We start from the raw sequence: 131,770 nt of genomic DNA on the forward strand, positions 1-131,770 counted from the left end.
CGAGGGAAAGAAGGAGGAAGGACATCATATAGAGAGATAGGAATGTTGGAGCAGTTGAAGAAGATATGGTCAACGGTACCCTCGTCAAGACCACACTCACATAGGGAGTGGTCCCGAACCCTGATCTCAATCGAATAATAGTTGAAGTGACGAATTTGGGGGCATTGCGAAACTTAAAAAACCAAGGAGTATCTGGTATATTGGGCTGCAAGTTACCGTAGTGTTTGCCTTTTACGAGACGAGATCTGATTCAATCTTCTGTCCATCGAATTTTTATGTCCGCCTTTGCAAGAGAGCGCAAGTCCAAGGGAAAACAGTTCGCATATGTTTCTACACCATTCCGGGCAGACCACTTAGCACACAGATCTGCTTGCTCATTCCCAGAAATACCAGAATGCCCAGGGATCCACGCAATGGCAACTTCGATACCAGCTAAATGACATTTGTAGAGGACTTCTCTAGTTTTGAGAATAATTGGATGGATATTTTTTGAGCGTAAAGGGGACCTCAGTATATCCTCCAGACAACTGCGACTATCAGAGAAAATTATAGTTTTATTTAAATTATGAGACTCGGCAAAGGACACTGCTTCAAAAATAGCTATGGCCTCACAGGAAAAAATTGAAGATTTTGAAGAGCATTTGAAACTTAAAGTTACATTCTTTTGAGGAACCCACACTGCAGCTCCGGCAGACTCACTGTCTGGTGACTTTGAAGCGTCAGTATACATAGTCAACCAACCTGGGAACTTTTGGTTAAGAATTTCGTTAAAAAGTCTATTAGCACCATGCTCTTGTTTATTAATACCAAAGAATGTTAGTATTTTGGGTTTGAATACTAAGGCAGGAAAGGGAATGGCAAATAAAGGATTACCAGGGAATTGAAAGACCGGAGAATTGTTGTTAAATTTTAGAAAACTTTTATATAAACAAGGGGGATCCTTATGGGACCAATAATTTGATGTCGAGATTAAATTTGAGAGTTGGTTTAAAGAGGTTAATAAAGGGTGAAGAGAATTTTGGGCAATTTTGAAATAGAACCTATCGCAAAGGAACTGTCTCCGAAGGAAAAGAGGTGACTCTAGGCATTCCACTTGGAGAGCTTTAGTGGGGGATGACTTCATAGCCCCACATATAATACGTAGGCACTTAGCTTGAATGTTATCCCACTCGACTAACGCGGTTTTATTACAGGGCTCTAATAGATATGACCCATAATCAAAGTGACTCCGGATAATCGAATTATACAGAAGTTTTTGAGTATAGGGGTGAGCGCCCCACCAGGCTCCTGAGAGAGCTCTCAGGATATTTACTCCTCGTTCACACTTCTCTTTAATATAATTAAAATGGACAGTGCCAGTTAAACGCGAGTCAAACCATACACCTAAAAATTTTGCACAATTTTTGACAGTAATAATTTCCTCGTCGAGGTCTAAGTAAATATGTGGAATGATTCTTTTTCTGGAGAAAACAACTACATTGCTCTTAGAGGCAGACAGTGACAAGCCATGGTCAGAAAGCCAGACACTGAGATCCCTTAGGGCACAATTAAGCCGAGCAGAACATTCCTCAATTGATGAGGATGCATAATACAAGGCTATGTCATCAGCATATTGTAGAATATTACATTCGGACGAGCAACAAGTATCAAGATCTGACGTGTATAAGCTGTATAACAAGGGGCTTAATACAGAGCCCTGGGGTAATCCCTTCCAAACCATTCTTGGGGGCTGTAATGAACCATGGACCCGGACAGAAATTGATCGAGCCATAAATAAATTACAGATGGTGTTCACCATCCTCGCAGGTAGACTCAGCTGTAACATTTTTTGTCTGAGCAGCGGGAGGAGAACGTTGTCATAGGCGGAAGAAATATCGAGGAAAACACCAACGAAATGTTCACCCCTTGAAAAAGCCAAACGAATTTCGGTTGTAAAGACACCCAAGCTATCCATCGTGCCCATTCCTTTACGGAAGCCGAATTGAGTTTTAGACAAGATGCCTCTATTTTCCAAAGTCCACTCTAGTCTGTTTTTAATAAGGTGTTCCATTATTTTTGCCAGGACAGAAGAAAGGGCTATTGGCCTATACGAAGTAGGGTCTTCTGGGTCTTTGCCGGGCTTCAAAATTGGAATAATAATTTGGTGTTTCCAGGAGTCAGGCACAGTACCTGTTTCGTAAATTTTGTTAATAATGCTTAAGAGAATTAATTTGGAAGAATCTGATAGCTTTTTAATAAAAGAGTAGGGTATGCCATCAATACCAGGAGAAGAGTCTTTAACACCATCAAGAATGGAAGAAATTTCGTCAAAGGAAAAAGGTTCATCCAAAGGGTCATAAGAGGGAGAAGCAGGAGCAGATGATGGAAAACAACTTTCAGATGGAACAAATGGAGGAGCTAATTTATCCAAAAAGTCGTCTAGCCAAATTCTAGAATCATTAGAGGAAGGACAATTATTACAAGAGAATGAACCACGAAATCTATTAAAACTTTTCCAAATTATAGAAATTGGTGTACAGTCACGAGCATTAATATGTATACACTTTGGTACCATGTCGCATTAACTTTTTTGACAAATTGAACTGTAAGTCTCACTAAACGTCAAATATGTTAGTGCGACAGAGTCCTAAAGTGGGTACATTATATTGCTCATGACTGTACGGGGAGACAAGTTCTCACAAAAACGGGACCAACCATTCTTTTTCTTTTTTGAAAGTTCTTTTTTGGATTTGGCATTAGCCTTTTGGAAATTAATAAAATTATCCATGGACGGGCAATCCAAGAACACTTGCTCCTCCTCGTCTCTTCTACGAATGGCCTCTGTGCAATCAGAATCCCACCAGGGAGGGGAGGGAATTAAGTCCTTCGGTGTTTTTTTGATCGGAATGTGTTGGTTAGCCGAAGATATTAGTACACTAATAAACTCATTATAAAGATGTATAAAATTCTCCGCTGTAGCCGAAGGAAATGAATTAGTTTTCTCTGTGACAAAACATCTGTATTCTTCCCATTTTGCCCTTGAGAGACGATACTTCAGGAGGGGAGGGACTGGCATAGGGTTTGCAGGAATAGGGCGGGAAAAGGAGATAAGAATTGGAAAATGATCGCTGCCGTGGGACAAGGAAAGAACTCGCCATGTGCTCTGAGAGGCTAAACTAGGAGAAGTTAGGGAGAGATCGACGCAGCTAGGGTTCTGAGTAGGGGATGTTCTCCTAGTTGGAGTGCAATCATTTAGCAGACAGAGGTTTTGGGTATCAATTAAGTCTATAAGTGAAGAGGAAGGATAGGCGCAATTTAGAGAACCCCACATAGTGTGGTGACAGTTGAAGTCTCCCACCACAACTAAGGGGGGAGGGAGTGTTGAAAGAATAGAATCCAGTTCATAGATGATAGAAGAAGAAGGATATGGAATATAAATAGATACAAAAGTAATTTCTAAGGCTCTGACAGCAACTATATTATAAGTAGGAGAGTGAGGAGGAAGAGAAATTAGAGAATAAATAATAGATTGTTTTATAAGGAGAGCACAGCCATCATAACCACGATCATGATCATCACGGAGACACGAAAATCCAGGAACCCGAAAACGAGACTCCGGGCGTAACCATGTCTCCGAAATGGCCAAGACAAGTGGGGAGTGGGAATTAATAAGAGATATGATATCAGATTTTTTATGTCGTATACTCTTGCAGTGGAGTAGAACTGTCGCCATTTTGGATGTTATTGACAGCGGAAATCTGGATTAGTTTTTCTGAGACGTTGTTCGGTATGGCAATATTATGCTGAGTTATTATGTTTATCAGTGAAAGAATAAGGTCAATGAGATTAGCTAATTTCGCACTCAACTCATCTGATTGAGTGTTATTATTGAGCGCACAGCCGTTACATTGAGCAGATTTCGGAGTGTGAACAATATCTTCATGAAGAGATTTATCATATCCCTTATCAAGGGGAGCAGGAGAGCGTCGGTTGATGAAGATGGTCTTACGATGAGAAGTAGGAGGAGGAGTTAAGGGGCTCATAGGCGGACGAGGGGGAGTGGACGTAACAGATGAGTGAAATGGAGAAGGACGAGATATGTCAGAGTACATGGGGCGGGGTCGGCGGAAACGGAGAGAAGCCTCTGAATAGGGAATATTTTCTTCCGACATAACAATCTTTATAGATTTTTGTCTACTATGTTCCGGGCAACTGGGATGAGTAGCCCAGTGGGGGCCCAAACAAAGAACGCATGTGGCTTGATTTTCGGGAACAGAACAAGATTCACCAGTGTGTGGCTGGGTGCACTTAAAACACTTCGGTTTCGACCTACATTTGATTTTGATGTGTCCAAATTGACAGCATTGGTTGCATTGGATTGTGGGCAAAGTGTATAGACCAACAGGGAGTGAGGTGTAGCAACAGAACACTTTTTCTGGCAAGACTTGCCCCAGGAACGTAACTACCACTGTTTGCGTGGGAATCCACTCCGTTTTACCGTCAGCAACAGATTTCCGATTAAGCCTCCTAGCTTTAATAGCACGGCACTGAGTAGTAGAGCACTCTACAGACGACAAGAACTCTTCCATCGACCATTCAACTGGGATGTTCTTCACAATACCCATGCGAGTAATGTGGAAAGTGGGAATAGACGCTGTATATTTATTGTCATGAAGCAGAGGGCTATCAATAAACAAGTTGGCATATTCGGCGTTTTGAAACTCGACCACCACTCGGTTGCGACCAGCAGATTTTATACCTTCTCTCAAGACTCCAGGAACTTTATGTTTATAAATAACTTGGGCAAATTTGAGAAGTCTGATAGTTAGGCCTGCCGCAGGGTCTGGCTCCACCCGGGAGACATGGACTATGAATGGTCCTTTATCAGAGTCACTGTACTTTAATTTAGTGTCACAGAATTCTGGGAGGGTATATGTGTGTTGAACGGAGGCTGTGGGAGGGATGGAGTTATCTCGCTTAGGTTGAGAATTAGAGATTGGTTCAGAGCTTCGTTTAACAGCCTTTGCCGTTTTTATAGGCTCAATGGAATGAGGAGCGATAATATCTCGGTCAGATAAGTGCATGTCAATATCGAGTGAGGTAACCTCACCGCCGCCCCCATCTGGGGGCTCCTCAGGATCCATCCACAATAGTTAGAATTAGTAACACCACTTACCTGTATTTAAGCACAACAGACACAGAACAAAACAGTAAACAGTCACAACAAATAAACCGTTTTTCACTGAAAAATCCCAATTTATAATTCGCGCACGTGTAGTAAACAATACCTCAACGAGCAGCAAGTCGATCAACCCAACAACTTATATATGGTGTCCAATAAATACTTTGACTTTGACATCTCCGTCCATTTTATTCGATTACACTGACGATTTAGTTAATGCCATTTGCGGAAAATCTACAATAAGTCACGTCAAAAAAAAACCTGACGCTTTTCGTTAATCGTTTGCCACTTGAGGTCTAGGTTATTGAACTGGCATAAGATAACGAAATGCCACCTTATTAGGTTAGGCCAATCCCGTACAACAATGTCTTTGTATTCAACTGACGTAAACTAATAAAAATCATTTTCCTCATCAAAATCGGAATTGCTTCCCGAGGTTCGCGCCCAACTGGGCACCCTCAGGCCTGTTGTCTTAAACGTTGTACCGGGTGAGAGCCTTCAGCGCTCCCCCCCTATTTGTCCGACCAAGTAGTTAATGCCATCTGCGGCAAATCTACAATAAGTCACGCCAAAAAAAAGAGGAATTGCTTCTTTCTAAGTTCTTCTCAAGACGCGCTATATACTAATTGTTACATACGGTAGGTTCACTTTACCGTAGTATTATTGTTTATTCTATGACTTTACATTCTATGATGTCGAAGTTATTTTAAATACCTAAGCGTATTTTTGCATTAAGCAATTGCCTGACCACAAGATGGTACTCCGTTGCTTATTTGCTAACGAGCTTTCGTCATAACACCTTAGTCTTGACTGTGTCGGTTTACTTAAATATTTTGGAATTCGGGTTTCTTATCATTTGTTCGGCCAATTAGTTAATGCCATTTGCGCCTTTTTTTGACGTGACTTATAATAGATTTGCCGCAGATGGCATTAACTACTTGGCGGGACAAATGGGGAGCGCTCAAGGGTCTCACCCGTAACTATTTGCGCCAAATCTGCAATATGTCATGTCAAAAAAAGGTCATCTCCCTTTTTTTTTTTTTTTTTTTTTTGACGTGACTTATTGTAGATTTGCCGCAGATGGCATTAACTACTTGGCCGGACAAATGGGGAGCGCTGAAGGCTCTCACCCGGTACAACGTTTAAGACAACAGGCCTGAGGGTGCCCAGTTGGGCGCGAACCTCGGCTCAGGGCGTCGTCTGAGAGGAAAAATATTTGAAAGAATTAATCGACCCTAGTGGGTCGATAGCGATAAGCGCTGAATGAGGGAAATCGTCGACCACGCCGGCGGGGTCGGTATCGGGGTCCTGAAGTGTTTGGTGTCGCGAGCTGATTGGCTGCGGTCATCTCCCGAAAACTTAAGTAAGTAAGTATATCCGCGACTTTATCTTGAGTCGTCGGAGTACACGTTCAAAACAATTAATTTTACTGTTTCAAAATTTCAAAAACTAGTATTTTGATATACCTAACTATCGCCCTTTGACGTCGCCATAAAAATTTTTATGACGAAATTACATTACTTTCACAATCACAATACTTATTCTAACTTTAATGGTTAAAATCTGGTTCAAACTTGAAATTAATTGGTTATAGTAGTTAAAAGACTACGGGCGGTCTCTAGACAGGTTTTTTGTTAAAAAAATATAATTATTTATGACAAAAGTAATGGTCATTTTCCAACAATCAAAAGTTATGTATAGACGTATGAAGGGCGCGTTCGTTTTCAAAATTATATTTAATAAACATGAATTTTTTATTAGTATTTATTTGACAAACAATTACACGCCTCCTTTGTGATGATAATGGCGCTTATCGTAAGATTTTATGAGCTTAGTCGGGCACTGTCTGGTATTTAGTGATGGGACTGACCGCACGCTTCGATATCACAGATTTAAGATAGAAAACAAACTAAGCAAATGTACCAAGAAAAAAGAAAATTGTCATAAAGAAAATACAATTAAGTACATGACAGTTGGCGACTTACAGCAATATCTTCAAGGCTACCATAGGATACCTAACTCAAAACTCTCGACATGTCATGGGAGCTTGTTACAGAGGTTGCAAAATATTGAAATGTGGAAATCTGTTGTTCGAGCATCTGTTTAGACAGGTCATGTTTTGTTAGTATTATGGCGTCTCAGAAATACACTAATAAGTATCAAAGCAATATTTCATCGTTAACCAACTTGCAAAATTTCGATTTCGATAAAATAATTCAGAGATCAATTGACCGGAGAGCAGCACTATAAACATTTTAGTGCAGCATATTCTCAGCCTGGCGCTTTCTGCCGAAGTTTTATACCACGATCTTTAGATTCAGGATTTTATGGCCCATCGTAAATTACGGCAAGCGTATAAAGACGTTTGTGAACGCATCGAGACGTTTCATTTAAATTATTTTAATATACTTACTCCGGTTATGCCGTGCTTGTAATAAGCATGGTGGCGAATCAATTCTGTTCGGTTATTAAGTACGGATCGTTGTTCTATATTTATCTGCGGGTGATACTATTGAGTTGTTTTAATAAATGTTTTGGAGCTTGAGATTTTGTTTTTGGTTGGCCAAAAAGAGTCTAAGGAATTTTAGTTATCGTCTTCTCTTCTAGTCACGTCTCTTTTCTTCTTGTTTTTGTATGATATGATACTACACTACTGCTCAAAAATATAATTATAAAACAGGAAAAAAATCCCTTTAAATGTTGTTACTCTAATTGATTCGAAGTACATTTACTTACTTATTTCTTAATTTTAAATAATAATGTTACTATTTTTACAAAACGATATAAACATAATTGTATATTATTTTTATAAGTAACTATTTTAGTAAGTATATTATATTTCGAAAATATCTTTTAAGTCTTCCGTAATGTGATTGATAGTCGAATACATTTTAAAAACCGATTGTCGGTCGACATCAAATCGCTAATTTACTTAATAATTCCATTTTTGTAATTCCAAATGAGAACTGGACGGGTTTTAAATATGGTCAATAAAATAAAATAATACCCGAGACTTGGTTGGAGCCCTGTGGTGAACGTTCGCTGTGTGACTTCGCGCCTCGCCTCGCCGCGCCTCAAAACATTACACACTTTGACGCTATTTTCCTTCATTATTATTATATTATATAACCTGACGACTTCTAATAAAAGCTATTAACAAATAAGTTATTGCTATTACTATTTTGTTTAAAGCAATCGAAGCATGAGAAAGTTTCCTACGTGTTGCGGAAAGACGTGTGCCAAAAAGTAAGTAGGTAGGTAATTGGTAGCAGCGTAAATGCAATTTCATTGATAAATTGCTTTGCCTGCACATCTCTTGCACGCTAGGTAGATTGAATCGCTGATGAAGTAGAGTAAAAGTTGTGTCTTACTATAAATACGTAGTGGTAGGTTCCACTCAATTAACTTTACCTGCAGTTTTAACAGGACGAGATCGTTAATCGACCTTGATAAGCAGTGTGATAAAATTATACAAGTTTTCTTTCATATCAAGCCATCTATTAACGACCTCCGCAGTCCAGTGGTTGAACGTTGGGCTCACGATTCGGAGGTCCCGGGTTCGAATCCCGGTGGGGACGTTACCACAAAAATTACTTTGTGATCCCTAGTTTGGTTAGGACATTACAGGCTGATCACCCGAATGTCCGAAAGTAAGATAATTCGCGCTTCGGCCTTTGGCGGCTCAATAGTACCCTGACACCAGGGTTGATAATCCACCTCACAACCCACACGGTAAGAAGAATAAGAAGCCATCTGCTTAATACAATCTCTATCTAGTTATGAATCTGATCGCGCCACCCCTTAAATTCTGATGATTATTGGATACCATAATGTGGGCCCATTCGTGGATTATGAATGATGAAATGTTTTTTATGCGATGTTTTGGATTTTATTGATATTTTATGGAACATTGATCTCGCGTTTGACATTAAAGTGTCTGTATATAAGAACCGCTTTAACAGATTTTTAGTAGTAGGTGATTTGTACGGGCCATTCGAATATCATATTTTACAACATCGACTTTCGAATGCAGCTGCTATAAGTGGTCTAAGTACTAACTAGTTGTGGTCGTGGAGGGTTCGAATCCCGTTGGGGACATATCACAAAAATCTCTTTGTGATCCCTAGTTCGGTTAGGACCTTACAGGCTGATCACTCGAATGTCCGAAAGTAAGATGATACATGCTTCAGAAGGCACGTTAAGCCGTTGGTCTCGGTTACTACTTACGATATAAGTAAGTAGTCATGCGCCATGTCAGGGGCCTTTGTCGGCCCAATAATAACACCCTGAGTTGATGAGGTTATATCCACCTCATAACTCACACGATAGAAGAAGGTTTTAGGCGCTTTAGGGCTGATTCTCATTATGGCAACCGACTTGCAAATGGACTACTTCTTATTTCCCATTTGCGAGTCGGTTGCCATAATGAGAATTAGCCCTAATGCGCCTAAAACGATGAAGTTTACTTACACACAAATCAACCTGGTTACTCTAGCAATATAGAGGTTGCTAATCAGCTCAGGACAACAAACACCTCAGAGTGTCGATTAAGGCCACATTGAAGCAAGTTGATAGATTGCTTAAACAGTGTCATAGACTTATTAAGATTAAGGTAAGTACTTAATACAAACTTTATTGACATGTTGATGTAGATCTTCTATCGTGTGGGTTGTGAGGTGGATTACCAACCCCATCAACCCTGGTGTCAGGGTTATTATTGAGCCGCCGTAGACACCTGACATGACTCATGTAACGACTACGCACTTACATCAGTAAGTAAGTAGTAACCGGGACCAACGGCCTAACGTGCCTTAGCTTCCGAAACACGGATCATTTTACTTGATGTAGATTTTACGTAATTAAAAAAGTGCAAGTTTCCCATTTCTTTCCAGTGTAATGTACTGGCAGATAAAATATTTTGTAAGTAATTGTATATATTATATTTTTTATGCCATAGTTAATTCGAAACAGTTGGTCAACAATATGAGTACCATCAAAACAAAAACTCTATTAGGACAATACAATTTTATAAACAATAATAGTCTCCAATTAACTCCAAAACTAATAACCTAAATGGCATTAGCTCAACATACCTGGCTCCAATTCATCGTAAAATTATTTACAACATAATACTAACATAAATTTTTATGGTGCTATACATTGATTAGTATAACGATCTGGTCGGCTGTTTGACGACCGAATTAACATTTATAGAAATTAATCGATTTCTCTATATATCGATTCTAGTATTCGTTGAATCGAGCTATAAATGTCTCGTTATCACTAATGGTAACATATGGACATTGTGTGGGAAACAGTAACGATACAGTGTTCCTGTTTATTTTTAATTAGTGAAGACTTAACGAAAATGATTGCATCACTCGTTGGCTTTTTGTTCGGTTTTTAAAACCTTTCAAGGTTGGTGTAATTTGATTGGAGTAATTGACGTGGTCATAAAATCATTTTACATTGTATTAATTAATTGATAATTGGAACTCGGTAGCGAATCCGATGGAATAGATAGAGTTTGAATTAAATAGTTGGATAACATTCACCCATCCATAGAAAGTTCATAGAAAGATTTTTTTTAATTAATGGATGATATCTCACACATAATACCAGAAAAGAGCATATTTTTAGCCAAGCTGGCTATATACAGGACGTGATAGATTTACAAATAAAATCGTAGCGGCTCAATAATAATCCTGACACCAGGATTGATGGGGTTAGTAATCCACCTCACAACCCACACGATAGAAGAAGAGTGATCGAATCAAAATAAGCGTAGGTTAGTACCTAAGCTACTTACTAAACTAACGTAACCTAACCCACGTCATGGCAATATTTGGTTAGCGATACCAAAAATAAAAAAGCTACAAATTCTGTTCTGAAGAAAAAAAATAAGAGATCATACCAAAGGGTGCCCTGACGAGCGCGATCCATGGCTCAGGGCGTTTCCTGAAAGGATACTTGAAAGAATAAATCGACCTTAATGTGCCAATAGCGATAAGTGCTGAATGAGGGAAATAATCGACCACGCGGGCAGGGTCGGACCTCGAGATCCTGATTTGTTTGTTGAACTGGCCACTTCAATGGCTAGTGTAATAGGGTCGTCAGGATCTTATAATACGTTTTTCCAACGACCGATTCGGAGCAGAATCGAAAACCCCCGTTTTTTACTTCAACAGGAACCATAACGCGTAAGGAAGGGTGGTATTAATAAACTAATCTCAGCTGCGAGACTGCCCTCAATGACTGATCATGCCAACGTGACAGTTCTTACATAAAAACAGGGACATGAGCATGATCTTGAGGGCAGCCTCAGGTGAGATTAGTTTATTAATACCAACCTTAATATAATACCAAAACCACAAAAGAACATTGTAAAATATACCCCATACCTAGAGCCACTTGCGTTAATGCCTATTTACAACCTTTCTCTGTAATTCCTTCCCTATAGGCCTATAACGTACGGTTCTTTAATTAAAAGGCATAACAATAATGATCGCTTTATGCTATCGGCAAATTATACGCAATCAGTTTGCCGGCAACTTTGATGTACGTTTTCGCGCAATAGTAAAATTTCCTGATACTTCATTTAACCTATACGGCCTTACATGGTTCAGAGGTTTAAGTTTTTATAGGTGATACCTAGAGAGAGGAATACTTATGTCGTGTGTACGTTTTTCTTTCCGTCTATAAGTAGTACCATTTTATCGTTTATTTTGCCTTTTTATCGTAATGAAAGTTTCTCAATGTTTTAATTGATTTTTTGGTACATATTTATTAAGTGTAGATCCTGGCGGTGTTATACCAACAGTATACATATTGTAAAGTTATAAAATTTGAATTTTATAACTTTAAGTCTTAAGTTAATTTTTGTGTATGTGCCCCATTACAAGTACACACGTCATTCGCAATTACAACAACAAAACGTATAATATATAGGTATAGCTAGGTGTTCTAGTGAGATAGTGCCCTTACTCAACTCTAAAAAAAGTTCTGTACTTACCAATTTTTCTAAGTAGGTATGCTTATGACAATGACGATAATGGCTCCGATTCCTGCAAACATCTTCTGAATTTATTTTAAGTTATACCTGTCATTTTCTTATCCGCCGAAAAGGAAAGGGACGGATGATTGACAGCTGTTAATTTTGAAATGAACGAGTGAATGAATGAATAACGCTGGCAAATCAAATAGTCATCACGTGGATATACAACCTGTTAGACGTGTGCTATCAACTTAATTCTGTCGGGTTATTGGCCAAGGTAAAATATTTGAAGGGCTGTTTTAGATCTGCCTAAAATTAACGTGTGTTCTACAAATGTTATGCTTGTGGATTACTCGTCCCTTTCCTTTTCGGCGGATAAGAAAATGACAGATATAACTTAAAATAAAATTAGATGGTGTGTATAGGAACTATTAGGAACTAGCACCATATTGTAAGCGATGATAGATAGACGGTATTCTGTCGCGAGCTGATTGGCCGCCTCTATTGCCATGCCTGCCATTCTGTACCCGATAACTATGGTGTAGGTCGCTCTTTATTGTCTTTTTACCCCAGATCACGCATGTAAAGTATAATACCTCTTTGTATTAACAGAATAATAAAAACTGTTTATTGATTGCTAAAAGAAACTGTAATTAACCCGCTCTACATATCTGCGGAGGTTTTCTCCCACAACCAACATGCATCCAGGTAATGAATTTCGCACGAACCCTGGCACGAACACAGGTGCGCATTCAGGAGGAGAAACAGGAGCCAAACTAACCAATACCTACTACAAAACCATAGTCATAATGGTGCTGATTCCAGTACTCACCATCTAATTTTATTTTAAGTAAAGTATACTTTCCTGTCATATTTTTTTAGGAAAAATCACTTTTTAAGAAAAAAAAAAAAAAAAAAAATATATTTTATTATCGAACAACTAGATCCATTAAGTAACAAACTTAAGAACTATGTTAGTAAACTATCTAAAATGTCGATAAGGTTCTATTAATCATACAGCCGATCAGTGGACAATCCCCACTGTCGGCTACCGCCCTCAGGACGCTGTTGCCGCTGTCGCGCAGTCTGCGCATCAATGATGCTGACTTCTTGCGTACAATAGCTTCAAAGCTGTCGACATCCGCTAGCGCAAACATTGCCAATGCACTGCAGAAACGCGGCAGCCGCAACAACCGCCTGAATGCGTTATTATATTGTATTCGTAGGGCACTGTAGGCCTTTGTGATCCCTAATTTGGCTAGGACATTACAGGCTAATCACCTGATTGTCCAAAAGTAAGATGATCCATGCTTCGGAAGGCACTTTAAGCCATTCGTCCCGGTTACTACTTACTGATGTAAGTATGTAGTCGTTACATGAGTCATGTCAGGAGCCTTTGGCGGGTCAATAATAACACTGACACCAGGGTTGCTGAAGTTGGTAATCCACTTCACAACCCACACGATAGAACAATATTTTAGGCAGAAATTTAACCTAAATTTTACATTGACCAATATGCGCTAGATGCATAGGTAGGTATAAGTATAAACTATGCAATCGATGTATATGAACACATAAGCATATATATAGACATATACGTCGATTGCTGAGGCCTGTGCCTCTCAGTACCTACGTAGGTTGCAAGGAACATTCCTTGCCAGATTAGGCTAGGGCTATCACTAAATCCGCGCCTGCGCAAAGTAAGGTGTTACTAGATATTAAAGTAATATAAAATAGCATAAAATGGTATAAAATACTAGAAATTGCTAGCTTCGAACGTCGCACACAATATCTATCGCTTAATGCCTCAATAATTGTTTATGCTGCGCCATAAACATGATTACTTTGTAACAGGCATTGCTTCGTGGCTATCCTCGCATATTCATACTGAATTATGTAATTTTGTTACTATATTGCTCAATAATTATTACCTATGTCGACATACTTATGAAAATCAATATAGATAGGTACGTTATTATTAAAAAGAGTCTATGATGAGAACGCTATTCAATCACATACAATTTCACATCATATTACACTTTACCCACGAAACTTCATTCATTTTCATTTAATGTCGTATTATGTTCAAATAAAGAAAAAAATAATTATACCAACCAACCCATATCATAACATAATGAACCGGGAACCACAAAAACGAATCTTCGTTTTACGGTCAACAAATCCAAGCTCCGGACATCATCGGCCAAATTAAAACTAATTTATGTTGATTGAATTCATAATAGAAAACTATCAACACACCATTCAACCGGTACTATAAAATATCGACGGAATCGATTCAATATTCGATTGTGATTAATCGAGAAACACTCTAAACTCGGTCACAACACGCAAATAATGTTTTAATTCGAAACACTCTGGAAATTCGATAAAAGGTTTAAAAAGAAACATCGAAACTCCAAGCAAATAATGTTGGCTGATAACGTTAGACGCTGCGAGGCGGGAAAACGTACTAACTTGCAGATTCAGGCAAACTGAAATGGACCTTAACACTGCTCGACCAAATTTTAAAATGAAATGTGTCGAAGCTTTCGTGCCAGTCGAATATTTTTTTTTAAAGTATCATTCGGTAAAGCTTTCCATTAGCGGGCACGCGCCAAGTCGACAAACAAATGACATTTAAAAGGAACACGATTTGAATTTGTTTGAAATTGGAACGTCTGGGCGGGATATAAATGGCGTCTAGACTTCGGCGATAACCCGAGGACCTGATGGACGCACGTACAAAATGATGATGGTTTTAAACTAACTTTACGAGGTGCAACATTCATGTTATTTTATAATCTTATGAAGTACAGTCAGAAATAATACTATATCAAGTTATTTATCTAATAGGATCTTTACTCGATAATCTTAACTGCATTACGTAAATTCTTTTTCAACTTTGAAATTAAAAGAAATGAACCTCTAAGTCATAAGAAAGAAATAATGTATACAATCATAGACAACAACCACGGAAGAACTATTCCCTTCGAATCTTATCGACGAACTATAAAACAAATAAAATAATTAACGCTATCTGTGGTCAACCAGTGGCTACGGTAGAGCTGTGCCACTCAGATTAGTGGTCTCAATCGAGTAGTCGATCGATTTAGCGTGCCATGATGCGGTGAGGCGCGGAAGTCGCGTGCGATGGCCGCGAGCGCAATCATCGTCCTAACTAGTTGTCTACAACCATCTACAACACTATCTGAGAGCTACTAAAATCATTGGGAATCATAATATAATGTTTTCTTTTACATAAGTATTTTAATAAAAGAACTCTGACTTCAAAAATAATCTGTGTTTTGAGTATCATTTACTATTAGGTACCTATTCCAGAAATATGACAATAGGGAGGTACGTTTCTACAATGATAAAAATACTCAATATGTATCAGCTGTGGTATGATTGCTACTTTAACAACCACTACTTGGTGAAAGCACTTAGTAAGGACTCTATAGATTATGCTACTTGGATTAAGGAGAAAAGAGATGTGTAAATGCGTGTATGTGATAATACTTACTTATTTTTCGATACAAAGTAGTATGATAGCGTGTTCAATACAGAGCTTCGTCTCTGTTGATTAGCTCTCGGTATCTAATCTTCTATGTACACATGTATCCATGCGTATCTGTAGATCAATGTATCTATCTATCTAGATTTTGTACTTTTTAGACGGTTCTAGCTTAGCAAGTGATTAATAACAAAGTTTCCAAAATTGCTGGTAAATAAAGTCGTAAATAGTGTCACAAAAATATACAAAATGTCTTCCAACCAAGATTAAGATTTAAAATACTTGACAACTTGTCATATAAATTCTGCATTCTGAATAGTGAACGCAAAATATACTTAAAATAATGCCAACACTGCTTATAAAATATCTTCAAATAAATAACAGAAAAATTGAGAGATATCCGTCTCACGATATGTTACTTTATGACTTTGACCCCAAATATAATTTTCAATTTTGAGCGAATGTGTTTCAGTTTTAATCGCAAACCATAATAATATTTATATATGCGAAACTTAGCCGCTACTCGTGTCGGCTTAAGCTGTTAACAGACCAAAATTCTTCCACATCGAACGCACTGTTTGAATTTTCAGTTTTATGTGTAAGTAATTATAATCCTTATTACAGAACAGATAAGGTCGATAGGTATTAGTTTTGTTCACCTAAAAAAAATAAGTACATGTGAATTCGCCGCTTAATGTCACTGAATGGCATTGGAATTACCTATTCAAATTAACAAAACAAAAATCGACTTTCTCTATTCTGTGACAGTGATTACAATTTAATATAAAATAGGGTTTTTGTGGGTCAAAAAAAAATGATAAAATGATAACCTACAAATAGAAGACAGTATAAGACAGCCAGTATAAGATGATCAAAAAACAATCTCATCTTACTTTTCGACTTAATTTCAAATTTTATTCATGAATTAAGTGACGTCACATTTATTTCCATACAAACTCCAAAGAAAATTTTCGTTTTGATGTTTCGTCAAAAGTATTGTTTTTGACTACGTTGTCATGTAGTCTGTTGAAAATTCTTACAGTGCGTAGAATGTAGAAAAAATTTGAATTTTTTGCTTTTGCTTTCAGCATGAGACGGAATTTTTAACGAAATGATTGAAATTAATGAAAAGTTTAGAAACTTGGTAGAGTCGAATAATGTATCAGATCGTTGTGTCAAGTATGATGATATTAAATACCTAAAACAGAATAACCAAAATAAAGTTCCTGTTCAATGCACATCAGCCACCTAACATATAAAAAATAAACCAGGGATGAACGTGGGTTTAACTATTTGACAGTCAAGCAAAGTTCAATCGAATTGTATGATAATTGGATTCAATTTTGCTTGGCTGTCAAATACTTAAACCCACGTTCATCCGAGGTTTATTTTTTATTTGTAATTTTGTAGAAGTCTAAAATACAATTACACTTTAATGTATATAGCGGAGTGTGTGTTTAGCGTGAACAGAAATACAGGGTGTTAGTGACATCGTAACGAAAACTTTGAGGGGTGATTGAGGCCATGATTCTAAGATGATATTAAGTGGAATTTTCCGTCGCAAAAGTATGGAATTGAAAATAATTAAAAAAAAACACAAAAAATTTCAGGAATATTCAGACTGAAAATTCCACTTGATATCAACTCAGAATCATGGTCTGAACCATCCCCCTCAGTATTCGTTACGGTGTCACTAACACCCATACCTACTTGTATGGCTACCGTATGTACTTGTGTGGGGTGTAAGTGACATCGTAACGAATACTGAGGGGGATGATTCAGCTGATTATTCTGAGTTAATATCAAGTGGAATTTTTCATCTCAAAAGTATATAATTGAAATTAATTTAAAAAATAAATAAAAAAAATCATGAATTTTGCGACGAAAAATTCCACTTGATATTAACTCAGAATCATGGCCTGAATCATCCCCCTGAGTATTCATTACGATGTCACTAACACCCTGTATTATGCAACTTCATAGTGGTGACGCAATGAACACCAAAATGTAATTGTATTTTACATTTTGAACAGGCCTCAGGTCTTCTCCAGAACATCCAACGTTTAGTAGCTCAAAAACAATAATCAGTTTGTGAACCGCAATTGGTTATTCTGTTTGTCTATCGAACCGAGACAATTACATCTGCAGCCGGATTACCATTGAGATTACGACGAGATATCGCCATTAGAAAGGTTAACTACAATTATTGCAATACTAATATTATTTCTATTGTTATGCAAATTCGGGCTTTCGTAAGTTCTGATTTGTTTGCTGATAGGCCGACTACTGACTATTGACGTATCGAATTATAGTATTTGTCTTACTAGGTGTGTTAAAGCGCGGGCCCACAACGACGCATGCTATGCACGGGCACGCGGCGCATTTTAGCTGAGTGTATTAATTTGTGAAGTACTGTCATGAGCAATATAATGTACCCACTTTAGGACTCTGTCGCACTAACATATTTGACATTTAGTGAGACTTGCAGTTCAATTTGTCAAAAAAGTTAATGTGACATGGTACCAAGGTGTATACATATAAATGCTCGTGACCGTACACGAAGACCCACCCACGATGTACACCGTGGTGCAGCGCACAGAGAGGCTACGCACGTACCATTGCAATCCACGAACACGGGCTCCATTGCAGGGAGGCATTTACATAGTCGTGGGTTATATTCGTATACTCCAGTGGAAACGTAGACCCACGTCGACAGCGTTGAGCTATGTAACCGCCTATTCGAACAAGCCACGCATGTATCAATGAAGTCAATTCATGCGTAGCCTCTCCGTGTGTTGCAGTGGACACAACTACATACATTTCTTACAAAGCGAAGCTTGATACACGTGCGTAGCCTGTCCGTGCACCATAGTGAGCCCGCACCTTTAGGTATGTAAATGAACACACGCCCGTAATCCCCAATGTGGGAGGGCTAAACTACAGGTATCTCCTTTGATACGATGTCCTAAGATGTGAATCCGTCAATTTCGAGACACAATCCCTTAGTCGGTTTTAACGACTTGCTCAGGCAGATAAGTATAAGTTTTTATATATTGTGGTGTATTCTCTCTCAGTCGGCATAGAAGCGACTCTCATTTCAGCACAAAATTCTCCTAGTCGACACTCCAAATATAGTTGTATCTCAATCTCCTGTAGCATTAGGCTCGTATATTGCACGCAAGGCGACAAATGAGCTAACGCTATTGGCTAAGCGATAAATAAACGATTTATATTGGTTCATTGATCGCATGCATACTAGTGGGCATATCTCAAAACGCGTGACACAATTACAAGTCCATCTCGCGTCTGCTATGTCTAATTGGGTAAGTGTAGTGAGCAAAAGCGTCGATGTACTTTGCGGTCTCACTAGTCCAAATTGCTGGATGTAGAAGGATTATTAGTCTGCGGTTTACTGAGGAGTAATCACTGTGATTACCAACTCGTGGCTTGACGTTTAGGGTTTCACCAGGACTTGAAGTAGATGCTAGAATTCTCAGTGTATTTTTTGGGCCTATTTTTGTCATTGCGTATAACATCCGTGATCGTAAAATACAACGCGAACCCATCATTGTGCGATGGCTAGTGAGCGCTCAGTAAAAAATAAATAATATTGTCACTAATATTGTTATATAATAAAGTTCGTGAGGCTCCAAATTGCTTTACGCTTAGTTATGATTCTGCCCAATCCGATATGGTTGATGTCAGAGGCAAATCTACCTCTGTAATAGAATAAGTCTAATCTAAAAAAAAAAACAAGTCAGCTAGGCACACGTATTGTGTCGTGTTTTGTGACATTATCATCACCTCCCTAGTATTTTCCTGTTTTCACAAGGTCCCTACTTAATCTGAAGATTTGACAGGTCCGATTTTTTACACAAGCGACTGTCTGTCCAACCCGCGAAGGGTAAACCCAAAGTCCAATACTGGTTATCGCTTACCTCAAAAATGCATTTCTCTGGAATCCTCCCAACTAATAAACCAATTACAAATTATACTTAGGAATATTATAATAGAACTCGACAATATGGAAACTAAAATCGAAACCGCAAGCAATTAACAGACACCTTAAAAACCTGAACCCCTTATCATTACGTGTTGTCATACAAGGCAAAAACCAATCATCTCACAAGGCCAGGGAAGTCAATAACCCACGACACGATGACCAAGCAATTTGGTCAACCCTTGCTTTCAGAGTTTGAGGCCAAAAAACCAGATGGGAGATAACTCAATTTGGTCCAGGGTCCGTATCTATAGCTTGCACTGTGTCCAATTTGGTTTATTTGTGGTTTTAAGTTGTTTATTCTGGATTCAAAGGTTTTTTAGAGGGCCGTGTTGGGTCTTTTCAATTCAGAAGCGGCTGTTGGTAAAGATTTGTTTTTACATTGATAGCTCAAAGTTACATAAAATATAGCACAAATACCTTTGTTGAAGGTTATTAAACAATTAGTGAGCATGTGTTTATGTAATTACATAACCAATTGTCCCCGATTATTACAGCTTCTGTCGTCCTGAAGTTGCCTGGAAGAGATTGCTGTTTAGCTATAAGGCCTATTGTACATCTTTTGTCCTATTTGTAATTGTTATTTTTCTTGAGTGTTTGTGTAATAAAGAGTTTTCGTATTGTATTGCATATGAAACTTTTTATATTGCAATTTTACACTGAAATTTTTGCCATAGGTAAACGAATGCTATGAATCTAATTTTAACAGTACGTACGTTCGAATATTCCTCATTTCAACATTTCTTTTATTAAATTATTTAATTATTGATCGATTGGTTGAATAAAAGTTACTCATGTATTTACCATTTTGCTAATACTATCGGATGGTGTATAGAAGAAAGAAAGAATAAAGAAAAATATTTATTCGGCAAAAAAATACATATTTAATTTACACATTGTTTAGTGGTAGTAATTAACAATTGAATTATAAATAATGCCGAAACTGTTGCAGCGCAGCAAAAGTCATAACATAGCTGTAGTTAGATTATGGCGCTGATTTTCAGCAAATTGTTTGTATTTACTAAATTTGTACATATACTTATCCGCTATTTTACAAAATTATGCCCAACGGGTACAATATTCTAAACCAGATAAATAATTTTGAAAAACAACGTAATATTTCACCGTGATTGTTGCTAGCTCGTCATCGTAATAATTAAGAATATTAATATAAAGAAAAATGGCGTGTGCGTCGGTACGGCACGGCACGCCCACTAATTCAATTTACATTGCCCACCGCGGGCATAGCCGGGGAGAAAAGTTTGTATAAGTACTATTTTACTGGAAACTTAAGAGATATTCTAAATTTATTGAAGATATTTAAAATTTTAATGTACTTACATTCTGTTAAAATATTTTTATAACGTACAATGTTATCTCTAACTTAATGTTTTATTATATTCAAATTCAAATTCCAAAAGTACGTAACATAGTTACACTTTGAATCGTCAATTTTTACTTCACAATCGTCTCATCCGCCTCAAACTACTGCAGCTTCTCACAACCTGTATAACCGGAGAAAAGAAGCTGCAAGAAAAACCTCGGCAGCTATGAGTTGCCAGCTATGTATGAACATAAGTCATATTCCAAACATTTCGAGACAGCATAACTAGTGCTGTGACTATTTCACTCTTGTAAACTTATAAGATCGCATGCAGAGACTCCTTTCAACTCTACTCTGTAACTCGCTTCAGTTCTCTTATAGTAAATGTGTCGTGATCAATTCGCACATATCATCACTCATCAAATAGTGAAAAACTGAGAAAGAAGACGCACTTATAAGACTTATTGGCATAGAATAAACTATAATAATAGGTTGACTCAATTGAAATGTAGGTAGGTACTACTTGGCGAGAAAAACAATTCGCACTGTTGATGACTCTCATCTGACATTCTTTTTAATCGACTAACAAACCCTCAAATCGTTTTTTTTTATCAACAATTATTATTTATTTCTGGCCCTTTCCATCATAATCACTTGTGCGTTGATCAGTACCATGTCCTCGTTAATGAGGGACGATGATTTGCGAAACATGGAGGCTGAAGTATTAAATTTTGTAATTACGCCGCCGCCCGGCGCCGCCTCCCAAACCCTACTTCATTACAGAACTAATAGCTTTTTCGACAGTAGCTCCAGAGTTGAGTTTGGACTGAGGTCGGCTACCGAAAGATACGTAGCTTTTGATTGTGGCAGCCTTGTTGATGTTGTCATATGTTGCAAAATATAGGTAAGTACCTAATAGACGAAGGTACCTAATAAACAGTTTATTTTCCAACCTCAAATTAACTACAATACAAATTAAAAGGTTTCTAAAAGGGTCAATCAAACAATAGATACCTACAAATTTTTGTTCCCACATCATTGGGATTTATACTTACCCCGTAGTTGTTAGTTGTAAGCGCTTAGTAAATGGTTTTTCCTGGTTTGTGGATAAATTCTAGTCAAAACCTTCCACTAAATTAAAAGCTTCTTATACACAGAAAAAGTACAATTCATAAACCTGCCTTTGCGCGGTCGGGTAAAAGACCTTTTGGAGGTACTTACTTAATAAATAAGGTTAGCAACGAGTCGGTGAGGCGGGCGCCGGCGCGGGCGCATGAAACAAAGCCGCTGATTGCGCGCCAGTGACTTGCGGGATGCGCAGCCGACATCGCCGTGAAATTGGGCACTGGCTAGTCAATTGGGTTCTTGAGGGATGATTTCAATTAATATATGAAAACCTTTAAGGATAAAAGGTTTTAAATATTGATACTTAATTGACACGAAAGCTACGCGAATGTAAGTGATAGGGCCGAAAGAGCAAGACCTCTACGAATATTAATGATCAAAGAAATAATTTCAGGATGTTTTGAAAGACCAGGTCTAGAGTACTAGGTATATAACGAGCCCACCGCATCTTCTGATGCTCCAATACGTTACGATTCAATTCTTCATTACAGTAGGTAATGAACAGTTTCGCAAGGTACTTACAATTTCTTTTTTCTTTTTCATGTTCACGTGATAAACTTAACAAGCAATCGAAACACGTCTAATTATTCGTAGGTCCTCAATTCTCAATCAAACATGTTGAATCCATTGGATGGGTGCATTGACGGATCCAAGTCCTAACTGCGCATCCCCAAAACATCTCCTCTAGTTTGTCGGCATATCGCTTACAAAGTGCGCCTAGCTACTAATTTATTTATTGATTCAATATTGGTACGTCCGCCTTGAGCAAACAGAACGGTAGTTGAAAGAAAGAATTTCGGCTCTTTTCATCTCGATGTAAATAGTATATTTTTTTATTACTTAAGCCAAGATAGACGATGTAAATGATGACTTGTACGTTTCTATGGCACCGCCCACCGGCGTCCAGATTGGGAGGGAAAGACGGTTGTCATTACCGTTTGATTTCTAATGATAACGGAAGTACGATTGTGGTTTAGGTTTTGCTCTTCTTTGTATGACCACTGTTGATGCGTCTATCTACACAGTGCCGGAGATAGGTTAACACTTGGAATTTAGGAGTTAAAATTGTATTTTAACGACTAATCTAGAGACTAAGAGTAGAGAGAGCACTTTAGAAAGGACATGAACTTCATATATTGTAAGGCGTATTTAACTTAGTGTAAGAATCATTTTTCTTTACTTTCAGAAGATGATGGAGAGTAGAGAATGTACATAACCTGCGCCTCTAGTTTTAGAGGAAAGAAAAGGTTTTAAATGCAGATTATTTTTTATTAACATAAACGAAAACAAATTATTTTCCCGATTATATAACCGAACTCTAAACGACAAACCTATTCAAACAAGAAACAAAAACAAAATAGTCCAACAACTATTTCATTAACCCTTCTACGGACAAACTTTTTTGACAGCGCCCCATAAATTCCTAAGGTGTCTGTCTACCCTCCTTTTTGTTGGTGGTAATGAGTGCATTACCATACAAATAGAATCAGTTTGGGCGACTGCCTATATTCCCGGTATGATTGGTCGGACGCCCCGCTGGCTCGCTCGCTTTGACGTGCGCCGGCGCGGCCGACGCACAAACCGCGATTTATATGTGAATAGCTTTTACAAATATTGATTGTGACCATTGATATGTCCCGCTGAATAGGAAGCGAGAAATGACGATTTGACTCTAACTGTAGATTGAGTGGAAAGTTGTCAAAGAAAATAATAAAAAAAATAATAAGTCAATGTTCAAAGAGACGGCAATTTGAATTGTTATTAGATATTGTCAGGAATTTATTCAGTGCTCCTTTTGTAGATTAAAACCGGTATGTAATAATTGTGTAAAATCGAATTCTTGATATAGATATGTAGATAGTTATTATAATGAAAAGGAAATATCTCCACTCAATAAATTCAGTTGTAGCCGTGAGCGAGGCGAGGATTGAGCCCTAACTAGAATTTATAACCAGTCGGACTGCAGGCATCGCTACTAGACACTCGCCAACAAACAATGCAATCCAATCAACGCGAATGCCAATAAAACCTATAACCACATACTTTTTGTTTTAATAAAAGATCAAACATCTCTTGTTTGAACTACATAAGTATAGAGAATTAACGGAAAAACCTAAACGTGGCTGACACTCGTCGGTCCCGTATCAATAAAGGCAATTACAGCTCATTAAAACAAATCGATCGTGTGAAAAAGTCGCGCAATTGAAGTAATTGTCGATTAAAAAGTTGCAGTACAAATGTTTATAGCGGAGGTAATGGGAGGGCGCTTGGCCCCGCCTCGGAGGCGTGTGGGAGGGCCGCGAGAGTGCGAGCGCAAGAGGGAACGGCACCAGTCGCCCTCGCTAGCGCGGACCCGGCGCGCGTACCACCACCGCCATTCTCGCCAATATTCGCAACTCCCGCCGGCTTCACACAAATTCGCAACACCGGCATCTCAAACCAGCTACTCTAAGAAAAACACTACTCTACCTTTCCTCTAACCCATTCATTTTCGAACAAAAGTGACATTAGTGATCGAATGACTGTGCAAAATAATTGCGACAAATGGATAATTAGTGCTGCCTGGGAAAAACTAACAAAGAAAAGTCTAGCAACAAATGGAAATTACCACCGTGAAAACGATAAAATTCAATAATTTAATCTATTTCGTAATATGCAATGAAGAATTTTGCGAATCGTAACCAGTGATAACAGATAACTCCAGTGTGCACAACATTCCAAAATGATTTCCAATGTGTGACTAAAATGTCAAAGAACGAAAGTGGGGATTTTCGAATTTTGAAGAAAGTCAGTGTTGCCAACTTTGAAGATGGACTTGACGACTCGCCGGCCGGAGCTGGAGGGAACGGAACCTTTGCCGATGGGGGGTATGAACGGTGCGGAGTGTAGGGAGATAGTGAATGGGGACCCGGCGTGTGACGTCACAGCAGTGACAGGGGAAGTGCCCGTGAGGAAGACGACATCCTTCACCATCAGGAATTTGGTTGGCGGAGAGGACGATGGACCGGCCGACGGGACCGCGACCGCGAATGATGGTGAGTCCGCGAACTTATTGCAATTGCAATTTTAAATGCTTTTGTTATATTAGTCAAAATCGTTTCAAAACCCATTTGGGCTAAAAGATACTGGCCATACTGGCCAAGAATATCCAGTCTTTGCATGATAGAACGTAAATACCAATTTGTGCTCCCTGTTATAAAACCTAGCTGCCAGAATTATCAGTTTTATACGAAAATAACAAAAGGTAAAATCACAGAACAGAGAAGATCGATTTTTGTTTTGTTTATTTGAAAACTCTGACGACGTCATCAGAAGAATTTGGCGCGTACTTACTTAATACCACTGGATGGCAAAGCATCCGAATTGTTCAATTGAATAAAACGTCGTCGAAAAGTCGACGATTTCTGTTCTGTGTCAGTGATTATAATTCCATATATACCTGGTAATTCTGACAGTGGATGAATTTCGATTTGCAATGAGGTAAGGTTTATAATATGTCATCCGAATATAATAATTACATGCACGGTTGCGAAGAAAACATCTTAAAAGTGTTCCATGGTGTTTATCATCCTACGTAGGAGTCACCTCGAAGGAGTGACTCTCTTGTTAACACTTTCATGGAGATCGACCACCGGTCATTGACCTTACATTTATAATAGAATGACATTTGGGATCGGAACGTCGCCTGAAGCCGTTGTGTCCGTTAATGTGTTAACATTACGTTATCTTACACTGCAAATGTTGTGTGCACCTTTTGGTTCATGTAACAGTTCAATTTCTTATATACTTAATTTTTATTTTATTATATATATTTTAAGCTGTTGGTGTACCTTTTATAAATAAATAAATAAAATAAACATTAATACAATTCAGGTAACGCAACCACGGTCGCGCCACCAACAAAATGTATGCATTTGTGTATTTGTGCAACCAACAAGGCACCTGGGGGGTTAAAAAGGTCACATTAAAGCAATTCATCTGAAAAGCAATATTGCTATTTGATATTTGATTGCATTGCGCACTTACTTTTATGATGATGATGATGATGATGCAAATGTCAAACTGCAATAACGCTTTTTAGACGAATTGCTTTGATGTGGCCTTTTTACCTCCCAGGTGTCAATCTGTCAACAACATATTTTTTTTGGAGTTCTTTCCACGGTGTCCTAGTGAGATATAGTCCTAACGAAGTTCCAATTGACCACCAATTATAACCTATATAAACCACCCAATAAAACAACGGTCATTACGTCCAAACATAAAGAAATCAAACACAAAATAAGTAAAATACGTACAATTAGCGGTGATATAATAATCACTCGCGCTTGCGAATAGCACAGATTTTATTGAGTTTTTACGACGCGCATCGGCTATTATGTTCATAAACATACCTACAAAGTTGTGGCGATTAAGTTCATTTACTCTATACCATCAATTAGACAGCTATAAAGTATTACGTCTAACTTCAAGAGAAATAAAGGTATTAGCTTCAATTTTATGGTCATCTTGGGTTCTTTTTCCTTATGCTCGAATACCTAATACGACTATAAAAATTTATATATTTTATGGAGGTGGCAGTTTTATTTGCAACTAATTTTTACTCATGGTTTCACTTCCATGGTTTATCTCAAATGAAAGAGCTGCCACTATCTTTTTCCCTCTTGTGGGTTATGACATCAATGACCTCATCAGTCCTGGTGCCTTGCTATTAAGCTGCCAACGGCTCCTGACATGGTTCTGTAAGTACCCAACATACATACTTACTTAGGCAAATAGTACTCCTAAGTATAGATCATCTTACTTTCGGAACGTCGGGTAACATTTTTTGCAATAATTATCTTCTTTCTATAAAGAAGACTTCATCTTCTAGTTTCTTTCTTTTTTGTATGCCAGAAAGAATATTTGTATTCTATTCGGAATATTTTAACGGCCAGTAGCACACATCATAGCACCTTTTGAAATGAATCAATGAAACCTCTCTTAAGTTTCCCCCCTCTTTCCCCCTCTTTCGCCCTTTTACGCCCTTTTTCGCCCCTTCCGTACCAGGCATCGTGACGTCACGCGCCCTAACAAGACGCTTCCGGGGGTAGATTGCACCAACAAACATGAGTAATTGGATACAATGATTATAAAGACGCAATCCTTGAGTACATGAGTGAATCTTCTTCGTCACATACAGGGTGTTAAGAATGATGCTGCTCATGTTTCTGAGTCAATATCGAGCAGAATTTTCCGTCAGAAAATTGAGTCTTTTTAATCATTTTCCATTATATTCTTTTACGATGGGAAATCACCCCTCAGTATATACCTATTCGGTCCGATATCACTAATACCCTGTATACGGTGAGATCTTAATGGTACGAGAACAGTAACGGCGCACATAAATATTGTTGCAAACACGTTATTGACGCGCGATCGTAGAGGAAGTAATGTTGCCATTTTATAAAATAAAATAATACCATATTTGTTGGATGTTGCCAACATACATATAAATATAAACGAAGCCTAAAGAAGTTGACTGAAATGGTGTCAAATGAAAAAGTGCTGGAAAGAGTTGAAGAAAAGAGAACCATATTGAAGACTATAGAGAACCGGAGAGGAAATATGATTGGCCACCTGATACGACACGATTCATTTATAACAAACATTATAGAAGGAAAAATTGAAGGGAAGAGAGGAAGGGGTAGACCTAGGATAACATTTATGAAACAAATAAAAGAGAAGGTGCAGGTCGTGTCGTATCTGGAGGTGAAGGTTTTGGCGGGAAGAAGAGAGGAATGGCGGTTACTCCACCGACAAGAGCGCAGCTCTTAAATAGAGAGAGAGAGAAAGAAGTTGGTGGAATCTGAACCCTGAAGAACCTGACATTAACTACTTTCCCGGACAAATAGGGAGCGCTAAGGGCTCTCACCAGGTATAAAATTTAGGACAACAAGCCTGCGAGTGACCAGATGGGCAATCATCGACCACGCCGTCGTCGGGGTGGGTATCCGGGTCCTTCAAGTATTTAGAAGCGATGATGAAGTAATAGATCATCAGCTGCTGAAAAGGTTTAATACTTAGATACACGAACAAGCGTAAACAGTCTTGATACTTAGGGTTGATACTTGATACTTGATACTGTATACCTTACAAAGTCAGAGTTTTAAATAGTTTGGAAGGCATCCCGGGATTCTCAATGTGGTTGATAGTAGATATTCCTCGAATGGCATTCATTACTTTCAAGTTTATAACATAAAACTCACTAACGGCTTCCGTGGTCCAGTGGTAAAGAGTTGGGCTCACGATCTGGAGGTCCCAGGTTGGAATCCCGGTGGGGTAATACCACAAAAATCACTTTGTGATCTTTGTGAGCCCTGGTTTGGTTAGGACATTGCAGGTTGATCACCCCTAACTTAACCTACAGTTTGTTAACTTCAGTCGTACACTAAACTACTATCGTATTCAATGTGCTAAATACGTCCTCAGGCAAAAACCTACCTTTATGCAACTCACCATAATTCAGTTATACCGTAAGAACCCACTATAATGGTTCAAATTCCGGTTCTAAGTATATTATTATATGACTGTTACCACTGATGATATCTGCGCCAATCGATATTTCTAAGTAATTATGAGTGCCCCTTTATAATTAATAGTTGATTATTTTTTTATTCGATGTTGTGGTGATATTTGAATATTGGTAAGGCCTAGTGGAAACCGCAAAGATCAACTACCTATGTATTTATAAATTAAAAGGTATAAAAATAATCTTGTTGATATTTATTGATTAATATCTAGTTATTAAATGATTTAATACTACATTCGTAAACGCAAAGATTTTTTCAATAAATTCTTCAAAGGAATATTCTTAATATTAAATATACGTACACTAAACTCACGCCTATTTCCCACCTGGGTAAGCAGAGATTATGGAATTCCATTTGCTTCGATCCTGACACATTTCTCTTGCTTCCTCCACTTTCATCAACCATTTCATACACGACGTTTCATATACATTCAGAGTAGATTGTACTGAACCTTTTCCAAGGGCATCTTCAATGTGGTCAATGTCTTGTCTAGGTCTTCCTGCGCCAACCTTCGCTTTATGTCTTTTTTAGATTATTTTCAGTTCCATACATTTGTAAAGGAAAATTCCACTTGAAATCAACTCAGAATCATGGTCTGAATCACTCCGCAAAGTTTTTGTTACGATGTCACTAACACCTGTATAGGTATATAGAAGTAAGTAAACGCATTTATAAATATAAGTGACGTGTACGATATACGTACTAGTAGTGTTCTAAAACACAACGTTCGTGACCGCATAACAAAACAAGAATGCAATTTAGAATTACTCATATACGCGTACATAAAACAATAAATTACGTCTAAAATTTACACCATATTTCTATGCATTCTATTTAGTGTTGCCAGTAAAAACGCTACAGTCATCCGAGTCATTACTTTCACCCTACACCAGCTGTTTTAGCGGCTGTTTAGCAATTCTGCCTTCGCTTCGTTTACAGCCTAGCGCCTTACGCGCTTTTTGCAAAATAACCACTAAAGGCAATGTATCCTGCGTTATTACAAGCTAATTAATATACGGAATTTGTACGGCCACAATGCTCACATATACGGAAGGCAGGTGTTTTCGACGAAGCGATAAAAATTTAAATTTTTCAATAGTAGTACCTATAGGTATACCTAGTGTGAGTGATCTTGGGTTTGCAAATAATTTTGAACTTTTGTGGCGTTCATCAACTTTCTTTAGACTAATGTTTTTTCTTTTGTTTTTATTGCATTTATACTTGGTCGAAAAAGATCGCAACATTCTGATTCGGATACTCACTCGTCTTTATTTGACACGAGTTGCGAGTTTAAATCCGGTCTGAGTCAGAATTTTTCGATATTTTCCCTTCATTTCTTCGTTAGCTCATGTGAAGCGTGCATGCTCAACAATTGGACTACTAGCCCAATTCGGAATATAGTCATAAACGTCTGTCATTTGTTATTATGTTGTTTTTTGATGAGTTTCTTAACAATACCAGATTCTACATTTTCATTCATGCATAGGAATACAATGATTCTACGACATACAACCTCGCCCGAAGCTTTAGTGGTTTAATTTCTTTGCTTTATTTTTTAATTTAATTTATTTTTATTACTCCAATGCACTTAAGTATTATTTAAAGTTCATAGTAATAACGTTCGATAATTAGTTGCACCTTGCTCTCTAGTTTTATTTTACATTCTCGATTCATTTCCCCTTGCAATCCTGATGGTAATTTATGCAGCTAACATACTACCTATATTTTTCTACAAAAACTACAAGTTTTAATTTTCATTACCATCGCTAATTATGATTATAACAATTCGAAACATCTGCTTCGTGCATACAAATCTACTAAGTCATTACCACATTTTGATTGCATTCCCTTGTGCATAATTATTATCCCTAAAGCTGTTTTAAGCATAAACATTAGAACCTATTATGGCAATATCATTACTCGTCCTGTATGATAATCTATACTTGTAAATTTTCATTACAAGTAGAAAGTTGATCCATCAATCGACCAAAATAACTAGACCCTCAAATCCACTAGTTTATTTTAAAATTCAAATTCACGGTAATGGGTTTTGAAGCTCTTTTTAAAATGGGCGGATAATCGAACTATTACATGAAAAAAATTGCAAGTGTGAAAGCTCGTTTGGATAGTTGTATAATTACAATACGAAATGATGATATTGATAGCGTGTAAGAATATAATTTAGTATTTAAAGACTCTATTTAATGTGGTGTGATGAGTACTTTAATCATAAAGGAAATAATTTCCTGCTCTGGCCATGTATGGACAGGATATTATGATTATCCAAAGTATCTAAATAATTGTACGAAGTGGGTAAGCTAAAAAAGCTACTTAAAGATTGTAATAAGTTAATAACTTTCGTAATAATAATTCCAATCAATATAAATTAATTATATTAAATAATGTTGATTCATCTTCCTTACAATTACGTCATAAGTACCTACGTAATTACAAATAATTATTGTTTTTATCATGGTCTGTGTCGATCAATATGAGCTTTCATATTAAGTCTTTGTTCATATACAAGATAATCTGTCTTTAGGTACTAATTTTGCGGCTATATACGAAGACGAATGAATTAAAAGGCAAGACGTTTACGTTTCTCAAAAACAATATAGATGGCGCTGTATTTTCCTTCGTTTAACCTTCTAATTTCATGTATAACATAATGTATCTTTTATCTTTGTTTTTGGGTATTAGTGATGACCCTTGGTATTACCTACACCCAGGCACAACACATCTTCCATCCATCATTATTCTAATCAAAAAGAGAAGCTATATAGGTAGCTACATAATTCTATACATAATGTGATCCGAATATCAAGCAACGATTATTTTTATATATTATGCTTCTGGCATTACATTTTATTTTGGAATAATTATTTACTAAGTATAATGAGAAAATGGGTAATTATCACTTTAAAGCTGTACAACGCCATCTATATTGTTTTTCGTGAACGTAATCAATAGAACCTTTTAATGATTAATTTGTAAAGCTTTTAGAGAGAAAACATGGTTATAATTTAATTTAGTCTGTGTAATAATGTACGACTTTACAGCTGTAAAGTCCCTCATTGGTTCGGACTTCTTTATAACGTACATTATTACACAGACTAAATTAAATTATAACGTGTTTTCTCCCTAAAAGCTTTACAAATTAATCATTCAAAGGTTCTATTGATTCACAGTGAACTTCATAATAAAACTGGTCGCATACCTCACAAGCAGTAAAACTTAGTTAAAAAATCTCGTAACTGTCACCAAACAATTTACTATCAAAAACTATGTTGAAAATTCCAAGCATTTGTTACGAACTGACGAAATTAAAAACAAAAAATAAAACAAATCTTACTTCTAAATAAAGTGCAGATAACTTTACAAATGACTTATGTTTTTGGAATTTCAAATGAAGGCTTTATAAAAATAAAATCGTCTTTAGGGACCACACCTTTAAGTGTCAGAATTGAGGGTCCCATTATGCTAAAAAGTCCGAGGGTGATATGGATATAAAAGGATGGAAAAGTGAGAGTTATCACGGGGACGCATTAGGGCGCACGCGCGGCCCCACCGACGAGAAAAAATAATAAAAGGCTCTGGAAACGTTTTGTATGGAGCCTCGTAAAAATAATGCCGTCTAGCTGAGGCGACTCCTGTCTGTTTTACTATGCGCAGATAAGGCGCAGGAGAGTGCTTTGAAAGTGGTGACACAGCTAAGGCTTTAAATACTATTCCTGTTGTTAAGCTCAATGCACACAGAACATACAAAGCCGGTATCAACCGGTACACAAACTCGAATAATACAAAACGTAAACTCGACTCTAGCTTATTTCGTGGAAAAAATAATAAAATAATGATGTATCTAATTGAGTTTATTAGTATGATTGTAAAACTTATAAATATACATGCTTACATAAATAAAGCATCACGCCCGAATCCCCGAAGGGGTAGGCAGATGTGTATAGTATACCTACACTCCCCACTCCTCGCCAGCTATGTTTAAGTCCCATGTAATAGGGCATAATCCTTTTGCCATTAACCGGGCAGCAAAGGATTGGTTTCCAGGAGGAAACCACGTGATATAAATTGATCTAAACATGAATCAAACATGATCAAACTTACAAAGACAAATTCAATGGTTCAGATCCCGAGCTGTTATATTTTTGAAAAAAATATAATATATGTTTTGCTAAGAAGATACAATTTGCACATAAAAGCGAGTTAAAACAAAGCTTATGATGGATTTAAACCAACGCGCAACGTACAGAAAAGAAGTTATAGTATCACTGCGAGCGGCATTAAAATACTTATACAGTTTTTCAAATATTTAGTTTATAAAATGTGCATATTAGACACTATTAAGATTAAGACGCGAAGAAAAGACATAACAGAAGAGAAATAGAGGAAAATCAAGAAGTTCTTTCATGAAACAAATTATACGCAGAGAAAGCAAACGCCGTGCCTACAAAATATGTAGCTCAGAATAGAGATCACATGGATTGTCTATCTTATGACACGTCGAAAACTAAAATAATGTAGGTCCTATAGATTCTTAGTTCGATGTTTAAACTCGCTTATGTGACGTTCCCAAAGTGGATGTTTTAAATACTCTTTAATAGTAAGGACACTGGCCGCTTCTTTTTTCAAATAGTTCTTTGTTGTACTATTATCCTGCGCCTTTTTACTGCTGAGAATGTTCCAAAGTGGGGAAAAGTGGGTTCCCGGGAACGACATTTTACTGTATGTATCTAATATCGTGTGAGTGTGTGATCCGCTAAGCCGCTGCAACTCACGGCGCGCAGTTCCGGCAATTTGACGGACAAGATGTTACATTAACAGATAACGAAAAATAAAATAAAACAAACAGCTCCGGGGGTAATTTGCTAGCTAATGGCCTGTCTTATCTTCCTAATTAAAATGCGATTTGGCACACGGGCGTTCTTGCATTATTGTTATTATTGTCACTCTGCTCCGATCTTTATCTCAACGATTCTAGGTATGTTTTCCTGCAAGTGACAGCTAATGAGTCCCCTAGGTACAATTAAAGGTAATATAACATTAGTGATTGCGTAGTCTTTGGCCACCTACTTCTGTTGATAAGATCCGTGTAATAATTACAATTTGCTTAATGACGTAAGTTGGTTGTGAACTTAAAACAATTACGTTTGCTTGAAGCTTAATGTAGTGAAATGCTGTATTTAGGTTCACTGTTATATAAGTATTTTATTTTATATGTGTCACACACTTCGCTTCAGTTATTTTTCCACAACGGCAAACATAGAAAAACATCAGACCTCAGATCTGTAATACTATATGATTCATTATGCAGATTCAATGAAAAATAATAATGAAAAAGTTATTTATTTCACAAATAGGTACAATCATTGCCAAGTGTAGCGGCCTTCTGTCAATACAATAACAAAGTGACAAACATGAATCTAATGCATAAATTATCATAAAAAAATATAAAACGACAGTTGTCTGTTCACACAAACATCCAATTAATCTACCATCACTGACCATCAGGTCACCATCCGTCAGAAATCTGTCACCCCCTAATATCCATGGAGAAGGCTATAATAAAAATCAATTTGTGTATCCACTAAACGCATGGCACCTCGAAATTTTACCCTTTTTGTGTCGTTACGTGGCACCTATGCCATGGGGCTTAACCATGGGATTCACAGAGGGTCAGACACCTACGGCAATCGCGGTGTTTATATACAGGTCGTGTTTAGTCAATAAATGAAAAGACAGTGTTCTCATGCTATTTGTCATTCCGATCATTAGTCTTTCGACCCCGGGGTAGTCTGGGAAGCTGATAACGCATTTCTGAATTCTTTTTCTATCGTGTCATGTCGTGTGCGTCGTGTCGTGTCGTGTAGTCGAGTGTTTGTGTCGTGGAGTCAATCATGGTGTCTTACATCAGTATTTATTAGTTTTAACAAACTTTTGTAAATTTCTTGCAAAGACCGCACGGTAGGCGGTAAGTCGATATTTTATTAAGGCTTCCACATCACACTTATATTAAACTTTCCAACTCTGCCACTGAGCCTTACAACTCTTTTATAACATTTGGGAACCCTTCACCGAAAAGGCTCCTTAATAATTAGTTTACCATTAAGCCACACACGGTGGGCAAATGCGCTTCTTTCGCTGGTGCCTCCAAATTACCTGGAAACTATCCTGTATTAAAAGTACATTAGTCGTCGATTACATGTGACGGTAACCGGTGACGATTAACCACTCTAGCTACTGTCACAGAATAAATAATAGCTGTAAAGTTACTGTGATCATTTTAGTGTGACTTGTAGATAAATGGATAGTGTTAACACGCACCTGAAAGCAGGCTGCGTTTGAGACACGTTTTTCAAACGCAACAATCGATAGTCTTTATCAATTTATTATTTTGAATATTGCATTTGACAAACGAATTGATAGTAGGGTAGTTTCCAACTAGTCAAATCAGTTACTTTGTACTTAGTCAAATTACGAAATTCCTATGAAATTTGTATGAAAAAGCAAACTGTAACACACTTACATTTTTTTATCCACTGGTTGCCTGGAAGAAATTGCTGCTTAGCAATAAGGCCGCCAGATTGTACTGTATCTATCATCATCTGTGTTAATTTGTTTTGTATGTTGTGTGCAATAAAGTATATTTGATTTGATTTTGATTAGATTTTTTATTAAAATTCATAAATAAGTTAAACAGAACGTTTTTTGTCACCTTTACATCTGTCTTTACTCAATCATAATGTCATAATTTATCTTTGACCTAGGAAACTACCCAATTGAATTAGTTCAGTGTCTTTTTGACACTACTTAGCTCTGACAAATGGTATAAATGAAGAGAAATGCCCGACGATTAGCAGTTGACAACCCTCGGTTAACGGCATAAAATCTATGAGGATTATGACATTGAGAAACGGCCCGATAACGAGTAGGTAGTGCTGAAGAAGAGAAAACATTGACGTGAAAACTTCAAACGGCGGGAAATGTCTGAAATAATCCAAATTAATTGATCGTTTTGAGAGTTCATATAATTGAAAGATATAGAGAGAATATAAGACTAAAGAATAATTGAAGTAATTAACAACAACAGTCTAGCTCCTGTATTCGTTTCAGTGCTGAATTTTAAATGAATGATTGTACTATTATAATGCATTATAGCACGCTTCGTGCATTGAACAAATTGGAATTTTCTTTTTACTTACTTTTTACTTATATGAGTCTATACATTTGAGAGGATATATATCAGAACGATTTTATAGCAGGATCGGTAAGATTTTAAAGGGGTGAAAATAAGGCCAGGCCACTCGCCGTAAAGAGACTCGCCGTAGCGAGGGTCACCGTTCGGAAAGTCGCTGTCAACGCAACAATTCGCCCAAAGGTTTTTGAAAGGTGGATTGGAAATGGCCATAGACAGGTTAATAAAAAATAAATACCAAACTTCGTTTCGCTTCGTTTTACACACTTAAAATGTAAGAGATAAGTACTCATATAGATGGACATTAATACCCAAACAATGAGAAGTAGAAAAATTAAACAATATCAAGCTGAATGCAAGCTGCAGAAAATGACATAAATCATCTAAAACAGAGTTAGGAGTGCTTGTTTATACTCTGCTACCTTTTATTGACCTCATTCCAGAGTTACTTTTGTTTTTTTAGTATTTCCAATAATGCTAAATATCGATCTTTTTTGAGGTTATGTACACGTTTTTAGTGTTTTGAATGTGTCAGATTTAGTCTCAGTCAGTTGTATTTTGAATTTGTCAGAAAATAAATTTAAAGCTCATGTGAAGCGCTTACTTTATATAAAGATTAATGATGATTACCTAAATAACAAAAATGTCTTGCATTAAATGTGTTCTTCTAGTTATTAAATAACTTGTAATGTATACCCTCATTGATTTAAAAAATGTGTTACTGTTGCAGTTTCTTGTCATTTCTTCTCCTCAGCCATAACACCTTGCTAAATGACGTAAATTCCAAAAAAAAATCATTGACCTTCAACAAGTTTTCTTCTTCATTGGGCCGCCCAGCTTTTGCACGCGTTACCGGCTCTACGCAACAAGTGGTAATATTATACCTACGTAGCATATACGTTCATCTTAAATGGATATATACCTATATAGTCTCACACAAGAATAACAATAAGCTCATTTTTCAAAGTTTTACTGTCATCCAAGTGACAGGGTAGGGGAAAATTGTTTAATTACTCAGAGTAAGAGTGGGCTGGTATTATTCAGTATTTGATTTACTTTTTCAGAATTTATACGGTTACGCTTCAAAGCCTGTGTTATATGCAGGTGGGAATCACAAGAAACCATGTCTTGCGTATCACGTAGCCATATTTGTCATACGTTTTACTTCTTGCGCGTAAGAAATTGACTAGTTATTTTCTTGTATTTATGATTGTATTTAAAGAATGTACCCCTATTTTCTTAATGTCCCGCGGGAATTATCGTATTTCCACGCCATTTTCGCGGCAATTTTTTATCAATATCAATTCCATCAATCAATTATTAGATACAAACAAACAATGCTAATTAAAAAGAGCTACTGAGCTAAAGAGCTACTGTAGACGAATTTTTAAATGATAAGTTTTAATTTTAATACACACTACCTCTCATCCCTTCAACGTTTCTGTGACCTACAGGGTCCATGTTATAGTTCCTATGCCTATGTAACACCCCATTGTTACATGGAATGCAATAAATAATTGAGAATTGAATAGAATTGAGATTTATCGTGTATCAGAATTTGAATTTTGAGTTTTACTTTATTGTTGTTTTGATTTAAATTGGGGAGTATCCTAGGTAAGGAATAAATTATGAAATTGTAATAAATAAAAACAGGTCCAAAACTGTCAAAAAACATTTTCTTTTTTTATTTAACTTATTTATGAATGAGTCCGACATTTTATCGCGTTTTCCTATGACGTCGAGAGTGTGCTTTTTCGTACAAATTCGTGTTTTGACGTTTAGAAAAAAGTAACTGATTTGACTAATTGACTAATATTCCCGCGTGAACAAACACTGGCCTCTTGTCATCATACGATTCATCAGTTCATGTTATAGGTATTTGTGTCGAAGGTTGTAAGCTATTTTCGGATAACTCGATACTCTGCCCAGTGGGGGAATACTATTTAGTTATTACGACATGTATTTTACAATCGACGTTCTAATTTTAAACTAAAAATGAACATTTTCATTTTAGAAATGTAACATAAAAGTACATACAAATCGTTACTTATCATTAGGCTCCACTTAGAAAACCGAATCATATTTTCTTCATAACACGTCTATCATACAAATCATAAATCGTTATGAATGAACAATGAATGGAGCAATCCAATTTATATGCTTACTGTATCTACAACGATCGACCACAAACTCATATCGTCGTTATACAAATAATACAGAGGTAAGCAATCGTAGGTACCTAATCGTTAGAAAATAATACGTAGGGTTGCCAGATTGGGGTTTTATTTTCACAATTTTAGGGAAAAGAAACTTGCTGGGGAAATAAGAACGATTAGTATTGTGATTTCTTTTTTCGACCTATCCAATTCCTGCGTTAATGATTTTGAAATTGACATAATACTTGAAGACTCCAGGGATATTTTGTTACGCTCGGTCAATGTACTTTGGTGGTCGTTTAATATTATAACGTAAAATCTTATTTTTTATATTTATTTACTTTAAATAACATTTTTTGAGAATGTTTTTGTATGAAATTCGAAAACATATGTGTGACAACCCTAAATACGTCATAAGGTCGTAAGACTAATGTTCGGTGAATAGCCACTAATGTCCAATAATGATTGTTATAACTATACTGAAAGTTTGGGCAATCAAGTTATTGGATTTCATAACTGTGATGTCTTTGTTAGACAGTGAACGATGGATGAACTTATAGAGAAAATAATAGAGCAGTAAAAGAAATGATGGCTTTCGAATTCTGACCCAACTAGATAAATAAATAAAATACTTTTTTGAGCAGCATGGACACAAGATAGACAGATAAGGACAGTAGATACATAAAGACACAACAGACGGTATTATAAGCCTTATAGTCAACTCTAGTGAGACACTTTTTACAAAACGTATTATTTTTATTTTTATTTTAGACGTGACTTATTGTAAGTTTGCCACAGATGGCATCGCCTACTTGATCAGACAAATGTAGAGCGCTGAAGGCACTCTCACCTCTCAAAATTAAAGACAACAGAGGGGTTAAAAAGGCCACATTACAAAGCGCATATTTCATATTGCAATATTGCTTTTTTAGATGAATTGCTTTGTTATGACCTTTTTAACCACTCTAGGCCTGAGTTTTGTTGCGTCTTTTTACAATTAGAATGCTTCGTTTCGTATTCTATTGAGTTTTGAAAAAGATCCGTAAGTACCTCAGTAAGCTTCTATCCTGTACCTACCTAGTTTCTGTAGCCTCTCATCTACTAAGTAATAGTTGAGTGAACTTTCCCAGAAGTTCCATAAACATACAGTGTTACACCGACCTGTGGTGCGTGCGTAGTAATCGGTTGATGAGGTAACAGCCTTATAATCGACCACGCCGGTCACCGCCGAATAATGGCTATATTTTCCCTTTATTTCAGCCTACAAATTGGGTTATTCCGTGAAGAAAAATTACTCAATTTGCTCGCGATTACCATGTAACTGCTAGTTAACTTTCCTACTTAAACAATTTCGCCTGAGCTTACAAGCAAGGCACAAATTGAGCACCTTCGTTTGAGCTGATTTTGTTAACTTCGGCTTCTCGAGCTTTGTAGAAAATGCGAACGCAAGATATACACCTGCTTATTATTTATTTCTGTAACGGCCTCTGTAGTCCAGTGGTTGAGCGTTGGACTCACGACCCGGAGGCTCAATTTATGATTCAAAATCACTTTGTGATCCCTAGTTAGGTTAGGACATTACAGGCTGATCATCTGATTGTCCGAAAGTAAGATGATCCGTGCTTCGGAAGGCACGTTAAGCCGTTGGTCCCAGTTACTATTCACTGATGTAAGTGAGTAATCGTTACATGAGCCACGCCAAGGGCCTTTGGCCACTCAATCATAAGCCTGACGCCAGGGTTGATGAGGCTGGTATTCCACCTCACAACCCACACGATAAAAAAAATTCTTTCTGTAAGCTAAGAAGTGATGTATTCAATCAATCAATCAATCAATAATACTTTATTGCACAACAACATATACAAAGGACATAAACATACGAATAAAACATAAGCACAATAGGCGGCCTTATTGCTAAACAGCAATTTCTGCCAGGCAACCTTAGGGTGAAAGAAGATTATTCATTGGAGCACGGGCTGGTGCAATAAACATATAATGATACATAACAAAAAAAAATATGAATAATAAACCCTATATATGTATTCCCAGATATTAAGTAGGTAATCACTACAATCTGCTTTCGAAATCGGCTGCAATAATTACCTGTATATTACAAACGAATTCGTGTCTCCAAATTCAGCCAACCTAAGTTTAACTGTATAAGAATTTTCACAGCGATTAAATACACATTAACGTTAACGACATTGCTGAAATTATAAACAATTAAGATGCGATTATTCCGACATTACATTGCGACTCACGAACGCGATACAGTCATCCAAATCTAAGTGCGACTGGAACAGAACCGCATCCGGCGCGTGCGCACAAAAAGCGTAAAACGTACAAAAAGAGTAAATCTAGTGCATAGAGCCGCGGAAACCACAAATGAGCCATTTCTTTCACTTGACGTCAGCTTCGGTCAGAATGTGAACCGTAGGTATTTGTATTTCTAGTTGCCTGACGAACGATTGAGACAGCGGTAGTCAACATTTTATTTCAATGTTTAATAATAAAAAAATATTTACGTTCCTTTGTATTGAGAATGCGATACAAAATTGAAAAACTTTTATCAATTTTATATAAACGATAAGAAATAACGTTGACTTAAATGTTCTTTGATGCTGTTAAAGTAGGTACATAGAATACATTAATTCCGTTTCGTCGATTAAGTACACCTAAAGCATACACTACTGCAGTGTCGTCGTTCAGAAAAATGAGTGCCGAAATTGTTAGAACATTTGAGAACAAAAAAGACAAGAAGACTTTTATGGAATTAAAAAATGTTGCGAATCTCTGTGCGTGGATGGCTCGTGTCACCGCTCTGCGCGCGCGCCGCTCCACTTCACTCCGCTCAATGGACGCCATTCAAATTGCCCACGCACCGCCATCTTTGTTTTTTCACTATCCGTTCTTTCATAAACCAATGATTAAACTAGAGTTCGCCCAACTCGGCAACAAGTAATCGAATATTCAATTTTCAATTGGCTATTATACCTCTCCTAGTTCAATTTTCAATGGCGTAACCAACGAACACCCACATCATTTCGCCCAACTTAAAAGATTCACAAAAACTGTAATAGCTCTACTTCGCTCCGCTCAAACCCTCTTCATTATTTCCGAAATCCAATTTTTTCAGCAAATTACCGGAACACGATCTCCCGTTACCCCCGCGGAAAGGATTCCACGCCAATTTCCAAGACAAAGATGTTCAACAGAAACAAAGCAGAACCGATTTGGGAAATAATTAATTTATGAGTTAACAGATTTTCTTCGTTCGCTAAATCCTCTGAGAGCGGAGCGGAGACAATGGGACGGAATGGCCGCTGTAATTTCATAGTCGATCCGTTAACAATCTCAGAGCTGGTAAAAAGTGATTTCCTATTATTGGGCTGACGATGTGGCGGAGATGCGATCGGGCCGAATCGATTTAGCGTCGCGGCGTGAAGTTTGTTTAGCGGAACGGTAGCGGCAGCGGCGCGGGGCGCGGGGCACCGCGTGCGTCCGCGCCGGTACACGCCCGCCCTGCGCCGCGTTATTACCGATCTAAACTACCTTTATTGGAATACATTTAGTGACGCTTAAAGTAATAACTAGCCCAACTTTTTGCCCCTTTTTGTACAACGCGTACTAGAGTTGAACGCCTGAGTGAGGTCATAGAAGAAGTAAGTACAACGACCAATCTGAACGATTTTACTGTTAACACGGTTAAACGACGAAAGCCTATTAACCGAAACATTTTGATGGAAGCGGGTAATATTTGTGTTGTTTCCTACGATAAAGATCGGGAGTGTAATTTGGAAAATGAAATTATCGTGTCGGCGGACGTGAATGACGTCTGTATCGGGGTGGAGGGCATTAAATCGAGGTGTTCACGTAACTAAATTTACAGAGCGCGCGTTAACGACAATAAAAATAACAATTATGAGCCAGAGATCTCTATCGGAGTTAATGGCTTCAGACTAATTTCGTGGCGCGCAGCCCATTGTTTTAGACGTAGTGTTGTACCCGACGATGGTTGTAATTCGGTACTTAGTAAGTTACATCGTAGTAAGGTACGTCGTTTCTTTCGGTAAGAACATTGTACTTTAGATGTTCTTCTTACAAAATTTTTATTCAGTTTTCATTATCTAATGCAGCACTAAAGTTGTTAATAGTACTCTACATTAAAATATTATTACTACCTAAAATAGGTAATCGTCTACCTTTTATTATTTAAACTATGAAGCCCTCAGGTATAGCTGGTGTAGCCTTTGAAAAACCTTCTCGAATTGTTATTTCATGATATCACACGTTTCGTTTAATCGCCTATCTAATCGGCGGATATTGACGTGCTGCTAAGCGTATAGGCTTAATATTTACTAGATAAATATTACTAATAATATATATTTCCTATACTTTTATCGACTCTTTCGTCAATCAAAACAACTGTTACAGCTTTGTACCTACTGCTGCTATTAAATACCTAGTACAGTGAGCTATCAACTCTATTGTATGTGTCACTTTAAATATGAACATTAAACCTTATAGTGGAACTGTAAATGAGGTAAAGGTTGTCGTAAATTTATATTTGATTTTTAGATAAATACACTCATATCCTGTACTTTGCGTTAAAGAAGTTTTGATAATTATGATTTCATTCATTACACATAACATGCTGCTTATTGTATCAGGTGTAGATGACGAATCTTTTGATGGCTTTAAAGACTAGTAATGTCCTTCGCCTCTAGAATACCTACAGTGTCATCCATACCAAAATATCCCACTGTTGGTGGTACTTATGTGTAACCTAAGGTCACATTTAATTAAAAACTTGATTTTGGAAGATTAAACATTACAGTTTCAAATGACAACAAAACGGACGTATGTAATATCTTCTTATTGCAAAATTAAATAGCAAGCTAAGAGACATCAAACATTATTCCGCAGTCACACAATGTAATGCTAGTAATAAAAACGAAATCACCGGAGAATAAAATGAAAATGTTCTCGAAACAGCTCATGATGACAATGTTGACTTCCGGACCACACCACGAGGAGATGCTACTATGTTATTAGCCCCGAATCCGACGACCCGTCGACACGTGGATGCAGCACAAAACCACAAAATACCACACACAAACTTATTAATACAGACCAAAAACACAAAGCAGCTAATTTACCCGGACAATAAAGTCCTAAATTTAACAATAGCTAAGTATGAAGTAGCAAGTATAATGTGGTTTAGCTTCTAATTCACGCCACAGACAAAACGAAAAAGCAGCAAAGCTACCGATGGCGCCTTGTCATTAGTAACTTCCGAAAAGGGGCACATTTTTTGTGACGTCTAGCGGCCAGGGCTCAAAAGGACAACAAACTGACAAATTGTGCCAACAAACAATGTTAAAAGCAAAAAATGCCAAACGCAAAATGAATAAGTTTTTGCAACAAAGAAGAGTTTTTGCGTTGCTAACAAATTGCTTGCTAAACCCTTTTGTTAACTACTAAAAACGTAAGGCGTTTTGGTCATTCTACGTATTTGCAAATCTTTACATTGCGATAGTTGCCGAAATTGAAATGAAACCTTAGGATTACGTCTTATTGTGTGACACAATAGATTTCTGTGGTGAGTAACAATAATTTTAATCTTGATAAACTCTCACCGAGACATCAGAAATCCTTTCAAGCACTTCAATCTTCTTATCAGTCGAATGTCAGTCGTCAAGCAAAATCTCCGAAAATAAATTAGTTAATGTGCATAAAGTGGTCGCGCTCGTGACTGGTCCGACATTGAACCCGGAGCCAGACGGACCGACATCCCATTTTTATTTTTATGCCAATTCACCTTCATGAAATATTGATGTTGATAAAGCAATAATGCTTAGTACCCAAAGAATTTCCTGTTCCAAAATCGAGTTTAGTTCACCAATTTAATTTACTTTTTATACCCTCTACTTTTGTTAAAAATAAATTAGCTACCGAACCTGCACAGTGACTTTTTATAGGTAGCAGAAACAACAAAAATTGATTAGTTACTTCCAAGAATTACCTGAAATCACAACTGTGATTCAATCAGGAGCTATATTTTTCAATTGAGTCGTTTACAAATTACTGCTGTCACAGTTCAAAGACCTAATCGTGATAGTTCGGATCACGATCGCTATTAATTGAATATTGCAAATAATCAATCGGCACCCACAGGCAATTATTTCGAAGCGTTCGATAGGGTCGACCGTGCTGGGATGAGATTATTGACATGTATCAATTTATTGGTGAAATCAAATAGGGCTAATTTACACTAGATAAGGTGGGGAAATAATTTTATAGCAGGCGGAGTTGTGTGTGGCACCGCGTTGCGGAGGCTATTGGCCGGCTGCCGCAGGGGCGGGGTCTGGGCCCCATGTTTTATTTGAATTATGGATGAGCTCGGGCCCGTTCTCCAAACCAGTTGCGAGTGCCGCAGCCTCGCGCCCGCTCGCCTCTCCCCTTCTAATTAATTGATGTTTTCATTTAATTGCTTGTTTTATAATTAGCCGGCAACATCTAAAATTGAGTGTTTAAACTTTATTAGACATGGTGCTTTAGTTTCATGAGATTCACGTTCGTTGATCTGGTAAGTAAAAACAAGTAATTGTATACCTTATTTTGCATCGTTATTTATGATTAGTTTCAATTTTATTACAATCCTTTCACGTTGGCCTATTGGACATATTTATATATAATCTTGGACTATTCATTTATGCTATAAACATTCTACTGTATCTGTTCTTCTGTGTACAAATAAATAAATAAATAAACATTATGCTTTGTGAATCACTTTTTTGTATAAAATTTGTATAACTACTGTTATTATACCAACAAGGATTCATTTACTTAATGCTCTATATCTATATAAATACGAGATAAACATTAACAAGTTTGTTATGAATGACAACTAGCGCCACCTATTGAGTAAAACAGGCAGTAAGTAAAGTTAATCAACATTCTACTTTAATGTTTTGACATTACCAGGTACTTATAGTTTCCGATACTAAGTTTGATGACATTGTATTAATTGTTCTTTTGATATCTGTTATATGTATATTTTGACATGACCTTAGCTACAACAATCTGATGCCAAGCTTAAAATCATGCCTATAGAAATATACTAATTAGAAAAAACACTAGTTAGATACCAAAATAATCCTGTCATACTAAACTTCACTTGAGCACTATCCTGCACTTGAGTGAGATACATGCCAAAAGGTTAAAAAAACTATAGATCAAAACAGTAAACCTTCTTAAATCAATAACACTCAGAAAGAACGAAACATTTCGACAATCAAGTCATTGTAATACGTATTGTGCTCAAACAACACTAAAGCCTAACAAAAACAGACTCAGACAAAAATATGTGACAGAGGCACGCAGGCGTACCGGGCCAGATAACTACAAAATGAGGATTAACAAAAAATGTTTGGAACTATACGAGCGAAATTAAAAGAAACGACGAACAAGCAACTAACACAGACTCTAACGTTTTATGATAAGCTCTTGGACTTTTTGGTCCCACCGTAATTTGTCGAAGGCGCCTGCGATAAAGGCGGCAATTCGGTCCGGAGCCTCAGGCATGTCTCAGGAATGTCAACCGGAGTTGTCAGGACACCGCCGACACGCAATGTTTGAATACCACAGCAATAAGGCCTTTTTATCATCATCAAAAACCATCTTTTTGTCGTCATCTCACGGAACACAGTCGCAAATTTATAAAAGCCGACTATTAAACGTTCTGATATTCAAAAAACAAGAAGGTTTTAGATTGAGTCACTAGTCACAGGACATACTCATAACATTATCTTACTCTTACATCAAATGTACACACTCGTATTAGTAGTTCTAAACTTCACTAAGTCCTCAGCCCCAATCAGGCGTGATGTCGTCGGCCGACATAAACCTTTCAAATTCCATTTGTCCCGTCGGTGGTCGCGTGTCCCACAACTAATTATACGTAACTACTTATCGTACGCCCGTCTCGAACCTTTTAGCGTCTGACGATCCTAATAAATCTTCAAATATCTATCCGACGCGACGCCGGACCCTGCGGTTTGCGGCGCGTCACAGTTTATTGCAAATGTATTAATAACACTGATAGTGGTCTCGCGTGTGCCTCTCATGTGGCCACACGTATCTTGATTAATGGATAGATTTATTAATAGTATACTGTTTCTTCTTATAAACGTTTTTTATTCGTACTTCTCAACAACCATGGCTTTTAACCAGAAAACTTTGTGCACCACTTAATTGATCAGCAATTTATCGAGCGCTATCATTACCCGTTCACAGAACAACTCGCTCACATTTCAATAAGGAATTATCAAATTAACTTCATCGGAAATAAAAACCGGTCGTCCACTCCACAAAGGATCGCTTGCATTGTTCACAGATTTTAAAAATCATCCATAATTAAATGGAATTCTGTTTTTACTACGTTCAACATTTCAGCATGATATAAATTCCTGCATCAGTGAAGCAGTTGAGCATCGAAAAAGGAGCAATTTGCCACCCTGCTGGATGAGGCTCTTCAATATTGAAAAGTTCTGTTTGGAATAAAATTTAAACAGCAAATCAATAATAATATTGTAGTTAGGACGTTTTGCCGCCGCTGCGTATGGATCGAACAGTATGACATCGTCTGCGGGCGCGGACAAAAAGCGGTCCTACTGCGGAGAGCTTCCACGAAGAATCCACGGCCTGCGTCCGCCGTAACAACCGGAATATAAGATTAACGACCATTTACTAAAGGCAACAGTTCGCAAACCAATAACTCTTTATGCGAATGTTTTAACGGATGAAGTAATTATCTTGAATGTTATTTGTTATAATGATACCCTACCTACTATATCTAACGATTTCTGCCGATTTTGTGGACTTTATAGAATTTCGTTAAAATATCTAGTTGTTCCTTGTTCCTATTTAAGTATATTTTGCAATACCACTAACCTAAGCATAGCAAACGTATAATATCATTTGATTTCTTTTGTTACACTTTCTTGCAACACGACCTCCGCTGCTATCATCATTACATTACCGATCATGACCTTACAAAACAACAATAAAGTACATATAGATACTTATTTCAGAATTCAAATTCAGATACTACACGATCAATATAATAATTGATGAACATGGAGATTCGTTTGTATTCGGAAATGCGATGATTTTCAAAGGACATTAAGTGAATAGAAGCACTTTCAAGTCAACTATGCAACTTGTAAACTTTTTCTCACGCACGAGGGAAATTATTCCCTATTTAGATGCAATATTTGCCTTTAGAGCACAAGTCTGAATAAATAAGACATTCAGCATAATGAACTCTGGTAATGATCATTGCTCGGCTAGAAAAACGGAATGGGATGTAGAAAAACTTAAATTGCTAGATAGAAACATCACTATGAATGACATTGGTAAAATGACTTTAGTATTGACGGGCAAAAAATGTATCAGTGCGTTATACTTGTAGTTGTAGATAAGTATTATGCGTTCAGAGCTCAGCATGTGACTAATTATGCTGGCTGAGGGACCGGAGGTTTTTGCGTGTCCGTGGCCGCCATTGCAGTTTCAGTGGAGAATTGAGTTTTTAGAGCGGCATAACTTAAATTGCATTTTTGTCACCCACCGGCGGGCGCGCCGTGATTGTGCGAGCTGCACTTTTTGCCTCCTGATTACGACCTCATGTTTATTCCGTTGTGTCTTCATTAGCTCCGATATCGGATATTTTTTGTGCAACACGACACAATGGCTGATGGGAATCTTGATTTAGATCCGATTAGTCTGGTCTTCAAAACTTTGCGTGAAATTCGTTTCTTATAGATTCTTGGAAACAGGTGTATGGTACGGACTAGGTTCTAGTCCACATTTTCTTCGATCTATATGTTATCGAACATCTTTAACGGCATTTTGTCACCCTTTGATTAATAATGTGCTGACATATTCAAGTTTAAATGGATTCCGTTTTAATTAACACACCATGAAATATTTTCTAACAAGTTTGACATTAGCATTATCAGTCTTGGCTATCTCAGTAATTGCTTGATACAAACGTCTGTCATAGTCACTATCTTGTATTCTATACCTCTGTGTTATTTTTATTTTATTTTCGCTGTAATTTTTTACATCACGACTCGGCGTATATTCTCGCTTACCTCCCCGAGCCTCCACTTGATCCCTTCCGCGTCCAATCACATACCCCACCGTATCATTAAGGCTGGTTCCTCGTACATTGCAACATTTCCAAGGCACGTTGATTGCCCCTGCTTAATTAAATAAACCGTTTCTCAGTAACTCTGTTTACTCGCCTTAATACAAGTCTAGTTAGTAGCATTAAAGGTTAGACTTGTAATATGCAGGTAATTAGTTTGCGTGGGCCGGCTACGTTCTACGGAGTAGGCTCTGATATAGTCAGGTAAAAATGTTTCTGTTGCTTATTTTTCTTTTTTTTTATCATGATTGGTAGAATGGATTGAATAGCCGAATTATATACACATTAGACACACATAAATTTTAATATACTTTAAGATGATCCTGGCACAAATTCATAGTAAAAAATCAAAGAATTACACATGTCGAGTTTATAGGAAATAGAAATAATAGTTTGACATGTACAACTTTAAGCAGCAAAAATATCAAAATCAATTATTTTACGAGCGTGTATAAGTATTTGTGCTAATAGATTAAACAAACACGCTCTAGTAAGAGACGTAAAACCGTCGTAAAACATCAAAACATGCAAATTATCAATACAGGTTGTATAAACTGGTGCTTTTGGCACCCTGCTGTGTACTGAGCGCTTAGACTTCAGATACAAGTTTAATAAGATCATATAAAATCCCAGCGAATATCCAGTATCTACGCTAGGATTTCTTCTACAATATCTCAACGTTGGCTGTCCTTTTTTGCATTGCATTACCTGATCGAGATATAAACTTTTTTATATATTTTTTTTTGAAGACTACAAATAACTTTAAAAATATAACGCTCGTAAAGCTAACAAAATTAACTTATTTTTATGTTTAATTACGTTTATTGATATAAGTGGGAAAGAATGATGTAATCCTCAAAATCATTTTGTTTGTTGCTCTGTACTGAAAAATATTAGCTTACTTAAAGCTCTTTTCGTCTTCTTTTCTTGTCCTTTTTGACTACTTTTTTCTAAAACTTAAACATCATCGTTTCGAAAACTTTTCTGTTCTATTATTCTTATCTGACTATAGATAACTATAATTCATTTATTTATAATTCATACTACCGAAACTTTATAAAAAAAGAATCCTTCTCAATCATCCTATTACTCCACATTCCACTTAAAACAGCACAGAGTAATGATCGATACTATGTTTAGAAACCGTTAATTAGTAATTCCATTGGAATTCTAGCTGTGAAAATCGAATGTCATTAATTACGGGTGTAGTGGTGTAGAATTTGGAGTGGTTTAAATAGAAAGATAGTATATCGTGATCAGGTTAAGCATTGTTAGTCGCGTGTTGTAGACTTTGTTAGCTGCGGTGCAAGTGATGGATGAGAGCGATTTATTAGAGTATTACTTTTTTAGATCGACAGCGCGGAATGATTTTGGTCTATATAAATTATTCACCTAAACCTACCTATTGGGTAATACAAACCAGAAACAACTACAGTACTACAAATAGTTACAATTTCAATAATTTAAGGACGGTCGTATGCTACTTTTAAGTTTCTTGCATCAAAAATTTTAAGGTTTTTTTTTAATGTAACTGCATGAAACATAATTGATTTTTTTAAAGTATATCTCCCTCGGACAAATCGTAAAATGTCATGTGCAATACTAACTGGTAATATGGCCATGTACCAAGAGTGGTTGCCACTGCTTCCCCAATAGGCATTTCGAGCTACAGTATACAGTTTACTTTTACTTCTGCGTTTCTGTTTCAAAGTAAGTTATTAAAGACTACAAAAATATCCTTTCTCCAACAACAGGTTGATCCCTTATTTTTTCTAACTCTCGTAACTTGCACCGCCGATCAGTCTCTGTCTTCGGTTGAAGCGGCCGCGGAAACAGGCAATTTCCTCCTCCATTATAATTGATTGGCGTAATTGCGCGCGCGCGGATTCTTTCGCGAAGTAGCCGAGATCGGCGCAGGCGTGGCGGTACGTATTTTGAATTGGCCTTAATCTGAATCACTATTACTTCCTATTACACATTGATTCGTGTTTTTTTTTAGATCTTTTCTTGCTGCGATGATTTAAAAAGGCGGAATTATAAATTTTCATTGCTAACATAACAATAGTTAGTTGATTGTTTCTCAGTTTTAAAAAATAAACATCATTATATGAAGTTAAAGCTAATAGTAAACTTCCCTCTCCATAGTAGGACTACACCCAGCTGGATACCTGCTTCAGGTATTTTTAGTGACTTATTGTAGATTTACCTTTCAGAGCAATGACTAGAAACTAACTACTTGAATGCAGGCTGACCTTGTAGTTAAATTAATTATGGATTTTTTCCTTTAATCCTTGATTTCCTGTTTATACCTCATTCAAACATAGAAATCATGTAGATAAATCTAATTATCTACAATATTAAAACTTCACATTATACCTACAAGCATTATTATATCCACGGGAGGTCTCTGCACCGTCACTACTCTGTGTTAAATTGTTGCAGGCAAATATCTCGGGAGTCAGTACAAATGCGAAGGCTAGCAAATTACCGGGCCTCATTAATTCAATTAAGTTGTTTTAAAATGTAATTTAATAAACATTCCCGCAATTACAGAAGGAGACGGGTATACTCGACGTGTCTTTCGTCTTCTTCTTTTGATTTATTTCATTATTCCCGTGCTGTGCTATGTGTGTTATTAAAAACCGGACATGTTTGAAGTGCTTTACTCTTTACTAAACTATGCTAAGCTAGGGTAGATTTATGATTTATGAGAAATGTAGAATATTCATTTACAGTAATAAAAAGTAAAGAATAACTTAGGTGGTTAGTAATTGAAATGTTTCCGCTGATAACATTGTAATGCAATTCGAGGCGTTTATCTAGAACTGTGATAAATTTATAGACTATGTTTCGCTAACGTATTCTCAAAGGAAACATAACGCACTGATTTTTAAAAGAAAAAAATATATAATTTTAATGAAAGAAAGAAAGAAACTTTCATTATTTTAGGACACCACAAACACGGATATAATATGTATGTGTCTACGATCGAAGCAATTCATCTAAGAACACAATATTGCAATTTGACATTTGCGCATATAAAAGTAAGTGCGCAATGCAAACAACTGCCAAATAGCCTAGGTCTTTTTAGACCCCCAGTTCGATCTTTTTCTTTGAGTTCTTCAGAATTGGAAACCTAATTCTGTAATATAAATCTAAATAAGCAATGATAATCTATCATTTAGTTCAAATAACAGAATCGGCTAAGCAAACGACCGTAAAATCAATATTTTTCGTGATCTCCAAGCGAATCTAAATTCGCTTGCTCTTTAATCATGTTTCCTCAAAAGACAATGACCATGTCAAATGCTGTATTTAAGAGACGATGGTCGATTTTATGTTCATTTCGCCATAATCCGCTTATTGGGGCATAAAGGCTTTAATTGAGAACCGTCACAACAGAAACGTCAGACTTATCTTCGGTAATAATTTATTGACGTTGCCAAAAAGGGTACAAAAGTTGTGAGTGACAAATCCTATCTGCGCCCGCGACGCGGCCCGTGCGGGCTTGACGTCGAATGCAGTTTTTTTTAACATAATAAACTTGTAAACTTGCAAACTATTTTAACATAACTGAAGGTGTATAGTACACACACTCCTCGCCAATTATGTTTTTAGATATTTAATGTTATATATTTTTTTATATTATACAAAGTAACGTCCGTAAACCGTAACAGGGTGGATAGAGCCACAGACCATCAATAAGACACTCCGCAGCCATTTAATGAACCCTATGGTAACAGGCAGGTCACCAGACAGTCATGTTAGATAGAATACAGTCGCGCGATGCCTATTTAATTCGCCCGGGTTGTCAATCGCCCCTTTCCATTTCGTCGGGTAAAAAAAGATGCCTATAACTTAAAATAAAATTAGGAGATTTCTGCAGGAATCGGGGCCAAATGTATTTGTATTCCTAATGTATAAATTCTAGCTAACTACTAACTATATTTTTCCTTATAGCTCACAGGAAACTACTAATTAAATATTACCTCATGAACTTCTAGTAATGCCTAGTTCACCATAGATTATATAAATTACAGATCGTATAATTAATAATTCCCTATATAAAGTGCCTTGTACTTCCCCAGTCGCTTACCTACATACAATGTGTAAAATTGTTACGTTGTAGTTTTAAATGAAGTAATTGACAAATTAAGTTTATAGGTTTACTTTTATGTAATAAAAATATAGTTTATTTTAATCGATTATTCCCACACATTATTTTTATTATCTAACATTGGTAGGTACTAACAAAACAACCATGAATCACGCCTCTTTCCCTACCGGGGTAAACAGACAAGAAATCAGCGTGACAAAATCAAAGACTTTTTTGCTTTATCCAGGCAAGTATAACTATAGTAAGAATGCCATCCAATTAGAATTTACAATAAGCCAAGTTAAAAATAGACTCTTTTTTTATAATTAATAACGGAACAATTACAAATGGACAAAAAATACAATCAGTAGTCTTATTGCTAAACATTTTCCAATAGAAGAATAGAATAAGAATAAAATAAATTTATTGCCAATAGATAACCAAATCAAATCAAATCAAACCAACCAACAATAACCAACCAACCACCAATGCAAGTACCTACCTTTTTTTTGACGTGACTTATTGTAGATTTGCCGCAGATGGCATTAACTACTTGGCCGGAGTACCTACCTAATTATCAAAGTTTTGTAGCCAAAGAATCTTTATCATCATCAGCACCCTAGCGTTATTCCGTTTTTCACAGGGTCCACTTACCTAACATGAAGATTTGATAGGACCTTCCAACCCGCGAAGGGAAAACCAGCCCAATACAGGTTAGGTCATATACCTCGAAATACATTTCTCGGGAATGTAAGTTTCCTCACGATGTTTTCCTTCACCGCTGAGCACGTGATAATTATTTTCGAGTTCGATAATTAGTTTCGAACAAGCGTTCGTACCGACTAGGCTACCACGGCTCAATCCAAAAAAAACTAATCAAAGAAATCAAGGAATCAAAGAATATTTTAAGATATTACGTTTAAACGTCGTCAGTAGATAAAAGAACACGCATAAAATCAAAAACGTTAAAACTACAATATATTCAAAGGTTATTACGCCATTGTCATTAACAATAATTTATGAATATCCAAAACTAAACAAACCAATCAGATGCTATAAATATTAAAAATACAATTCTAATCAATATGTCATAAATTAACAGACGGACAGACTCATTAACATGTACACTCAGCCGTATTAATTATTATTAAGTTTAAGAGATCAAATTATTAATGCTAATAACAATATTAAAATATGAATGGATGGAAAATTACCATTGATGATAGGTGTCAGGTAAAATTTTCGAATAGAAAATACCTATACATTTTCATCATAATTAGGCCAGCATTTTCATTTTCAATATGTGTACTTACACTTTGGTACCATGTCACATTAACTTTTTTGACACATTGAACTTTAAGTCTCACTAAATGTCTAATATTTTAGTGCGACACGGTTCTAAATCTGAAGCTGAGATCTAAACTATACATAGTTGTGTGAGCATGAGTGTACAATTTGACGACTGTTGGCTCTTTCCAACTCACAGTTACGTATGTGAGGTGTATGTATGTTTTCTTTTAAATATGAACAATGCGTCTGACTGTACATCTTGATCCTAACATTGCAAAAGGAAGTGTTTGCTTATTGCTTGCTTAATGAAATCCGATACAGATTAATCTTTTAATTAACATAGGTAATTATAGGCGTTTAATCAACATTCTATGATAGCGTGATTCCAGCTAGCACTAGAACGGGTTAGTGAGGGCTAAATGATCTGTAGAACCTGGGACTTGATTAGTCTTCATTAGCAGGAACTTTTATGAGCTACTTCTACTAAGTACCTACTACAGCCTGTTCCAATTTTATAGTTCTAGTTAAAAAAAAAACTTCTAGAAAGTACCTAGTATTTACCTACATGCCAATTATCTTAATAATATAATTAATAAGACCAAAAACATTCATTAGCGTTAAATGGCGGAATACCATATTGATAGGTTAGTACTGATCTAGTATCTAATATCTAGTATTGGATACCTTTAACAAAAAATCTATGCCGGACCACAGTTTGACATATATAATTATCTTTTTAATGAGAAAGGTACCAAAGTTTTTAGTCAATGTACCAAATAGTACTAGATAATTGATATACCTAATAACAAGGAATTTGAACATTAAGCCTGGGCATTAAGCATAGGTCCCGCTATTCTGACGCTAATATACATTTTGATAAGAATTTATTGACTTTAAGTAGGTAAGGCCATCTATATAAATCAGTTTTAGAAAGCTTGAGATCGACCTATACCTTATACCTATACCTACAAATTAAAAAAGCAATTTATGATCTAAGTGAAATAATAATTTCTAGTAATTTTGCTGTGGTTACATTACTATATTGCCATCTAGACTACCTGAGATTAATTCACAACCTTTAACGCTATTAACCCAACTAATTTATACTCTAGATAATTTATAAAAATAAGCCTTGAAAATCATTTTATCCGACTAGATTGTAGAGACGAGACTAGATGTATCAGAATGGAGGAACGAGATTTAGATTAGTGGTCTGAAGCATTTAACTAATTGAGCGGTTGTGTATTTTAAACACGATTTAAACGATAGATCATGGAAATTGTTTTGATGTTTGCAGATTTTGCAAATGTATTTATTTGCCCAACGCATCATTAAATTCAAATCACTCACCTTTAGAAGTAGAAACTTAATATAAATGCACCCATTAATAACTTCATTGACAACATAACCACAGTGTTAAAGTCATAAATAAACTATGATATAATACTGTTACAATTTCCACAATGTAATATACAAACAGTATGGCAACTAGTAGCAACTGAGCGGTTCTATTCTCACGCACACTTTTACATGCTTTTACACCGTGAATTCGCGAAATTTCAGAGACAAGATAAACTAGCGAGTGACAGTCTTGAATATAATATTTCTGATTTATTTTTTAAGTACTTAGATACTTACCAGACCCAATTTATGGTTCATATTGTTTCTTGTGTACGTAGATTTCTGATATTCAGAGGGTTATGTTAATTAGAAAATCTAAACGTTTCTACCCTTTGGGTGACAAGTAACGTTTCTAAGCTACCTACTATACTGTATGTATAGTCATTGTGTTTGCAGTTTGGTTCTGCATATATGCAATATGTTTGAAGGCGAGAGGCCGTGACTAATGCGATTACCTTCGATCAGCTGCGATCCGGTATCGACAGCCGGATTACGATCGACAATAGCCTTGTTTGGCAACGAAATATTATAAACCCAAAGATTTATTTTTGACTCGTGATAGGTGTCAATATTTACAAAAAAAATCGTGGAGAAGTGGTTCAAACATTGTGTACTGTAGTTCTTGTTGCAAAGCTAAAATACGAGAATTGTAATAATCATTAAAGTTGGATGTGCCAACCCCACCACAAATTAAATTTGCTTATCATATTTTTTTATATTTTACATCTACTGTAAGTGCTCTCTTCTATGTAAAATGTAAAAATAAACCTATCTAGATTTGATAATTCGATAAACGCCACCGAGCTGACTATTCGTTTTTATTGAAGATTTTTCAAGCTTTCCAAAAGAGACTAAAGTTAGAAAAAAACAGTTGGAAATAGTGAAAAAGTAAAAAGCATATCACGAGTCTGTCGCGAGGCTGTTTAGTTGTAGTCCTTGTACTGGCCAGCTTTATCGGGGACATGCGTCAAGTTTATGACGGGTATAAATCGCGGGTAGTCGACAGTTGACTGCGATAATTCGCGCTATCGGAATTGGCGGGAATTGACTTGAATTGGCGGGAATCGTGGGGTGGCCGCCATGCTGTATTTGGACCTGTAAAACTGATAATGTTATTCGATTATTTTTTGTCAAGTTTAATTTTATTGAGGATCCGAAGTGTGTGTGTGGATTAGTCTCGTTTGTCAAATAAATTATCAGTAAAATGACTGATTGTAAACTTTATAGCACTTGGTAGTCAATTTAGACCAATTGATAAAGGACTTTTGTGGACTAAAATGCGACTTGTGACTTGTATTAAGTGAATATGTATGTAATAGAGACCACACGTTTAAATCTAAAGAGTAGTTTTGTCGAAATATATTCAAATATATCTCATTAGGTAATTCGACAGCTCAACAATATATTCATCATCAGAGGAAGGGGAAGAAGAGCTTAAATGGAACAAATTAAAAAGAAGGCTAACGTTGTGTCTTATTAGGATGTCAAATTTGCCTTTGACAGAAGAGAATGGAGAATGCTACACCGACAAGAGTGTCTTAAATTGATGATAACGTGAGTGAGTCGTAAAGTTTCCTACATAACTTCTAAGCTATTGAAACGGTCGCAGCACTTAAAGTTTGAGAACCGTCGCTAAGTTGTACTTACAAGTAAACTCGCTACTAATCGTCTCACACCTCAACCACAAAGACGAGGTACTTTACAATTAGACATTTTGCCAGCTCGACACTTTTTATCTGGCCAATCTTGTCATACAGGTGTGAAGAAGTCTTATCGACTGTTACCGTCTTAAGCGTGACTAACATAAGCCGATGTATCACGCGTTCCGTTGCGTGTTGTGTTGACACAATTGCTATACAAATGTCATAATAATTCCTAGAAAGTTATCGGTCAGAAGGAAAATCCGTTGCGTCAAATACTAGACTGAATAAGTCATCTTAGCTATTTAATTACCGACTTCGGCGAAGCAAAAAGGAGAGTTATGTTTTTAACCGCTATTTATGTATGTATGTGTGTATGCACGTCTGTTCCAACCTAAATTCTAAAGCATCTGTTAGAATTTAACAAATAAGGTAGGTATATACACCACGGTTTTCCTCTGAACATCACCAGGAAAGAATATTTTCTTGTTTCATAGTTTTTAAAGCGTGATTTTTCCGTAGTCGGATTTTAGTTTCTAAACTTTTATTTTTATTTTCTTAATGGTATAAACAGTCAACATTGCTGATTAGGTTAATTATTGAGTGAGGAAATACAAGCAAAACCGCAAGTAAACATTTTAGTAAACTTTCATTTGATATCAAACACGATACCATTGAATGAATTTCATGAATATATAGCGTTACGTCACAACCTGTACCCCTGTGACCTAACCTGTATTGGGCTGGTTTCGCGGGTTGGAAGGTCAGACAGGCAGTCGCTTCTGTAAAAACCTGGACCTGTCAAATCTTTAAGTTAGGTAAGCGGACCCTGTGAAAAACGGGATGATGCTAGGGAGATGATGATATAGCGTTACGTCACATACGAGTAATTTAGACGCTTCTAGTCATCACTAGATCCTAGTGTTCTTCAATTCTGATAGGTGGTTTAGAAGTTAGAAGGGTATTTTTAACGTAACATAACAAATACTCTATTTCACACACAGGAAATACAAAATACAAAACAAAAGAGAAATAGAAAGACTGCAATAGGCAGCATTATTGCTAAGTAGTAAGCAATCTCTTCCAGGCAACCTTTTGCTTCCAGTCCAGCAGAAAAGTATGCCAAGAACTGTACTAACTGCCAATATCTATCTACGTATATTACTAATATTACAAATTACGTAGTTTATGCATATCCATGTCCTTTTACATCCATTTATGATAACTATTAAGAATATTAATTCTATATATATTTCATAGCAAGAAAATTTTAATTTTAATACGATCATCGCATAAGGAAACTTGGTTAGTAAAAGAGCGGCCACACGATGCGCTGCGGGTCCGTTGCGACGTCGTAGCGGTGACGTTCCATCATTCTTCATTATAAATCACATACACCGACATGCCAAAGGCTTGTCTCGGCGCTCAGTGGCTCAATACGTTTTGTTAGTTCGTCGTGGCGCTCAGTGCGACGACGCAACGGTTCGTCCCCGTGCAAAGTATACTTATAAAGTTCTTCGATATGTAGATTGAAAGACTGGTTGGCCAATGTCAGGATAAATAGTTAACGGTTAACGCCTTGGGGTAATAATACTTAGTTCCAATGTAGAGTACGGGTAAAGGTGTATGCAGATTGTGCGGGCAGGTGGCGAGTGGGTTTGTTAGGAGAAAGTCATTGTAGCTTTTAGCTTTTGTTCTTAGGATTGTTAGGCTTTTAATGCGAATACAGTATTAAAATTTGTCTGAATATCATCAGTATTTTCGTACATAAACATCACACGTACATAAACTCACGCCGGTGGTGTCTACAGGGGTGGGTAGGGTGAGTAATCAGAAGACAATTTGCTGAAACAATGTCGAATTCAGTGATTTGGAGCCCAAGCCGGCATTCAAACCCGGTGAGACTACGATGTAAGTTCCGCACGCATTCTTTCACAGGACTATCACGAATTTAATACTACACAATAACTAACTAACAATAACTTCAATACACAACAGAGCATCAGAGCACACCCCATACCTTCTTGTTGATAAGAAGTGACCCCAAATGACCTGTTCAACTGTAATAGGACAAAAGGTAATGGGACATTATAATACCTCTTTGACGCTAATATCTCAAAAATGTCCTACAATAACCCTTTTGACCGCAGTCGACACATCTTTACTCGAGTTGAATGCGCGTGAGCACGTCTAATGCAACACAAAGCAGCACTTACGCAACGGGCGAGCGATGCCGTAATTACAGGTGTGCAGTGCGCAGGCGCGAAGGGCGATATTTGTTCGCAATTAGTGCTCACGGGAAGGTCTTGTCCGGACGTCGCCGTAATTTATGGTTGCGAGAAAGTACTAACGGGTGGTTGATTCCTGTTTGGACTGTAACTAAAAACTTTTTGGACCAGTTTTGAAAAGTCAGTGACGGTGCCAAAAGTACCCTCACATGGTGCCATTCGTTTGGACATGACATCCATAATATTAAACAGCCTAAACATTGTTATACCTTCCCTCAATCAACCAGAATCTGAAGTATACTCCTCGCTGCTCACTTGAGTGTTGGTGGAAGTGTTTGTATTAGAAGCCAACCCATTTGAAGTAACGCCCCATCATAAAGGTCTTCAACGATAAATCAAAGCTTGAAGCCATTTTACCCAAACTATCCTTCCAAAAGTAAAATTCCTTTTTCAAAATTCGAACATCATCATTTCTTTTTTGCAAACAACTCTGGGGTCGTTTACTCCGCGCTTCAATGAAGACACCTTAATTTATTCTTCTCTTTAATAATATAGGCCTCACACGTCAGTCTCTAAACGTCAGCACGTCATCAACCCCTATGAAGTATGACACATGACCTTAACACGAATATGTCTTTATATCCAATGAAAACATCACGTAAGCGCGAGTACGCCGTATCGAAAGTGAAGCGGCCGGGAGCGCCCGCAGCTGTCTCGACTGACATTTCCGCACACCAGCAAGTGTCCCGGGTTTACACGCAGTTCAGTTTGTACGTAAACAGCACATACATAAACCATAATCTCTATAGGGGTGGCGTGAGAGCGGCAAGTCGTTAAAATAAGACTTTCAGCTATGACTTAGTATTAAAGTTTAAGATGGATATGAACCTTTTTTGTGTGGGTTGTGAGATCAATAACTGGGGGGTTAAAATGGCCACATCGAAGCAATTCATCTAAGAAAGCAATATTCTATTTGACATTTGTTTGCATTGCGCACTTACTTTTATATGCGCAAATGTCAAATTGCTTTCTTAGATAAATTACCTCGATGTAGCCATTTTAACCCCCCTGATCTCATGAGGGTTACTATTGAGCCACCCCAACTCCTGACTTACCAAAATAAATAGTAACAGAGGCGGAGGGATCAGTGTTTCGAAGGTCACATTGGGAGGAATTGCTTTTGAACAATCAGGTAAAACATTATAGCGATAGGTTACCAATATGTAACCGACTGCTCCGACATGCATAATAAGCAGCTGGACGCATTTTATGCTCTGTCTTTTATTCCTGTTCTTAAACAGAGTAATCCGAGTTAGAATATGAATATTTCTTTTCCGTCAATAATGCTGAAAACAGATGTAAATTAGGCGCGTAATGTCTACACCGCACATTTTGACATCCGAATTTTCCAAAGTAAGTAATCAAATCAAAATCGATACAAAACTGAATTCTGACAGCGCGTAAAATTCGGACGAATGTTTATGTGCTTTCAACTTAAGACATCCTTATAGTAGCAATATAACTCACGCCATCGATACCACATATCATAGTAACAAGGATTATGTGGTCGATACCAACAGTGTAGCTGAGGGCTACATTTCTATCTATAACGTCTATTGTCTTTAATTATATTGACAGAAAGTTATTAAGGAAAACTCATAATTCTTTTACGTGACAATTATAAATAAATCATCCACAAGACAACACATTGACAATGAAACAATGACTGTACAACTTTGTCCTGCGCATTGCAAGTTGTCGAGTTTTTGCAATAACCGTTAACTAATGCGATAGACACCTATTTTTCACGTCAAAAGTATTATTTTTCTTGTCACTGTAACAATTAGCTAGAGGCATCCGTGTGTGTGGAATAGTGTTGCCAGGATATCGAAGCTGGAAAAACAATAAAAATATCGATATTGACTATCAACTGGGGGGTTAAAAAGGCCACATCGAAGCAATTCAGCTAAAAGGCAATATTGCAATTTGACATTTGCGCACATAAAAATTAGTGTGCAATGCAATTAAATGTCAAATAGCAATATTGCGTTTTTTGGTGAATTGCTTTGTTGTGGCCTTTTTAACCCCTCTGCATTAACATGAAATTTGCAAATCTTTGTATAACTATTGTAATTAAGCAGTTACGTAAATAGTTTTTACGAGCCACATGACAAATAAGTATTATTGATTTCATATTAACAAAATGTACTTTATCGACTTTTCTCCAATGGCTAGTCTATTGAAACCGCTTATCGATACTTATTCTATAATCGACTAACACTATAGAGAGTGCAATCGTTTACAATTGCAAATGTGAGTCCCTGTGGGGCCAATAAATGCATTAAATGATACTGTGTAATTGTCTATTAGCACGGAGCGTGACGTCTTTGTCTGGGTGTTATTTTTCTTTAAAAAAATAAGGGGATTTCGCACGTAAAAAGCATTCTGCTCGGGTGGCCTTCATTAGTACGGTACACGAGGTACGCTCGCTACATTTGAAAATCGAACTATTTAAATTTATATACCTATACCTACATTGAAACTTCGAATACATTTTTAGTTTTAAATTACACGTTAAAATATCGAATATTTTCTTATTATTTCGGAAAATAAATACACTTTAACTTTAGGGCAATTTACAATAATGATTAGATTTTAATAATGGCGATGGATTCGTAATACTGAATTTCAATACAATTATTTTTTTAACGTTGCTATCGGAAAGAGCAATTTTATTTGTTTTTCTCGAAGTGCAAATTATATAATTACCTGTAGCAACATTTTTTCTAAAGCTACAATTACACTATCGACGCGACACTTACACAAATTAAAACGTATTACAGTCCATCATAGAAAAACAGTGGGATGTGAATGTTTGATAGAAATGTCCTGTGATTGCAATGCCAGTGTTGCCAGTAAAAACTCACAATCGATCAATGTTGCCACGATAACATCGAGCGTCCGCTTCCACTGGCAATTACAACCCATTGAATTATTTTTTTAATTTTTTACTTTTAATTTAGTGCACCCACGCACGCATGGAGAATTTAATTTCTTTTCAAGTGAGAATATCTGTTTTTACACAGCACTTATTATGTTTTATTACGCCATATACTACTCGTAGCAGTTTGGATTTCACTATGATACTCTTTTTAATTGGATTAGTGGTTTTATTTCCTTTTTATTTGGTTTAAAATTCGCATCACTTTTGCTATTTATTATTGTGGCCATAATATTTTGGCCTATAAACCAAATCAGAAAACAATGTCTAGGAAAATAATAGACAAGTTGCTGCCATACTTGATACTTCCGAAGGTAATGGAATTGTAGACTGTACATTTGTCGGGACGAGTTATAATCAGGGACTTTCCAGGCTACGTTTCCCAAAAACAATTAAAGATGGCGTTGTACATCTTTAACGTGATAATTAAAATAAATAAATAACTAAATTACTTATTTTTTCATTACTCGGGTACTTACATATTTATTCCACAATACAATGTAATGGCAGAAGCATTATAAAAATAATTGTTGCTTGATATTTGGATCACATTATGTATAGAATTATGTTGCCACCTATATTGCTTCTCTTTATTTTGAAGATGTAATTGTGCCTGGGCGCAATAAAAAGGGTCATCATTTATACCCAAAAACAAAGATAAAAGATGCATACGTCTGTTAAACGAAGGAAAATTTGTACAGCGCCATCTATGTTGATTTTGAGGAACGTAGCCTGGAAAATCCCTCATTTCCTCTCTCTCTCTATTTAAGAGCTGCGCTCTTGTCGGTGGAGTAACCGCCATTCTTCTCTTCTTCCCGCCAAAACCTTCACCTCCCGATACGACACGACCTGCACCTTCTCTTTTATTTTTTTCATTTCCTATACCTTGTAAAACATAAGGGATTTGAATTTCAACGAGACGGAGATATGTGAGTACATCGCCTTGTGCGAAAGGGACGAGAGATATATGTCTCTTTCGCATTAACGGTTTACAGCTTAGTACGAAAGAGGCAAAATATAGTTATATACATGATCTAATTGACGTTGACGACATTTCCGAGAGAATAAACAGAATGGACCATGCTCTATATTCTTCTTGATCCTATAACCATGCTCTAAGCTGCCACATGGTAGTAATAAAATCACTCACTTACGTAATTATGTTTCTATGTACTTATGACGAAAGCAAAACGAATAACTTAGCCATTGTCTTTAAGAAATTACAGTAATGATAGACAATTAGTACTTTATCTATTATCAGTATGTTTATTAATTACTTTTTTCATCGAATAATTTACTAAGAATCGCAATACTACAATTATATTAGTACATAAACTCTTATGAGTGTCGTGAGTGGAACCAATTATGAATTAATTAAAGTTAATCATAAATTCTGCTCACTGATTAACCCATCCATCATAGAGTGAAGGTCGTAGCACGTACTACGATTTATATGTATTTTGACGCCATTATTTAAGATTAACACGTGCTTAAAAACACTAAAACAATATGTTGAAGTCTAATGCTTCCTCTACACTATCGGCGATTACGATCAAACCCGTTCGTAAGCGATCATAGACGATGACTGGCGAGTACGGTCACGAGCATTAATATGTATACACTTTGGTACCATGTCACATTAACTTTTTTGACAAATTGAACTGTAAGTCTCACTTCTTCTTCTTTGCGAGTCGATGGCGATCGAAACTAAATTTTTGCTGACCAATAATTGGCCACGCTAAGTCTCACTAAATGTCAGATATGTTAGTGCGACAGAGTCTTAAAGTGGGTACATTATATTGCTCATGACTGTACAGCCGAGTATGTCCTCTATACAATCGTTTGTAATCGCTGATTGTGTAGAGGGGACATGAGACGAGAGACGTGATATAATTTCTTGACATTGCGCAGATAGGTACTTACTCAAATAGCAATTTTGCTTTTTTTAGATGAATTGCTTCAGCGAACCTTTTTAGATGCCCTGGTCCAATACATCGGTATTAAATAACTTTTGTAGATTTGCATCAGATGGCATGAACTCATTAGCCAGATCTTCTTCTATCGTGTGGGCTGTGAGGTGGAGTACCAACCTCACCTACCCTGGTGTCTGGGTTATTATTGAGCCGCCGAAGGCCCCTGACATGACTCATGTAACGACTACGTACTTCCACCAGTAAGTAGTAACCGGGACCAACGGCTTAACGTGCCTTCCAAATGTGTGGTGATCGATCAGCTTGTAATGTCCTAACCAAACTAGGGATCACAAATAATTTTTTGTAATATGTCCCCACCGAGTATCGAACTCAGGACCTCCGGATCGTGAGCCCAACGCTCAACCACTGCCAGATAACCTATGAGTATACCATCATCACTAATTTAAGCTCCACGCTCTTATCGCTGTAGCACAAGCTACTTTTTTGGAGAAAATAGGGCACTCTATCCGACGCGAGTGTGATGGCGCCCAGAGTAGTCTATTTCAAACCGGTACTAGAACTCCTGTCCTCCGCCTCTGGCTAGTAGTGACAGTTACTGCTGTCCTCTGTCAGGTTCCAGTCCCTGTGACTATACCATGATTATACTAGCTGGTGAAATTAATTCGTCTTGCAACAATGAACACGAACTGCACCTAAAGACCACAAAACCAACATTCAATTACGCAGACACCTTTTTATAGTGCTAACATTGCTACTACATTAGGGTTCATAGCACAATAAGCAGTTACTGTGTATTGCTTAAGAGCTTTAAGCATGTTTGCTTTCGATAATTGAAAACGATCTAAAAAGTTTAGCCATTTATATCTGTCGGTAGAGCGGTAACCATTTATTATAAGGAGAGCTGTGGTAGCCCAGTTGAAAGAACGCTTGACTCTCTCTTTGATGTCCCAGGTTCGAATCCTAGTTTTTGGATCATAAATGATTATCATGCGATCAGCTGTGAAGGAAAACATCGAGAGGAAACCCACAGTCCTAAGAAATGTATTTCGGAGATGTGACCTAACCTGTGGCTGGGTTTCCTTTCGCGAATTGGAAAGTCAGGCAGTCGCTTCTGTAAAAACTCGGACTTGTCAAAACTTCAGGTTAGGTAAGCGGACCCCGTGAAAACGTGTCAACGCTAGGGAGATGATGGTAGAGCGGTAGTAACCGTTTATTAATCACACTTATGTCACGGATGTGTGACAGTTCACTAACAACCCTGACAGCAGGGCTGGTGTGGTCATTCATTGACCCACGCGACAAGAGAAGAGAAAAGAGAGACAGAGAGCAAACACTTTTAATTAAACTCTTTCATAATTTGGTGTAAAATGCATATAAATTTGTAGGTTCTGCTTGATACTTAGACCTTAGACCTTAAGCAAAAACCACCATATCTCCTACAGACAAACAAAAAAATCTAATTATAAAAGTTCTAAGTAACTGTCAAATTTACCCCATAAACAACGATATAATTTTTGAGGTTAATTTGTCGACGCCATTGTGCCTACGCAGGTAGGTATCTGCCTCGATCTATAATTGCGCGCGAAAGTCCAACGTTTTCCCGCGTTTTTGCCCCCTACGCAGTACGCGTGAGACAAATTACTCACAGATAATAAAACTGTTATTTTTCCTTTTATTTTCAACCAGCCAGTGTTATTTTTTTCTTCAATAATTGAATGTTTAAAGGTTAGCTTAGGTTTAACGGTGAATGATAATTTTTTATAGTACTTAATTGGTAATTAGCCATTGTTACAATTGCCGTGACTATGAAATCGTAACGGAGAGCTAATTCCGACTTAAATGTCATCTTATACCTACTTCAAAAATGACCAAAAATCAATCGAGAAAGCTCATACTTGCTCATACAGTTCACAACCTCCATGCTTTAGGGATTAGAATAGCACTCGGCATATGACCTGAGGGTCTTAATATCGATTCTGAGGGAGATCGTGTTAAAAGCAATTTGTGAATTTTTCCTTAGTTATTAAAACTAAGCAATCCAGGTTGGATTTTTGAAAAAGTTATTTACTTATATTAAAATAAAAATTAAATATAATTATTATTTTCCTGATTGTCTGAAAAAAATAAGTTGATTACGTGCTTCGGAGGGCAGGTTAAGCAGTTGGTCCTCCACCAACCCGCAGTGGAGATAGGCAAGTATAATGTGGTCAAACAATGGTTGATAAGTGAATGTGGTGTAGATTAACCAATTAGATAAAACACTACATCAATTGCGTGACCTTATCTATCCACGAAGGTTATTTTATTTATTTATTTGAAAATATATTTAAAATAAATTTAGCAACAAGAACCATACAATGGTGCTGTGTCTTATAGACTCCAGATTCTATGTCCTTTGTCAGTTCTAAAACTAGCTCTATCTTTGTCTTGCGCTCGTCGCAAATGAAGGTTTTAGAGCTCAGAATAATATACCTCAGCACCGGTATAATATATCCTAACCCAATAATAAATAAACTAAAATTTAAATAATACTATGCTTGCTCTTCTTGTGCTGCTTATTACTGCCTCCTTTCACAATAACGTTTGGTTATGACAACGACATCACTTCTGACTGACTTTCTTATAGAAGTTGACACTCAATGGGCCATTACTGGAGTCTCACTTCGAACGGGGCAAAAACCTGGAACAATGCTATATAGCATTGCGTATCTCTTTATGGTCTACAACCATAAACATTAAGGTCCCTTATGGTACCGCTAAACTTCTTACTTAACCTAATTATCTGCAGAAAAACGCAGTGCGTAATTTTACTTTATTCGTTTTAATAATAGCTCAATCAGAGAGAGACTCGAGGCCTTTGAAATGTGGTGTTGGAGGAGGATGGAAAGAATAAGTTGGACTGAAAGAGTTACTAATGAGAAAGTGCTAGTAAGAGTAAGGGAAAAGAGGCAAATATTGAGAGTTATAGAGGACAGAAGAGGCAAAATGATTGGACACTTAATAAGACACGACGAATTTATTAAAACATCTTAGAAGGGAAGCTACAAGGCAAGAGAGGAAGGGGAAGACCAAGAAGAGCTTACATGGAACAGATTAAAGAGAAGGCGAACGTCGTGTCGTATAAGGAGGTGAAGGAATTGGTCTTTGATAGACAAGAATGGAGAATGCTACACCGACAAGAGCGTGGCTCTTAAATTAGTAATGTGAATAGCTCAATTGTGCCGCGTGCACAATAGATAGCGGTAAACTTTATTTTGTCAGTTCTAAAACAAGCTCTGTCTCTTTCATGCACTCGTCATAAGTAAAAGACAGTACTTACCATTTTTAGAGCTATTAACTTTTGTCCTCAAGAATCGATACCGTTCTGATAGTTAAGTACACTTTTTAAGTTGATTTTATACCATGAGTTGTATACTTTATATCGTGGCAGACTTTGCTAACTGACATATCTGTATTTTTTGCTAAAGTGATTTGTGTCTTATTGACAATTGTAAAAAGTGCAAATTAGTTTCGCCAAAAATTGCAGATACATCATCAGTGACGATATTTTTCTACGTCTCTTAGGCTCTGACAACATCTCTCTTGTCAAAGAAACTGGAGTCCGGGAGTCGGGTCGCACCTTTCCCTCAAAAATGTGCGAAGGGAGCGATGGCTAGCTTTCGCGTCAACTCGTGATCGGGTGCTGTGTGTGTGGACAGGCCTACTTCTGTCAGGGAGCTCATAAAACAGTGTTCCTGTGAATAAGTCACATAAACTCTGCATTCACCGTCTGCAATTGGCATACCATTGTATTTAAGTTTATATGTAGGTAATACAAACTGGATTTAAAAAGACGAAAGAAAATCATGAAACAGTAGGAGTAGGGGCCTGTGCTGGGAGGTTTTCTGGCCACGTCTTTCCCTCAGCGATACAGTTTCCGATGTGGTAGTAGTTTCAAAAAGCGCTAACTATGTAAGCCAATTTTGAAGAATAAATATATTTTTGTTTTTTTTTTTTGCCTCAGCTCTTATACGCGTCGGATCTAGAGTTTTTACAAGTGCACTTACGTAGACACGAAGAAAATACACAAAAAAGACAAGGAATCTATGACACATCGGTACCGTAAACATAAATAAAGAGGAAAGTAGTTCCAAATTGAAAAACAAAAAAGTAAGACATAAACTACCCGTCGTCGTTGTATAACACTGCTGAATATAAAATTAACAAATCGCCATAATTTACATCGTAAATTATGCCTTAATAACATGGCAGGTTATCTCGACCTAAGACATCTACTACTCACCAAGTTAAAGGAGTACTCACATAAACAAACTAGCAAGCCTTAAGTGTAGAATTATAAGATTCTTTTTCGGTTTTCTTTAAAGTTTGCCATCTGTAAGTGATAAGTTGGTTTGTCTGTTAGTAATAAAACAAAGGGAATGATACGTGCAAGTTAATTACGTTCAGAAATGTAATTAGGTCTAATCAAATAACGTAATCTTTTATACGTTTTTCTGTCTGCGCGAACGTTTTCATAGCGCGAATATTTTTTTTATGCTTTTAATATTTTTTTGAGCAATAATTGAATCGTAAATTACTTTAGTACTGCAATTTAGTAATTAAAGAACTAAATATGATTGTCTGTAGTATAATTGTTGGTACCGCAATTATTTTATCGGATAATTATGTAATAGAATGATAATGAACGAGTAATGGAGATATTTCCTTTTAAGCTTCTGTATAATATGTGGTAACTCGCCTGTGTCCATCATGATGGGAGAACGTAATTCCTCGATCGACATCTTTCCGGGGATGGAAAGCAGCTGAACCTTTACTATAAAATAAGAGTAGAATAAGCATACAAATAAATAAGAGAACCTAACCTTCTCCTAAAGCTTCTCCCTTTCGTCAACGATAACAAATATAAACACAAGGACAAAGAAAACAAAATGAAACATGAATCACTTATGTTATCTCATACATTTTCACTATTAGTAATCGCCATTCTTCTCTCATTCCCGCCAAATCCTACAATACATACACACATACACACATCACATACATCATCATCAATACATTGATGTATAAATGTTACTATTTCATTTTAATTCTATTTACAGCAATAATATACCATATATCGCCACCGACATGCAAAGAAGAAACAAAAATAATTTTGGCTAGGCTCTCCTTTACATAATTTATCAAACCGAAACCTACCGACAAACTAACGGAAAACAAATCACATAAATTATTATAAATCAAGAAACTAATCAAGAGCTAATTCGAGTGCCGTAATAGAATAAAATAGATACATATGCCAGCAAAAACTAAGTAATGTAATGCCCCTCGGCGTGACCTGCGCAATTAAATAATTATCCGCAATCGGTGCCCGTGCGCATCTGAACAGTGACTTGCTGCATTACTACGGAATAAAAACTCACTCGATACTCACTGGTGAAGAAATTAAAGAAAACTCTCGTATAAGATTACAAAGTGTACGTAAAAGTTACCAAATATATGCTACTAGTCCGCCCAGAAAAACTACCCTAGAATAGAAACGAAAATGAATAAGGATTCGCACAAGAGCGCTAGGACGCCCTTTTAGTGATTGTGTGTTCGTTAGCTTTATGTCAAACCCATAATGTACATTTTCTCTACTATCGTTGTCTACAAAGATAAAAAACTCTTTAGGTGGGTCCTCAGATAAAATATCCCCACGAAATTAAAACGAGGCAGAAATCAAAAGCAGATCTTTGCCTGGGATGATATTTACTACTTTGCGGAACAAATGGGAAGCGCTAAGGGGCCCTTCGGTGAATTTTCCAAAGGGTGTAATTTCAATAGAACCCAAAGAAACAGAATTGAATTAAATATTCTACGCTACTGCCATTACGAATGCAATATCGCGAACGAAATCAAACTCTAATTATATGTAATTAAAGGATAAATTGCTTGACGTTATCTGATGGGAATTACAAAGTCAATTACAATGCTAAAATAATTACATCATAGATTAGTAATAGAGACGGAATAATACATTAAAATGGAACCTTATCTTCATTTATGTGAATGATAATAATAATTGTATGTGTCAATTTTGTAGATTTTCACAGACAAACAGACAAGAATCACTGCTATAATAATGTCAAATAAAAATAAATTATAAAATAAAAATAAAGCTCATTTTTTTTGACGACTTATTTACGAATTTAAATAAAAAATTACGTAACTATGAGTATGACGTTTGGCCACGTTTATTGATGACGTCACCGTTTTGTATCCTCATACAAACGCCTCATATCGTAATCGTTTTGACGTTTCGAATTAAGTACTTATGTCATTTATTGACCTCCTGTGGTCCAGTGGTTGAGTGCTCACGATCCCGGAGGTTCCGGGTTCGATTCCTGGTGGAGACAAATCACAAAAATCACTTTGTGATCCCTGGTTTGGTTAGGACATTACAGGCTGATCACCTAATTGTCCAAAAAGTTGGTTCCGGTTACTACTTACTAATGTAAGTACGTATTCGTTACATGAGTATGTCAGGGGCCTATGGCGGCTTAATAATAACCCTGACACCAGGGATGATGGGGTTGGTAATCACCTCACAACCCATACGATAGAAGAAGAAGATTGACTAGGTTGTCATCTAACCTACATGATAAAATTATCGATCGACGTAATAAATGTAAGTACTTAAATAAATAATACGGTACATCATCCACATTGTACAAATTAGTATTAAATTATTATTATTTATTATTATTATTAAATTATTATTTAATATTATTTGTGGCCAGTTGTACAAATTCACATTCCATGACGTCATGCAAATTATCTACGGAAATACATTAATATCGGTAATTGTATCATAAATCTGAATCACTGAGTTATTCGTAAAAATACAGACGTGAATAATATTGACAAATATGATAAGATACTTGGTACCTATTTCGCCGAAGACAATTAGCCGCCGCTGTTACAAAAGTTTGACACACTATTTTCCTTATACTGCTGCTGTGAGTATTGCGGGGCGGAACGCAAGAGGGAAACCACTGCCCTATTTTTCCCTAAGAAAGTAGCATGGAGAATGCTGCACCGACAAGAGCGTGGCTCTTAAATTGATGATGATGATGATTTTCCTTATATCATGTTATCAACTAACATGTTGTATAATAACATGGCATAACGCCCCCCGTGGCATAGTTGTACCTATTATTCCTTATTCTATCTCTTCTATCGTGTGGGTTGTGGAGTACCAACCTCATCAACCCTGGTGTCAGGGTCACTACTAAGCCGCCAAAGGCCCCTAACGGCTCACGTAACGACTACTTCCTTACATCAGTAATCGAAGTTCGGTTTTGCTAGTCATATTAGAGCCTATCATAACATCGACCTGGGATAGACATTTAGGAGTCGCCGTCGCCGGACACGGCTTGGATGAGGATGATGACATCAGTAAGTAGTAACTGGGACCAACGGCTTAACGTGCGTTCCGAAGCACAGATCATCTTACTTTCGGACAATCTGGTGATCAGCCAGTAATGTCCTAACCAAACTAGGGACCACAAAGTGATTTTTGTTATATGTCCCCACCGGGATTCGACCCCGGGGCCTCTGGATCGTGAGTCCAACATGTTAACATGTTGCATGATAACTTCTCCCGTGGCCTAGTAGTATTATTCCTTATTCTATGGTATAATGGTAAAAGCTTTGGTCTCTCGCTTGCAGGTCCCGGGTTCGATTCCCGATCAGGATGAGGAAAATCACTTCTTAATCATTGTCACTGTCATTTGTCATAATCCTTTGCCACTTGGCTAAGGCCCCAGATTGTAATCAATTTTAAACCTTCTACTAATAAGAATAAACGACTAATAAACTATATCCACCAATCGTACAAAATAATACCTATTATTTAAAGAATTTAGTTAATATTATTAGCTATTTACGCGTGAGATTTTTCTCATGATTATTCAACCAAATTACAAAGCACATCTACATAATAACTTTGTCAACATAACTAAATATTAAAATGGTCATCTTGTCATCACACAGTAGTTTGTCGAGGTTATCATTAAAATAATATTTCCTGTATTTATATATATTTACACTTCTTTATCGCCTGAAATCATCATTCGTGTTGTGATGAATATAATTTATTATAATTCATATTTTCCCACGAGACATCATAATCATAGCAAGTACATTAAAATCGATTTACTACTTTTTGCATTATTAATGAAATAATACCGTACACAAGTTTTCTCATTTGAATGAAGATTTATACATATGAAAGTATGAGAGAGTTTTTCTTTACTTTTTCTATTCATTAGTCATTTTGAATTATCTGTCTTTCTACGCAATATATGGTTGGGTCCCACGCTTTGAAACCATTTAGGGCAATAACAATCGTATAGTTGTTTCTATCATTCTCATTCTTACATAGAAACTTTTTTTAAAAGCTATCTGAACTATCTACACTATATACTTGGATTCAAACAAAAATAATTTATCTCAAGCACTTAGGCTTGTATTAATAAACAAATCTCAGCTTCGAGACTGCCCTCAAGATCATGTCAATGTGACAGTTCTTATATAAAAACAGGGACTTGAGCATGATCTTGAAGGCAGTCTCAGCTAAAGCAATAAGGCCGCATGTTGTGCTTTTCTGTATATGCTGTCCTTATCTCTGTATTCTGTGTCTATTGTGCTCAATAAAGTATTTTATCTATCTATCTAAAATTAGTTTATTAATATCACCCTTAAAGACCAATTTTATCAATGGAGATCTTGTCAATCTAAATCATAATCACAATTATCATCTAATCCACTTATAGACATGCTGATTGAATACCCATTGATTTAATAATGAACTAATTAAGCATACTTACAAAGCGGTCTGTTATCAATATTTATCACTGATAGTGTATTACTGCAGTATTAATCATAGTCCGTATCAAAGTCGTGACGCGAATAACAAACAAAACATTTAGTAGCTGTGAGAATGAATGGTAACATTGTTCTTGTAATACAAATACGATTTTAGGGCTCCGCGTTAAAGAAAGGAAACCCGATAAGCTATGTTTTAGTACGGTGAATGAAACCTATAATCGATAAAGACGCCTTATATTGAACCATGTAAGCGCCTATTTGAAAAACCACATTTGGATGTGATTTTTGGTAAGAAAACTTCGTTTTAAGTTTACGCGGTTATTATCATAATTAAAACACATAATAACGGGTTCTTACCGCGTTTAAAATAGTGAGTAGTGTAGTAGAGTATACAATATCGGGAGTCTCATATCCCTATTTTAAACCCGGTAAGAACCCGTTATTATGTGTTTTAATTAACAAAACTTCGTATTAGATAGGTAAGCTAGTCTCAAGCCACGTAAAAATGATGGTCTCAATTTTTACCCGAATTGTAATTGAGATTTTGATAAAGAATATTTTTATCCACGAAATGCTAAATGAAACAAAAACTTTAAATAGACAAAATTCTTAAAAATTTAGTATAAAATCAACATACAATAATTAACATACTAATATGAAATGACATAACATAATAACATTATATCACAGGTCACAATTTTACATACGGAACCCACCACCAAAAATCGTAAACAAAACTCTATGTTTACCAGTAATGAATATAATCCAATTTCGCGATACGATCAAGTTGGAAAGGAAGTTGCATTATCTTCAGTCAGTCATTATCGCCGGTTTGTAATTACTGATAGCTGCGCCCGCGCCGTGTTGGACCATTCATAGGCCGACCTCCGGGCCTGACTGGTGTGATTGTGTGCAATTTCTTTGATCTATGGGTGTGTGTGATAGTGAGTATATGTTTTGACTATATTTTACTATTACATATGTAAATAGCATGCTGAATGAAATAGGAAATACGTCACACGTGACGAATGTCATATACGAGTGGGCCTGTTCACACTAGCGATGTTTCAGCGATTTTACCCACGACATTGCGGCGTGGACGCGACGACATCGCCACGATATCGCTGTGTGCTCGCGGTGAGCGATTATTTTTAGTAGCAAACTACCCACATTTCGCTACCGTTCTGCAGTCTTTTATTTACTTATGCGTAAGTAACTCTTGTCGGTGTGTGACATTTTCATTCCTAAACAGCTAGGCAGCTTTGGGTGAACTTGGCGTCATAATTACTATTCAGCCGCCAAGCTCTTAAATGAAGAAATAGACTTCATGTTGTAGGTAAACAAACTGTTATTTACCTGTTCACCAACCCGCACTGCAGCAGCGTGGTGGAGTATGCTCCATACTCAGTAGTGGGATACTTATAGGCTGTTTATGTACTTATTTAATCTGTTGTTACAAAGTTCCTTAGGATAAGTGAGTGCGTACTGATAGGGAGTGGAATTCTCTGTCTTCTGTATTTCCGAATGCATATAACCCGGGTGCTTTCAAGGCCAGAGTGAACATACACCTTCTGGGCGAGCTCGCTCCATCTTAGGCCTCGTCAATGCCTTCGGGCAAGTCTGAGGCCAAACATACCCATCAATTGTAAAAAAGTGAGTATATAATAGATCTCAATTAAAGATTGAACGTTTGTTATGTAATTTAATTCAACCTTAAACATGTTACATTGTTGTTCTTAGGAATAAACATAACATAACATAACATAAACTCACGCCCGTAATCCCAAATGGGGTGGGCAGAGCCACAAGTAATCAAAGACAACTTGCAGCCACTGTTGATACGAAGTCCTAAGATGGATATGATGAACCTTATGGTGATAAGGGATCAGCCTATCGCCCATAACATTAGTCCATTAGTTCTTAGGAATAATGTTACTAATTATCACGTAATACCAAATTAATGTTCGTTATACATACATAAATTACTGTATACATAATATTATATGGTTCGTATTATGATGGTAGGTACTGTAAAGCATTTGAAGTCTTATCGTGTGAGTTATGAGACCAATGACCGACCTGATCCACCTGACCTGATTCTCAACCCTGGTGTCAGGGTTACTATTGACCCGCAACTTCCCCGTCATGACTCATGTAACGATTACATACAGGGGCCTCTGGCGGCTCGATAATAACCCTGATACCGGGGTTGGTATCCCACCTTACAACCCACACGATAAGAAGAAGAATTAAAAAAAATATAATAACAATGGTGTCACACCACGTTGGCTTCGGCCCCACCCCTGCCTTCCAAAAGTCCGGGACTTTATAGGCCCGAGATATGGAAACGGCGTTAATAAAAAATTGATAGATTTCAAGTAAGTAACAGTATTTATCTCCACCCCCGCTATATACCCAGAAAATAATTATTAATCTAGCATAGAATTAAAAAAATTAAAAAAAAATACATTTAATGTTATTTGTTTGTTTGTTTGTTGAAAGTCCCGGCCCGAGGAAACGACAGTATTAATAAATTGATATATTTCAAGAAACAACAATGTGTCTCCGCTCCAGTTTTATATCCAGAAAAAAAATATTGATTGTGTATTGAGCATATTGTAGATTGTATAGAGATGCATTGAACAATCTAGCATAGAATAAATAAAAAGATGTTATTTGTGACAAAATAATCAAAAATCTCTTTTTTTTTTTTCTTGTCTGTAACTTTGCATGTGTAGAGTGTAGCTTGTAAGTTGTCCATAAATAAATAAAATAAAATAATGTATAGTGAGGACACCCTTAAATTTAAAAAAAATAAAAAGCGTATTAAATCGTTTCATGCGAATTGACGGATCATGACATCAAAAGGGAAAATCCCACGTTACGTCTATTTTATCCAAGTGGTAATTAGAACCAATTAATTTATGACTTTTACTGTCGAAGCATGCTAGGGTTACGCTGATAATCTCTAACACATTCAATACACTAATTCAAATTGAAGAAACCTTCATACATAACCAGCCTATATACGTCCCGCTGCTGGGCACAGGCCTCCCCTCAATCAACCGGAAGGGATATGGAGCATACTCCACCACGCTGCTCCAATGCGGGTTGGTGGAGGTGTTTTTTACGGCTAATAGCCGGGACCAACGGCTTAACGTGCCCTCCGAAGCACGGAATCATCTTACTTTTCCGGACAATCAGGTGATTCAAGCCTGAAAACTCTTTACTAAACAAAGGACAGTCTCACAAAATGATTTTGACAATGTCTCCATCGGGAATCGAACCCGGAAGAAACCTTCAAACCTTGCCAAATATGTTGTAACATTTTCTTATAATATTGAACGCATTGCCGAATAAATGTATTTTTTCTTTCTTACGCATGCAATTAAATTAAATAGTCTCTAATTACTTGTGGCTCTGCCCACCCCATTAAGAATTACGGACTTGATTTCATGTGTGTAATAAAATAATTACACCCATTTCCAAAATCATTAGTCTTCCTCACACCCAAGGCAATCCAAGCTACATTGAATACGTTGCACCTCACATAATTCCTTTAATCATCAGTATAACAAGTTTCACGCGAGTTCAACTTATGTCTTATTTTCTCGAAACGTGCATAATGGCCGACCAATTAAGGGCATAACACCACAATCACGAGTAATCAGGATAATAGCATTAACTTATTAAACGACAATTGATTACAAGAAACTGAGGTTGGAATTACCATTGTAATAGTTACAAATCACGAGAGATTTTTTTATGCGTAATTGCAAGTTGAAAGCAAACATGCGCATAGATCGGGGATCAAATATATTTATTTATTTATTCAATCTTACAACTCTTCATATGGGATTAAGCTTGTCGATTACTTTGTAGATCAATGTTTCCCAATTCGGGTTCCGCGGAATTTAGGCGTCGCAAAGTCACCGCTTCCGAAATTATCTACTTATAAAAAGAAAGAGAGAAGAGAAAGGTTCCGCTAAATTATCTACTTACTTATTTTTAACAAATACAAAATAAGTAGATACTTTTGTACACACACAAGAAACATAAATTCACGCCTTTTCACCACTGGAGTAAGCTTTTATTTGTAAGTATTAGTAATGGGTTTCCATAGAATACTAAATATGTTGTGAAGATTCCGTTATCTCAAAAAAATATATGTTCTCTCTCTTTCTCTATGTCTTTTTTTTGCATCTTTATGTTAACTTCTGATATCTTACACACCATGGAAGACACCTTTTCTCCGTGTCTTCACTATTCTCCCCTATTTTTTTTCCTGGACCTATTTCTGCAGCGGAATCCTTGAGTCCGGGGGCATTCTCAGGAAAGTTCTCCTAAATACAGCCCCACAACCCATATTTTGTCCTGCTACGCTAAGTAACTAATTCTATCATATCCATTCTATAGTGGTACACACACAGTGTTAAGTACATAGAACATATCGTCACTGATAAGGCAAAATTACATAAGCGCCAAAATATCCTAAAATAGTAGTCTATCTTATGATATCTATTGCTAGACATAGAAATTGAAAAACTTGAAAAACTTACGTTGACGTCGTCTAAATTAGATAAATGGGTAAAAAGTTATGACAAAAAACTAATAAAATACTTTAAACGGCTTTTTCTTGAAATGGCATTTAGGCTTTTCAGTGACGATATGAAATAAGTATCTACATCACGGCAGTAGACAAGATTTAATGTTTTATTAACTTTCACTCACTAATCATTATCTTTATTCAAGCTACGATAAACTTGATTACAAGCCAATGCATATTATAGCATATTGTCATAAAAAAATCTATTTGTAAGCCTATAGTTATTAAGTACGCCATGTAAACAAGACTAAACAAAGGTTGCTAAGCACAGACCTAGGTACAAAAACATACATTAGAATGTGCTAATTCAATCAAACTGTTATTTACTATTCATCGCGTCGCCTTCGACACGCTACTACTTCCCTCGACACCAGCCATTAATGTTTAGCGAGCAAATTGATTCCATTAAATTGATTCTACCAATTATAGCCGCACCAATTAATTCAATTAAATTGGATATTATGCGTACTTTGTAACGTCCACGTGTTGAAGTTTCTCACGACGATCTCGATGAAGGACTGCGGATGTTGGCAATCTGTTATTTAATTTAGTAGAGCGGTAGTGCAGGTGAAAATGTTTTCGGCTGGCGTTCCTCAAGAGGTGCGGATTTGCTAAAATTAATGTGAGGTTTATGATTGAAGAACTTGCTGCAGTCTGTCCAAAACACTATATTTTAAAGCTATCTCAAATGGCATTCACTACTTACCCGGACAAGTGGAGAGTTTTAAGGCTGGAGTGTCTTATAAAAGTTAGATGTCGTCAAATGTGAAACAATAGGGTTTTGACGGTCTTTTTACCGACTTTTTTCCGTTTTTTTTTTCTTTTCATCGGGCTACCTACCTACTCACGTGAACATGCTAAAGATTTATCTGAAATCCGTTTTTCAATGTCTCATCTAACCCCAGAAATATTAATAGTTAAAGTCAGTGGTGGGAGAATGCTTCGTCCTGTTTGAGCATTTGAAGGTAGCTGATTGTAGCTTGTATGGCACTAGGAATATGTGACGTCACTCGTTCTTATTGCCATTTCTTTCTAAATGCTTGGATCAGATAGCTATTTCTTTCTAACTGCTTGATTTCGGATAGCTATAACTATTACATTTTTCAACGAATTTCGTCTCTGTTTTCATATTCGCCTATCAATTTATGACTATTTTGGAACTATAATGAAAAATGTACAGTTTCTTATAAGTAGGTAGGTAGGTACGGTCACGAGCATTAATATGTATACACTTTGGTACCATGTCACATTAACTTTTTTGACAAATTGAACTGTAAGTCTCACTAAATGTCAAATATGTTAGTGCGACAGAGTCCTAAAGTGGGTACATTATATTGCTCATGACTGTACGTGTCCTACACTATTGTTGAAAAACGAAATGTCCACCTTTGCGCCTACAGAGTATGGTTTCCCACGAAGCGGCAATGTCAATGATGAACTAAGGATGTGGATAATCCATTTTGAATCGAGATCTTAAAAGATACGGCTGTAAAGACGTCATTTGTACCCGTAGTTACTTTAGCGCTAACTACTAATTTATGTAAACTGCTGTTAAATGCAAGCGCTATTTTTCCGATGTCATAGACTGTCATAAGCCAGTTAGGTAGTAAATTGACACTTCATACCTTAATAGAAGCGATCCCGATCAAGTTCTTCTCAGAATCTTATTTCTTATAATGAAAAAGTAATTGGATGAAGCAATCAACTTAAGGTCCGTGCCCACTGCGTATACACAGTGGACCTGTGTCCATCTCGGCACAGGCAAAAAAATATTCTTTGTATGAATTTCTTTGGCGCAACGTCCTCTAGACCATTCAGAAATCCGAATCATTTAGTCAACGTAATTATCATGGATAAACTTGTTGAAGGTCAATGTAACATTTTTGAATTTACGTCATTTCGCAAGGTGTTATGGCTGAGGAGAAGAAATAACAAGAAACTTCAACAGCAACACATATTTTAAGTCAATGAGGGTATACATTACAAGTTATTTAATAAATAGAGGAACACATTTAATACCATTCAATACAAGTTCCGTCACCGACCAACACCAGGGGCCTGTTTAATAAAACTTACAATTGTAAATTACAACGACAATTAGGTGTTCATTACGTAGCTAATATGAAACTGCAAGATATTTGTGATCACAAACTCCGCAATGTACATCAAATTGTCATTGTAATTTACAATTGTAAGTTTTATTAAACAGGCCCCTGAGCGTGCCATGCGCGGACCGGGCAGAATTCCCGGTACATACGGGGATAGAACGGGGTTGCTCCGTTGCTGTGGGCATAGTAGCGTCCGGCACGTGCCGGTCCGTGCCTGCCGCGGTCCTAGGACAGTCCTAGTATGATACGGTGTAGTGGGCACAGGCCTTAAAGAACAAAAATAGTTGTGACGAACTGTATGGTGACAGATTATCAAACGTGAACCATCGTTGTTCCACAAATTGGGACCATTCCGTAAGTAAAGCTGGCTGGACAATGATACACCTTTCTTAATAAACTACGCCTAATGATCCGTGCTTCGAAAGGCACGTTAAGCCGTTGGTCCCGGTTACTACTTACTGATGTAAGTAAGTAGTCGTTACATGAGCCATGTCAGGGGCCTTTGGCGGCTCAATAGTAACCCTGACACCAGGGTTGATGGGGTTGGTCCACCTCACAACCCACACGATAGAAGAATAGATAAACTGCGCCTATAAACAAATTCAGCGTTATTACAAAAACGAACACCATAGATAAACTACAAAGATAGAAGTCGACGGATTTTAATGGAACTAACTGACGAGTCATAATAATTCTATGCAGAATCTGCGACAGTAGCGCCGCGGTCGCGGAACTTCTTTCGTGGCATGTCGTATATTTTAAACCCAGTTTATCTTTAGTCTTCGTTTTCTTATAATACTAAGTAAGTCTACACTACAATACTTTACCATAACTCCTCTCTTTCTTTCCAGAATACTATCCCCAAGATCAGTACCATCAGAAGTACAACCCCACCATGGGGGTATCGGAGGCGCCCAAAGACGATTCCCCCCGGACGACCCCGGAACTAGGTCGGTCCGACCAATCACCCCCTGACCGACCCCCGCCGGGATCAGCTGATAGCGACGATGCTGATGATTTCGCTCCTAAACGCAAGCAAAGGAGGTACCGGACGACTTTTACCAGTTTTCAACTTGAAGAGCTGGAGAAAGCTTTCTCGAGGACCCATTACCCTGATGTGTTTACTAGGTAAGATGTAGGGTGTGTTGATGCTTCTCTTATATTATGTTTTGTTACTTGCTATAAACTGTCTGATAGAACATTCATACGTACCTAAAGTCAGTACATAGCCAATGAGGGACTCTCCAGGCTACGTTCCCCAAAAACAATTATAGATGGCGTTGTACAGCTTTAACGTGATAATTACCTATTTTCTCATTACTCGGGTACTAAATTATTCAATTTTTTCTATGCTTCTAATTGCTTCTATGCTGTTCTGGGAACAAATAAAAAACATAGAACACGTTCACCTGCTTGTCTTCCCGGGTATGTCGTAAAAACCGACAGAGGGATTGTGTCCTCTAACATGATGGACTAATGTTATGGGCGATAGGCTGATCCCTTATCACCATAAGGTTCATCATATCCAGCTTACGACATCGTATCAACAGTGGCTGCAAGTTGTCTTTGATTACTTGTGGCTCTGCCCACCCCATTAGGGATAACGGGCGTGAGTTTATGTATGTATGTATGTAAAATTATTCAAAAATAAAATGTAATGGCAAAACCAAATATAAAAATAATTCGTGCTTGATATTTGGACCATTTTATGTATAGAATTACGTTGCTACTTATATTGCTTCTCTTTATTTTGGTCAAAATAATGGGTGGAAGATGTATTTGTGCCTGGGTGTAATAAAAAGGGTCATCATTCAAATCAAATCAGATCAAATCAGAATCATTTATTCAACGTAATTATCATGGATAAACTTGTTGAAGGTCAATGTAACATTTTTGAATTTACGTTACTACGTACGTAATTTACGTACATTTATACAAAAATAAAGATAAAAGTTGCATATTATGTCTGTTATTCATGAAATTAGAAGGATAATGAAGAAATATATGTACAGCGCCATCTATATTGTGTTTGAGGAACATAGCCCTGGCCTAACCCGCGTTGCTCGAAGTATACTAACCGTGAAAGTTTTCTTATCAACACTGATAAAACTGCACCAAATATCTTCAAGCGATAAACTTATTTTTCATTTATTTAACAAGAATTTTAATTTAATTATCAAACTATATTTACTTCTTATCGCAATTATAACCTATAATGCTATTAAAGTGATAGCATTTGCGCTTTCATAATTATAATCCCTAATACCAAGTGTTTCAACCATTTGATTTATTAGTAATTATTTCATATATTTTTCTTATAGATATAAATTGCTTCAGAGTATATTATAAAGGATATTTGATTTGATAAATAAACTATCTGTTAACCGCGACTTCGGTCGTGTGAAACACGTTACTATTAAAACTAATAAACTTTCACACAAACTTCTCCATCCCTTTTACCCCCTTATAAATGGGTTGAATTTCGCAGACTTTAGTCTTCTATCGTGTGGGTTGTGAGGTGGATTACCAACCTGATCAACCCTGGTGTCAGGGTTGCTATCGAGCCGCCAAAGGCCCCTGACAAGGCTCATGTAACGACTACGTACTTACATCAGTAAGTAGTAACCGGGACCAACGGCTTAACGTGCCTTCCGAAGCACGGATCGTCTTACTGTCGGACAATCAGGTGATCAGCCTGTAATTTCCTAACCAAACTAGGGATCACAAAGTGATTTTCATGATATGTCCCCACCGGGATTCGTACCCAGGACCTCCGGATCGTGAGCATAACGCTCAACCACTGGACCATGAACGCACTCTTAGTAAGCACCTATGTCTTAAAAAGAATCCTCATGCAAGACTCGAGTTGTGCAGCACTTGTAGTTTATGACATTTCGTGACGAGTGAGTCAGACAGTCACCTTTCGCTTTTATGCTATAAGTAGATATTAAAACATACTTATCGTATTTTTTTTGCAGGGAAGAATTGGCAATGAAGATAGGATTAACAGAAGCCAGAATACAGGTAAGAAAATAATTATTTTAAAAATAACCATTACCCAACCTAACCTTCCTGTAAATATGATACTGGCCCCGATTCCTGTAGACACAAGGTCCTTTTTTTTCAAATGAAATGTAGATATTATGATGACTTTAGCGATAAGGTGAGACCGTGAAAGACCTCAAGTTGTCGTTTATCATTTGCAAAACGGAAAAGAAGTAATACTGGTTTTTGTCGTGCCGAGGATTTTCTTGCAACTTCTTTTCCCCGGCTATACAGGTTGTGAGAAGCTGCAATAGTTTTAGGCGGATGAGACGTTCGTTATGTAAAAATTGACGATTCAAAGTGTAACTATGTTACCAACTGAATAAAGATATTTTTGAATTTGAATTTGAATACTAATTTAGGTACATCATAAAGTCACGTCACAAAAAACCTATCTTCAAAAAGACAGAGTTGAGTTCAAAGGTAACCAAAATTATATCTTTTAGAGCGTGTGACTGTTTCGCTCGGCGCGTAAGTACAACTATAAATCTAGATATAATTATCGCCGCGTCTTAAAACCATAATTTTATTCAATGTCCTAGGCCAGAGACTTTCAAGTTCCGATTCCCATGTCGGGCCATGTCCCTGCCATGACAACCTTTAATCAAGGCACACCGAATCGAATGAGACATTGGAACAACTCCAACAATCACTATAATAAACCGCTCGGCGCAGAGTCACGACGAAAATCCGCATTTGGAGGTGGCATGTTAAACTATATTTTAGATTTATTTGCTGGCGAAACTACATGTTTTTATATTTTTTTTAACATTTATTTTATTTTATTAATTAAAAATAATATAATAACATTATTTTTTATAAAATAAATAATATTTAGGTTTGCGTTTGAACACAATCTCACCTGACGGTAAGTGAAGATGTGGCCTACGTTCGATCAGGTAACCTAGTAAAAGCTTATTCACTTTAGTTTCGAAGAAGAATGACTAGACAGTGAGAAAGCAGTGGGACGATATATTATGTTATCGGACCAGCAGTGCGTACGATCAAGAGTACTAATATCTCTTTGAAACCATGTCACACTGACTTTTTTGACAAATTGAATCGTAAGTCTCATTAAATGTCAAATATGGTAGTGCGACAGGGTTCTAAAGTGGGTACATGATATTGCTCATGAATGTACACCAGGGCAATGATTTACACAAGCATAGTAAAACTGCCCGGACCCTCGCTCCCCTATCAGCTTCTCCAGACATGCCGAGAACACGAGTTTCGTCGTTTGGCACAGCAAGGCTCTGGTGCACATGTGATAACCAGGCACGGTCCATACCTACCATCGGTAAATGTGTCGCTTGCACCACCCAGGGGTCACGTTCAGGGTCTCGAGGGTAAACCTACGGACGTGAGCAACTCCAACCCCTGACATAAACTGAAATTGACTGTAGAGAGAACCTATCTACTGCCTATTGAAACCGTACCCACTAGTTATCTACGTTTGTTCTTCCATGTCTCACTCTAATGCTATTGTGACGTGGCCAGCATGTATCACGCAAAATACCGTAGAAAAAAACGTTAATTTCAACTGTACATAATCTCGACAAACCATCTTCTTCTCCCTTCTTGGTAGACATTTACTAGACCAACAAGTTACATCGTCACATATAAAACTATAAAAATATGCCTCCTCCTATAAAAGCTGTCATTTCGCAGCTCTATATAAAGCCCGCAATCTTTTAATAACACGAATGCAACCTGCATTCACTGGCCGCAGCAACGCTTTATTTTGTGCACGACCGATCCGAATACAAATTAGCGAAACAACACGTCATTGGGAATATTAAAATACTAGCTGTTTCCTGTGACTTCGCCTACAACCAAAAAACATTCTACAGGATGCATTTTCCATTCATAAATATTCTCCTAGGTCTACCCCTTCCTCTCTTCCCTTCATTTTTTCTTTCTATGATGTTTGTTATAAATGAATCGTGTCGTATCAGGTGGCCAATCATATTTCCTCTCCGGTTCTCTATAGTCTTCAATATGGTTCTCTTTTCTTCAACTCTTTCCAGCACAAAATAAATATATATGTTGTGTTAATAAATAAGAAAAGTTTTCTATACTTATTACTTAATACATCACTCCTCAAAACGTAAATGACCGTGTTACTCCTAATTACATACATACATAAATATAAAGTAGCAAATCTCTATATTCCGAAGCTTAATATATTAAATGGCCGCTTCTCCCGGCGATGGGGTATTTATCATCTCCTTGTTTATTAAATGGGAGCCATCAGTGATTTCCGTGTATCATTACCACCACTCCCGGGGCGGCTAAAACTGCGCTTCTTGCTAGAAACATTGTTGCTTTTTTATGAGACTTTCTTTAGGTCTTTACCTCGGATTATATTTACTACTTGACCTGAATTGAGAATTTCAGACTTTATATTTAAGTACAGCGTCTGGTTTTAAGGTTATTATTAAGCCGTGAAAGATACCCGACAAACGACTTCAGATGATATCAATAATAAATATGCAACAAATCAATTATGAAAAAAGATCTGACTATTATATAAAGGTCACTTTCTTTGAAGACAATTCTATTTTGACCTTTACCTGGAAATGACTCTTTTTGGTTCCATAATATGTGCTTACTCCGGTGGGGAATAGGCGTGAGTTTATGTATGTATGTATGTAATTCTTTCTAATTAAAACTCGTAATAAAGTGGTACCTATCTTTAGCAACATTTTAGCCTCCTATACCTGCAGATAGCTGCGAGCTCTATACAGAGTTGGTCATTAACTTAATGCCCCGCTCTGTTAAGCTATTAGCCGCGGCACCTGGGCCACGGGGGTTTTTGTGGCCCTTCTTGAGGCCCCCGTGGCCCCACATTCCGCCGCCGTGTTTGACTCCAATTACACCATTTATAAATTCACCAGACCATATGAAGTCATATTTTAAAACAATCCTTAAAACTTCAAGTAAACCTTATCGAGGAAATTATAAAGTCGGTGTTTCACAGGCGCACGCGCAACTTTCGAGAACGCAAGTTTCTTGCCCGCACAGCATCCGCTAAAACCACGTCTACATTTACAGAAACACGCTTAATTTTTTCCCGAACAGTATTTATCATAAGTGAATTAATTTAAATTGCCATAAAAATGAAAGTTTACATAATGGCTTCGGTTTCGGGAAGTTTTTCCCTTTATAAATATTTAGCGATTGCAAATATCGAATGCTTGCACAGATATTATTTAACGATAAATCAACTGGTAATGTTTGATATTCTATGTTTTTGTTAAAATATTCTTTAGCAGTCTTGGAATTCGTGTCTCTTTTTTATTTTTCCGTTATAATGTTACATTTAGAGTCATGTTTAACGGCCATTTAATTCACTATCAATCAATAACCGATCGTTTGAACGACAGGGCATAATTACTACTGAGCCGGGTACTAAACAATTCATCCATCATTTTTTACCAGTGTATATTCAGCGATATATTTTGCCCGAAGGCGTGAATGTTTTTTTCTCTACATTACGTAGATATGACCTTTAATAATGACTCTATACAACAATGGGCAGCCTTTTTTTTCTGAGAAAGCGAAATTGCGTTAAAATTATGATCGCTAATATAAGTAACCTTTGCGTAAGACATCGTCATTTCACCTTTTCATCAGTCTTTATGAAAATACGATGGCAATAGTATTAAAATCGATATTACCTGTTGAAATTTGAAAGTGTCTTGTTGGGTTGGCTATAATATAACAATGGTTGTAGGAATTACTCGTATCAGTTAGGTAATGGTGACCTATCACTATACAGGTCATCATATTAATCGTAAAACACAAATCATCTTGCTAAAAGTGGCTGAATTATATTTAGGTTATATTTTGAGGCTCTGTTTCACTTGGCAAGACTTTTTTTGAATAAATATCCGTACAATTTATCGCGTTAACACGCTCTTTTGGGTCTGTTTTGGATAGTGGTGTAAATTAGCTATAAGAACTTGTAATAATAATAATAAATAAATAAATAGAGACCTTAAACTGTCAAGTAATTTTTGCTAAACGTTTTGTTTTCCTTTTGTTTATTTTTTAGTAGCCAATTATGACAACAGTAAAAGTGATAATATACAGGGTGGCCCAGAAGTTCAGGTTCAAAATGAAAAATTAGAAAGAGGGGCTCATTAGCTACCAGAAACACCCCCATATATGTTCAGCAATTATTTACGGTTTAGGAGATATGACCCATTTTGTACCTTTTTCTAGATTTTCTACCTTACTTCAGAAATAATCATTTTGTCGCTATCCCTTTCTTAATAATTATTTTATTTTACTTCACAACTATGCCTAAGTCTGTGTACCGCTCAATCAAAGATAAATCAAAGTGAAATCAAAGATAAAAAAAAGTTATCGGAAGTCAAAGTGAGAATTCGACCAAAATTGTTACAGTTGTTAAAACTTCGCCGAAGAATAATAAACACATGAGATTGTCATAGACACTGAAAGTATTTCTAAAAACTGCTCCATTTAATAGGCTTTTAGAAACATTAATAAAAAGTACCCTTAATACGGGCAAAAAACTAAGTAATTAGCCCTCAAAGATTGCAAGACAGACAGATTTGAAGGAAAATTTGACATTCTCATACAATGTAGCTGCTACTTTCTAACGTTGTTAAAGGTGCTCAAAGACACATTTTCAATTAAAAGTAAATAAAAATCACGCTTATAATCGCTAACAGGGTAGACATACCAACAATCCGAAGACAAAACTTGCAGTCACTTTTGGTATTCGTATTTTAATGAAGGTACATAGATTTCAAGGAAAAAGTTATCCCCAAACACTGTTGGTGATTCATACTATTGGATACTAAAATAAAATCTGTCTTTTAGCACCTTTAACAACATTAGAAAGAAGCAGCTACATTGTATGAGAATGTCAAATTTTCCTTCAAATCTGTCTGTCTTGCAATCTTTGAGGGCTAATTACTTAGTTTTTTGCCCGTATTAAGGGTACTTTTTATTAATGTTTCTAAAAGCCTATTAAATGGAGCAGTTTTTAGAAATACTTTCAGTGTCCATGACAATCTCATGTGTTTATTATTCTTCGGCGAAGTTTTAACAACTGTAACAATTTTGGTCGAATTCTCACTTTGACTTCCGATAACTTTTTTTTTATCTTTGATTTCACTTTGATTTATCTTTGATTGAGCGGTACACAGACAGGCATAGTTGTGAAGTAAAATAAAATAATTATTAAGAAAGGGATAGCGACAAAATGATTATTTCTGAAGTAAGGTAGAAAATCTAGAAAAAGGTACAAAATGGGTCATATCTCCTAAACCGTAAATAATTGCTGAACATACATGGGGGTGTTTCTGGTAGCTAATGAGCCCCTCTTTCTAATTTTTCATTTTGAACCTGAACTTCTGGGCCACCCTGTATATGGGATTGACATGCACATTTTTATCAACTTGACTGGGGCCTGATAATTATAAATTACTCCTGTGCTTAATTCCGCGTGATAAGCAGAGCCACAAGTTTGGCATTATAGTCCTAACATACAAGAACTGGTCGAGTTGAGCTGGTTGAAAAGAGAAGGTTCCCCCGTACCCTATCCTACCCTTTAGGTTTCTCTGTAAAAATCGAACTAATCTCTCTCTCTCTCTCTCTCTCTATCTCTCTCTGTTCACGAAATCTTCAGGCTAGGTGAGAGGACCCTGAGAAAACGGGATAACGGTAGGAAGATGATGATAAATAATACAAATAAATTTAAGAGCCACGCTCTTGTCGGTGTAGCATTCTCCATGCTACTTTTTAGGGAAAATTAGGGCAGTGGGTTCCCTCTTGCCATCCGCCCCGTAGTACTCTGTCTTGCGAGTGGGATGGCGCCCAGAGTAGTCTATTTCAAAGCCGTACTAGGACTCCTATCCTCCGCCTCTGAATAGTACTGACAGTTACTGCTGCCCTCTGTCAGGTTCAAGGTTACAGTCCCTGTGATTCGCCTCAACAACAAGATTTTAACCGTCCATTTTTTCCAGGTGTGGTTCCAAAATCGGCGAGCGAAATGGCGAAAGCAGGAGAAAGTGGGGCCACAAGCACATCCCTACAACCCGTACTTAGGGGCCGCGCCGGGGGGGCCCCCTCCGTCTGTCGTGGCTTCCATGCCGAACCCCTTCTCACAACTTGGGTTCGGGTTCCGTAAACCTTTTGACACAAACGCTTTGGCATCGTTTAGGTGAGGATTATTTTATTTACTTATTAAAATGCTTACTGAGTAAAGCGGTGTCTTATGCTAAGTGAGCCCCTTTTATAAAGGACATCACATTGATGACCAGTTCATACACTCAATTACAATTTGCCTTAATGTTTACTGTCTATTAATTTGTACTCTCTTATATAAGTTGTTCTTGTTGCGTGTTTTGATTGTAAGTTATGTGTTATTCCGTGTTTTGTTTTATATTTATTACTGTGGTGTCCCTATATAATAAACGTTTCTTTCTTTCTTATGAGTGAAATGATTAGCTCATGTCTAATCCATCTAGCTAATCTTATTGTTGGAGCCCCTACTTTTCCAACAATAACTGTATTTTTCTTGGCAGGGAAACTACCACAGTATTTTTTTGGTATTAGTTTCCAAATTGGAACAATCAAATTTATACCCAGCTAACAATCACCTGGTGGAAAAGATCGACAAAATAAAAAGTTCATCTGAAGATCCCTTCAACGCTTAAAACGTGCTCCTATTTCACAGACGCACTTGTTCACCTTCTATTTCTGGTCAACAGATACGCCGGAGGCCCAGTCCTGGGCGCGCAATACCTGGGCGCACCATTACCACGGCCACCACTCTTCAGCGCTCCCCTTTATACCTCCAGCCCGCCCTTCCATTCTCTCCTTGCCGGCTTAGCAGCTCCCCCCAGACAATCCCCCGATCCCCCTGTCTCTCCCCCAATATCCCCCGGCAGCGAATCCCCGCCAACATCATCCTCAGCTCCAGAAGTAGAAAGAAGAAGCTCCAGCATCGCAGCTCTTCGAATGGCCGCAAGAGAACACGAGCTGAGACTAGAAATACTCCGGCAAAGACACCATACCGACCTGATTAGTTGAGCTTTGCTTATGGAAAGGAGACTAGAGAATTTTCTAGAATGTTCCTTCAGGTGAATGGGAATTCTGGGGTAATGGGTTGTGGACGGACGTGTTATTGGAGAGATTAGTGGTAGACAGCCTGCGTCATACGATAATGTCATGAAGAATCGTCGCGAAAATGAAGTAATACCGCGTGACCAACATGCTCACGTCAAACTCACGTATCTGTCGTCACTTCACGTCTTGTGAACAGTCATGCACGGTATCTGTTTTGGAACGCGCTAATGAAATGTTCTAAATTCTATGGCATATAAAAAGTTGCGAATGTATTACAATATCCCTTTCCACAAGGCGTTGTAAAATTAAACCAATATTATATTTAAACCAGTATGATGAATGGCTTACCTGACAATTTAAACGTGTAGATGTCATGAAAAGAAAATGACTACCCCTATCAATTAACTTTTTATAAGGGTAACAATGATCGCGTTCAGAAATAACACGGCTGTTTTTGCCTCCCTTATGGCGGTAACACATTCGTTCGTAGCGGCGTCGCAACGCAAAAGTTACACCGTATTACGTGCATTTTCATTTAGTAACTAGATTGACAGCGCCGCAACGCACGGGTGTGTTCCGACCTTATATATCGTGCGACACGAGTTGCCTTGTAAGATAACTAAATATAGAAAAATAATTAGAATATTTTATTTTATATTACATGTAAGATACAAATAGTGACTACATTCCGTCCAGTTATAGGCCTTATTGTTATTTATTGTAGTTTTAAGATGTACTTAATTATTACTTTGCTGAAATTATTTCACCAAAATAGTGCCTTGCCTTTCGGAAATCATTAATAGTTTAATGTTCAAACTGACAATAAGTAAAAATATGGAGGCGCACTATATAAGACGCGTAATTTTCCGAATTATTTTTACAAAAGTAGATGATTTAAAAATGCAAACAAATTGTATCATTTCACATATTTAAATTTTAAGTTGAGATAAACAATTAGTAGAGACATGTCACACCGAAAGCTACTTACTACTTAATAATTGTTAAACGAGTAAAATTAATTACTTGAACAAGCTTAAAATACACAATAAAATCATTTATTAGTTATGATTCAACTTGTTATAACATTATTATATTTAATCAATCACATAAAATCATATTTTAACATGTTTGCGGTGTGAAATTGGCATTAGGTATATAATGTAGATTCGTCAAATATATTTATATATTATTGTATATTACCTGTTTCTTAGTTATGGTGTGACCCTAATAAAATTAAATTGTTAAATATGATACGAAATAACGGAAATATGAATTTGTAATTTATTGTAGTGACCAAAGAAAGAATGTGAAGGATGACATTCCAACGAAAGGTAATTGTAGCACGACTAAGCTTGTATATTTTGTTATTCCAAATCGAATCCATTGAGTATCTCTTACGAAATAAAAAGAATACTGAACTATTAGTGGGCATTTTTATTCAGTTCACTTTGCATACCTACCTTATATTGATGTTGCTAGGTAATCAGGTTTTTTTTGACGTGACTTATTGTAGATTTGCCGTAGATGGAATTAACTACTTGACCGGACAAAGATAATCACGCGGTCACGCCACTAACGTTACCCAAAAATCGTAAAGTAAACCAAACAAAAACCAAAGACTGCCTGGAAGAGATTGCTACTTACCAACAAGGCCGTCTATTTCACTCTTTGTTTGTAATATTGTATTTCCAGGGTTCCTATTGAGCCGCCAAATGCACCTGATATGGCTCATGTAACGACTACTTACATGTAGTAACTGGGATCAGCGGCTACACGTGCCTTCCGAAGCACGCATCATCTTACTTTCGGACAATCAGGTGACCCTGACACCAGGGTTGATGAGGTTGGTACTCCACCTCACAACCTACACGATAGAAGATATTGTATTTCCCGCATGTGCAATAAAGCATTTGTTATGTTATTTAAATTATATTTCTACGAACGCTCAGAATTTCCAGCGGTATCGAAGCCACAAGACATCAAAAGTCAAGCTTCAATAATTTTAGACCTGGAGGACTTCATACAAAAACCTTCCTAGATGATCGACGTGAAATACTACGGTTTTTCGGTTAGTCCTAGCTAAGTGCAACATAACCTAACATCACAGACTGTATCCCCCAAGGGGTAAACAGAGCTGTATAGAATACACCCATAGACTACATACTCTACAGTTACGATTCTTCGTGACTGTATAGACCTGTAAAGTATCTCTATACTATACAGATTTATACACCTCTGTGTATAGTATATAGTAGTTATACAGCTTAGACTATTTATATTTTATTATAGAGGAGGTGTAAAGGGGAGCGCTGAACAGTGGTGGCCGTGGTAATGGTGCGCCCAGGTATTGCGCGCCCAGGACTTGTGTGTTCGGATCTTGTGTGGAATATGGGGTGTAGTTGATGGTGCGAGATCGAGGGATCTACAAGTGCAAACACCAATTAGTTCCTTGTCACTATTTATTTATATATTTTGTAAAATTGTTACACATTCGCGGGAGGCGTCGGCGATTCATGTCGCCATAATATTGCCATATAAAAATATTCTTAATTATAAATATTTTTCTACTTGTGTCGCCAACAACAATTAGAATCATCATCAATTATATAATATCAAAAACATCTCCACCAAATTGGAAGCGCCAGAAACTAGCTACCACCTCTATCTTCAAACAATAACTATTAACATAACATCATTTGCATCTTGTACAAAAAATAAATTGATTATGTTAAGCTGAGCGCAATAAATTTACATACACGGACAGACAATTAAGTTTCAATAACAACAGGCAGCTAAACGAAAACGTTAAACGATTCGAGTCATTAAAGAAACTAAAGAGAAGTAATCCAATTTTGGCTTTCAACGGCGGGGTCCATCCATCATGCGTTATTACGTGTCAGACAACCACCGCACCAGTAACCCTCGCTCATCATCCATCACTAGACAATACGCCACTCATTAATTACATAATCTTATATAATTAAATTGTAATTCAATAATCCGTTCAATTATAAGCAAAAATCGATAATCAGCATCGTGAGAATCCTCCAAGCGCGGGGGTCCCGACGAGCTATTAATCTAAAATTCAATTAAAAAATAATGATTATTTGGTTGATGATTTAGCAGCGATTGATTAAAAAAAGAAAGCCGTCGCCCACGACTGGGCACGATCTTCTAATGTGATTTACTTGTAGATATCAATAGTAATTTGTTTAATCAAAAATAATATGCATAATATTTGAGATTGGATATGGATAAGTAGTGGATGAATTACGATCGTAGATTCGTCGCTTCTGTTTGGAAGTACTGTTATATAAAGCGCTGCGCAGACGTTGGATTTTGATAGACTGGACAACATCGTATCAAGATCAGGGACCTTATTTGTGAAAATATATACATATAAATACCTATTTCCCGGAGCACATCTGAATTTGTCATTTGCAACATGAGACAGGTATATATTTTCGCACGCGAGTTGAAGGCGAGTGATTAAAAAATAAAGCCCCCTGAGTGAAGTAAAGATGGGTAAGTAGTTGAGATTACCTCAGAACAAAGTTACACAAATAAAAGGAAAGAAAGAAAAAAAAAAGAAAGAAAGTATTTTTTATTAGAGGACGCCACAGTGACAATACAAAAACAGTAGGAAAAAAACTTACACAAAATCACAATTATTAAGGAGACGTGCCCTGCCGCTGTAAGATGAAAGCGGCTTTCGTGTTTTGAAAGGGTTGAATTTTCAATACACTCCTTTCGTAGTTCTGAAGCTTTGTTCAAGACACCTTTTTGATGTGTCATTAATAAAATAAAATAAAAAAAAATAATCTTAAATATCAAAGTTACGAAGCCTCAAAAGTTTACAACTATCAAGTAGTACTTATATGTAGTTCTACTTACATTTTCATCATCATAACTTAAAACCACTATACCAAGATCACCATCACAAATTTAAGATCCACGCTCTTATCGGTGTAGCATTCTCCATTCTTGTCTATCAAAGGCCAATTCCTTTACTTCTTTATAAGACACGACGTTCACCTTCTCTTTAATCTGTTCCATGTGAGCTCTTCTTGGTCTTCCCCTTCCTCTCTTTCCTTGTAGCTTTTATCGTTTTATTAAGTGTCCAATCATCTTGACTCTTCTACCAAGATACTCAACTAAAATCCAACAGAACTTTGCTTTCTGTCTAAACCATAGGTACTACTAGGCATTAGGTTCTACAGTTCTGTCAGTGAGCACAAATAAACAACTCAGATGAACATTTGTTCGTAAATCAGATTTGTACTAATGAAAAATAAATACCGGCGTGGTTAATTTAATTGTAATGGAATTTTTATCCTCCCGACCTCATCTACTGGACCCGCCTACCGACAGCCTCTCATTATGACATGGAACAAGTTACAGGAGGAAGCGGGAGCGAGTAACTTTCACTAGCGTGCCAACATGCTGCGATAATATATCACCTTAATTGATATAGACATGGGTAAGAGCATTTCATCATCCCCCTAGCATTATCCCATTTTTCCCAAGGTCCGCTTACCTAACCTGAAGATTTGACTGTTCCGGTATCAACTATAACTGACATAAGTATTTTATCAAGGATTCTAAACTTAGACAGTGTTATCATCGGCAGGAAGCAAACGATATTAATGGTGATAGATATTTGGAACAGCTTCATTTTGGAGAGACAGGTATTTATTTGTCCAGCAGTGATACCAATTATTGAGCTGATAAAGAAATAAGTAAGTAACAACATAGAGAAAAATCAATTAATAATTGACATATACAGACGAATAAAATAAACACAATAGGCGGCCTTATTGCTAAACAGCAACAGCAAAAAATTAGGTAACACGAACCTGACCCATGTCTTTCTCCTGTAACTTACACCACCCACTAGCTCACTGGATAGGGCGGAACATCGCCAAATCTAATTACGAGTCAACAAAAAAGCTCTAGCGAAATCAACATTTTTGTATGTTTTATAAAGCCCTTCTAGAACCCCGTGTGAATCCGCGTCGCTTTTTGTACCCGATTTCGGGAATCGAAACCGAGATATTTTTATAACCGAGAAGAGGTTTTCGTTCGAACTCACTTACTGGAATTTGTTGAAAACGTCTGTTTTTGGGTGCCGGTAGAGTCGGCAGCTTAAATACTGGTGTGGTCATCATCAATCCATATACGTCCGCTACTGGATATAGGTCTTTATCCAGGCGTGCTACTGAACAAGTTACAAGTGCAAAATAAAGCACTTTTTCACTTTGCCACAAGAGAAAATTCTTCTCTATCATGGCGCCAATATGTTTGTAACTCTTGACGATACTTGTGACCTTTCCGAAGTAACACACTAGAGGTAGGTACTATGACAATTACCACAGTGACAGTGATGTGTTTGACATGTCACCTTATGTCCTGATGATTGTCATAATTGGTTGCAACTAACTTGGCCACCCAGGTGCGTTTGTCACGTAATTCGCTAGTGTCAATCCCATATATTTTCACTCGTTTGCTTAATTTATACATCTTGGCTCTCTAGAGGAAACGATGATACTCAAGGAACATGATAAATAATCTGTCAGCGATAAGTTAGTAAATAAAGCAAAGCTTACGAGGCAGACTGTACACTGTACCACTAACGAATTTGTGGGCTTAAGACCACACAACAAGACAATAAATTCCACAAGAACGTGGTGCCAATTGAGAAGAAGGAAAGCCTTAAAAAATGTTTACACTTCCTGTAGAAAACGAGAATTACGCGTGTACCTACTCGTACAGAATAATAACATATTATCGATTCAATTTGGTCATCCAGATTGGTATATATGTCGTGGCCAGATCTTAGAATTGATCATTTCATGATATGCTCGATGATATTTCATGAAATAGAATATCATTCGTTGGCCACATCATGATGTAGTTTGGCCAGATCAATAAACACAAAACATTTAACGATATGAGCAACTAAATGCATGATTACTTCATGATATGGCCAAACTTTGGCAATCATATCGTAAAATTAGTAACGTTATCCACCGGTAGCGGCGCTGGTGTCGATTATATTTAAAACTTGATTGATATTATAAGCGATGAATCGCTGTATTAATTGTACAATTTTCCATATCGATTAGGTACATAATTTTGAACCAAAGAAATTAATCGACTATTCGCATTTTTATTACACCACATAGATAACATGGATACCGCCTATATTTACGATATGGCCAAACGTTGATTGAAATATCATTAAACGTTGACCTTTCAACGATATGGTCAACTTAAGTTGGCTATTTCATGAAATATGACCATTTCATGAAATGGTCGAACACATCATGAAATGATCAATTCTAAAATCTAGCAACGACATATACAAGCATAAATTCTGTCATATGGATATAAGATTCAATAGATTTGCTTTTTTTTGTAATGGCGATTACTCCACCGGCAAGAGCGCAGCTCTTAAATAATGAGAGAGAGAGAGAGAGATTTGTTTTTTACAATTATACTTAATAAAGTAGATCTATCGTAGAACAAAAATAGCAGATGGTATATGCACTTTATCATACTTTTTACCATCGCCCTATAACCGATCCAAGATTAATACTCAGCTACCAGGGCAGCATAACATAACAAGGGAAGACATATCGTTGGGGTAGTTCAAAAGTCGTGACTCTCGCAGCGATTAATAAAGGAATTGATTAGCGGAGGCGTGGTCGCACTAACGAGGTAGGCTTGTTTGTTTAATTACTACGGAGTACACCTTCCGAGCGGTTCTGTTAGCCTGGTACTCGGAAGGGCATTGCTTCTGGTTTTCGAAAGCTTACGTTGCAATAACAGTTCCGTTTTTGGAAATATGCTTATGTACTTAGTCAAGGAAACGAGTGAAAACCTCAAACATAAAAACACTGACTACATAATAATATCATACCCGCAATCCCAAATGGGGTGGGCAGTCAGTTCTGATACGAAGTCCATATGATGAGTACGAAGTCCATAGTATTAGGTTTAAGACAGTTCCTCTGTTGTTTTACGACATGTCCGGGAAGATAAACAGCTGAAAATTCTTTATTTTATATTCGCTCTCAGTCTAGCATAGTAACCTATACAAGCAGCATCTATTTAAAAAATAAAACCCCAGAACATCCGTCCTGAAGCCTAACCACAGAGCCTAACCTCCAGTAACAAAGCTAAACTGGATCAAATCACCGTGTTACGCGCGCCGGCGTATAATAGCGCGCACCATCCATCACGCCGCGAGCAATGAGCGTCAAGAAGCGCCACTATGATTTATATGCGCCCGCGCACCCGCGCCGCCGCCGCGCGGACGGCATCTGATCAATAAATCGATCATGTGGGAAGGGACTATTAGCTGTGGTACTATTGTTGTTTCATGTAATTATTTGATGCCTGTATAAGTATACAACCATCTGGGTGGACATTGGACAACTACAGCTCGCCATAGGAGTTCCAGCTACACTTGTTGTTAACGTCATAAGAGATATGATAAACCTTATAGTGACAGGTTATCAACCTCAGACATCAAGGGGTTAAAAAGGCCACAACGAAGCAATTCATCTAAAAAAGCAATATTGCAATTTGACATTCGCGCGCGTAGAAGTCAAATAGCAACATTGCTTTTTTCGATTAATTGCTTCGATCTGGCCTTTTTAACCCCCCAGGATTTGACAGAGGTAACAATAGGCTCCTTAATAACTTAGTCAAGTGAGACACACGAAATTTTGTATGCAAGTAGGTACTGCGGTATGATGTCATCAACAAACGTGCGTCGTATCTACTTATTGAGATTCGAAGATATATTGAAAAGAAAAATGGACATTATTTAAGACAAAATTATATAAATGGCTTAATGAACGTAATTTTTATTCTGTCAGGGAATTTCTGCAGTAATGTATTTTTTTGTTATTATATAAAAGTTTAGTGTAAATAAGTGTACCTTTGTCTACATATAATGACATTTGTATGCCAACATTGTTATGGCGAAACATATATTGTAATACCCATTTCTAATACCCATTTCTAATACCCACTTCTAATACCCATTTGTCACGTTATTCACCATGTTTGACGCAAATAAAGTTTCTATTATATTCTAAGACTGATTTTGATCATATTAGACTAGCTTCTATTTCTAGATTAGCATTTTATAAGAACTATCTATGACCTTTGTCATCTGATTGGATGGAAAAAAATTGAGTCTTTCTTCGTCGTACCTATTGCAAAGCAAAAAATATATAAAATTCAATTATGCAAAATCTACAAGAATCAAGAAGCAAAAACAAGAAGAGGCATCCATCCACACATTTTTCACAGATAACAAAAAATAAATCAGTATCTATTCAAATATTAAAACGCTCGGAGCTGTAAATTAGAATAATAAATTGGATATCATTTCTCATATTAAAAGAGGCAGCGAGAAACAACCTGACAAGATTAAGAAAAAAAAAGCTAAAGAACCATAGACAAACAGTAATAAATGAACCACATCGAAACGAAAGTTTTGTTTTAACAATGCAATATATCTGTTATAATATCCAATTATGTTGAGCTTATTATTTTGGGCTTTTTCTTTCGTTTAGGGGTAACTCTCGTGAACTAATTAATGGTTGCCTCCCAGCTGGGGTTTAGGGCTGTCACTAACACAAAATATGAGTTTACTATCACAATTTGCTGATAGCTGTTTATCAAATCGTGACAGAAGTGCTGATTTAGATCATAATATAATTATGTGTAAAATATACCTAGTTTTTTGCCGGGTAGACTTTTTATCCGGCCAAGTAGTTTATACAAAATGTACAATAAGTCATGTCAACAAAAAGGGTAGGATTCATCCAGCAACTTGTTAAAATATTATTCATTGTCTATTTTGCTTAAAAAAATTCCAAAATAGTAAATAATTAAATATTATAGGTACCTGCGTATACGCAGCCCTGTATCCACCCAGCGGGAGCCGGAGCGTTGTTCATGGCTCATCGGCGTACCCGCCCCGCTCCCGCCTCGTCGACCGACTGAATTCGGTAACTTGCGCCTGCGTCACTTTGCAACACATGCTGCTTTTTAAGTATACTGTAGCCGCAGTATGGCGGCCACGATAGGATCAGTCCAGGATATCGTTGTGAAACGTTATGATTCCGATAAAAATCGCTATGTTTCTCGACACTGGGATCGTAATTTCCAAGTTACGACGTTGTGACTTGGACAAACCTAAATAATTAAATAAATTAACTCTTTTTTTGACGTGTCTTATTGTATATTTACCACATATGACATTATAACTACTTAGCCGGAGTGCCAATTCTAGCTACAATTACTTAAGACGAATACTTCATCTATGCGTTTGCCTTATAATTTATTTATTCAATATTGTAATTAATTTGGTAAGTAAGTAGTATACCTATTTCAATACAAACTGTAACAATAGCGGAATATTGCACTATGACAAACTTACAAGATTTCGCAATGCGATTTAATTGTATTGTTATGTAATATGTTTTTTAAATAAATAAAAAAACTTAGTTACAATAATCACACAAAGTATTATTTGGTTCAAGTAACTTCTCATGTTTCGTGTTTGAAATAAGTAAGTAAGTACACAATACTTTCTGTTAGCCTCATAACCTAAAAGAAAAAACATAAATAATTCCTATGATTATGTTGGGTTCCGTATATGTGTACTGCTCATGCAAAACATGTGAATGGTGCAAGTTTGTTTTTGTATCTTTAATAATGTATTGTTACTAGGAAATTATATTTGAAATAAGTTCTAATTACCTAATGGAAGTAGGCTACGTGAGTAAGAATATAAAAAAATAAAGTTATGTTTGAAATCGCGGTGTTGCAAATCTCTGCGCAAATACATTCCTAGCACTACTAGTGCATAAAATTTATTTTCATAATATCAATATCACTGGCCAAATAAACCAAGTGAATCTGTGTTTACGGCGCCGGCGGTTGCCTTCACTAACAAGAACACATAAAAACACAAACTCATAATTCTCCGGATAAGCATTGACCGCAAACTTCGAATTTTTTAAAAATCATCAAATCTTCTCTCGTGTGCGTTGTGAGATCCCTCTCATCAACCCTCATCATGTTATCAACATTTATAATCGAAATTAAGTAAGACAACTTGCAGGCACTATTGATACGAAGTCCCAAGATGGATATGATGAACCTTATGGAAACAAGGGCCTGTCACCCATAACAATTGTCTATCATGTTAGAAAGAACACAAACCATCTGTCGGATTCTACGACATGTCCTGTAAAACAAGCAGCTGAACGCGTTCTGGTCTTCTAGAAGCATGTGCCATCAACACAAATAATATTTTAAGAATAATAACAAAGTTTCATCACTGAAAATTGCAATCTCAAAATAAACCATCGCCCAGAAGAAACACAAATGTCTTAAGAAAAACATAAAGTAAGTTATAATGTCGGTTATAATAGTGTAGAGGTAGATTAGAGCAAACAAAACTGCATTTTGCCGGCATGTCACCTGTAATAAATTACATATTGCGCCTTGCCTCATGTAGGAAAGTTATTACCCAGTAGGAAAGCGCAAAAAGAGTGTTAGCGACACCAGTCGTTACCAGATGCGGACTTGGGACAAAGAATATCTATACCAGGTGTTAGTGACATCGTAACGAAAACTATGAGGGATGATTCAGGCCATGATTCTGTGTTGATATCAAGTGGAATTTTCCGTCGTAAAAGTATGGAACGGAAAATAATTTAAAAAAAAGCACTACCTATAATTTTCATGAATTTTCCGACAGTATATCAACTATACATGATATCAACTCAGAATCATGGTCTGAATCATCCCCTCAGTATACGTTACGATGTCACTAACACCCATACCTAATATTATGGCTACCGTATGTACTTGTACGGAGTGTAAGCGACATCGTAACGCATACTGAAAGGGATGATTCAGCTGATTATTCTGTATATCAAAGCGAAAAATCACTGACTCACTCATTCATCACGAAATCTCAGAAACTACAAGGAGTCTCAAACTTTACATGGGGGTTCCTTTTAGAAAGGTGCTCACACTAAGATGGAACTTTGCGTAATTTAACCCTTGAGCGGGTAAAAAGGGGTGGCAAAGTTTGTATCAACCTTCTATAGCTTTAATAGTAGGATTTCACGCGAACGAAGTCGCGGATAACAGCTAGTTTAACATAATCTCAGGGTTAAGATCCTGACGCGCTTAATTTTCTAAATCATCATCATCAATTTTAGAGCCACGTTCTTGTCGGTGCAGCATTTTCCATGGTACTTTTTTAGGGAAAAATAGGGCAGTAGTTTCCCTCTTCTCTTCCGCACCGCAGTACTCTGTCTGACGCAAGTGGGATGGCACCCAGAGTAGTCTATACTTTTCTAAATACCAATCCACGAGGAGAATATTGTGCCCTCTGCAGTGAAATGTGTACCTAAAAGGCTGTACAGTCATGAGCAATATAATATACCCACTTTAGGAGTCTGTCGCACTAACACATTTGACATTTAGTGAGACTTACAGTTCAATTTGTCAAAAATGTTAATGTGACATGGTACCAAAGTGTATACATATTATTGCTCGTGACCGTACTATGTTCAATCTTCTCTCAGAAAGTGACAAGAGTTCATCCATTTGACCTACAACTTTTTAGGTCCGCACTTACAAAATTTCTACACATAAATATAATATATTATTATTAGCTGTAGTATTTACGGTGTTTCCCATGTGTGTGTGTGTGTGTTAATGTGACATGGTACCAAAGTGTATACATATTGTTGCTCGTGACCGTACTATGTTCAATCTTCTCTCAGAAAGTGACAAGAGTTCATCCATTTGACCTACAACTTTTTAGGTCCGCACTTACAAAATTTCTACACAAATTATACAGTGTTCAGAAACATTTACGTACTACGGCACTTTTATTGAAACATAAAAGCTGATTGTAGAAACTTAGCTGTGAGAATTTGACGTATTAGCATGTACATAGTAATTCGAGAATTTATGATGATCGCCAATAATAAACTTTGTATGCTAATTATTGATTTGGTTTTGACCCAGCGAGTAAATGTCAAAGCGCGAGTTGTCAAATTTGACAGACGAGTTAAAGTCCTCGTTCACGCGTCAACGTCCTCGCAACTTGACTATGAAAAGTGTGTCGCTCAAATGATGTTAAAAACTATCAATTTTCTCATTTCTTGGCTCTTCCATAAACAATATACTTAAAATAATAAGATATTTCCGTGAATCACATCTTGAAAAAGCGTGTCGCGTGTTCCAAGGACTTTATTTTATGTCGCGTCGGGTCGCGTCTCGCTTACATAGGGTGCTAGGCAAAAAGACACCAGCAGGGCAAACATACGTAACGTGATAAAAATATCGATCGATTCAATCAATTTTGTCGAAATCGATAAGTTTGTTTCATTCCCTAACATGCGTGCCACGTTATTTTGTTCCTATTTTGACAGAACGACATAACTTATTTGGGTTCACATATTAGCACCAATCGACAAAACGACATAATTATATCGTCAGAATCGACAAAATGACCGTGACAACATTTTATCACGGTGCGCATGTTAGCCCTACCAGCATAATAATATTTTGTTGGTAGCGCGACCGTGAGATAGGTCGTTCTAGTGAGATAGGGCCCTCAATCCACCCCTGGTGATAATTCTGATATTATTATATTCATTTGATGAAGACATCGCGCGATTGGTAATCTATGACTGAGTATCTCCATACATTCATATACACAATTTATTATGATGAGTGCAGAAGAAAGTTGTCTAATGTGACGATATTTGCATTTCCCAGGTCGCTCCCATTTCCTGATAGAGATCGCATGATTGCTTTACGAAGATAGGAAAACAGGTAATGGCCACAGAAAAAGGAGTAAATGCAAATGTTTTATATTACTTCCAATATTTTTATTGATGTAGTGATAATTAGATACTTTACGGGAGAAGCAAGACTCACGATCTGGAGGTCCAGGTTCGATTCCCGATGGGGACATTGTCGAAATCACTTTGTGAGACTGCCCTTTGTTTGGTAAGCACTTTTTAGGCATGAATCACCTGATTGTCTGAAAAAGTAAGGTGATTCCATGCTTCGGTGGGCACGTTAAGCCGTTGGTCCTGGCTATTAGCCGTAAAACACTTCCACCAACCGGCAGTGGAGCAGAGTGGTGGAATATGCTCCATAACTGTTTTTTGGTAAACTAATCGCATCCTACCTCGATGTATGGAGACAATACAACTTAGTTTTTGATCGGCAAAAGATAAATATTGTCTTTGTTAATTTATGGCAGTTTGTATGGAACCTTCGGTGCGCGAGTCTGATTCGCACTTGACCGGTTTTTTTGCAAACATAACTACTTATTTTTAAGGTACACTTGTCCCGCATTTCCGTTAGCAGTCAACTCGCGGCAATTTTGCACTGCGTAATTTTATAATCGATCTATAATTAATAATGAAAGCTAGGTATTCTATTTTCAGCTTGTAAACAACTATTAATCTGTAATTATTGTATTACCGTTGTCGTATAATAAGGCTATATTCTTGGAATTTACTGCTAACAAGATCAAATTATTGTCCCTGCGCCAAGACGATTAAGGCCGCTATTCACTGTACTACTGGCTACCACGATTACGTGGATTGATATATTTTAAAACGTCAAAAATTTTGCATTATTATTTAAGATAATTCGAATGCCAATGGCTATTGCTTCGCATAGGAATTGTTTCTTGTTGTTTTGCTAGATTTCTACTTATTTCTATTTATATTGAAAAATGGATACGGATATTTAGTTCATTATAAGCGTGATTATATTAGGTACGTACTTTTGTGTACATTTGTGAGTTAAAAGTAGTTTGTGAAGTTCCGGAATTCCAGACGTACGGCCGGGTTCCATCCGAATTTAGTGGATATCCCAATTATTCGCACAAAGCGCTTCGCATCGTCGCACTGCTAAGGAGTGAAATTCTCTGCCGCCTTCTGTATTTCCGAATGCATACAACCCGAGTGCTTTCAAGGCCAGAGTGAACAGGCACCTTCTGGAAGAGCTCGCTCCATCTTAGGCCTCGTCAATGCCTTCGGGCAAGTCTGGGGCCAAAAGCAAACCCATCAAAGGTAAAAAAGATAAATCTGCAATCACGTCAAAAATGTCTGAGCGGCGGGACTCGCCGATGCTGGAGCGATGGATGAGACTGCATGCCACCTTTCTTGCAATGAAAATGGTATCATTGGTGCCAGTTCGAGCAACCACCGAACTAATTTTAACTTAATTTGACAGGACTAAAATTTGCTCTGTCCCTTTCTTGCACTTATTGTAAGTGCAGGACGGCACTCATTTAAGAGCTGTGGAACTAAAATTGGGTTAAGTTTGTGTGCACCCGAATGGGCACCAATGTATTTTATTTCATTTTTATTAATAATACTTATTAATTTTATTTTATTTATTAGGATATTATTAATTTAAATTTTATTTGATTTTGTATAATTTAATTTAATTTTAATAATGGAATCTAATCTAATGTACTTATAAATAAATTTGAATTGAATTGAAAAATGGCGCGTTATGTTTTAGTTTTAGTCGTCCAGAGTAGCGTTATACGTAGTCGTACAATGTACAGCTCGTTTTACTAAATATCCGGGCATGTAATCAAGCAAGTTCGGTAATTGCGGAGTTCGCACGTCGTCCGTACGCAGCCGCAGGCGATTTCATAAACCGACCATTACGTGACACCCGCCGTCTGTCTGTTAGTTGTCTTGGTAGTGCTTTTACTTCTATTTATTGCTATTCCATAGATAATATATTATAATAAACTGGTCACTAATTACTTTGTCATGGTGTTTATTTTCGTCAGGTTACGTGGATGTTGTTGAAGTAGGTATTTTACAAACCGTTCTACCACACTCGCAAGCGCAACTCTAGCCATAAGCTACAAAACAAACTAGCAATCTGCATTTCTAGTATCTACACACGCCCCATTTTTCAATAAAAATATAATCGAAGCAATACGCATTGTTGCAAAAAGTATCCGCAAAGTACCTAACCAAAGACAACTTGCAACCACTGTTGGTACAAAGTCCTTAGATATAGAAAATTTATTTACGGATTATGATAAAGTTTATGGTGACACGAGATCAGCCTATCGCTTATAATCGGTCCATCATGTTAGAAACGACACAACCCCTTTGTCGGATTTTACGACATGACCGGGAAGACTTTTCTTTTCTTAACTCTCCGCTCCCCACCAGCGTCTGAACTAGGTTTACCTCACCCCCCCCCCCCCCCCCCCCCCGCCCCTCGAACATAGTTTAGACTTAAATCGTATGGTGTCAGACGTCACACGCACGGATGTGCGTGTACGAAACGTCAGAGTGTGCTGTCTGTGTAAAACGTGGTTGTTTGTATGAAGTGTCCGGGGTGTGCCGTGACTTAATGTAGATTTGCTGTAAAGGGCATTAACTACTTGGCCGGACAAATGGGGAAGAATAAGACAAGCAGATATATGTGTTCTATGTTGTATATTCGCTCCCAATCCAGCTTAAAAGTATTTAAGTAAGTGTACAACAAAAACGACGGTTTTAACAATATTTCAAACTTTATACATTGAATTAATATAACAGAAAAAGTGACTTTAGTATTGATTGCAAACATCATTCAAGAAATTGTTTTTCCTCACAATTAATTTGTCATTTTATTAGCTAAGTTTTAATGTCTATAAAAAAAAGTTTCTGAAAAATTATAGGTAATAGAACATAGCCCATCTAAGTAGACAGTTTGTATATTACTTTCTCCATTTATAGGGACAGGCTAATTTCATTCTACATTGCCCCTTATAAGTTTACTTTATAAAGGTGTATGCACCTGTTGTTGGACATTTTTCAAAATGTACGTAATTTCGTGTCGTTAGTTACTAACGTTAACTCTGACACTTTAGATAGATCATTATTCACGCGCCCTTGTCTCGCTAACCGTTTTGAATTTAATTATACTATAGTTAAATATTTATTTTTGCATTTTTCTTGGCAACATTGTTAGAAACGACGTGTTCCTCTGACTTACAAGGGATCGAAGAAAAAATGAAAATTGTTTGTATTATTATTACGTGATATTAACGGCCCCTATGGTCCAGTGCTTGAGTGTCGGTCTCACAATCCGGAGGCCCCGGGTTCGAATCCCAGTGGGGGCATTTCACAAAAATACAAAGTGATTTTTACCATCCCTACTTTGGTCAGGACATTACAGGCTGATCACCTGATTGTCCGACAGTAAGATGATCCGTGCTTCGGAAGACACGTTAAGCTGTTGGTCCCGGTGACTACTTACTGATGAAAATATGTAGTCGTTACATGAGTAATGGCCTTTGGCGGCTCAATAGTAACCCTGACACCAGGGTTGATGAGATTGGTAATCCACCTCATAACTCACACGATAAGAAGACGTGACATTATAAAGTTAGCACTAGGGTTCTTTTTAATTTATTAAAAGTAGAAAGTACTGCTTTGAGCAGTGGTAGCCCAGTTGGTGGAACGCTTGGCTCTCACTTTGAGGTCGCAGGTTCGAATCCAGCACAGGCCAACCAATGACTGTCGAATTTGTTTTCGAATCCATTTTTCGATCATAAATGATTATCATGTGCTCAGCGGTGAAGGAAAACATCGTGAGGAAACCCACATTCCCGAGAAATGCATTTTTCGAAAGTATGCGACCTACCTAAGCTGGTTTTCCCTTCGCGGGTTGGAAAGTCAGACAGGCAGTCGCTTCTGTAAAACCGGACCTGTCAAATCTTCAGGTTGGGTAAGCGGACCCTGTGAAAAACGGGTCAATGCTAGGAAGATGAGAAAGTACTGCTTTAAATACTGTCATACAAATAAAAAAAAAATAAAAAATACAAAAAAGTGTATGAAGATCCATTACCTTCCGCTTATTTACTTTTTAATTTTCGAAAATATCAGTAGAAACCTAATTTCATAATTCAAAAGACAAATAAAATAGTACATTTATTCCCGAGCGGGAATCGTTCCCTAGACTTCAGGTTTGGTGGTCAAGGTGTCTAGCCATCATACCTACATGTAGAAGATAGATAGATAGATAGATAGAATACTAGAAGAAGCCGTGTTTGCTTGCATTAGTAAAGGCCCATACACAGCAGTGGAATGTACAGTCATGAGCAATATAATGTACCCACTTTTGGACTCTGTCGCACTAACATATTTGACATTTAGTGAGACTTACAGTTCAATTTGTCAAAACAGTTAGTGTGACATGGTACCAAAGATACATATTAATGCTCGTGACCGTATATAGGCTGTTTATGTAAAGCATTCCCGTAGAAGTCATCACGCCTCGTGGACGATCGTTTAGCATGCAAATGTCCATCAAAACGACGTTACGAGCTGTCGTATATTGCGACTGAACACCGGCTTAATAACTGCTTGATTGGTTATTTAGATGCGATTAGCCGGCTGGGAGAAATCGTTCTAAGGACTAAGACTGGATTTTATAGTTTTATAAAAACCGTATGGTAAGAACCCAATTGTACTTTATTCGTTAGGAAAGGACAACAGTCGGTTGTGATGATTTGTTATGTTTTTATTTTTTCTTTTTTGACATAATTACTTGACCGGACAAATGGGGTGCGTTAAGGCCTCTCCCCTTTGACAACCAACTAAATTTAAGGCGATAGTTGGGCGCAATGGTCTTATATTTGAAAGAATTAATCGATCCTAGTGGGCCGATAAGCGCTAAATTAGGGAAATCGTCGACTACGCCGGCGGGGTCAGTATCAGGGTTCTAAAGTTGTTGTGTATTGGTGGGTACATGACTAAATAAAAAAAGATACAATTCATGCTTGAAATCCTTTTCGGGATAGACAGATTACACAAGAAAAGAAGTCGACTTATAGACACACTAGACGTTAAAGTCCTATAAGTTATGTACTAAAGGAAACGAAGTAAAGAAAGTGTTTTCTTCACGTGTGCGCGAATAGCTGCCTATCATTCTTTTTGGAGGTCACTCCGATTCATAATTATACATAAGTACTTAATTCATACAATAATGTCATAATTGTAAATTTGCTGCCGGGTCTTTATGACAACCGCGCCACGCGCGCGCTTCGACCAATAAATGATACGAATGCTATCTACGTAGTTAAGACGTCAAACGGTTATTGGTCGAAAGCCTCGATATAATTCGCGGCTCGGTTACCGTACAGAGCCTACTGCAAATGGCATAATAATACTATTTGGCCGGACAAAACCTCGGCTCAGAGCGTCGTATGAGAGGATTATACCTATTTGAAAGAATTATTCGACCCTAGTGGGTCGATAGTGATAAACGCTGAATGAGGGAGAAATGATGATGAAATTAAGGTGATGGGATTATGGCGGTGAAGCGGTCATCAAGGTTATATTGTATTGTAAGTACCTAATCCGCTGACACCGCCTCGCCGCGCGGTGCACCGCTACAAAATCCGCATCGTCTAAGAATCGCCTTACACGCAAAATTATGTTTTCTCAGATTTTATTTTTAAATTGATTCTAGAACTAGTCCTGTCCACGTAACCTGTTTTGCACAAACTGCCCTGAGCTGATGAGCCCCGTCGCCGCTCCACCATTAAACAATTTGGCACAATTAACTACCGGATTTGCCCCTCAGTCCTGCGGCAATTACCTTCCATAACATACCGCTGTTATTAGGAGGCCCATTTAGCTGGCAATCTAGAAGATGACGCCAACTTTAGCGCCAAATTTCTTAATAAGTTGCAGTTCTGTGCGCGATCCCATAGGTCAGTGACATGAAACAAAGGGAAAGTGAAATTGTTTTGATAAAATTGAGAACTTTGATTGAATAAATAAGCTATTTTATGTATATCTATATACTATATAAAAAGTACCCAATCCTATATAGTATATAGGATTGAGTACTTTTCAAGTGAGCAACACAGAATAGAACCATGAATCGATCTAATACCTACATATTTATATAAGAGTACTCACCCGCAAAATACTTTTTATATTATTTGTTTTAAAAAAGCCATTTTCTTTAATTTACGGTTGAACAACAAATTAAAATATGAAATACGAACAAAAGAAAAGACGCATGGCCGCTATACGATTTAAAGAATTCGAAGGCGCATGCCCAAGAAACGAAACAGTTCGCGCGAAGGCCAGCCCCGGACAAAACTGTTATTTGCAACGATTTATTAAATTAAACTTAAATAAATTACCGTTGTAATTGTAGCACGACACTGGCACGTGACAATTTACCCTCGGGTTGTGCTCCCATGGGGAAAGACCAGGGACGGACCAGGATATGGATGGATGGATGACGGGGGGGTCAAAATGCGGTCTCGCTTCATCAGTAGCCGTAATAGACCAGCCTAGACCAGACATATCGAGCACGGTGTGATAACGATGAATCAATAGAATCGGTCAATAAACCGCGGAGCCAATAGCGTTGGTTCATTTATGGCGTCTTATATGCTACTGGTAAGTACATTTATTGTTTTTACATCAGAATGACAACACAACATAAACTCTCTTATAAAAACGTCGAGATAACCTGATAGAAAATGTTATTTGAGATGAATATGGTTTTAAAATAGTATAATGTCGCGTTATTTCTCACGAATGAAATCCAATGCAAGTTTAAATCAGAAATATATTATCCCCATTTTCCTAAGCGATGCAGTAAAAGTTACAATCGTACTAAACCTTACTCGAGTCTCAAATAAATCACGTACTCCATAAAATTTCGAAAGCACCAGCCTTCAACTTTAAACCAATAAAGTTCTCAGCAGCCAAATTTGGGAGTAACAACAGTATCTGCCGGCCGGGCGGCCCCTGTCGTGAGTCTCGATTCGCCCCTGGCGCTTGTAATGGGGGTAGCATTAAGTAAACCGTCATTACTTGGTCCCATTCGCGGCGGAATCATTTGAATGTCAGCTAAATTGCTTTAACAGTCCGCGAGTCGTAATAAGGTGTCCACGCACGGTGTAATTTCGTCTTGCATTCAATCACTCAGGCGCAATCGGCCTGGGATGTCGCAGAGAGTATGGCTGCGACAGAATGGACAGTGCTTTGAAGACTACAATATTGTGGAAAAAATCGACCGTCATTTAAAAGGTATCACGTTACGTCTATGCACAACTATAGGCAGTGTAGGTATATTATGTAATTTATTTCAGAGTTACAAGTAAAAGTGTGTCAGGATCGAAGCAAATGGAATTCTATAGTCTCTGCTTACCCCGGTGGGAATATATATGTGTAAAATATGTATGTGTATGTATGTACAAATCTTCCTATCTTTGAAGAATCTTAAATATAGGCAGGTAAGTACCTATTATTATTTGTCGCGGGCGGTATTATGTCTCAGGATATCTTGGATATGTGGATATTAAGGATGTCTATTTTGGTTCCCTCGTATACGTACACTAATTCCACTATGCATAAGATTATTTTACTTTTTTATGTGTCTTTATTTTTCTTAGCTTTTTTGACGTGACTTATAGATTTGCAGCAAATGGCATTTATGGCAAATCTTTTAGTAGATCTTATACCAGGAATCTAATCTTCACGTTCCTAATCTTTGCATCGTCCAAGCGACTTTCATATCGGGTCCTCTGGTGTTGTGATAACTTTTAATAGAGGCCGCAATCATAAGCCTATTAATAAAGGTGCGGCAGAGGCGTCTTCTCGCTTTAATCAACATTTTCAATGAGATTATTAAAGCGCCCGCGCAACCAGCATGGCGGATGCCGCGCTATGTGATACCAACGCATAGATACAAGTTTTCCCTGTGAATTCCCTTCATGAAATAAAATATTAGGACCTTCTCTTTGAAATATAAAGGTACATTTATATCTTAGCTTACGTAGTTTATCGGAGTGATTATTATTTTTATATGCGCTTTCTATCTTGGATACAGTTTTACATATTTTTTTAATCATTAGGTTTTGCATACATACATAAACTCACGCCTATTTCCCACCGGGGTAAGCAGAGACTATGGAATTCCATTTGCTTCGATCCAGACACACTTCTGTTGCTTCCTCCACGTTCATCAATCGTTTCATAAACGCACGCCGGTTCAGAGTAGATCGTACTGATCGTAGATAGGTATTTCACGTGATGAAATAACCTGGACAAACATTAGGAATATACCTACATCTAGACCAAGTGCAACAAACAATCTCCGTGGTCTGGTGGTTAGAGCGTTAGGCTCACGATCTGGAGGTCCGGGTTCGATTCCCGATGGGGAAATTGTCGAAATCACTTTGTGAGACTGTCCTTTGTTTAGTAAAGACTTTTCAGGCTTGAATCACCTGATTGTCCGAAAAAGTAAGATGATTCCGTGCTTCGGAGGGCACGTTAAGCCGTTGGTCCCGGCTATTAGCCATAAAAAACACCTCCACCAACCCGCATTGGAGCAGCGTGGTGGAGTATGCTCCATACCCCCTCCAGTTGATTGAGGAGAGGCCTGTGCCCAGCAGTGGGACGTTTATAGGCTGTTTATGTATGTATGTATAGACCAAGTATGCATATAAATTAAACAAAAAGTCCCAGTGAAGAATCCCCTACTACGCCCAATATTTCCTAATTTTCGTGTGTTCTCCTCAAGCTGGCAACCCCAGAGAGTTTATGCACGATGAGTTTTATGACGTGGCTATGTCCGACACGTCGGTGCGACGTTTACCTCAAAATTGATGCGAGTTCCATGCTAATTGCAACCATCTTTAAATTGACAGGTTTCTTGAGCGGAGGGGCTAAATGGAGCTTTCGTTGATGTCTTTTGTATCGGATGTGATGTGAGGAGAAATTCTGATTTCTTCGTTTTCTAAAGCGTATTTCTTTAAAGGGTTTTGTTTTTATAAGCACTTGCCCATGCTTAGAGAATGCAATCCCGACCCGGGATCGCAAATCGAGATCCCGCGGGATTGGAAATATCAATCCCGCGAGATGTCGAAACTTTAGACGATGAAAACTGCTTGTTTGTGATGGAAGAAAACACAAAAAACCTTTGTTCTTCAATATTACTCATCATCATCATCAGCCGTACGAACGCCCACTGCTGGGCATAGGCCTCCCCCAAGGAATAATATAAGTAACTAAAAAAATAACCAATATCCAATACTACTAACTAAATTATGATTAAATTTTCCTTGAAAATCAGCCTAATCAAAACAAAAAGTAAGTATAACTGAAGGATATTCGCCCAATCCCGTCAATCTCGAATGGGATCTCGTTATATTATGCTTCGGGATTGATCCCGTAAAAATTGACGAGTTCTCGCGCGATCGAGAAGTACGCTCGTTCCAGCCTCAAAAGAACTGCGCGCAGACTCTGAATCAGACTTTTTCGATTTAATTTTCTCTTTGTGAGGTTATTTCCTTTTGATTTCTTTGCTGGTGGCCTTAAGGGATTGTGTCGTGTAGGTACGTTCTAACATGACAACCATTATGTGAGCAACTAGGTTTATTATCTGTCACCAATAACCATACGGTTCATCATATAAGATTTTTATTTTAGGAATTCGTATCAAATGATGATGAATTTAGTTGAATTGTAGCTCTGCAACCCCGCTAGGAACTACAGGCATGACTTATGTATTTAGTAGGTACTTAATTAATAAAGTAATTACAACAGCCTTTATGGCACGGGATTCAATACCGTCAAAACATTGTACCTACAGTATGGTGTATTAATCTAAGGCAGCGAGTGACGCGGCGGCGCGGGCGCAGCGCTGTGTCATGCGCGCGCAATCTGCCCCCTGCAAGCGCATGACGGCTCACTCGGAGTAGCAAGCTCCCGATGTTACATACAGAAAGACATCTAATTTATTACACAATTCTATTTGTAATTACAATTTTTATAAGATTATCATAAGGGTACCGCTTTCTAAATACCAAAACAATCTCTACCGGGGAGGGTAGAACTGGGTCTGAAACAGTTCACACAAAAGAATACATTATTTCTGTATCTTCATAAAGGGTGTTGGGACCCTCGCTCAGCAACAACAGATGGCGTAAGTGCAGCGGTGATCGAAATTATTATTTTTGTCATAGATAAACTAAACTTAATGAGTTCTACACCTTGTTGCCACTACTTGAAGGTCTCGAGAACCTACATTCCTCATTTAGCTTAGACAAAAATTACTCTTATTATTATCTATGAGAAAAATAATAATTTCGATCACCGAATGGCATGGCTACACTTACGCCAACTATTGTCGCCCTTAACCTGAACCCATTGTGAACAGGCATTTGGGAAAATAGCTAAATATATAATAAATAGAGTTTAGAGTTACTCTAAAGGAGTAGGTATCCAGATAATATGTAGAGCTATAACCAGATAATAATGTGAACCTTCTCCTGTAGAGTAACTCTAAACTCTAAAGGAGAAGGTATCCAGAGTCAGAACATTATAAAATAAAAAGTAAATGTTATATATTTTAATAGAGAGCATTTTCCCAAAGGCTCTGCAACAAACCTTGAATGGATTTTTTCATACACTAGTTTAATTATTAAATAGTATTTTCTAGGATGTAAGAAAATACAGATGGATGTGTCCAGCTGATAATTTAAATGCATTTGTTTTCAGTTAAATACACTTACATCAATATATATATTATAAATTATAATGTTTCGACGGGTACTACGGAACCTATCTTATATTAGGCTTAACTCACACTTGCTTGGTTTTTATCTTCGTAGGAACTTCCAATACAGTGGAACATCTATATCAAATATGATATTGTAAGATGACTTGATGACTGGGCCCCGGTTTTTTATTCAATTTGAGCCCACAAAGGTGTCATGTGGCTTCTCATCTGGATTTGCTTCTTGAACGGTTCTTGGTCTTGATGAAGTCATGTCTTTAGTCAGAGAATGAATTCTGGTGTAAGGTACCTTGTTTTATTCACGTTTGAATAAGTAAAGTGAAAGTAGTGTTGATTCGTGCAAACACCCATTTAACTCTCATTTAGTTTGACACTTCTAAAATTAGGTTTACTTTTGTCTTCCATTCGTCGTCAAGAAACAAGAAACATTTATTGTCGTAAGTGAAGGACAGCACTATTTTTAGAGATGTCAGACAAAAAATTAAGTTTCGCCTGCCAGAATCAGCGTCATTATAAAGATAAAGTAAGGAAGTAAATAATCATTTAAGTATTTACTTATTATAGGTGCACCTTAAACAGCTGTTTATAAACTGGGATAATAGACACAGGACCTAGTTATATCAACTGTAATACAGAGCGTATTTCCATACCGTACGGACCCTGTGTCGAAGTTTTTCTAGCAGCAACTTTTCCTCGGCTCTAAAGGTTGATTCGAGATGGTCAAGGTATCTAATTAGGTATTCATTCAGGATGTGAGAAGCAGCAGTAGTTTTAGTCGGATGAGACGTTTGTTATGTAAACATTGACGATTGTAAGTGTTACTATGTTACTATTATATTTTGAATTTGAATTGAATTACACTACCGCATTGATTGTTAGGTAAAATACATTATCTCCCTAGTGCTATTCTATATTTGACGGTATGCAACTAACCTGAAGGTCGGAATTGGTTGTGTGGAAATCAAAAAGTTAAATGCATTAATAAACTAAATGAGATAGTCTTAGGGAGGATTATGATGCTAAATGTGCTTCAGCAAATGTTAACAGAGGAGTACAAATCCTCCACGATGCAACAAAAATAGTGGCCATAGATGATGCAAATCTGAGTCACGTTAAAAAAGGGGCTCTGGAACCCCACGTTACGAGTACTCCATTGCGTTCGCGAGTCAAAGAAAAGTAAACGAAACGATTAAACAATTCCAAGAAATTTCGTTTTGAATTTCAATCAAAATCAAAGCTCGTGACATGCTGAAAGGCCCATTACGGAGGGACACGCCATCCGACTGTAATTGCAGAAAACAACAGTAAAACCGCGAGACAATGCGATAACCCTACCCTTTACACACTACCACTCTAATTTGACCCTTTACCCTCTCCTTCCTTTTGGGCATCAAACACAAAATGTAAGAGGCTACAGAGGTCGACTTGAAGTGGTCCCGTTAATAGCTACGAACCGAGTTGGGAGGTCCGCCGGTCACTCAGCTAATTGAAAGTGTCAATCATTTTAACAACGCAAATGAATAGGGCACAGAGTTGCACGACCAATGTAAGTTGAGCTTTTACAACTTAGCTCTTAAGGAGATGTATCGATAAAAAAAACAGCTGCCATTGATTTCTACGTAGAAGCTGAAAGTAGCATAAAGTATACTGTGCAACGATTTTGACACACAAGTAAGGGTTATAAATCACTGACCAATTAATAGCACAGTAGGAAATAATACGTAAGTACACTTAAATACACCCAAACAGTACATAAAGTTATTGATAGAGCGTACTCGAATATAAGGCTCTCACACACAAATTAAACTACTTCGTAATCGTTTGAGGTATATGCGGTTATTATCATAATTAAAACACATAATACCGGGTTCTTACCGCGCTAAAATTATGGATTTACTTATTCCATTCCAATTTCCTCAGTCATCCCGTGATCATGGCACCGGCAACAGTGTTGAAATATCGGGAGTCTCATAACCCTGATTTTAACGCGGTAAGAACCCGGTATTATGTATTGTGTTTTAATTACTTCTTATCACTCACGATGAGCTTATCACACACCAAAGAAGAAACATCTAAGTACTTACCACTCCCAGACGTTTGCGTTATAAAACTCCTTTCGTCTTTTCGAGAACCCTCAGCGCTCATTATTCAGAGCAGAGAATCTACAAAACACGTTTCTGTGCCAATAGGCAACATCCAAACCCCATGGTTTAAATATTGTGTCTAGACCTGGGCTTTAGGAGGTTAAAGCGAATTACTTGGGGTCGGCTTTATCCTGTCTACAACTCTCCTTAACAAAAATGTGCTGAGTGTGAACCCCAACTGGTGGCCGCCGGAGTGACAGCCGCCTGAGGCTGCTCTCCGGATTAATGCCGTAAATACCGGACGGCTAATTGTCCGAACCGGAATATTTTCCGGTAAACTCATTAAACGTGTAACGTGTAACGCTTCAGGCAAGTGTAGAAATCTATAATGAATTGGTGTTTTTTGCTGTCGACATGAAAAAGGTGAGTCGAGCTCGTATTGGGGTGGGCCTCGGGTGGGCTGAGGTAAATGCTCCATGTTAGTAACAGGACATTTGTGATTATCTTATCTCGTTTATCACAACGTCTGATGTCGTCTTCAGTAGATCATATTTTTTGACGTGGCGTATAGCAGCTTATGGCATTAGGTACGGGCCAGGCACCTCGGCCTGACGGGGTGCCTCCCTGAGGTGATCAGCAACGTTAAAGGACTGTTAGATTTCCTTGGGGAAGTAGGCTGGCTGGAGTAATCCAGCCGTTTCAGGTATCACGCAAAATAGGCGCTCAGACGTCGAGTTGCGGAAAACGGCCCGCGAACACCAATATCAAATGACATTTGGTAACTACTTGACCGGACAAATGGGGTGGACTCTCACCCATAAGCTCCTAATTATTGATTAATTGTGTAGAGAGCAACAGTCTGTCCTATACATCAACCTATTACCATTTAGTATTTTATACGAAAATTACAATAGGTATAAGGTATGTTATGAATAAATAAACCCCACCGACGTGGTCGACGACTTCTTTCAATCAGCGCTTATCGCTATCGACCCACTAGGGTCGATTAATTCTTTCAAATATTTTTCCTCTCGGACGACGCCCTGAGCCGAGGTCGCGCCCAACTGGGCACCCTCAGGCCTGTTGTCTTAAAACGTTGTACCGGGTGAGTGCCTTCAGCGCTCCCCATTTGTCCGGCCAAGTAGTTAATGCCACCTGCGGCAAATCTACAATAAGTTACGTCAAAAAAAAAGTTGTTTTTTAAACTTACTGCTCATCATACATCACACTGTACTAATCAATATGATAAATCGCATGATCATAAAGAAATGAGGTAGATCGAAAACTATAAACAGATTCGAATTACGGAATAGATTTAATTTAAATTGTATAAAGCTATGTTATAAGGTCCATACGTCACTCAGCTGGTGGTAGGCTACCACCGAAAGCATTCTCGGGAGTTTGGACTGATTGAATTAGCCATATTCATCATCTAAATGGGGTTCTGACCCGAGGAATGGTTCTCGGGCTGACACGACACCGCGCAGCATCGCAGTTGGTGGTGAAGCCAGTCATGTCGTGGCTGACTTTGCTAACTGACGTATTTTTTTGCTAAAGTGTTTAAGTCTTATTGACAATCATATAATGTACAAATCAATTTCGCCAAAAGTTGCAGATACGTCAATTCGCGACAACAGCGAAGATGTAATCCGCGCCTTACACACGAACAAGACCGCGCCGCGCGCAATAAAATAAATGAAATAAAAATAAAATATAAAAAAATAAAGAGTAAATAATACGTGTACTTAGTTAAATTTATTGTTTATTGTAAAAGTCAGTTTTTAGTAATTTTGTGAGTAAATGGTAGTGTAGTTGTTACGAATACGAATAACTTATAATAACCACAAAATATATTTCGCGAATATCGCATAATTAAAAAAAAATCTTACTATTTACTTAGAAACAACTATCTATGCCTGCTGGCTAGTACCTACAGCATTCTGTTACATTTATACATTAATATATAACACTAACTATTTAGTAGATGATACCTACTAGTTTTTTACAATGCATAAAATGGATACAATTTCATATTTAGAATACGTCCCCGGGCCTCCATTAGCGGGTAACCGTAGGGGTGCGCGCGCGCAGCGGGGCGCACCCGCGAGGATTGTTACGATTACAAATCGATTACGATTCGCAGGTGCAAATAATGATATTTTTAATCGATAAAAGTGAACAGGTGCCTTTTCGGAACTTTTTTCGTAGATTTGATGATGTAATTAAAAATATTATACAATGTCCGATTGGATTGTTTTTTGTTTAAATATTGTGTTTGATCTAATATAATCGTGTTTATTATTCATTAAAATTATATTCAATTATTTACTTTATTTTAAGAATAATTATTATTTATTTTGTTATTTTAGCCGAAATCTATATAATCTGTCTAGCTATTGTCTGTGGGTTTGGGTAATGACGTTAGTATCATGAACATAATGGGGTATTCAGATCCCTTTTCCAGAGCTTCTACAAAGATCATAATGCGACTCACTTTGCTTGACAGCTCAACATTACCAGGAAGTGTCGTACAGCGAAAATGTATCTATCCGTTTATGATATCCAGACTAACCTACTACAGTATTCAACTCTCAAACCTCTAAAAAAAACAACCTACTTTCTACTCAATAACATTCCAATTAGCATATCTAGTTACACGCGGCGGCTGCGTCTGCGCATCCAAATATGAGGAGCGACATGAAATATGACTGGCCGATGATATATCGGAACAAATTATCTGGCGAAGCCGCCTCGGCTGTGTAAATGTAAATATACCGCCTGCCCCTGATTCAATAATAGTGATGTAAAGTTTGTAACCGAATCAATTTACTTCTGATTGTTTGAATACGTAATTCCTTTGATATCATGCCGCTGTATTAAATTGGTACTGTTTATGAATGATAATCAGCGAAAGTTGGGGCTCGAATAGTTTTAATAGACGACGTGACGATTGCTTATAGGAATACTATGTTTTTTTTTTACCTCTATAAAAGAGTTGAGTGCGTTTACCACGAGCCATCCTGGTTTAAGGCAGCGATGTGGTCTAAGGTAGAGCAAACGCAAACTCAAATGGTGCCTATTCTCTTGCCTTGAAAATCCCCAAATTATATGTATCGGGGACATGACACAGAAAGAGAATTTCATTATTTAGCAGTTCGCATAATGAAGGAGGAAGCGAACATAGCGGTTTGAAGAGGAGGAATGTCGAACACATTATGGATGGACTCCCTCCCCGCGCCGTATCGTCCGATGGTGGAAATTGTACTGTATTCATGTGTTAATGTCTGATTGTTTAAATGTAGTTCTGTGCAATAAAGTATATTTGATTTGATTTGATTTGGAAAGGTGAAAGGGGAATCAGTTTGTGCAATTCTTGAGCAAGATTCTCCATGGTAACATCGTGGTTGACAGTCTGTCCTACCTTTAGGGTCATAGCTCACGCGAAGACGCGTTTATACAATTGTGTCTATGGTCCTTATGGTTCTTATATTACTCTACTAGGTATAATAATAATGCAGCTAGATTGTATTTTAGAGTCACTTAAATTCACCGACTTGCTTCTTAAAATGGGAATGCAAGTTCGATCCGGAGTAGCAGAAATGATTTATATTTTCACTAACACAGTTGGCTCCAGTATAAACGGCAACACGGCTCATCACCTATCACGAGTGTTATGTTGGTCTTAACAAAAATCGGGGCCTTTGGCGGCTCAAGTAACCCTATTACCAGGGTTGATGAGGTTGGTACTCCACCTCACAACCTACACGATAGAAGAAGAACAAAAATCGAGAACGTATCTCCAAATGCCCCAATTGGGAACATAGTTGTGATCTTGCGTTTTGTTATTTTTGATTTACAACTTTTTCATCTTGCAGATTTCTCGTGTAGTTTCACAACAACATTGATAACTTAACGACTTAACATAACAACATAGCATGACACTTCTATCCCCGAAGGGGTAGGAGAAAGTACACTTATAGTAAGTGTAGTAAGTATAGTAACATACCCACTCGCCGCCAGCTATGTTTAAAAATTAACAATTCAATTAACATATTTATCCCAATAATAAACAATAGCGTGTCCATGCATCATAAGTATCTCGGGAAAGGGTCGTAATAAATTCGTGTGTTAATTATTATGAGGTCGGTCGTCGGCGGGACAAAGCGCTGCGCAGAGCCTCGTGTTGATTTTCAGTTTATTTCATTAAATCCGCGCCGCGGGGTGCGCGGGAGACGGGGCGCGAGCAGGGTGGCCACGCGCGCTTTGTGAAATGTAGAAGCAAATGCGTAACCGTTGCAGATTATATTTTCTGTTTATAATTAATCAATCTCTATTGTGCTAGGTATTTAGATCATTGCACATGTAGATGGTATTATCATTTTTAAAATTGTTTAAATATATAACTATCTTTTTTGTTTATTTAAATAACTTTAAAATAATTTTATTAGTCCTAGTTTTTAGGCCTTACCTACACGTTGAAGTAACTTCACTACTTTTTCTTGCAATAAAATGTAATTACTTACCTATTTAAGTATTTAGTTATATTGTAAAATAAACTTAACTACTCCACAAATAAAACAGCTAACAAATGTTTTCTTTTTATCATAAGCATTACTGGAATGTCCAAATTAGACCTAAGTCGTGGTCACCCTGGCATCCCGCCATAGGGTTCAGCGGGCCGTTTAAAGATGCTAAAATATAGCATTTTTAATGAAGGAGCTTTTTCAATTTTCGTTTTTATGTCCTTTATCGGCGTGACATCGGTTCTAATCAGGCCCTTCCCTTGTTTCTGGACTTTTGGCCTTTTTTGGACCTTTAATTAAGCGCTTCGGCGTTTGCTTTTCGTTGCGTCATCATATCGTAGTCATTAAGTAAGTATGTTTAGTTAAATGGAAATGTTTCACTAAATTATCTCTGTCTATTAGAAATAGGAGAAAGAATAATAGGTACTTCGTATAGAACGGTAACTCTTCGCTCCGCACCAATTCGACTATCGGCCGCTGACCTCACCCCCTGTTACTTTAGTCTTAAATGGCCGTAATTTACGCGTAAACGTACACTTAACGGGAAACGCCAGGATTTTCTGTCTCACTCGCGCTTACCTAACTCTACGGTAAGGGTTAAGTATCTTATTGATGACGTGTGCTTCTGTCTAGCCCATTAAGAGATACGGCTGTGATTGAAAAGAACCAAACCCCATTACTTGTTGATGAACCCACCAAGTACGTAAGTACGGATATTATTTATTTATATATACCTACATACAACTTTACAGTGTAAAAACTAATACAACAAAAATAAACAGTTAATGAAAAAGAAACAAAAAGAAAAATAAGACTATAAATAACATGAAAATCAAAAAAAAAATACAATATATTTACTTTTCTGTACATGTAAAAGGGTACCAAAATGTTTTCTGAAACCTTCATAACCCAAACCTTGGTAACTCTCGAAAATTAATTAAGTATAGACAGCTTTCAATATAATTACATATTACCACATTGGTAATAACTGAATGGCGCCACGTAAATGTTATTGATGATGCACCAAGGTCGAAGGTCACGACGGATTCAATTTGTTGGTGATCCTCTCTGATTGGAAACGTTAGGAGTTCGAGAAATATTGTATTTAATCTAGCGGTGAACCTTGAAAGGTCATTTTATAGATATTATTTTTAATTATTTCTCTATTTTTTTTTAAAGCTTTCCTATCGCAATCTGATTTTTTTTTCGAATTCTAGTTTGGATCATAAATGTTTATCACGTGGTCAGCGGTGAAGGAAAACATCGTGAGGAAACCCACATTCCCGAGAAATACGATTCGGAGGTACGGGACCTAATCTGTATTGGGATGGTTTTCCCTTCGCGGATCAGACAGGCAATCGGCTTCTATGAAAAACCGGACCTGTCAAATCTTCAGGTTTCGTAAGCGGAGCCCGTAACAACGAGATCAGTAGCTTTTTTCTCGCAACAGCGTAGATATGTAAGTTACACACACTTTCTCAATACCTACATACTGAACTTATGCTGATCGTTCCTGAGATCGATCTTAAATTTTATGACTCATATCGGTTCACGAAATCAATGTTAAAACATAAGGCACTTTTAAGCCTTAAGAACGTAAATCCATATCAGAAAAACATCAGTAGTAACAAAATAACAAGGAGCCCGCATATCGCGTACGACCACCACCGCTAAGTATTAGATAGATAGATAGATATAGCCTTTATTATGAACTTATTGTAACAATTTTTTTTTAGCTTATACTTAATATTAAAAAAATTTTAATTATGCTCTTCGTCCATTTGTCTTTTGACAAAGGCCTCCTCCAGCTCTTTCCACTTATCCCTGTCTCTCGCCAGCCTTCTTCACATATTTCCTGCTGTATTTTTTATTTCTTCTTCCCATCTCTTAATTGGTCTTCCTCTCTTTCTTGTTTCATACTGGGGTACCACTCGGTTACGTCTTTTGTCCATTTCGCTAAGTATTAGCTATGCGATAAATAAAACTATTCTACTGGCGCGCGGTATCCAATCTCCATGTTACGGCTATAGAACATCACTCATCACTCACTCGCCCAACCAGTTATAAAACAACACTGGATGAATTACGACGTGCGACGTCGAATTACAGAATTACAGGCAACGATTACACGCGTAATCGCAGCCGCCATTATACAGTGAAAAGAGAGTGCCGCGAATCGCTAATGTGCACTTTTAATGGATTGATTGCACCCCGTGAAATGCTAATGTTGCTTCTTAGGGCCCCTATCTCACTAGGGCACCATGGTTGCGACACCAGCGGGTAATTAAATTCAGAAGTCGATTGCCGACAAAAAAATAGATAATTTCATACGTCAAAAATAAATTATGAAATGTTAATTATTAAATTATTACAAGTCTAAAAGTAACATACTTAAATCATTTTCGTCTTTCTATTTAATTTATTTAGCAAAATACTTTCGTTATTTTATTACGTTTTTCTATGACGTCACTTCGTTATTATTATTTTATTATTAAGAAATAAAGAGTCAAACGGAAATCTAACGGAGGCTGTTGTGCAATATATTCATAAATACACTAAAATGTGCACAGCTGAGGCAGAGCTTACTTACTTAGGTACTTGTTATTGTAAATTAACATGTCAATTATAACTTTCTAAATAGCAATTAATTAAATGTCCTTCTTTATGAAATTTATTCTACATTAAGTCAACTTTGTCATTTTACTGGCACATAAATCGTTAGATATGCATAAAAGACGTTAATAGGACATTATTCCTTCTTTTTAACCACTAAGTATCCTTTAGGGAACTATTTTTCTTATATTAAGTGGCCATCAACGCTCGCCGTATTTGTGGCTATTTAATGAATTATTATGTGTTGAATAACATTTCCATGCATAAGTGTACCCTGGGGCGAATTTGGAACGTTATTCAATCAGTAAGCATCTATCGTTAAGTTATTATAAACGCTATGATTATATTAACAAGTTAGATGGACATGATGGTAAAAACAGTTCTTGTACAATACAATACAAATACACTTTATTGCACCAAAATAAAAAGAAATAATTACAAAAAGACTCTTTTCGCCTTTCTTGTAATGACCTTAATATCAATATTAACTCATTTGAAGATATTATTTGCTTTTTAACCAAATAACACCAGCACAGGCCTGAACCATTGTCGAATTTATTTTCAAATTCATGTTTGGATCATAAATGATTATCACGTGCTCAGCGGTGAAGGAAAACATCGTAAGGAAATACATTCTCGAGAAATGCATTTTCGGAGGTATGTGACCTAACCTGTATTGGGCTGGTTTTCCCTTCGCGGGTTGGAAGGTCAGACAGGCAGTCGCTTCTGTAAAAAATCGGACCTGTCAAATCTTCAGGTTAGGTATTTATTTGATTATTATTATTTGGTTTTTAAGTATATATAATATTCATATAAATTGTAGTAGCTGTAATCATCCCAAACACGTATTCCATCAACTCTTTAAATCACATGCCTACATTCTTATTACATACTTATTAGTAAATCAATATATAGGTAAGCTTGCTTCCAATCTTTCCTATGCTGGCTGTGTCAGAAAGCGGTGTTCATTTACCTCAGCTACCAGATTCTCTTGAGGGTATTTATTTTATAATCACTAATTCAGACTTTCAACAAAGTACCTACTCCAAACGCTTGCAGCCTCGTTTTCACTACGAGCAATCGCTATACTTACATAACCTACATCACTACCACGTAATACACCATAGAAATCGTCAGCGTCGACCGTGGTCCTACTCAGCCCGATACCGACGCCGCCGGCGGGGTCGACGATTTCTCTTATTCAGCGCATACCTATCACTATCGGCCCACTAAGGTCGATTAATTCCTGCAAGTATCAGACGACACCCTGAGCCGAAGTTCGCGCCCAACTGAGCACCGTCAGGCCTGTTGTTTTGTGACTTTTGAGCCATGGCAATAGGCCTCCTATCACATGGGATTTCACTATAGCTGGTAAGGAGTGGATATACTTTGCGTATACTATATACCTCTACCTACCCCGTCGAAGATACAGGCGTGATGTTTTGTTATGTGAATGCTCGCGGTCAGAACAGGCCACTAAAATCCTTAACCAACATAGTAACAAAATTGCATCGACGCAGAGTAATACGTCGCCCATAAAACCTTATGGTGGGCACTTCCATTATCCTTCATAAGCGAACGTCCTTATAAAGGCTGGTGTAAGTTATCAGCTCCCGAGAAGATGGTTTACGACCACTTAACTTAAACTAGAGGGTATAGAAACTACACATAATTGGAATCCATACGCGGCTACCGCGGCGATGGGCTTTCAGTTTGTTTTAAAAGAGTATGATGTGGAAAATGAAAGTAAACAATAGGGTAGTTTCCAACAAGTCAAATCAATAACTTTTTTCCAACCGTCTCTTTTTTTTTGACGTGACTTATTGTATATTTGCCGCAGATGGCATTAACTGCCGGGCGGACAAAATACCAACCGTCTTTTTTTTGTTTTTACGTGACTTATTGTATATTTGCCGCAGATGGCATTAACTACTTGGCCGGACAAATGGGGAGCGCTGAAGGCTCTCACCCGGATACCAACCGTCAAAATCCGAAATTACTATGGAATTTGTATGAAAAAGCAACCTTTGACGTCATAGAAAAAAGTGACAAAATGTCGCACTTATTATAACATTTTTCTTAAATAACTTTCATAGAAAAAAGAAAACGTTTTTTGTCACCTTTAGATCTGTCTTTATTTAGAACTTAATCAGAATTTCATAATTTATCTTTGACCTAGGAAACTACTCAATAGCTGTGTACGTAATCTAAAGGAAGCTTTGACTGCCTGTGTCTTAAATGAAAATATTCTAAAACCTAAATATTAAAGCGAAGTTTACAAAATCAGCATAACACGGAATAACACCCATAAATCCTGGATGACGGTAGCTTACATCAGAAACTGCAAGTAAAAAACTCATCAACCCTGGTGTCAGGATTACTATTGCCGCCATAGGCCCCTGACATGGCTCATGTAACGACTACTTACTTACATCCCAAGATCATCATCTTAAGGAGTAACCGGGCCGTTGGCTTAACGTGCCTTCCGAAGCACGGATTATCTTACTTTCGGACAATCTGGTGATCAGCCTAATCATGTCCTAATCAAACTAGGGACCACGAAGTAATTTTTGTGATATGTCCCCACCGGGAATCGAACCCGGTACCTCCGGATCCTGCTCAACCCCTACGCTCAACCACTGGACCCGAAGCCCTACGCTCAACCACTGGACCACGGAGTCGTTGATGTGGTTGGTACTCCACTCCACCTCACAACCTACACGAAAGAAGAAGACTAAAAAACTTATTTTACAACTTCGTAATTAATAAATAAAAACTTAAGTAGGTACTTATAATATGTCTAATAACTTTAAAAATACAAATTCTAGATAGATAAATGAGATTTACCATGTCCCTAAGCATAAATAACTGAGAATGCTTACCTACTCAATTTATAGATACTTAATACTTTTACTGATACTATTTAAGTAAGTAGGTCTCCTAAGTAAGTAGATCTACTGAGAGACTTGTAAAAACAAGAGCAAATAACTCAATTCAAATTCAATAATTTATCACTTTCCCGTCATAATCAGATGTAAACCACATTTCAGTACAAACTAGAAGTCAGTTTCGATTTCTCAATGTGAACATTATAATTTACGATGACAGGATCTGGGCCGCGTGAGCTATGCGCCCGCGCTGCAGCTATCGCAGCGTCAACGCTGGCATATTTATGTCTACTTTCCTCTGACGACTGCTAATCAATGTTGCGTATCGTTGCACTTAAAGTAGACCCCTAGGTTCTAACTCTGTAGCTATTTTAGCCTCCTGCGGCCCAGGACGTGTGATAGACCAAAAACTTATCTGCAAATGTTGTTTTTCAAAGCTATACTAGCATTTCAGAAATACATTTCTACAAGTAGAAAATAAACATTTGTCTACTATCTTACATAATATTTATTTATGTGGCAAGCCGAAAATGTAGTACTTAATAGCGAATTAAAAAATGCTAATGCAACAACATTAATTTACTCATCAACCAAACTAGCAAACCAGTCCATATTTTATGTATTAAGAATATGGGTCAATAAAATACTGCATGACCAAAAATACATCAGCGGCCGTAAAAGAGCAAAAGCAAAATTAAGCGGCGCGAAAAACCTAGGCCAATAAAGTTGATTGGTGGCGGCGAGGTCGCCCGCCGGCCTCATCAACTTTACAGCATCTGGCTCGTAATTTAATTAAAAAATTCACAGAAAACGAGCGGCGCGGGCGCAATCTTCCAAATTGCGCCTCCACACCGGCAGCCTAATTCCCTTAAATATTATTTTTGCCTCCTTTATCGTATATTTTGAAATTAACCCTGCCCGCGTAATGACTGTAATATGCGCGGTTTTGATTAAATTCCCTCAAAACCAATACTTAACCGTTATCAAGGGAGTCTTATCGATGGTGGTTTGCGAGGACAATTTGCGAGGCCGAACATTATCAGCTGCCCCCCTGCGCCCCGACATGCGCGGGACCTCCTCTTCGCTGTCCTCCTAATGAACTTAACTTCTCTAATTCTATTTTTCATGTAGGAAACTTAATGTGGTTACAATAAATCATTAGCAGAACATTTTTAAAACGACGATGATTAACAACATTCTGTATTGATTAATAAAAAAAAACATTTACCGTTTACTCTTTATTCAAACACTTACCCTAACACAGTATTAGCATTTTTACCCAATAAGTAACTAATGCTGCAATAGCATTTGCCAATAAATATGGTAGGTGTTTTTACATAGAAATTATATTGCAGTGATATTTATGCATATAATCAACGACGCCTATAATTTAATTTTAATATGTCGGCTCAATAATATTATTATTACAATCAATATCACGATCTAGCACCAAAAAACACCTACTTGATTGCAGTACTTAGTGCGCATTAAGGCCCGCCATTTTTTGCCTGGGCGCCATTTTAGCAAGCGCCGCTTTTCCCGCGCACTTGTCTCTGGTCTGGCTAATAGTAATTTGAGCGATTATGTTCAGCCAACACTTTATGCAGCATTTGCATAATAAAATTACAACTGGCGGTCGGTGTGGTATCGTCGGGCTTGTAAAAAATAGGGACGTCGGCCGTTTATGGTATTAAACGCGAAATCGATTTGAGGTTGATAATAAATCGAGTTTTCTGCAGCTGTAATCGACCCTCATAAAGTTGTATTCACACTGGAGGTAGCAGGCCAATTTAGTTTAGTTATCCGCATCAGAATAATGCAGATGCTCTGCACCCTAAACCACAACTGACGATGCATCGTTACGGGTAAACATTTCTGTAGTTTCCTCAGCAATAACTTCTCCTTAAAGCAGTTAGGACAAAAAAGATAGTACTTAAAGTATATAGATCTACTTCATCTATCTGTCAATATCAATATTTAGGTTTGGTTAGATTAGATCCTTAGGAACTATTTATTTATGTTTACTAAGTACTTATACTTTAGATATCGACGGTAAAAAGCAATCCTGCTGTAAACCACACCTTGGCCAAAATTTTTTTATTTTTGATTCGGAGTCAGAAAAAAATTCTGCGTCGAATGGTCCTATTCCCATGGCTCTACGACCTCTAGAAATTTCTGTACAGCGTTGGGATTTTGCTTATTTTTCCAAAAAGACAACTGAATATTTGCTGTAAATAGCATTAAAAACAGCATTTTTCTGTGATATGTCTTTTACACCAACTTTGCTTTTGCAAATAATTTGATCCTTGTAGTTACAGCACTATTTAATGGTGAACAGTGCGGGTTACTGCATAATTGCATAACACATTTAAGTAACGTACTGTGTTTACTACATTTATTAGACAATAATCTGTTGATCGGCGTTGTTTACTACATTTTAAACAAGTATGATATTATAGACAATGACAACTTACGCCAATTTAAAAACATCGTTATTTACTGGTCATGCGCATTTACCGCCATTATAATACGCGCTCGCGCGTATATGAGCGCGGGTTACCGCGTCGCTCAGTTACTCCGCGACAGTCGGGAAGGAGTGACATATTTGCTGTAACTATGTTTCGCTACCAATATGAAGTCATTTTTTTAATTATTTATTATTACTTATACGAGTGGGTCACGGGATTGTCCATTTGGAGTTGGTCTAATCCTTATTTCTGCCACTAGCGAGGTCTAGCCCACCGGGTGGTTACCCGTTGGGGGAGGCCCGGTGAGCGCACGTCAGCTTGTGGCGATGGTCGAGTCCGGTGTTGGAGCCGTCCGGCTGCTCCGTCATATTGCTCGGTCTGAAGAAGGTTTGGGGCGACGACTGTTAACTACCACTTGGAAACTTCACTCACCCTCAAAGGTGACCACAATACTAACTATTCAGCGAAGATAGTAGATGTGGACAGCCTCGTTCCAGTCGTTGGCAGTTCAGTGGAGATGGTCAATACCGCCACTGAACTGGATTAGTAGTGAGGTCAAGCCTCTCACTACATTGGGCACCGGGTCTATCTTGCTTCGGATGGCGTCCAGGATATCGTAGAGTAGCTGGATAGTCTGCTCCAGCATCTCCAGCTTATTCACTGTAGGAAGTAATGTCTCCGCTTGGCCTTCTTCTCCTATGGAGGGGCGGCGACCGCTGTTGTTGTTGCGGTTGGTGTTGGTCGTGGTGGTTCGGAATCCACAGCGGCAGACAAGGCAGATTTTGCCTTCTTGCGTGAGTGCTTCGACCTGTGCGGTTTATGCCTATCTGGACGTTTGCCTGCCGCTGCCATGTGCGAATTCTGGGCTGTCAGTTCGCTGGGATGCTTCGCGACGGTAGCTGCTGCTGTGGGTTTCGAGGCTCTTGCACTCGTTAATGGCGTAGTGCCCTCCATTCGTGTTGCCAGCTCGCGCACCTTTACCGGGCAGGATGAGCTGTTAGTCGGGTGAAGTCCGCTGCAGTTACAACAGGTAGCCGGTTTCTCACGGAGAGGCATGCAGTCTTTCGCCGCATGGCTCTTACCGCATCGCACGCAGGCTATGGGACGATGACAGTTGTGGCTGCTGTGCCGGAATTATTGGCAGTGGTGGCATTGTGGCGCTTGGGTCTTCTCTATGCTTTGACTTTTATACCGGGCATGCATAGGAGTTCGGAGGTTTCGTAGATCTTTTGGAACTCCAGTGTTTGCCGGATCTCCACGAAGAAGATGCAACCAGGCTTGCCTGTGCGGGCCTGGATGGGGCGGATATACTCCTGTTCGTAGCCTCGGTTCTTCAGCTCCTCCTCGAGTTTTGCGATGTCAGTATCCACCGGTAATTCGCGGGACGCCAGTTTCAGCGAATGTTCCATCGGGAGAGTGTACGTGAACCAAAAGAGTCCAGTGTCTTTCTCCAGGTTGGTGACTGAACTCCTCATCGGTTTTCGCCAGGAAGCGTACTCTTTTGCCGTACGGACGCGCGTTAGGAACATGGCCTAACTTATCCCACACCTATCGGAAGTGGTGCGTCCAATTGGGCAGATGATCCACCACTGTGGGTGGAACCTTCTTGCTCGCAAATGCGAGCAGTGGTCGCAAACTCACCGGAGCGAGAGCGGGCGCAGGCGTGGGCGTCATGCGCAGGGATGGACATGGAGGCGCATGTGGGGGTGAGCCAGGGGTAGTGTAAACCGCCGCGTATGAGCGCGGTGGTGTTGTCTCCATGTCCAAAGAGGGCATGGAGAAACCGGAGATCGGTATAGGTTTTGGTGTGTTGACTACCGTTCTGGTGGTGTTGTTATCCTCTTATTCCCGACATGTTCTGCTCTAGGGAGTTGGGGTAGGGACAGTGGAAAAGGGGATGGCCGAAGATCTCCGCCAGCGAAGTATGCGTCGTATTTGGTGTGCGGCGAGTTGCGGCTCGAGACAGCGGCTAGCAACATAGGGATGCGCGAGCGAACAAATGTGCGCGTTCGTTCCTTTGTCACGCTTGCCATTGGGGGAGCCTGCTTCGACCTTAACGGTCTAGGCGTGGCAGGACTGTACCGGTACGAAGCCTAACGGGCCGTCCGACAGAGCACTAGCTACCACTCCCTTCCCGGTGAGACTCGCTGGTTTAGGAGCGGTAACGTTGGTATCATTTCGCCGCGCAAGAGAGTACTTTAAAATACACCTCCTACTTCACGCCTCAGGCCGCAGAGTGGGTAGCTGCAGAAAAAGGTTGGCTTCCGAGTACCTTCAAAGCTTTAAGCACAGCAGCTAATCTGCCTAACTGGGTACCCTCATGCCTTATATTTTGTACCTGTTGTCTTATATTTTGTACCGGGTACGAGCCCTCAGCGCCCCCCATTTGTCTAGCCAAGTAAATAATGCCATTTGCGGCAAATCTACAGAAGTATTTTCTTCAATAGATATCTAGGTAGGAGTAGTGTATAATGTTTTTGATCTCACAATTTACCTGTTAAATAGTATAGCACACTACAGGTAGTATTTTCCGTGCTTTAAGCAGTCGGAGTACACTATTGTTGCTTAGTTGATGCAAGATGGTAATTTTTAATTTCATAATTTAGCTATTTATTAGTGGGTTTATGTTATTTAACATTTTAAAATGACTTCATATAAATGTCATTCCATACTTACATAATTTTAATTTAATTATCATTTCATAACTTCTGTTAGTTAAGACAATTAAGTGCACCAGCTAACACAGACTTATGACATTTACATCAAAATTGCTATATAGGAATAGTTATTATAAGTGAATTACAGCATTTTTGCGTATAAATAAAGTACTTGATTTTGAGTGGCCCATACATTTACCTGCTTCATTTACAGCAACTTTGTGTAACAGAAAAAAAAGTGTGATTGCTGTAACCCACACAAACATAGACTTAAATTAACTTCTAGTAAGTTTTAGGTATTTGATTTGATAGATAATCAAAAAATACATTTTGGTTCTAAAAATCACATTTATAGGCGTAATAGTTTAGGAGATATGATTTTTTTTCAAATTTTTCAAAAGTTTTTGGGCTCTGGTGAACATTTTGCTTTTTGTGGGTTACAGCAGGATTGCTTTTTACCGTCGATATGTACATTATACAGCTATTAAGTAACATGCAACAGGTAGAACTATTCACAAACATTGTAGCTGGATATTTACATTTATATCTATAAGTACCTAATTACTTAAATTACATGTATTTCTAAAGATCCAAAGTACATTATGTAAGCGCCTCGTACCTATATTTCCACTTTGTTACTTAATAAAATACAGCCTGTAATAGTTACCTAGGGGTCTAATCACCCAGGTCATTAGTATAATTCGGACATTCTCAGTATATAATCTGTTAATAGTTTGTAATTGCGACGTTCACTGCCGAAGCCACTTAGATATCTCAATATAACGAGTCGTAGAAACTGCGCTTATTTACCTACATTTCTAAGTTGGTTAAGTATTGTAGGTACCTACTTAAGGTTCATTATTTTTATTGCCACTAAATATGGCCTATGTTTTTTCAATTTTAGGTTTTAGTATTGATTTATGTCAAATGAGTAGGTTATGTAAGTAACTAGATAATTATTTAAACAGATGAATAATTATTAATTCGTTTTGCATTTAATTTCATCCGATATCATCATGCATCAGCCCATTTGGGATAATGCTACAGACAGAGGTACCTCGAATGATATAGGTAAGTATTCTTTAGGTCCCTATGTCTGACCATATCGGTCGGGTACAACATACTTGTACATTTTATGCAATGGTTTTCGCATTTAGTCCGGTTATACAAAGAACTGACTTCCATTTCTGGTACTTATAACACAGGTAATACTTACAATAGTACTTACAATAGGTACACTATTGTAAGTACCAGCAATGCTTTAAATTGATATTTTTTCTGCTATTATCCAACTGTACTAATAGTTA

At 37.4% G+C, this 131,770-nt stretch overlaps 2 protein-coding genes across 2 annotated transcripts; both read left to right on the forward strand.

Moving 5' to 3' along the window:
* The first annotated feature begins 24,437 nt into the window (after positions 1 to 24,437).
* LOC126370606 (homeobox protein aristaless-like) lies at positions 24,438 to 91,011 on the forward strand. Its single transcript, XM_050015570.1, has 5 exons — positions 24,438 to 25,153; positions 80,290 to 80,566; positions 82,417 to 82,462; positions 88,483 to 88,679; positions 89,230 to 91,011. Exons 1-5 carry the CDS (start codon positions 24,928 to 24,930, stop codon positions 89,549 to 89,551), a joined length of 1,068 nt encoding a protein of 355 aa, XP_049871527.1. The 5' UTR covers positions 24,438 to 24,927; the 3' UTR covers positions 89,552 to 91,011.
* On the forward strand, positions 24,928 to 89,551 carry LOC126367452 (homeobox protein aristaless-like). Its single transcript, XM_050010964.1, has 5 exons — positions 24,928 to 25,153; positions 80,290 to 80,566; positions 82,417 to 82,462; positions 88,483 to 88,679; positions 89,230 to 89,551. Exons 1-5 carry the CDS (start codon positions 24,928 to 24,930, stop codon positions 89,549 to 89,551), a joined length of 1,068 nt encoding a protein of 355 aa, XP_049866921.1.
* Positions 91,012 to 131,770: the final 40,759 nt, after the last annotated feature.

Source organism: Pectinophora gossypiella, chromosome 1 (genome assembly GCF_024362695.1).
Source record: "Pectinophora gossypiella chromosome 1, ilPecGoss1.1, whole genome shotgun sequence".
NCBI classification, from domain to species: domain Eukaryota; kingdom Metazoa; phylum Arthropoda; class Insecta; order Lepidoptera; family Gelechiidae; genus Pectinophora; species Pectinophora gossypiella.

What these genes read in the sequence shown, in the direction of transcription:
- LOC126367452 (XM_050010964.1), top strand. Translation starts at nt 24,928, where the DNA reads ATGGACTTGACGACTCGCCGGCCGGAGCTGGAGGGAACGGAACCTTTG. An exon ending in TAACAGAAGCCAGAATACAG is followed by an intron (nt 82,463 to 88,482) that starts GTAAGAAAATAA and finishes CATTTTTTCCAG; the next exon opens with GTGTGGTTCCAAAATCGGCG. An exon ending in AACGCTTTGGCATCGTTTAG is followed by an intron (nt 88,680 to 89,229) that starts GTGAGGATTATT and finishes TCTGGTCAACAG; the next exon opens with ATACGCCGGAGGCCCAGTCC.
- LOC126370606 (XM_050015570.1), top strand. Translation starts at nt 24,928, where the DNA reads ATGGACTTGACGACTCGCCGGCCGGAGCTGGAGGGAACGGAACCTTTG. An exon ending in TACCCTGATGTGTTTACTAG is followed by an intron (nt 80,567 to 82,416) that starts GTAAGATGTAGG and finishes TTTTTTTTGCAG; the next exon opens with GGAAGAATTGGCAATGAAGA. An exon ending in AACGCTTTGGCATCGTTTAG is followed by an intron (nt 88,680 to 89,229) that starts GTGAGGATTATT and finishes TCTGGTCAACAG; the next exon opens with ATACGCCGGAGGCCCAGTCC.